The sequence below is a fragment of the Musca domestica genome, unplaced genomic scaffold (genome assembly GCF_030504385.1).
Source record: "Musca domestica strain aabys unplaced genomic scaffold, Musca_domestica.polishedcontigs.V.1.1 27, whole genome shotgun sequence".
In the NCBI taxonomy this organism is placed as follows: Eukaryota; Metazoa; Arthropoda; class Insecta; order Diptera; family Muscidae; genus Musca; species Musca domestica.
This window is the reverse complement of record NW_026712286.1, coordinates 10,464,248-10,586,143: the sequence shown is the minus strand read 5'-3', so window position 1 is coordinate 10,586,143 and position 121,896 is coordinate 10,464,248. Positions and strand designations below refer to the sequence as shown.

At 33.5% G+C, this 121,896-nt stretch overlaps 7 protein-coding genes and 1 long non-coding RNA gene across 13 annotated transcripts; 5 read left to right on the top strand and 3 right to left on the bottom strand.

Annotated features, from left to right (window-relative positions):
- Positions 1–5,984: 5,984 nt before the first annotated feature.
- Positions 5,985–40,117, top strand: LOC105262054 (uncharacterized). Of its 3 annotated transcripts, none has more exons than XM_059124160.1 (5): positions 5,985–6,090; positions 8,628–9,503; positions 10,381–10,497; positions 33,132–33,257; positions 39,065–40,117. In XM_059124160.1, the coding sequence occupies exons 2-5, from the start codon at positions 8,897–8,899 to the stop codon at positions 39,181–39,183; spliced, it is 969 nt and encodes a 322-aa protein (XP_058980143.1). In that variant the 5' UTR covers positions 5,985–6,090; positions 8,628–8,896; the 3' UTR covers positions 39,184–40,117. The 3 variants fall into 3 exon arrangements, with proteins under 3 accessions (XP_058980143.1, XP_058980142.1, XP_058980145.1); XM_059124159.1 differs by having other exon boundaries at positions 8,529–9,503; XM_059124162.1 differs by having other exon boundaries at positions 5,990–6,223.
- Positions 21,718–23,033, bottom strand: LOC131803120 (uncharacterized). Its single transcript, XR_009342482.1, has 2 exons — positions 22,354–23,033; positions 21,718–22,267 (listed from the first exon to the last, which is right to left on the bottom strand). It is a non-coding gene; the product is annotated as an uncharacterized LOC131803120 (long non-coding RNA).
- A 4,826-nt stretch (positions 40,118–44,943) lies between the features above and the next one.
- LOC101897643 (Cut8) lies at positions 44,944–46,462 on the bottom strand. The gene is made up of 2 exons (XM_005187015.4): positions 45,472–46,462; positions 44,944–45,411 (listed from the first exon to the last, which is right to left on the bottom strand). Exons 1-2 carry the CDS (start codon positions 46,095–46,097, stop codon positions 44,961–44,963), a joined length of 1,077 nt encoding a protein of 358 aa, XP_005187072.2. The 5' UTR covers positions 46,098–46,462; the 3' UTR covers positions 44,944–44,960.
- Positions 46,463–47,748: 1,286 nt separating this feature from the next.
- LOC101897818 (peroxisomal membrane protein PEX16) lies at positions 47,749–49,124 on the top strand. Its single transcript, XM_005187016.4, has 2 exons — positions 47,749–47,959; positions 48,026–49,124. The coding sequence occupies exons 1-2, from the start codon at positions 47,848–47,850 to the stop codon at positions 48,937–48,939; spliced, it is 1,026 nt and encodes a 341-aa protein (XP_005187073.2). The 5' UTR covers positions 47,749–47,847; the 3' UTR covers positions 48,940–49,124.
- Positions 49,125–50,658: 1,534 nt separating this feature from the next.
- On the top strand, positions 50,659–62,337 carry LOC101897978 (serine/threonine-protein kinase PITSLRE). 4 transcript variants are annotated; one of them, XM_059124013.1, is made up of 5 exons: positions 53,805–53,978; positions 54,057–54,100; positions 57,986–58,348; positions 58,503–61,266; positions 61,333–62,337. In XM_059124013.1, the coding sequence occupies exons 3-5, from the start codon at positions 58,248–58,250 to the stop codon at positions 61,846–61,848; spliced, it is 3,381 nt and encodes a 1,126-aa protein (XP_058979996.1). In that variant the 5' UTR covers positions 53,805–53,978; positions 54,057–54,100; positions 57,986–58,247; the 3' UTR covers positions 61,849–62,337. The 4 variants fall into 4 exon arrangements, with proteins under 4 accessions (XP_058979998.1, XP_005187078.2, XP_058979996.1 ...); XM_059124015.1 differs by lacking the exons at positions 53,805–53,978; positions 54,057–54,100; positions 57,986–58,348 and adding exons at positions 50,659–51,132; positions 53,018–53,468; XM_005187021.4 differs by lacking the exons at positions 53,805–53,978; positions 54,057–54,100; positions 57,986–58,348 and adding an exon at positions 50,659–51,132.
- A 1,377-nt stretch (positions 62,338–63,714) lies between these two features.
- LOC101898729 (coiled-coil-helix-coiled-coil-helix domain-containing protein 7) lies at positions 63,715–64,789 on the top strand. Its single transcript, XM_005187023.4, has 3 exons — positions 63,715–63,869; positions 63,932–64,030; positions 64,577–64,789. The coding sequence occupies exons 1-3, from the start codon at positions 63,825–63,827 to the stop codon at positions 64,685–64,687; spliced, it is 255 nt and encodes an 84-aa protein (XP_005187080.1). The 5' UTR covers positions 63,715–63,824; the 3' UTR covers positions 64,688–64,789.
- On the bottom strand, positions 64,699–65,699 carry LOC101898893 (distal membrane-arm assembly complex protein 2). The gene has a single exon (XM_005187024.4). It carries the CDS (start codon positions 65,608–65,610, stop codon positions 64,768–64,770), a length of 843 nt encoding a protein of 280 aa, XP_005187081.2. The 5' UTR covers positions 65,611–65,699; the 3' UTR covers positions 64,699–64,767.
- Positions 65,700–66,025: 326 nt separating this feature from the next.
- LOC101899246 (vacuolar protein sorting-associated protein 26C) lies at positions 66,026–67,623 on the top strand. The gene is made up of 4 exons (XM_005187026.4): positions 66,026–66,140; positions 66,357–66,449; positions 66,516–67,281; positions 67,353–67,623. Exons 2-4 carry the CDS (start codon positions 66,384–66,386, stop codon positions 67,472–67,474), a joined length of 954 nt encoding a protein of 317 aa, XP_005187083.2. The 5' UTR covers positions 66,026–66,140; positions 66,357–66,383; the 3' UTR covers positions 67,475–67,623.
- The last annotated feature ends 54,273 nt before the right edge of the window (positions 67,624–121,896 follow it).

Sequence of the window (121,896 nt, the reverse complement as noted above, 5' to 3'; positions counted from 1 at the left end):
ACTCTGATCCAGAATATATATACTTTATAGGGCCTATTATAAATATTTCGAGGAGTTAGAAACGAAATGACAAAGTTAATATACCCTCCATAGAATGGTGGAGGGTATAAAAATTAAATATTTAATGTTCTCGATTATAAAAGAGTTAATATATTATGAAAGCCGTAACTAGTCATCGTTGAATGTGAACTACCCAATAATCAGCTGTTGTGTCGATCAGCTGATGGACAGCTTAAAAGACTAATGTTATGTTCACACTAGCGTGTTTTGCGGTGTTAACCACCTTATGGGAGCGTTGATATGTCAAAAAATGTAAATGTTTTTTTTCAAATATGAGTAGATTTTTAAATGATTTCTTATACGACGTCATTCAAATGTTATTATAATTCGCGTTTTTTCAATATTTTTTACAAATATAAATAATTTTTCATTCAACATTTTCAATTCCAAAATTGGTTTGACAGTTCATTGTCCCAGCAGCTGTGTCGACGCGTCTACCTATATTCTTCTACCATGGTAGACAGCTTGGTAGCAGAATACAGGTAGTCGCATTGACACAGCTACTTAGACAAAGAACTGTCAAAGCGATTTTGGAATTGAAAATCTTGAATGAAAAATTATTGAAATTTGTAAAAATTTTTAAAAAATTCATTTTATAACAAAATCCGATTAACGTCGTATGAGAAAAATATAGAAATCTACTTATTTAAAAAAAAAAAAACAAAAAAAATTTAAAATTTTTTTCTCACATATTTCACCATTGAAATGTCGTCCATGTATCACACGATGTGTGGAACTTCTACACATGTGAATGTTGTCACTACATATGTAAAACCCTTATCGTATGATAACAGTTTTAGTGATGCAGAGATTATTGAACTGGGAAATAAATACAAGATCAAGCTTTTATGTTGTCTATCAGCTGACCAACACAACAGATGATTATTATAAGGGTGGTTCACATTCAACGATTTATCGTTGACCAATATCAACTTTCATAATATATCATTGTAAAAGAATACACGCATCTGGCACAATAAACTGTCAAACCAATTTTGAAATTGAATATTTTGAATGAAAAATTATTAAAATTAGTAAAAAGTTTTGAAAAATGTATATTATAACCACCTCCGATTGATGTCGTGTAGGGAAACTTATAAAAATCTACTTTTTTTTAAACATTTTTAAATTTTTTGACACATCAATGTTCCCAAGCGTTGATGCACATACCTGTATTCTTCTATTGAGAAAATTACTTAATTTTTATAAAAACTACATCTTGAGGTTTTCTATAGGAAGAATATCTCTTAAATTTTCCCCTATTCCGGAAACATTTTCATAATTCTGTATACGTCACATCTGATACAAAAACGCAATTAAGGTGTCATTTCCAAATTGTCCATAAATAAATATATATGTGTCTCCATTGGAACGCCTCATCATCACCAATATTTATGCTAATCTTTTGATGTCTCTACCGCCATTAAAATCTCATTCAAAATCTATTGACAATTTTTTTTTTTTTGAAAATTTTCTCCAAAATGAAAATGTGACGAATGAAATGAAAAAGACATTTTGAAACAACTTTGCCGAGGGTGGGGAATGAGTCAAATGATGACTTTTATATTTCCGCCTTAAAGGTGAAATTGTTTGTGGAGTGGGGGAGGGATGGGTGGATAGGCGTAAGGCATGCCATTTAGCCAAACATTTGGATTATTTCAAAAATGTTGTAGAAACAAATTATTTGATTGTCCACAAATGAGTCTCATGGGGGGGGGGGGGGGGGACTTGTGAGGCGCATTTCCCAAATGATATTTTAAGGTGTTGAATGGTAAATTGAAAATTATATTTCCAGATTCAATGCAAACAAAATATTTTTAATTAAATACGTTATCTAATGAGAAAACTCAAAAAATTCTCCTTAAAACATCCATAAATAGTTGATGTTTTTATGTCTGGACATAGACAAATTGTCAATGTTGAAATCTGTTCAAACATGTTGCTAATGGTTTGACATTTATCGGATGGGGAGATACAAGTTTCTTCGCGATATTTCAAACTTGTCAATTTTGAAATTTTGTCATTGGTGTGACGAACTTCTTTGAAAAATGGCTCACATGAACTTTTTTTTTTTTAAATTTCAAAGGTTTTTATGTGCTGTATAATAAACGTGAATTCAGCATGGGGTTCTTCAAAAATAAGCAGATTTATATAAGGTTTCCTACCCGACACCAATCGGAGGTTGTTATGATATGCATTTTTTTTAAAGAATTTTTACAAATTTTAATAATTTTTCATTTAAAAATTTTAATTTCAAAATTGATTTGACAGTTCATTGTCCCAGCAGCTGTGTCGATACGGCTACCTGTATTCATCTACCCTGATATGGAATCCCTGTAGAAGTTCACCTATGCATAGAATACCTCTAAAATGTATATTTTCTATAGAAAATCTATTGAATTTTTTTTCTCTGAAGCAGTAGCAACCTGTAGCTGCCCAATCACAAATATTTTTTTTTTGTCTGGCCCAGAGGAAAATTAAATCGTTTGGGCAAACACAAAGGCACACACATGCACACAAACTTGTAAACATTTTAGCATTTTATAGTACTACTATAACCTATTATTTTCCCATTTGTTTTCTTCTTCTTCTTGAGTTTTAAAAATAACACAGAGATCATGTTAATAAAATAAACAGCAAACAATAACAAGAACAACTATGTGGCGGTAGCTAAGCAACATGAAAAAAGGAGAAGAAGAAGAAGCCACAGCCACTACATAAATAAACAAAATTGCACAAGAAACAAAAGACAAACAAAGTTTTATTTTTATCCAGACATTATAGGGCACTGGGTTTTCAAATCATCTAATAATGGATGCAGAGGTGGGAATAGATTGAAAAAAATAAAATAAAAACAAAAAAAACATAGACCTGTTATGATTGAGGTGGTGATCAATGAAGAAATTGAAGAGAGTTGGATGGATATTTTGCTTCCCATGAGAGTTTTGTTTTTCAAAATCTTGAACCCTATGTGGAGGAGGTACCAGAAGAAATGGTCGGATCTCTATCACCTTTTTAACAGATCTTGTGTCAGTGGAAATATTGAGATGTACCAAGTCTGAATGCAAACGGATGTTAATTTCGTGTTTTATGAGCTTCATGGTTACTCAAAATTTTGACCCTTTGGGGGGAGGGACCAGAAGGAGTATGCCGATATATCCCATCATCACACCAGACCTTGGATTAATAAAAATATTGTGATGTATGTAATTTAAAGAGAATCGGATACTTATTTTAAATGTTATAATATTTTTGGTTATTCAAAACTTTGACCCTTTGTGGGGGAGGTACCAGAAGAAATGGTCCGATCTCTACCATCTTCATTACAGATCTTGTGTTAATATAAATATTGAGATTTGCCATGTTTGAATGGAATCGGATGTTGTTTTCGCGTTTTATAAGCTTCATGGCTATTCAAAATCTTGACCCTTTGTGGGGGAGGTACTAGAGGGAGTGGACCGACATATTTCATCTTCACAGCAGATCTTGTGTTAGTGAAAATAATGGCATGTGTGAAATATGAAGGGAACCGGGCGTTTTTAATAATCGTTTTGGTTATTTGAAACTTTGACCCTTTGTGGAGGAGGTACCAGAAGAAATGGTCGGATCTCTATCATCTTTATAACAGATTTTGTGTTGAATGGTGAGCAGTGCCAAGTCTGAATGGAATCGGAGGTTAATTTCGTGTTTTATGAGCTCCATGGATATTCAAAATTTTGACCCTTTGTGGGAGAGGTACCAAAAGGAGTGGACCGATATTGTTCATTTTCGCACCTGACCTAGCATTGATGGAAGTATTAGGATTTGCAAAGTTGAAGCAAAATCGGATGATCCATTCTCTTTCTGTGCAGTTAAGTATTTTCTTTGAAAATGTTGACATTTTGTGGGGCAGGTACCAGAAGAAGTGGACCGATATTGTCCATCTCCGAAGTCGATCCAATTTTGACAATAATATTACGATGTACCAAGTTTGGATCAAATCGGATACTCCCTTCGAGAGTTGTCGTGCGCACCAGCCAGGCAGACGGATTGAAACGGATTGGCTAAAAAGAGACCTAGGGTCTAAAACCGCTATTTCGACAAAGCACGTTTTGGCTGTATTAAACGATGTATACCCTCTCTAGCCATATGGCTGGGGGTATAAAAATGAACTTGTTCATTGAAGGAAGCGACTTCTGATTACTAATAAAGCGAGTAAATACAATATTTGGAGATAATTGATATAGATCATGTTTACATCTAAGCCCTTTACCACGGTAAAAAAAAAACACGGCCATGAATAATTCTAAAGTCACCTTAAAATTTCCTTTGCACAATTCACTGAAAGGAACCAAATGAACTAGTTCATTAAAGGGAGCTACTTCCCATCAATAATCAAGCGAACAAAAATAAAACATTTACAACTGACCGATTTAGGCCACGTTTACATTGAAGCCTTTTACAAGAGTAAAGACCTCTATTATGAATAATTCTGAATTCCCCATAAAATTGTCATTGCAATACCCCCATGTTTTGCAACCGCCATCATGAAGATAAAACAAAGTGGAGCAATAAATATTGTTATCAATATTTTACCTTTTTTTTTTGACAACATATGCGCAGTTTTATTGACTTTGCAAATAACCGAAAAGTGTTTTGAACTGCATATTTGCCAATGTTGATATCATTTTGGGAACGGATGTTAATATTTGGGGGAAAAATAAATATATTTTATCATAAAAGTCATGCAAACAAAGCAACATATATTTACGAAATATGGGTGAGATAAAAAACTGCAACAAAGTCAAAAGTCATAATTTTAACACTTTTTTAAAAACATTTATTGAATGAAAGCAACAAATGTCGAAAATTGCATCAAATTTTAGAATAAGTTTAGATTTGTTCGAATTGGTCGTCTTTGGCACGAATTATGGCCTTCAAACGGCCAATGAAACCGCCCGTCACACGCTGCCTGAATGTTGCTCTGCGGTATTTTGGTCCATTTCCGGCGAAGCGCTTGCTTGAGGTGATCGACACTTTGGTATTTTTAGTGCCAACCTTGCGTTCCAAAATACTCCAGACACAATATTCCAACGGATTGGTATCCAGAGATTTTGCGGGCCATTGTGCGCTGGAATTGTAACCTCATTCTTGGGTGGCGTGTGCTGAGTGCGATAGTGCTGAATCCTGTTGGAATGTCCACGCCGACATTGACAAATAATCCATGAAGTTGGCAGTATTAATAACCCTTTTTATTAAAACATGATATGTATAAAAAAGACTTAAATCAGCTTCGTTTTCATTTTCCCCACCTTTTCTTTGTTGTCTAGTGTAAAAATTCACTTTTTATTTTCCATTCAAAGAACTATTCAACAAATTCCCTTTGTTGCATTACTCTTTCTCTTTCATTATCATAACAATGAGCGGTACGGTACTTTGTGTTGTACTCTTTCATTAACAGCAACTGGGCATACTCATTTCTCTTTTGTTGCAATGAGTTAAGGGAAAATTGTGAGTAGCACGCTCCCCACTAACTATGCAATTACACAAAGAAATAAAAACAACAATAACGCAAAGCAACAATTCAAGAGACCGGCTACTTAGAAGAGTATACAATAATAACAACAGCAGCAACAACAAGAACAAACTAAACCCCCCAATACAGCCAACAGTGTATGTTGCCGTTTCCTTTTTGTTACTGTTTATTAGCACTCTCCATGGTAAACATGCTGAGACAGACCCCCCTTATGTTTTGAAAGCGTTTGTGTGTGTGTGCTTTTTAGTGAAGAGCTTAACACCACTATTAACAGAGAAAACTTAGTTTGGATGGTGGAGGGTGGTCATAATTGTTGTTGTTTTTGCTGCTGGTTTGTGAGCAAAAGAGCAACCATTTGTTGTGCATTTTTTTGGCCAGAGCGAATTTATATTTTATATTTTCTTACACGAAAAAGCACGAACAGAGACAGAACATCGTGATACACAAACGGAAGTAGACGATATACGATTATTGCGCGCATTATATTTTTTCGCTTTCGGTTTCGAAAACGAAAGGTACAAAACGATAGAATATTTTCATATAACGAATTAATAAGACGGATACAAAGCGATTTTTTAAATAAAGAAAATAAAAATCGTTTGGAAAAGTATTTGCCATTACAAAAAAAAAGAAAAGAAGAGTATAAAGGTGTGTGTAAAGAAAATTATTTAGTAAACGGAAATTAATAACGAAAAGTATAAAATAATAAATGATGTGGCCATTTTAAAAAAGTGAACAAATTTATTAAAAAAAAAAACAAAAAAAATATAAAAATTGGTTATTGTGAAATAAAAAAAAATAAAAGCCATAAAATAAATAAAAACTATTACACTAGGAAAAATGCAAAATAAGAACTTTAGACTAAAAAATTAATATTTATAATTATAATTCTTATAATATAATAAAAAGGAACTGAATATAATATTAGAGCATACCAATAAAGATAAATAAATAAACAAAGTGTTACAAATATGAAACTTAATTAAAAAAGAAAAAATATAAATAGAATAAAAATAAATGTAATTTAAAAAAATATTTAATAAAAAATGGAAAGGAGAGTAAAATTAAAAAAATTAAAAATACCAAAAAAAAAAATAATAATTATGACAATAAAAAAATATAAAAAAAAGTCTTGAAAATATTAAACAAAAATATAGCAAAGGAAATAAAAAACCAAAAATATTTAGAAAATTAAATACAAACTAATAAATAAATTATAAAAAAATGTGCTAATTATAAAAGCGAACGAAATATATATTAAAATATATATATTAAAAAATAAACATAAATTAAAAAAAAAAAAATAAATAAAAATATTAAAAAAAATATCTCAAAAAATATTTATGGCAAATTTTAAAATATTAAAACATAGAAACAAAAAAAAAAATCAAAATATAAAAAAATTAATAACAAAATATTTTAAAATTAAAAAAATAAAAATAATTTAAAATTTCAGTAAAGAAAGAAAAACAAATAATTTTTAAATGAAAAATACTAAATAAATGAATTAATATTTGAAAATAAATAATGGATTAATATTTAAAAATAAAAAAATTATACATAAAACAAAAAATTTCATCTTCTTTGTTTTCCGACCCTGTTTATATACCCTCAGCTTTATGGCTACAGAGTGTATATATCATTTGATACGGCCAAAACATGCCTAGTCGAAATAACGCTTTTAGACCTCTCTCTTTGGACCAAATCAGGACATTTGAAGTCGATCTAACGATGTCCGATTGTCTGTCCGGCTGGCTGGTGGGCACGATAACTCTCGAAGGGATTATCCGATTTGATCCAAACTTCGTACATCGTAATATTATTGTCAAACTTAGATCAAGTTGAGAGATGAGCAATATCGCTCCACTCCTTCTGGTATCTCCTCCACAAAATGACATAATTTTCAAAGAAAATAATTTACTGCACAGAAAGAGAAAGGATCATACGATTTTGCTTTAACTTTGCAAATCCTAATATTTGCATCAGTGCTAGGTCAGGTGAGAAAATAGACGATATCGCTTCACTCCATCAAGTACCTCCCGCACAAAGGGGGAATAATTGTGAATAATTATAGCTCTTATAAAATGTGTTGTAAGAGTCCGATTGTCTTCAAATTACACACAATCACAATATTTTTATTAACCCTAGATCTGGTGTGAGGATGGAATATATCGGTCCACTTCTTCTGGTACCTCCCCCATAAAAGGGTCAACATTTTGAATATTCATGAAGCTAATAAAACTCGAAATTATCATCCGATTTCATTCCAGACTTGGTACATCTAAATTTTTTTATAAACACAAGATCTGTTATAAATATGGTAGAGATCGTACCATTTCTTCTGGTACCTCCCCCACAAAGGCTTAAAATTTCGAAAAACCAAAACGTTTATAAAATCCAAAATAAGCATCCGGTTGTCTTTATATTTCACACATCACAATATTTTTATTAACCCAAGGTCTGCTGTGAGGATGAAATATATCGGTCCACTCCTTCGGGTACCTCCCCCACAAAGGGTCAACATTTGTAATATCCTTGAAGGTCATAGAACGCGAAAATAACGCCCGATTCCATTAAGACTTGGCACATCTCAATATTTCCATCAACACAAGATCTGTTACAAAAATGGTAGAGATCAGACCATTCCTTCTGGTACCTCCCCCACAAAGGGTTCAAGACTTTAAAAAACAAAACGCTCATAGAAAGCGAAGTAAGCTTCAAATTCTCCTCAAATTTTGTAAATCGGTCGGCAAAACCGACTGATACTACTTTTTACTTTTTAAATTGAAATTTGCCAATATTTTTGAAAAAAAAAAAAAAAATTTTTTTTTTCAAAAATTTTTCCCAATCCAAAATTTCCTCAACATTCCAGGCCTGGAAATACCAAACATTACAAATTTCTAAACTCGCATTCAATTTACTCAATTCTGTAAAAAAAAACACAACTTTTCAGTTTTCCGGCATGGGCGAAAAAGTATTGAATTACATATGAATAACAACAACAACAATAATAATAACCAGTCCTCCTTCTTCTTCTCCTCCTCCTCGTTAGCGGCAAGTGAATCATAATCCGCACAAACACACACACAAACTGCAACAAATAAAGCTGGAATTGAAAAACAACAACAAGAACGAAAACTAAACTATAACAACAACAAAATGTCAATGTTCGATAAATACTATGAAAATGCAACAACAAAAATCCACAACAACAACAAGTGATAACTAAGTGAATTTTTTTTTTTAAAAAAAGCTCTCCAGAAAAAAAAGTGAAAATAAATTTTGTAACCCACTTTTAAAACTCCCAAACATAAAACTGATATGGCGGACTTCTCGGTAGAACCACACAGCAAAAGCGGTGATAAATCAACGTCCATGGAAAATCCACAAACAAATAGAACAACAAACAGCCAAAGCAAACACAGAGATTCATATTCAAATGACGATGCAGATGATGATGATGTCGTTTATCATTTAAAACAGTGTTATCGCAGAGTTCCAAAATCCAAATCCTCCTCCGAAGAAGAAAAACAAGAACACCACCACCGAAGAAGACGCCGACAATGTAATCCAAGTGCTATCGGTGGTTCCACAAATTCGTGTCACTTTAGAGCGTCTTCTTCTTCTCCACTGCCAACTTCAAATGCCCTGCATAAGCATTTTTCCTGCTGCAGCCTTCGTCTTGGCATTGGTGGTGGGCTCATGGTCATGCCATGGCGTCATTGTCTGATAATCGCCTCCGTACTGGTGCTATTCCATGCCATGTCGACCACACTGGCTGCACCTCAGTCATGTATTCTCTGTGATAAAAATGATTTACAATCCAAAGATCCGCAAACGAATTACGAAGAGTTTCTGTTCGAACATCAGGTGACGCGGCAGGATGCAATAAATGCGCTGAAGCAGTTGAATGAGAGCTTCTATGATGGTGAGTATGTGGAAAATAAATGAAACACAAGAAATTTTTAGAATTTCTAGCTGTAGCTAAAAATATTCAGAAAATTTTGAAACTAAAAATCGATATTTAAAAAAAAAATTGGAAAGAAAATCTAATATTCAGCTCCTTTTTTCGAAAACCACAAGAAATTTGTGGAATTTCTGGAGAATATAGAAATATTCAGAAATCACTGTAGCTTCCGAACGAAATGAAGTAGGTTGATAAACTTTTACTCAAATGTGTATTATGTCTGCAGGACTTTTGGTATTGAAAATGGGCCATGTAGGTCCACGCCTTCGTATAGCCCCCATGCAACGGTACCCCCCGATATTCGGTATTTTGATGATTTTAGCGACATTATTTACCGGAATTTTTTCAAATTTTGTGATTGAAATTCGTAATAGATACTACAGCCTATGACAGAAAATTGTCTGGGCAGGTCCATTTATAACCCCCAAGGTACCTCCCAATATTCAGTATTTTGATGATTTTAGCTACATTATAAATAGATTTTTTTTCAAGTTTCGCATTTGAATATTGTAATAGCTTGTGACAAAAGTTGCCGATGCAGGTCCAAGTCGTCGTATAGACCCTAATATACGATTACATTCGGTATTTTTAAGATTTTAACAGAATTTTTAAGGGATTTTATTTTTTTGAGAATTGTTAAATTTGTACCAAATGGTGGAGGGTATTCAAAGTTCGGCCCGGCCGAACTTACAGCTTTTCTACTTGTTTGTATTCTCACCTTTATTCTTTCTACTGGTTCGTTTCTCCGCTATCTTTCGGTTTTCCCGCTTTACTGAATTTAAAAGTATTTTTTCAATGTCGACAGATTTCAAAACAATTCTTGTTTTCTTGTTTTCAGGTCTCCAATCCGATAGTTCCTGCAATGCTGTGCGCTGTACGGAAAAGGTCAACAAATATTGTCTGGGACCACAATTCATCAACGATCATTGTTATTGTGAATTTGGACATAGTACTGGTAAGTAAGAGAGAGTGTGAGAGAGAGAGAGAAACACAGAATAACACGTAAGATAAATGACAAACCGTTAACCAAATGACAAATGGACAGGCAGTCGTTTTGTGTGAAAAAGGCGGCCACAAAGGAATCTTAAACTGAGTCATGGCTTTAAAAGCAAAAAAACTTCACATCAAAAGGGGGCTTCTTTGAACAGATTATGAGTAACTTTAAAGCCCATTCAGAGCATAAAAATAATGAAAACCAGTAAAGAAAGTCTTAAAGTCGGGCGGGGCCGACTTTATGATACCCTACACCACTTTGCTAACTTAGTAGAGCTCCGCATAACAATTAAAAGTTTTTATGGGAGAATTCAAACATACACGCTATGATTATAATTTAAAGTTCAAAGGACTAAATATGCCGAAGCATTTGTATTTTTTAAATTCGGATTCGTATTGCCCATTTGGTGCTCAATTAATTTGAAATCGGATAAAGATATATATATGGGAGCTATATCCAAATCGGAAGCGATCTCCATAAAATTTTACAAAGATATTTCTGAGCTGTTTTTGATATATTTCCCCAAATATTGTTGTTACGGAGTGCATATTACGGCTGTGGGTAACAAATATAATAAATCGGATGAACAATATATATGGGAGCTATATCTACATCTGAACCGATCTTCACCAAATTTGACACACTAGCTTCTAGACAAAATTCGGTTCTAATTGCCAAATTCCATCCCATTTGGAAAAATATTAGACGTTTGGTGCACAATATAAGGTAAATCGGACGAAGTTATATATGGCAGCTATATCCAAATCTGAACCGATCTCGATAAAATTCGGCACATGTATTTCTGGGCTGTATTTTATATATTTCCCCAAATATTGTTGATATAGAGTGCATATTACGGCTGCGGAGGACAAAAATACAACAAATCGGATGAACAATGTATATGGGAGCTATAGCTATATCTGAACCGATTTCGATCAAATTTGGCATACTTATTTTCAGGCCTAATTTGGTTGTATGTGCAAAATTCCATACTATTCGGGTTGATATTACACGTTTGGTGCCCAATAAAAGGCAAATCGGACGAAGATATATATGGGAGCTACATCTAAATTTTGACCGATTATCTCCAATTTCAAAAGGGTTCGTCCTTGGGCCAAACAAATGATTTGTGCAAAATTTCATCTGGATAGGGCAATAAATGCGAACTGTACTTTGTTTACAAAAATACATGGACATACGGGCAGATAGACAGACAGACGGACGGACATGCATAAATCGACTCAGAATGCGATTCTATGCAGATCATCAAAAGGAACTATGGGTCTATCTCGTTTCCTTTTGCCTGTTACAAACAAATGCACAAAGACATAATACCCTGACCACTTTGTGGTGTAGGGTATAATTATGAGGCATTATTTGCCAAACTTAATTACCTGATAATGCAGTTAATAATTAACGGATGTTTGGTGATGCTTTCCCGTTCAAAATTTCCTTCAAAACCCTTGCAGGTAGCCAGATTTTAAAATGTTAGTTTTTTGAACTCTTATTATTTTTTAAATGTTACTCGTTTTTTGAAACCTTGTCTTAGTCATGTTCAACCTTTTTTTTCGTCGGGCCTGCATTGCCTCCATCGTCGGCATTGTTTGGAGGCAACATGGAGGACACATTAAACAAAGATCCAGTCATCTGGAAACATTCTGATTGTCGTAAATATTTATTTTTTATATCATCCAGAAATGCAATTCCACATAGGCATAAATGTATACAAACAGACGCAGGCACACACTTCGAGATTGAGTCATTTCTCAATTACCTTCTTTGGAATTTTATTTTGATTTTTTTGCTATAGAATATCCATAACCAAATAGCCCACGTCACTAACTTGATCCATGTAAATCTGAGGAATTCGTGACAGTTTTATCTGTCGCTGATAATTGAAATGAAGCATGGAGAGTATGCGGATTGCAAAGCAAATGGAGCAAGAATATGCAGGCTAAGGTAATGTGAGAGGAGAGTTAAAAATTTAGAAAATATTAAATACTTTGGGATCAGCGTTTTTTTAGGGATGCCGGTAAATTGACTGCTTAGTCTCACATATTCTCAAAAAATTAATTTTATTTATTTAAATATTCGAGCAGAATTCTATACCCACAGTAAGAACATTTTTCTCGAGAGAGATCATTTCTCAAACCATGAATAAATGAATGGAAATAATTTGCAAATGTGGTAACACTGATGGGTCTTTTTCGTACCTTCTGCACCCTATTTGTTGTGATGCCAAAGACCTAAAATGGTAAAGACTAGACAAAATGCATTCTGAGCAAATGGTTTGTGTCTATACTGTCTGGGTAACAGCTTATGGCAGGACCATGTTAATATAAAAAAATTTATTTGTAGAAAAAAATGACAAACAAAAGTTTGAAAAATCCAAAAATTGGGTTTCAAAATTCTATTCCATAGACTTTCCAAATTAATTGCATATTGCCTAAGCGGTTTAAATCGCATAACATTTCTAACTATGTTGTTACAATATCATAACAACAGAGGTATTTTCAGAGGGTTGCCATATCTTGACTCTGTCTTGTCCCATCTTTATACTTCTATGTCTTTGGTGATGCAAATTGACGCAAATTTAAAGTGCTTTTGTTTTTTTTATACCCTCCACCATAGTATGAAGGGTATATAAAGTTTGTCATTTCGTTTGTAACAACTTGATATATACATTTTAGAACCCACAAAGTATATATATTCTTGATCAGCATAAAATTCTATGTCGATTTAGCGATGTCCGTTCGTCTATCCGTCCGTGGAAATCACTCTAGCTTCCGAACGAAATTAAATAGATTGATAAAATTTTACTCAAACGTATATTATGTCTGCAGGACTTTTGGTATTGAAAATGGGCCATGTAGGTCCACGTTTTGGTATAGCCCCCATATAACGGTACCTCAATATATTCGGTATTTGGATGATTTTAGCGACATTATTTACCGGAATTGTTTCAAATTTGGTATTTGAAGTTCCAAATGGATACTACAGCCTATGACAGGAGATTGTATGTGCAGGTCCACGTCTTCGTATAGCCCCCATATAACATTACATCCCTATATTCGGTATTTCGATGGTCTTAGCGACACTATTCACTGGAATTGTTTATAATTTAGTAGTTGAAGTTCGTAATGGATACTACAGCCTATGGCAGAAAATTGTCTGTGCAGGTCCACGTCTTAGTATAGCCCCCATATAACGGCACCTCCCGATATTCGGTATTTTGATGAATTTAGCGACATTATTTACCGGAATAATTTCAAATTTTGTATTTGAAGTTCCTAATAGGTACTGTAACCTGTGACGGAAAATTGTCTATGCAGGTCCAGGTCTTCGTATTCTATACCTATTTACCTATACCGGTATTTTGATGATTTTAGCTAAATTATTCACCGGATTTTTTCCAAGTAAGGGCTTATGACTGAAGTTGCCTATGCAGGTCCATGTCTTGGTATAGACCCCTATATAACAGCTATATTCAGTATTTTTAAGATTTTAACAGAATTTTTAAAATCCATTTATTTATTTATTTATTTTTTTTTTGAAAATTTCCAAATTTGTTCCAAATGGTGGAGGACATTCAAAGTTCGGCCCGGCCGAACTTAATGTGCGAATACTCAAAGCGCTTATTTGGCTGGCATAAGTTATCGGCTGGCTTCTTCGTAAAGGAACAAAGCAGTTTTAGGTTGACTTAGTTCGATTTTGGCCCTAGGCTCCGTTGTTCATTTTCGAAGAAGCCAGTCAAATAAGCGCTTTTTGTATTCCCATCTTTAATGGTTTTTTTTTTGAGATGGAAACCTTGGCTCTAAGTAACTGTGCGGTAAATTTTAATGGAATTTGGGGACCTTTCTTTTGTTTTAATTTGGATCAAAGGATAAAGGATGGGCGGGCAAAGTGCGGGAATTATAACAGCAAGTTTTCTTGTCATGGTCGTATGTCGTGTTTGTCGGTTTCATTTCATTTTTGTTGTTTATTTCCTTTTTGATTATTCGATCCCTCTTCACCCTACAATAGATACCGCGACTGACCATTTGAGTGACTCACCACAATGGAAAATGTATAATTATTGCAAGCAGACGGTCAGTAGTATCAACAAATAATTATTCGACGAAAAGGACGAGGAACATTAAAGGTGAGAGCACATAAAAAGCTCTTCTTCGTAGAGGAACAAAGGAGTTTTAGGTTGACTTAGTTCGATTTTGGCCCAACACTTCTTTCTTCTTTTCCGAAAAAGCCAGCCGATGACCTAAGTTATTCGAAAAAAGCTTTTTATGTAGTCTCACCTTAAGATATTTGTTTTGAATAACATCTTTTCGTCAAGAATTCTAAGTTCTCATATCAAAAATTAGCTGGAATGTGTAATTTTCCCACACCCATCCCCTCTCTCTCTCGCTCTCTGCAAGACTACGCTCCGTATAAAATCAATGGTGCATATTGTCCCCATATTTGGAAATTCCCCACCATTAACGGTTCATTTTATCCGAATTGATTTGTGGTTTTTATTTACAACATGTTTACTGACAGGGTGGTGGGGGTGCTAACCTCTTCCCCACTCTTCCCCCTTCCATATTTGGTTTACAAACGGAAGTATGCTAAATGCCACTGTTTTCTGAAAATGAAACAATTCGATATGAATCTAAAAGTCTACAAGGCGTTAAGTCTTGAGTCTGGTTGCAGGTCAGGCGGAACCAAAAGTTCTTTGAATTTTCAATAGATGGAAGTTTTCTTTAGGTATGGGTGCTTATTTAAATATTTCAGTTGACAATATTATTTGATTAATAATATTATTCTATTCTATAATTCATATGAGGCTTCCCTTTTCAGCCTTTAGTTTCCACAGTTTTCCCTTTGAAATTAATGCCTGCCCTGCGTTTTTCATTTGGCAAAAAAAAATTAACCTAATTTTTCCAACTTGTTGTTGTTGTTTTATTTTGCATTAAATATGCTACTTTATCAAGCCTCACCCACCCATTTCTTGATGTGTGTGTGTGTGTGTGCGTGTGACCCATTATTCGGCTGATTAGGCCGCAAAAACAGACAACGCCGTCAACGTCTCTCTTTATTGACTTGCGTGCCACATTCCGCTTTGAAAATTGTCCATTTATGTGTAATTCAGTTGTAATTATTTAATTCGTTTAATTTTTTTTTGTTAATTTCGTGGATAATTTTTTCAACAACAAAAATGCAATTTTTACATTTTTCTGATTTTGATTGGCCGACCTTTTGCTGGAGATTAGCTTTAAAAACATGCATTTGATTATTGCAATAATGCAATGTTTATTATTGTTGTTGTTGTTTAACAATTTTCAAACCTTTGGGTATTGGTGTGACACTTTATTGTAGGTGTTTTTTTTGCTTTTTTTTTTTTGAGGAAAATGAACTTGAAAATCTGAATAAAGACTGCATGCACTTTAATTACCCCTTATCATGCTGCAGTAGATGATGATTTTCAGAATTTCTTTTTTGTTTTCAAAATTTCCAATGTTTATTTTTTGTTATTGTTTTTTGTCGTTTTTTTGTTGTTGTTTTAATTACATTGTGTTTTAACAATAAATTAAAATTGTCAGAGACATTAATCTTGTATTGGCTATAATTAAATTTTATTATTTTTTAAATAAAAAACTGAACTTGCATGCATTTTTTAAGAGAAAAACGAATTGGTGAGCGGAAAAATTTCAGCGGGAAAATTTCTAAAAATCAATAGAACTTGACATGCATGTATTTTTCTAACGGGGAAAATTGCAAAATAACACGAAAAAGTTACCCTGCTGCTAAAAAATCTTCTAAAAAAAAATTCCCTAAAAAGCAAGATTCTTAAAAAAATGAAGACATCATTTTCGTGTCTAAAATTTACCGAAGCAAAATCCGATTTTAAAATCTAAAGGAAACAGTATAAGTGAGAATATATAAAACGCTTTTTTGAGTGGCTTAAGCCATCAGCTGACTTCTTCGTAAAAGTACAAATGAGCGTAGGGTCAAAATCGAACTAAGTCAACTTAAAACTCCTTTGTTCTTATGTTAGGAAAACAGAAAGAGTTGTGTTCTTTATTCAAGACTTCTTCTTTTCCGTAAACTTAAACATGTACTACGAATGGTTAACATTTTATACCTTTTTCGTCTTGTTCTAATTACGATGTAGGGAACGCTACTTGCGAAAGATGATTGGGGTGTTATGTATAACAATAAACGAAGGGAGTGTGAATGAGACTGCTCTGTTAGGAAAACAGCCAAAAACCTTTTACTCTCACCCATGGTAGAAGAATACAGGTAGATGCATCAAAGATTGGAAACATTGATATGTCAAATTATTTAAAATGTATTTTTTTCAAAAAATAGGTAAATTTTTCTATGTTTTCTTATGTGACGCCAATCGGAGGTTGCCAATATCAATAAGCGGATCGAAGTATTCCATTTTGATATTTCATCAAATATAGATAAAAATATTGGTATGTGCACAATTTGAAGGGAAACGAAAGTTTAAGATTTCTGGTTATGAGAAATACTTAGACATAGCAAGTTGTAAAGAATCGCCGACTTGCTTCGTATGTTATGACATATGTATATATTTTGGAAATTGTGACATTTTATGGGTGAGGTACCTGAAGGTGTTGGCAGATATCTATCATCTTTACAACAGATTTTGGGTTAGCAAAAATGTTTAGATGTGTGAGAATTGAAGAGAGTTGGATCTTTATTTCGGATTTTATGATCATTTTGGTTATTTGTGGGGGAGGTACCAGAAGGTGTGGACCGATATATCCCATCTTCATAGCAGATCTTGTGTTTGTAAAAATAATGGGATGTGTGAAATATGAAGAGAATCGTATGCTTATTTCGGATTTTATAATCGTTTTGGTTATTCAAAATGTTGACCCTTTGCGGGGGAGGTACCACAAGAAATGGTCCGATCTCTACCATCTTTATACCAGATCTTGTTTTGATGGAAATATTGAGATGTTCCAAATCAAATATTCCAAATACCAAATATTCAAAATTTTGACCAATTGTGGGGGACCTACCAGAAGGAGTGGATCGATATATTCCATTTTCACAGAAGATCTTGTGTTAATAGAAATAATGGAATGTGTGAAAAATGAAGAGAATCGTATGCTTATTTCGGATTTTATAATCGTTTTGGTTATTCAAAATGTTGACCCTTTGCGGGGGAGGTACCACAAGAAATGATCCGATCTCTACCATCTTTATACCACATCTTGTGTTGATGGAAATATTGAGTTATGCCAATTCTGAATGGAATCGGATGTTAATTTCGTGTGTTATGAGCTTCATTTTTATTCCAAATGTTAACCCTTTGTGGGGGAGGTACCAGAAGAAATGGTCCGATCTCTACCATCTTTATAACAGATCTTGTATTGATGAAAATATTGAGATATGCTTAGTTTGAATGGAATCGGATGTTAATTTCGTGTTTTATGAGCTCCATGGATATTCAAAATTTTGACCCTTTGTGGGGGAGGTACCAGAAGGATGGTACCGATATATTCCATTTGCACACCAAACCTTGGGTTAATAAAAATATTGTGATGTGTGTAATTTGAAGATAATCGGACTCTTTCATCATATTTTATAAAAGTTACAATTATTCAAAATCTTAACCCTTTGTGGGGGAGGTACTTGATGGAGTGGATCGATATGGTCCGTTTTCGCACTTGACCTAGCACTGATACAAATACTAGGATTTGCAAAGTTGAAGCAAAATTGGATATCCTTTCACACTCTGTGCAGTAAATTATTCTCTTTGAAAATGTTGGCATTTTGTGGGGGGAGGTATCCGAAGAAATGGACCAATACATTCCATCTTGACACCAGACCTTGGGCTAATAAAATTATTGGGATGTGTGAAATTTATTTGAAGATAATCGGGTTGTTACATCACATTTTATAAGAGTTAAAATTATTCAAAACGTTGACCCTTTGTGGGGGAGGTACTTGATGGAGTGAACCGATATGGTCGATTTTCGCACCTGACCTAGCACTGATACAAATATTACGATTTGCAAAGTTGGAGGAAAATCGGATTATCCTTTCTCTTTCTGTGCAATAAATTATTCTCTTTGAAAATGTTGACATTTTATGCGGGAGGTACCCGAAGAAATGGACCGATATATTCCATCTTTACACCAGACCTTGGAGTGGACGATACTGACCATTTTCGCACCTGACCTAGCACTGATGTAAATATTAGGATTTGCAAAGTTAGAGAAAAATCGGATTATCCTCTCTCTCTCTGCAGAAAATTATTTTCTTCTTTTTGAAATTTTCAAAAATTTCCACCATTCGTGGGGAAGGTACCAGTGGGAGTGTACCGATATTGTCCATCTCCGAACTCGATCTAAGTTTGACAATAATATTACGATGTACCAAGTTTGGATCAAATCGTATACTCCTTTCGAGAGTTATCGTGCGCATCAGCCAGCCAGCAAGACAGACGCACGGATGGACATCGCTAGATCCACTCCAAATGTCTTGAAACAAATTTGGTCCAAAGAGACCTATGGTCTAAAACCATTATTTCGATGAGACACATTTTGACCGTATCAAATGATACGCCATATGGCTGAGGGTATAAAAACATATGCGGGTGTGTGTTGTACTAAATAAGTCAAACCATGACGATTGACGTATGACCAAATGCAACCCCAAAGGTGAGAGTACATAGACGGCTTTTCTGACTGGCTTAAGTCATCGATTGGCTGGCTTCTTCGTAGAGAAACAAAGGAGTTATAGGTCGACTTAGTTCGATATTGGTCCTTCGCTCCTTTGGTCTTTTCCAAAGAAGCCAGCCAGTCAAAAATGCTTTTTATGTATTCTCACCTTCATTGCGATAGGCTTACACTGCCTTTACACGGTGGCATTTTTACATGGCATTTTTATCAATTCTCTTTTAAAATTTCTGCGTAAATCTTCGCGCCATTTTTTCCTCTATCCTTGTCCCTCTACACCTTTTACCAACAAAAAAAAATGGCATGGTTAAAAAATGTCACCGCAGTGTTAGTGGGGCATAATATCAAAGGGAAAATCAAGGAGCAAATGAAAATCGCATATTTTAAAGATAAAGATTTAGATTTGCCAAAAAAGATAAAAAAATATTCCTGAAAACCGAAATGTTGTTCAAAATATTCGCTCGAGTCACTTTTGCTAAATTCCATTCCATTTGTCCGCCATCAACCCAATTATGGGCCATAAAAAATCAGTTATTTCTATGGCAATCATAAACAAGTCATTATTACAGCAACATTTTCATGATCAATGTTAGCCTGAAAACGGAAAACAATAACAACGACAATGTGTCTTTTAATCATTGAAATCCCTCCCCTCTCAGCTCTTGATACCCAAAGCCGCTTAGAATTGCTAAGCCATGGAGGACAACATATGCATGCTAATTATGGGTCTCTGGAATAATGAATAGAAAACATGAAATGAATATTATTCTTGTTCTTGTGATTGTTGTTGTTGTTAATTCTGAATATTTATTACCCTGACCGGGAACCCTTTTTGCACAAAGAAATCTATTCTAAATCATTTTTATACCCTCCACCTTGGAAAGGAGGGTATATTAACTTTGTCATTCCGTTTGTAACATCCCTAAATATTCGCATAAAATTCTAATTCGATTTAACGATTTCCGTCTGTCTATCGGTCCGTCTGTCTGTTGAAATCACGATACAGGCCACATTATTTGACGTAGAGCGCCAAAATTTAGCAGATCAGTTTGTATTGTGTCTAGGATGGTTGGTATTGAAAATGAGATATATCGGTCCATGTTTTGGTATAGCTCCCATATAAGGGTACCTCCCGATATTCGGTATTTTGATTATTTTTGCCACATTTTTTCACGGATTAGTCTAAAAATTTGTATTTGTTGGTCATAATGGGTTCCAGCACTGGTGGCGAAACATTGTATCTATAAGTCCACGTTTTGGTATAGCCCCCATATAACGGTACCTCCCGATATTCGGCATTTTAATTATTTTTGCCACATTTCTTCGCGGATTTGTCTAGAAATTAGTATTTGTTGGTCTTAATGGGTTCTAGCTTTTGGCGAAACACTGTATGATAGGTCCACGTTTTTGTATAGCCCCATACAGCCGTATCTCCCGATATTCGGTACTTTGATGATTTTTGGCACATTTTCCCATGAATATGTCTAAAAATTGGTATTTGTGGGTCATAATGGGCTATAATGTTTCCTTTACCCTAAGGTGGAGGGTATTAAATGTTTGGCCCGGCCGAACTTATTGTTTTTTTACTTGTTATTTCTACCGTATCTTTCGTTCAATTCGAATACTTTGCGACAATTCGTTTTGAAAATTAATTGATATTCTATTCTAATCGGCCATAAGTCCCGGGCGGCTGGTAGTTAATGTCCACAAACACCTGAGTTGATCGAGAGAGATATAACAGCAACAACAACAACATCATTTTGGTATTTGTAAATGTTGTTACGAAGTAAAAGTTGTTTTCTGTTGCCATTTTGAAAAAAAAAACGAGCGGCGACAAATGACGTCTCGGCTGAGCTGCACATTTTTGAGATGTTAGAGAATTTGCTGTTTAAAAAAAATTCATAGATATTGAAATTTGTAATAAGAATTCGAATTGACTGGTTGAGCAGGAACTTGATTTGTATGACCAGTGGCAGATTGGTTGCTGGTGGTGGTGGTGGTGGTGCAAAAATGCTCGTATGACAAGTTTCAATTGCGTTTATTTCCTATATTGGCTATTTCAAAAAATTGTGGTGTGCGCCTTTAAAAGGGGTAACCCTGAAAATAATTGATAGCTGGAAGAAGAAGAACAATTACTAAAAAACAGCTGATTATTCCAATTACTTAGATGTCAATATTAGGGAATAATGTAAGAAGAAAATGGAAAAATTAAGCGAGGAAAATGGCAGCCAGAATTTCCTGGCAAAAATTGTAAGAAAAATCTGCCCTTTTTGATTTACCTGTGAAGAAGATTGGATGTGTGGCTCCCTGTAACCAGCGAAGAAAAAAGCCGACAAAGTTTTTGGTGATGAACCACTTGCTGAGAAGTGAATTCAATGTTTTTTTATTTATTTGAAACACATATACAAACAACACGAAATACAAACTTTTTTTTAACAAAATTGGAAGCCTTAAAATAATTATACAAAATTTAACAACAAAAGGCGAAAAGTTGAAATAAAACTTATAACAAAACGAATAATTTTCACAAAAATTGAAAATTAAAAGACAAATTGAACTTTTCTTAAAATTAAAACAAAATTTGGAAACAATTTAACAAAATTGAAAAGAAAAACCAAAACAATTAACTAAAAATCTAAACCAAGAAAATAAATCTTAAACCTAAAAATTCATGGAGAATTGGAGCCTACAAGCCACACCATCGCCCATCCAATCCATCGAGGGAGCCGCTGATTTTGCGCCATTGCTAACCCAGCGTGGCTTGGTATTCCCAACCGACATTTTGTACAAGAAACCTCGGACAGACAGACGGACGACGAAGCATCATAATTAAATTCCGCGGTTTTTTCCTGTAAAAAAATGGAGAAATATGAATTAGAAGGGGAAACAAATGAAGTAAATTTTAAATTTTAATCACCTTTTGGTTAGTCTGTAGGTACACGACGTTGAACAGAGCTCTATTCAAGGTTAGGTAACCAGGCTTTTAATCCGTTCGTCGATTTTAAGTGCTATCGACACTCCATCTTTGTTTGCCTTTTCTGAAAGTAAATGAAAGAAATATAATTAATAAAAAAATTTAACGTGGAATATAATTAAAAAAGCTAAACTTTAAAACAATACTTACGTACATACTTGTTGGGAAGAACCACAATTGCAAGCCGCCATTATTGCACCCTAATTTTTGTCATCAGAAATCGCAGTCTAAAAGAAGAAAAAGTAAAGTTTTTCTTGTAATTTTTGGCAAAATTGTACTTGTTCATTGAATTGAATTCATAATTAAAGTTGAACGCATACGTTAAAGTTAGCATGTAATTTTTTCTACGAATTGTTATTTGGGAATTTAAAGTAATTTAAATAAAATGTACCAATTTTATACAGAAAATATAAATATGTCTTTGGCTTAAAGCCCTGTTTAAAAAGGTGGTGGTAATGATATAAAATGTGGTAAGTCAAGGGTCAGATCTGGGACGTCAAGTATAGTAGACGTCATGGCGAGAGGTGTTCTCGGAGGGAGGGCTATCTCCTGGCTGGTCAGCCGCCAGGAGCACTGTTTCTGTGAAGAAAACTAATGTTATTTTGGGATTTGGTTGTAGTTAGGTGAACGTTTTCTTTTTAATTTTTTTTGTTGACATGTTTCAGGCTTCTTTTTACCCCCTTTTTTAATTTAGTTTGAAGTCCGGTATGATTTATTTGTTTGTTCAACCGAAAAGATCGGCAAGTGGCAAGAACCAACCCCCAATCCGACGAGCCATAGCCGCGCTAAACGCCAGCATACCGGCAACGCCACTTAATGGTCAACACAGCGATTTCATTTCGTTTTTTTTCTTGAACACGGTTGTTACAAAATAGACGGTATTTTATCTAAAAGAAAGGAGGTTCTGCAATTTTTTTTTAGAAAAAAATATTCAATTGATAATTTTTCGCTAAAATTTCCATTCATTCAGCAGAAGGTTTGTTTGGTATATTTTTCTTGCAGGAATTGTGCAGCAGCTTCTATTTGAGAGACTAATGCCCTACACAGATGGCAGATTTAATTTACATTAAAAAAAGCTCTTAATCAGCATTTAATTTTTGCCCAGACCAATGGTAGAATCTGCAATTACGATCCGTTTCGCCCATAGATCCAAAAAAAATATCGGTGTCTCGGACGCATTAGACACTTCGATTCTATATTTTTAAAATTCGGAAATTTGAAAAAACATTAATATTTTTATGTTTTATTTTCATTATACCCTCAGCCATACAGGGTGAAATAAAAAAACACTGCAACAGAGTCAAAAACCCCATAATTTTTACATTTTTTTAAATTTCATTGAATGAAAGCAAAAAAAGTTTGGAAATAGCATCAAATTTTAGAATAAGTTTAGATTTGTTCGAATTCGTCACCTTTTGGCACGAATTATGGCCTTCAAACGGCCAATGAAACTGTCACAAGCTGCCCGAATGTTGCTCTGCTCTGCGGTATTTTGGCCCATTCCCGGCGAAGCACTTGCTTGATGTGATTGATACTTTGGAGAGTTTTTAGTGCCAACCTTGCTTTCCAAAATACTCCAGACACAGAATAGTCCAACGGATTGGTATCCGGAGATTTTGGTGCCAGTATGAGCTGGAAATGAAGCGAGAAACATCATTTTGTAACCATTCTTGGGTCGGGCGTGCTGAGTGCGATGGTGCTGAGCCCTGTTGGAATGTCCAAAGTCTGCGGCCAAAATGTTGCATGCCCAACGCTTTAATATACCCTCCAGAATATTTTGATGCCACGGTCGAATAATACGAGCGGAGAGTGACCATCGGCTGTTATGGCGGCCCACACCATCACCATGGCCGACGTTTGAGTTCTGGTGGCCAATGGCTTTATCCCGAGCTCATTTTTCAATATTTGCTGAATGGAATATTGCGAAATAACGGTTTTAGACCCTAAGTTTCTTTGGACGAAATCCGTTTCAGGAAATTAGGAGTCGATCTAGCGATGTCCATCCGTCCAACCGTCTGTCTGGCTGGCTGGTGCGCACGATAACTCTCAAAGGAGTATACGATTTAATCCAAACTTGGTACATCGTAATATTATTGTCAAACTTAGATCGAGTTCGGAGATGGGCAATACCGGTCCTCTCCTTCTGGTACCTCCCACACAAAATGTCAAAATTTGCAAAGAAAACAATTTCCTGCACAGAAAGAGAAAGGATAATCCGATTTGGATCCAACCTTGCAAATCCTACTATTTGCGTCAGCGCTAGATCAGGTGCGAAAATGGACAATATCGGTCCATTTCATCAAGTACCTCCTCCACAAAGGCTCAAAATTTTGAATAATTATAACCCTTTTAAAATGTGATGTACTAGTCCGATTATCTTCAAATTAAATACATCACAATATTTTTATTAATCCAAGGTCTGGTGTGAAGATGGAATTTATCGGTCCACTCCTTCTGGTACCTCCCCCACAAGGGGTCAAAATCTGGAAAATTCATAAAGCTCATAAAACACGAAATTAACATCCAATTTCATTCAGACTTGGCAGATGTCAATATTTCCATCAACATAAGAACTGTTATGAAGATGCTAGAGATCGAACCATTCCTTCCGGTAACTCCCCCACAAAGGGTCATAATTTTGAATAACCAAAACGATCATAAAATCCGAAATAAGCATTCGATTCACTTCATATTTTAGACATCCCATTATTTCTACTAACACAAGATGTGCTGTGAAGATGGAATGTATCAATCCACTCCTTCTGGTACCTCCCCCACAAGGGGTCAAAATCTGGAAAATTCATGAAGCTCATAAAACACGGAACTAACATCCGATTCCATTCAGACTTGGCAAATCTCAATATTTCCATCGACACAAGATCTGTTATAAAGATAGTAGAGATCGAACCATTCCTTCCGGTACCTCCCCCACAAAGGGTCATAATTTTGAATAACCAAAACGATCATAAAATCCGCAATAAGCATTCGATTCACTTCATATTTTAGACATGGCATTATTTTTATTAACCCAAGGTTTGGTGTGAAGATGGGATTTATCGGTCCACTCCTTCTGGTACCTTCCCCACAAAGGGTCAAAATCTGGAAAATTCATGAAGCTTATAAAACATGAAATTTACATCCAATTTCATTCAGACTTGGCACATCTCAATATTTCCATCGACAAAATATCTGTTATAAAGATCGTAGAGATCGGACCATTCCTTCCGGTACCTCTCCCACAAAGGGTAAAATTTTTGAATAGCTAAAACGATTATAAAATCCGAAATAAGCATTCTATTTACTTCAAATTACACACATCCCATTATTTCTACTAACACAAGATGTGCTGTGAAGATGGTAGAGATTAGACCATTCCTTCTGGTACCTCCCCCACAAGGGGTCAAAATCTGAAAAATTCATGAAGCTTATAAAACACGAAATTATCATCCAATTCCATTCAGACTTGGCACATCTCAATATTTCCATCAATGCAAGATCTGTTATGAAGATGGTAGAGATCGGACCATTCCTTCTGGTACCTCCCCCACAAATGGTCGTAATTTTGAATAACCAAAACGATCATAAAATCCGAAATAAGCATTCAATTCACTTCATATTTCACACATCCCAGTATTTCCACCAACACAAGATCTGTTATAAAGATGGTAGAGGTCGGACCATTCCTTCTGGTGCCTCCCCCACAAATGCTCATAATTTTGAATAACCAAAACGATCATAAAATCCGCAATAAGCATCCGGTTCTCTTCAAATTACAAACATGACAATATTTTTACTAATCAAAGGACTGGTGTGAAGATGGAATATGTCGGTCCACTCCTTCTGGTACCTCCCCCACAAAGGGTCAAAATTTTGAATATCGTGTAGAACACGAAATTGACATCCGATTCCATTCAGACTTGGTACATTGACATTTTATTGCCCGAGCAGCTGTGTCGATGCGACTATACGTGCTATTATTTACACCGAGCAATTTTTAATGTTTGCTATGTAAACATGCCATAACATCACACAGCAGGCTACCGAAGCTCTGGAAAACAGCGCTTGGCAACGACTGACAGCTGCTGTTAGAATTCCCCCCCTGGGCATCGACTGCCCTCCATGTGGTTGGTCATTTCGGACATTTAGCAACTACAGCAACAATAGATAGCTATTTAATATGCAAGACCTAATGCAGATTTTTCAATTCGATTGAGCTTTGTTGTTGTTGCTGTTGCTTTAAAACAATAACAATAAATAAATAGCCACCTCACAAACTTTGTAGCTACGAAGAATAGAATTCACTTGCGCAGAGTTCTTATGAAAATTATGAATAATCTGCGGGGCTATTTGCCCATAGCCAATAGCTTTTTGTTGGTGTGTGGGTGGGTGTGTACGTTTTTTGCTTTGTTTTCTCCTAGTTTTGGAGCGTTTTTGGTTAATCATTTCCTATGGCGTCAAAGAAACAATCGATCGCTTCGACGTTATGTTGGTCATTTACGTTAAGTGCCGGGTTCAGTGTTAACACCTGATGACTCAAGACCAAGCGCAAACTAATAAACGATTTTCAAAACTACCAATTTCGGTTTCAATATCCAAAAGCATGGTGGCTGGTGGCGGGGTGGCACAGTGGAGCCTAACCCCCAATCGAGCAAAAAAAAAAAGAGAAACAATTGCTTTTTCAAGAATCTATGTCAAATTGTCTTGACATTGATCTGTTAGCTAAATGTTAACATAACAGTGCCATGTTAAGTGGCAGTGTATAAATCTTAATTGGCAGGTGTTCGAGGTAGAGGAGCGGGGGGGTATGTTGTGTAGTATCATCCTCATTGCCTTTTGCTGTCCATTCATCTGAAAACGGAAATATCTTTCATTGTTAGTGTCAGCCGTCTTTGGGGGATTATCTCCTCAATGCCGTTGAGAATTATTTATAACTTGGCAGCAGAATAATAAATCTCTTGAAAATTTCGTATGGATTTATTGGAAAATTTCATATGGGAAATTTGAAGAGGTTTCGTAGAGAAAATTGAAATTTAGCAAATTTTCCTATAGAAACTCTAGGTGTGCCTGGTTACCCTAAACTTTAAAGAAATTATAACTGGATTTCGTCTGTTAACGCAAATGATGTGCAAAAGAGAGCAGTGCGAGAGAGAAACTATGACAGCCCTTTTTTACTCAAAGTTTGCAAGTTCTTTTTTCCGAATTTCGAATTAAACTTTCCGAATTTCGGATGAAATAAACGAACTTTTTCCGATTTTTCGGATAAAAGCATAGAAAAAATAATAAAAATTCTTTTTTTTTCGAATTTCGGATCAAATCATCTAAAAATCCAAAAAAAAAATCAAATCATCTAAAAAACTAAAAATTTTCAGAATTTCAGAAATTTTTATTTGTCAAATGGCTTATGACAAACAAGGCCTATATAGGTCTACGTCGTATAGACCCCAATATAACGGTTATACAAAGACATAGAAGTGTAAAGATAGGACAAGACAGAGTCAAAATATGGTAACCCTCTGAAAATACCTCTGGTGTTACGATATCATAACAACATCGTTACCAATGTTAACTGATTTAAACCCTAAGGCAATGTGCAAATTTTCGGAAAGGTCCATGGAATAGAATTTTGAAATAAAAATTTTGGATTTTTCAAATTTTTATTTGTCATCCGTTTCTGTAATTGTGGTTTTTATATTAACATATCTCTGCCATGAGCTGTTATGTATTGTAGACACAAACCATTTGCTCAAAATGCATTTTGTCTAGTCTTTACCATTTTAGGTCCTTGGGCTATATTCGGTATTTTTAAAATGTTAACAGAATTTTTTAAGGATTTTATTTTTTGAAAATTTACAAATTCGTTCCAAATGGTGGAGGGTATTCTAAGTTCGGCCCGGCCCTTTGTAACTTGTTTAAATTTCGGATCAAAAATTCCAAATTTCGAATGAATTAATCGAACTTTTCCCGATTTTTCGAGTAAACCCGTAGAAAAAATTAAGATTCTTTTTTTTTCGAATTTCGGATCAAACATTCCGAATTTCGAATGAATTAATCGGACTTTTCCCGATTTTTCAGGTAAAAGCTTAGAAAAAATTAGGATTCTTTTTTTTCCGAATCTCGGATGAAACATCTAAACATTTTCCAAATTTCGGATCAAACATTCGACTCTTTTCCGAATTCCGAAAGAATTAAATTAATTTTTCCCGATTTTCGAGTAAAACCATAGAAAAAATTCAGATTTTTTTCCGAATTTCGGATCGAATCATCTAAAAATTTTTAGAATTTCGGATCAAACATTTGACTCTTTTCCGAATTTCCAACGAATTAAATGAGTTTTTCCCGATTTTCAGGTCAAACTATCAACAAATTCAGACTTTTTCCGAATTTCGGATTAAACATTTAAACATTTTCAGAATTTCGGATCAAACCTTCGATCCTTTTCCGAATTTCCAACGAATTAAATGAGTTTTTCCCGATTTTCCGGTAAAACTATAGCACAAATTCAGATTTTTTCCGAATTTCGGATCAAACATCTAAAAATTTTCAGAATTTCGGATCAAACCTTCGGCATATTTTCGAATTTCGAATAAATTAAATTAATTTTTCCCGATTTTTCGGGTAAAACTATAACACAATTCTGTATATGCTGAATATTGTCGCGAAAATATTCTGGAGGGTGTATAAAAGCCTTGGGTACGCAAACATTTTGGCCGCGGACCTTGGACATTCCAACAGGACTCAGCACCATTGCACTGAGCACGCACCGCCCAAGCATGAGGTTACAAAATGAGGTTCATCGCTTCATTTCCAGCACACAATAGCCACCAAAATCTCCGGATACCAATCCGTTGGACTATTGTGTCTGGCGTTTTTTTTTTTTTAAAAGCAAGGTTGGCACTAAATAATTCCAAAGTGTCGATCACCTTAAGCAAACCCTTCGCGGGGAATGGACCAAAATACCGCAGAGCAACATCCGGGCAGCGTGTGACGGTTTCATTGGCCGTTTGAAGGCCATAATTCGTGCCAAAGATGACCAATTCGAACAAATCTAAACTTATTCTAAAATTTGAGACTATTTCCCACATTTCTTGCTTTCATTCAATAAAATTTAAAATTTGCTGAAGCCCCTCCAGAAAAATTGCTAAAATTATTTTTTTTTTTCAAAAATTTTAAGACATCAACCTCAAAATAATGCCATAAATCAAAATTTCCTCAAATGTTCCAAAATCCATAAATCACTCGTCACCTCGACGGTTTTGTAGATTTCATTGTGGCATCTCTTGGTAATGGTGTTTGAATTGCATTGATTGCAGTTTCTAGATTTGGGTTTGGGGTGGTGGCCACACTACTAATTTTAATTGCTGGAAAAAGAAACAACAAAAATATAGCTGCGATGAATGCAATTTCCAGCGTCTGGAAAAAAAAAAACACAAAATATTGAAATGCATTTTCTTTGAAAAAATTGGCATTTTCAACATTTTCTGAATAAATATTTATGGAGTTCCTTGTTCGCAATTCTTACAAAAATAAATATTCAAAATAGACATAGAACAGGTATTGCTGATGATTTAAAAACGTATGCAATGGTAATGAAATCATGTCAATTCCTGGTATTTAATATGACTTTGGTTTGAGTTCAATGGGAAGTGAGGGAAAAAATCGAAATCAGAAAATTTTCTCCAGAAAGAAAACATGCCTTGATTTTTTGTTCTCCCCAATATCAAGCAATGCCTACAACATTCTAAGTAAAATGTTTCAGAATTGTCCTAACCTTGATTGTTTCAAATGTATTTATGTTTTCTTATTTGATGATGAACATAAGTGGCATTTCGGCTATAAAAATCTCATCAATTCTTCCAGACAGACGTCGTCGCCGTCTTCCGTAGATCATAAAATGATGACTTCATAAAAAAATCGCCGATGATGGAAAGCCTAATGAAATTACTTTGATCGGCTCGTTAAGTATTTGCATTGACCAAATTATAGTTTATTTCTTGAGATGTTGTTGGCAATTCGGCGAGTAAACATCAAAACAACAACAATAAAAAATAACAACAATAAAAGTTCTACATCTGTGTGTGTGTGTTTACAATATATGGAAATTTATGAACTCGGTGGAAAAATTACAACAGCAACCAAAAACGAAATAATAAACTGAACTATGGCAGGAAAAAATATAGACTTTGGTCAATGAGTCCAGTGGCGATTGGGTGGTGGTGCTTCGCCAGCCACACCATGGCAATCGAAGGCAAACATATTGCAGTTTGTTCCACACACACAGAAGCACTCTTTGTTAAGGAAAAGTAATCTGTAACAGATTCCCATTTTCCAAAAAAAAAAAACGGTGAAAAACAAGAGATTGGGAAATCCACTGGATACTCGATTGAAATACCAAAAAGAAAATTGTATTTTTTTTGAAAGCTTTTTAAATTCAAAATATTTTGCTAAGAGAAAAATGTTTATTTTCTTTTTTGGGGTTGTCAATTGCTACGGTGGGGTTATGGCTGGGAGGATATATGTAATCGATAATTATGATATCATAATGGAATGTAAACAAGTAAAAAACATTAATATCGGCCGGGCCGAACTGTTAATACCCTCCACCTTAAGGAAACATTAGAACCCATTATGACCCAGAAACAAAGACCTAAAATGGTAAAGACTAGACAAAATGCATTTTGAGCAAATGGTTTGTGTCTTCAATACCTAGAGTTACAGCTCATGGCAGAAAGATGTTAATATGAAAACCACAATTACAGAAAGGAATTACAAATAAAAATTTGAAAAATACAAAATTTTGGCTTCAAAATTCTATTCCATAGATCTTTCCAAAAGTTCGCATATAGCTTTAGCGGTTAAAATCAGTTAACATTTGTAAAACTGTTGTTATAATATCGTAACAACAGAGGTATTTTCATAGGGTTGCCATATTTTGACTTTGTCTTGTCCCATCTTTATACTTCTATGTCTTTGCCAGAAATACCAATTTTTAGACATATTCGTGGGAAAATGCGACAAAAATCATGAAAATATCAAAAAGTCGGGAGGTACCGTTATATGGTGGACCCATACATATAATATTTTGCCACAGGAACTAGGACCTATTATGACCTACAAATATCAATTTTCAGGTAAATCCGTCAGAAAATGTGGCAAAAATCATCAAAATATCGAATATTTTGATGTTATATGGGAGCTATACCAAAACGTGGACCTATTCATACAATGTTTCGCCACCGCAGCCAGAAGCCATTTTGACCTACAAATACCAATCTTTAGACAAATCCGTGAAAAAATGTGGCAAAAATCATCAAATACAAAAAATCGGGAGGTACCGTTATATGGGGGCTATACCAAAACGTGGACCTATACATACAATGTTTCGCCACACGAACTAGGACCTATTATGACCTACAAATATCAATTTTCAGGCAAATCCGTGAAAAAATGTGGCAAAAATCATCAAAATATCGAATATCGGGAGGTACCGTTATATGGGGACTATACTAAAACGTGGACCGATATATCGCATTTTTCTGCTAAATTTTGACGCTTTACGTCAAAAAATGTGGGCTGTATCGCTATTTCAACAGACAGACAAACAGATAGACGGACATGGCTTAGAAATGACAGAAGTCTGGAAGTGGTTGCAGTTTTTCATCTCATATATATATATATATATAAGTCATCGGCTGTCTTTTTCGGAAACGAACAAAGGAACGTAGGACCAAAATCGACGAAGAAGCCAGCTAATGAGTTAAGCCAATCAAATAAGCGTTTTAAGTATTCTCACCCTCACTGATTCTTTCCTTTATGATGTCACAAAAAATTGCAGAACTAGAAAATTCTTGTAGGTTTTGCAACACAGCATAAGTCATGGCAGAAATAAAAAGGTAAACTTATCCAATCGTAAATATCATTTCATCATTTTTGTCCATAATCCATCACGGCTGGGAACCTGTTTTCTATTCACTTATATTTATTGAAAATGGAAAGCTGGATATTCTTTTCTGAAATGAGGTTACCTGCATGGTTCTATCAGCATGTATAAATTCAGCCGATGACTTAATCAAGTCAAAAAAAAGTGTATGAAGGTGGGAATATATAAAGCGCTTATCTGGCTGGATTAAGTCATCGGCTGGCTTCTTCGGAAATGAACAAAGGAGCCTAAGGCCAAAATCGAACTAAGTCAACCTAAAACTCCTCTGTTCATCTACGAAGAAGCTAGCAGATGACGTAAGCCAGCCAAATATGCGCTTTATGTATTTCCACCCTGACACATTCGCACCTTAAGTAATCGGCTGACTTCTTCGTAAGAGAGCAATGGAGCGTAGGGTGAGCAGGTATAAATTATGTCCCGAAATTGAACTAAGTAACCCTAAAACTCTCCTGTTCTTTTACGAAGGAGCCTGATGTGTGTTGTGTGTGTTCTCACCTTTATTTGGGAAAAATCTCCATCTCGACTGTACGGTTATGGGATGTTTACACAATAGTTAACCGTGCTAATTAACCAATCACCATGGTAGAAGAATATAGGAAGATGCATCAACGCTTGGGAACATTGATATGTCAAACATTTTAAAATGTTTTTTTTTTTTCAAATATCAGTAGATTTTGTATGTTTTCTTATATGACGTCAATCGGAGGTTATTATAATATGCGTTTTTCAAAAATTTTTACAAATCTAAAAAATTTTTCATTCAAAAATTTTAATTGCAAAATTTGTTTGACAGTTCATTATCCCAGCAGCTGTGTCGATGCGTCTACCTGTATTCTTCTACCATGCCAAGCACAATCAATTTAAATAGGTTGCCTATGCTCATATTTATTGCGATTAGTTAAACGCAAGATTAGTTAGTTTGCATATAAACTTACTTTAAGCTGAATATATTATCCTTATTAATTTCTGTTCTCATCTTCTTTTTTTCCAGAGGGTTTACCATTTGTCCCACACATGTGCTATGTCGGCGAGAAGGCGTATAAACCATCAGTGGGTTCCTGCTTTTTCTACGAAGAGGTGAAAGAGTGTTGCTGTTCAGCTCTTCTGGCGAGAGAATGTGAGTATATATACATTACAATAAATTTATATTATATTTATTGCAGCTGATAATTAGATCAGTTGTCAAAATACCTACCAGCTGTCAAATATACCTATCAAATAAAGAAAGATGAAAACATAGTAACCTATCGTTAACACGAGACAAATTGTCTTGAATCAGAACTGTCATAATGCCTATTGTGATAGACACATGGTAGAAGAATACAGGTAGTCGCATCGAAACAGCTGTTGGGACAATGAACTGTCAAACCGATTTTGAAATTGAAAATGTTGAATGAAAAATTATTAAAATTTGTAAGAAAAATTTTGAAAAGTTCATATTATAAAAACCACTTATTTGCGTCGTATATAAAAAAACATTTAAAAAATTATTTTTCATAAAACATTTTAAAATTTTTGACATATCAATGTTCCCAAGCTTTGATGCATCTACCTATATTCTTCTGCCATGGATAGACATTTAAACGAAAGATAAAAATAGTAGCCTATCAAGGTCTAAATTTTTTCCAAAGTTCTAAATCCTAACAATTTTTGACATTATGAACTAATGGAAAATAAAAAAGAAACAATTGAATATTACAAAAAATCGAAAAAAGAGTATTGACAAAAAAATAAGAGAGTGGGATACAAACAAAAATATAGTCTTTTCATTGATAAATATGCAACTATTTTTGCAATATAATAAATATAAAATATATATAAACTCTTCTGCCCTGCCTTTTGTAAACGAGAGGTAATGAAAACGTAAAGAAATGTCGAAATCTTAAAGAACACCTTATTATTGTGATATGGATGACATTGTCAGATTTGTCAATAAAATATTTAAATCACAACCGGAAAGATAAAGAACTTTAAACAAATTTTGACATTTCGTATGATGTATAGCTCAATTTTCACTGCTGATTATGAGATTTGTCATACAAACACTCATGGCGTTTGAAATCACGCATGGTAGAAGAATATTTTTAAATTGTTTTGTCAAAAATAAGTAGATTTTTATATGTTTTCTTATACGACGCAAATCGGAGGTTGTAATGATATATATTTTTCAACAATTTTTACAAATTTCAATAATTTTTCATTCACGATTTTCAATTTCAAAATCGGTTTGACAGTTCATTGTCCCAGCAGCTGTGTCGATGCGACTACCTGTATTCTTCAACCATTGAAATCACGATAGAAGATATAAACAATTTGTAAACTCTGGTTATCCTAAAATGTGTAACAATTGTTGCAAATTGTCGTCTGTTAGCACAAAACTTCTGCAAAAGAATGTGATGTGAGAGGGAGAAATTTTGATAAATCTTTAACTGAGAGTTTGCAAATTCCTGCTGAACAAATTTCTTCTTGCAACCACTTGTAACTCTTCTTCTCCTTTTGGAGATTTATATTTTTTGCGCAAGCAATTTAAAAAACATCTTTATGTTGGAAATCGCAAGCGTAATTGCTTTTTTTTTCGGCTCATTTTTTTAATTTTAGAGTGCTTCATTCTTTTTGTGGCGCACAAATTATATTGTTTTGACAAATCAGCTGATTGCTTGCACACTTTTCATAAATGCATCAATGCTTGGAAACATTTATATGTCAAAAATGTTTCGATAATTTTTCAAAAATAAGTAGATTTTTACAAATTTAAATAATTTTTTCTTCCAACATTTTCAATTCCCAAATTTGGTTGACAGTTCATTGTTCCAGCAGTTGTGTCGAGGCTACTGCCTGAATTATTCTACTATTCTTTTGCAGGGATTTTCCGTGCGTTTACTTTAAACAGTTTTCTTGCAAAAGAGATTAAAACTTCCTTACTCTCTCAGAAAGGAGTTTGTGGACAATTTCTGCAGGAAAAGTAACTAGAAAAGTAACGAAAAGTAACTAACCCATGGCTTAATAAGAAAGGTTGCTCAACTTCAAAGATACTATAAAATGCAACTCTGTGCTGGAGTCTTTTAGTGTCAAATAGATTTTTAAATATGCAACAGTTGGTTTTGTTTATTTTTCAGTTTTTATAATTACCATAATTTATTTTGCAACCCAATTTGAAATAATTTCAAATTATTGTATTTTTTAATCGGAAACAATACACACACATACACAAAGTGTATATATGTTTTGACAGAACAAGGGCACCAAAAGAAAATAATTGTATTCAAGAGGTAACTTTGTTTTACCTTCTGTAATTGTGCAATGGACACACCCATGGCAGAAAAATACAGGTAGATGCATTAACGCTTGGGAGCATTTATGTGTCAAAAAAATTTAAATGTTTTTTCAAATATAAGTAGATTTTTATATGTTTTCTTATACAACGTCATTCGGAGGTTATTATAATCCGTGTTTTTCAACAATTTTTCCAAATTTATATAATTTTTCATTCAACATTTTCAATTCCAAAATTGGTTTGACAGTTCATTGTCCCAGCAGCTGTGTCGACGCGTCTACCTATATTCTTCTACCATGGGACACACCTATTTATACATCATTCACAATATGTGTTAGAGGAAATATATGCTGCCTGGCCACACATCAAATCCCTTGATACATTTGAAAAATTTACGTTTTACCCGAAACAAATTAATAAATGCTATAATAATAGAACACCTACTACTACTGGAAAACTCTACTAAAAATGTAAGAAAATATTTTTGTTTTAAAATAATAAAAAACAATTTAAAGGTTTTTGTTCCCATAAATATTTCCTCCATATTTTTTTTGGAATACCCCAACATAGTGCCTCTGTAACAAATCTCTCACCTCACAAAATACTTTCACTATTTTTTTCTTTGCTTTTAATTTTTTTCCAGCATTTCCTTTTCCCATTAATTTCACACCCCATCACAAGTTGTTTTCAATAACTACTAGATTTCCAAAGAACGGCAATTTGTTGTTCTCTTTTTATTTGAAATTTATTGAATTTCATTCAGAAGAAATAAATGTTGTTTTTCAGCAACAACAACAACAGAAAAACTAAATTCTTAGCTGTTAATCAAGCATTTAAATAATAACAATATATAATTTACAACATTCTCATTAGCCGTATCGTGTGTGTGTTGGGCAGGGGGAAGAATGTGGGCGGCAGTGCTTTGGTGGAGCACAGACGAAATGTTTAAAAGCGTATATGTTAATAAACAAGTTAATAAAATATATGGCCAGATCATACAGCTCTATTAGAAAACCAGGTAGAAAGGGGGAGGGGAGAGGAGAGAATATTTTGAAATAAATTTCACATTTTCCTCTTCGCCAGAAGAAGATGATTTGGTGATTTTCATTTTTATGAATGAAATTTTGCAATATTTTTATATTTTATTGAAATTCCATGTGGGCACGATTGTAAATTATGTGAGGAATTTAAAAGATATTAAAAATTTATTTTCGGGTGGAATTTTAGAATGTTTTTTTATTTATAATATTATAAATCATTTATTTTTGATTCCAAATGGAAGGAAACGGTGAATAAATACAGGGTGAGATCAACAAACTGCAACCAACTTCAGACTGCTGTCATTTCTAAGCCATTCGTCCGACAGCTGTTAAAATTATTCCAATGACAGCTCATTATATTGTTTACAAGCGTCCGAAAGCATTTTGGTGAGATTTTTTCAGACAAATAAGTTATTTGCGCTGGAATTCAAGCGTGATAGTGTGATTTCTTTATATTTGGCTGGAGAACCACAAGAGGCTATCGTTAGAGCACTCCAGCATTTAAATGTGAATAAATATCTTTTGTGTCTCGTACCATCGCTCGTTACCGTGATACTGGTAACCTAGCCCTACGGCAAGGAAGTAGACGGAAGAAAACAGCAACATAAGCAGAAATGGTTCGAAAAGCGAAAAGAAGCGACTTGATTGAAACCGCAGTGGCCGAAAATGGCTCGTGAGCTGAACATTGGCAACTACTGAAAAATAAGCTCGGAGTAAAGCCACTGAAATTCCAAAAAGAGCAAGAACTTACACCGCAACGAAAGGAAAATAGACTCAAAAGAGCTAAAGAATTGCTTCGCTTGGACGAAAGTGGTGAAGTGCCGAATTTGGTGTTCTCCTATCTCCGATGAAAAAAAATTATTTGTCCAGCAGTTTGTAAACAAATAAAATAATTGTGTTTACTTGCCAAAGAGGTCAGCTGAAACTGTCCACCTTCGGTTGGCCACCAGAACTCAAGCGCCGGTCATAATGATGGTGTGGGCCGCCATAACAGCCGATGGTGGCCCTCCCCTCCTATTAATCGACCGTGGCATCAGAATAAATTCCGAATATTATCGCGAAAATATTTTGGAGGGTGTATTAAAGTCTTGGGCACGCAAACATTTTGGTCGCGCACCTTAGACATTCCAATAAGACTCAGCATCCTCGCACTCAGCACCAAGACTGAGGCTACAAAATGAGGTTCCTCGCTTCATTTCTAACGCACCACCAGGCCACCAAAATCTCCGGATACCAATCCGTTGGACTATTGTGTTCGGAGTCATGGTAGAAGAATACAGGTAGATGCATCAACGCTTGGGAACATTGATGTGTCAACTTTTTTAAATGTTTAGTCAAAAATAAGTAGATTCTTTCTAGTTTTCTCATACGACGCCAATTGGAGGTTGTAAAGATATTCGATCTTCAAAAAATATTACAAATTTCAATAAATTTTCATTCAATTTTTTTTATTCTAAAATTGGTTGGACAGTTCATTGTCCCAGCAGCTGTGTCGATTCGACTACCTGTATTTTTCTACCATGGTCTGGAGTATTTTGGAAAACAAGGTTGGCACTAAAAAAGCACCAAAGTGTCGATCACCTCAAGCAAGCGCTTCGCCGGAAATGGGCCAAAATACCGCAGAGCAACATTAGGGCAGCGTGTGACGGTTTCATCGACCCTTTGAAAGCCATAATTCGTGCCAAAGGTGACCAATTCAAAGAAACCTAAACTTATTCTAAAACTTGATGCTATTTCCGACATTTTTTGCTCTCATTCAATTAAATTGAAAAAATGTAAAAATTATGGCGTTTGACTTTGTTTCAACTATTTTATCTCACCAGTATTTTTTCGGTGAAAATAGGGATCGCTGTGATCGAAAAAGTACACATGGTCTTTTACCATGTGCCATATGTACTTTTTCGATCACAGCGAGCCCTATTTTCATGGGAAAAATACGGGTGAGATAAGAAAAAATATTAAATCTTTAAACAATTCGATTTCAGAAAAATTTTCTCCCTTCTAAAAAGAATAATTTTTTTGCAAATATGAAAAATAACACCAAACCTGTTATAAATCTCTGGTAATTATTTAACACTCAAGAAAAATTCTGGAAAGTTGAAAGATCTAAAAAAAAGTGTTAAATAAATATTGCAGTATTCGAAATTAACACAAGTAAATTATTTACAAAAAAACCCGCCACATATGTTATTTTTTAACAAAATTTTGATTTGTTTAAAGCAATTTTTTCCAGATTTAGATGAAGGCACATGCTTTAAATTATCATGCCCCGACAAATTGAATTTTTATGACTTTAAAGTAGTTTTTTCTTTATCTTTCCGAATATGTTTTTTATTTTCATTTATTTATTAACTTAATTAGATGGGAGGTGTTAAATGGAGCATTCAAGAGCAAATAAACTATCTAATGCTTTGGCTAGGGAAAATGTAAACAAATAGTAAATTTCTAATAGATAAATAAACAAATTAAAAGAAAGCTAATAATACCACCAAAATGAGTACGGAACGGAAATTGTTGTGAAAAATTAGATTTAATATTATTTGCCTCAAAAATAGTCCATAAATTTGTTAAATTGCTAATAATAATTATGTTTTTTTATTCTTCTTCCAGGGCGCCACATATCCTCCTCATCCAGTTTGCATCGAAGTTCATCGACAATTGTTTCGAATTATCACAATGTGCTATTCATCACCTGTCTATATCTTTTAATTAGACATTTATATTTCTAAGGCACCCCCCTCCAACTCAGCGATAAATTTTCCCCCTCCCCTTTGGGGTTGGAAAATAAACCACTATCCAAGTATTTATTTAGTTGTTAAATATTGTATGGAATAAAATTAATTTAATAGTTTTAAAAAAATGAATGATTGTATCTATGTTATCTACTAGTCATGAAAATGTAAACCTATGTATGTAATGTGTGTTTGTTTCATTATTATATATATATTTTTTGTTGTTATTTTAGTAACTAAGACTATGTGGGCAAATAGCAAACCAAATGTGTAAATGACACAGGTGAATGCACATTTTGGCATACAGTCAAAGGAAAAAAATGAAATGAACAAAGGAGCCTAGGGCCAAAATCGAACTAAGTCAACCTAAAACTCCTTTGTTCATCTGCCGTTAATTAATAAATATTTTGCATTTTTGTTTACAAAGACAGATATTTTTGTTGACATGAATGTGTAAACCACTCTCTCTCTCTCCCTGTGAATAAACCAATGTTATAGTGTTTTAATTTTTTACATTATTTTTCCAAAAAGAAAATTTACTCATTGCTCATATCAGGTTCATACTGTGGTTAATTGAGAAATATTTTGCCATTTTTTTTTTTTTGATTTATCAATTCAGTTATATTTATAATATGACATGAAGTGTAAACCTCTCTCTGTCTCTCCCTGTCAATATACATAAACGACCCCCATATAACAATACCTACATTCTGTATAGTTTTTTTTTTTGTATAATTGTTTGTGTCCATATATTAAATAATTTACGTATAATTGTAATATGTTTGGTTCATTAAAATATATAATCCTTTAAGAAATAATCAAAAGAGGTCACAAAACCACAAGATCAAAATCAAAATGTAACACCACAATTACACAACACAACTTAATTAATTACACAGTGCTACAAATTAAAAAGAAAATTTTTAATGATCATAATTCTTGAAAAAAAAATATTTCAAAATATTATTAAAATTCATAATATTAAATTTCATAATATTATTATTAAAAATTGCTGGCAACTATATTAACATTATGTATTTGGTGACTAGTATACCGAGATCAGAGGAATGAGATGAGTAGTTTTTATGGATATCTTCTTACCTACAATTCCCTTGCAGCAGTAAAGGTGTAAGTACATAAGAAGATTGAAGTAATGGCTAGGCATATTTTGTGACATTTCATAAAGGGATTACAGAGCCGCACTAAAATCCTGCCATCGTTTTCCATTGTAATTTGACATTAATAAGCCTAGCCATGACTTCGAGCTTTTTGTATACCTGCAACCATGGTACATTAAGGAGGTAGAACAGCTTCGTAAAACTACAGAAATACAGCCCTGAGGCTATGCCCGTTTCCTGTCAGATTCATTCAAAGTTATATACAAAACGTTGTTTTCATTTTTTTCATATTTTTCCTAATTTTTAAAATGGATTAAATAGTGCGAAAAATGATTGGAATGCCTGGATTTCTCTCAAAAATATGATTCTAACTGTTTTATCTTTCAATTCCATGGCAAATCTGGTCAATATTATTAATGCGCGCCCCGCAATTTAAGTTTCTTGCAATCATTGATTTTGAAAATATTTTGTTTTTATTTTTCAAAACAATAAATACATACACAAAATTGCCAGAAGTCGGGCACACTTGGAAAAAAATTGTAATCAGCTGGGAGCTCTACCTTACTTTTTTTATTGTACCATGCTTGCACCTTTATTTATTTATCCTTTTTTATCTGCTGTCATTTATTGAAATTTGAATTTAACGTGTAAACGTAAATGCAGCTTTTAACTGAATTTTGGTTTTTTAAATATAGCATCGACACAGCTGCTGGGACAATGAGCTGTCAAACCGATTTTGAATTGAAAATGTTGAATGAAAAATTAGTGAAATTTATAAAAATTTTTGAAAAATATACATTATAATAACCTCCGATTTGCGTTGAATAAGAAAACATATAAAAATCCACTTTTTTGGACAAAACATTTTTAAAATGTTGACATATCAATGTTCCCAAGCGTTGATGCATCTACGTGTATTCTTTTTCCATGGATATATTCTTACCTACAATCCCTTTACAGCAGTTATTTGTTTATTTATTATTATTATTTTTTTGATCTGCTGTCATTTTTTTTTTTTTTTTGAAATTTGAATTGAACGTGTAAACGTAAATACAGTGTTTAACTGAATTATTGTTTTTTAAATTCTAATTTACCAAAAATAAGAAACTAACAAAATCTAATTATCATGTTCTGTAATGTGTACACAGCTTTATATTTGACATGGTAAAGTCTAACTGAAGTTGCCTGGCCACACGTCGATTTAACACATCAAAGCAAAAGGAAACCCAATTATGTTTTGAATTGGTTTACGAAGTGGTTGTAAACGTGCAAATGTGTTAAAGAAACTAATAAGAGGAAGAAGAGAAGCAGTAATCAAAAATTGTTGTTATATGCTCTCACAGAAAAAATAAGTTTAAGTTTTAGGTGCAAATGTGTAAAAGTGGCAAAAATAGTGGAAACTTTTTAGTTCTGGAATTATCTAAAAACTAATGAAAATTTCAGGACTGCATCTAAGACACTTGTTTATTTATTTTTTTTAATTTGTAGCACTCCATACTTACACACTAAAAAACACAAATAATTTAGTTCAAAATAAATATCAATATAATTGATGTTATTATACAAAATATACATATATTTTAAGTTCTTAAAAAATAACATTTAAAATAAAAAATGTATGTATTAAATAAAATATTGTACAAATTACATTAAACAAATCATCACAAAGAAACACAAAATCTTAAAAATCATATTTTGTGAACAAAAATCTCCATATACCATAAAATTTACGCATAGAATAGAATATTTGGAATAAAATTCAACTTAAAAAAATGTTTTAATAAAACAGGTTTCTATTGTTTTAAAAGGATTCTACGAAGGTAAGTTAGGTTAAACGTGAATGGTAACTTAAGGCATTATCAGACAGAATGGTGTTTACATATGTGATGTCACTTTTTTATTGTTATATATATATCCGTGTGTGTGTCAAAATTGCCATTTTAAATATGACTCATAAATTATGCTATTACACATTTACAGGTGTTGTTTTCTTATTGTCTATGATTACATTGTAAAATTATTATTATTATAATAATTTATAGGTAAATTTTTACCGCAAAAGTAATTTTATATATTTTCACACAACAAATAAACGACACTCTTGATTAAGTTATATTTTCTTATGAAAATAGGGCTCGCTGTTATCGAAAAAGTACATATGTACCAATGTAGAAGAATACAGGTAGTCGCATAGACACAGCTGCTGGGACAATGAACTGTCAAACCAATTTTGGAATTGAAATTTTTGACTGAAAAATTATTTAAATTTTCAAAAATTGTTAAAAAAAATGCATATTATAACAACCTCCGATTGGTAACAAATCTAGTTATTTTTGTAGAAACATTTAAATTTTTTTGATATATTAATGTTCCCAAGAGTTGATACAACTACCAGAATTATTCTACCATGATATGTACTATACTCGATGTACGATGTGTGAAACTTCTACATATGGAAAATTTGACACAACATATGTAAAAAATATATCGACTGATAGAGCCCTTAGCAAAGAGTATTTTTTCTCCTCTTGTTTTTTTTTTTTTTTCAAATTGTATGTCTGCAGTGTCCTCAGGCCATTTGTCTATCTTATAACCATGGTACAATAAGAAGGTAGAACAGCTTGTTTTCATTTTTCAAAACAATAAATACATACACCAAATTGACAGAAATCTGGCACACTTAAAAAAATGTCAGCTGTTAGCTCCACCTTACCTTTTTATTGTACCATGCTTTTAATTATGCATTCCTACTTTAAGGAATATTCCAGTTTTATCGAAATAATTTATTAGTGTTTGGTGTATTTACGCGGCTTAACCGTGATAATTCTCCATTCACAACAAATTTTATGTATGTTTCCACAATCAAACCATTGTGGTTAATCAAATATCAGGGTTAGTCCGGATAAAGATTTATATGTCAACGTACTTTGGCTAACTCCCAACCAAAATACATTCAAATTATGTTTTCCATGATCAAACTCATTGTGATTTGTTAATTATGTTTTCTATTGGTCAATTATGATATATATGTAAACATACTCTTATATTTGTTAGGAATACTTTACGGTACGTTTACATTTAAATGATTTAACACACTGGATTTGGATTAAAATTATCTCTCTGCCCGGTTTAACCCTGAAAATACACCAATCACAATAAATGTAATGTATGTTTTCTACAGTCAACCGTTCTAATCCGGTTGGAGATTTTTATCTAAACATACTTTAACCCACCAAAAAGCTTTAATGCAATCATTTTAACAAGTACAAATGTTTATATATAAAACTAATACCAAAAACAAATGATTGGTCAATTATCACGTTTCCTGGATAAAGGCTTTCTGTGTAAACGCACTATTAAGTATCAGCATTGCTTGTGCATCATCCAAAGTAAAAATACGCCTGAAAGTATGCAACTTTGTTTGAGTAATAAGACGAAGATCGCACAATGAGAGACATTTCATGCAAATGAAAACATCTCAAATTAAAATCTTTTAATTTTGTCATTCTCAAATAAACACAGTTTGTGATTTTAAAATGTTATTCAAACACAAATATTGATTTTGTTGAAGAAATCCATACAAAAACAAACGTATTTCTATTCAGATGAATAAGGCCACCTGGGCATAGGTTAAATTGTATTAGACGGCTTCCAAAGGATATTGTTACTACCGAAACATGTCAAGAAACCCAGACATCTGCTCTATTCTCTCTCTATTCTATCCCACATTCTGCAAGAATCTATTATTTTTGAAATCTTCTTCGTTATCATAAAGGGAAAGTCCATGGGAAAATCGGTTATCGTAGTAAAAACGTCAAATTCTTGCAGCTCTGGAACCGATCAAATTATAACCCAGCTATAGGGCTCTCCAGTCAACTAGTTATTATTAAATGCAAAGCAAATACCAAAATTGTCTTTCTCAATTAGCAGAATAAAAAATGTGATATATATAAATTCGGGTAGTGGGCAATTTTCCGAACAGAAAGTTCTGCCAAAAAAAAAACTTGTATTCCATGTTTTCCTAAAACAAACCGAACATTTGGATACTTGCTCGTATTTTAAAAAATATATATTTTTTTCATTTCTTGGTATAAAAATATCTTATTAAAATTTTATTGAGAAAAATATATATGTATGTATTTGTACAACTTACAAACTTCTTATGCACAAAAAAATGTAAAAAAAAACTCTAAACAATAAAATATTTATATGCAAAAGACAAAGTACATCACAAAAGGAAAAACAACATATACAAAAATTATAATAATGACTTGGGGTTTGTTGTTGAGATTGGTTTGCTTGGAATACAATTTGGAAAATAAGGTAAAATAAAAATCAAATAAAAAAGGAACAAAAATTAATTCACATAAAAATACTATTAAACAATGAAAATATGGCCAAGGTGTTGTTTGTTTATCAAAATAATTAATTATCTTCTAAATGGCATGCATGATGAGAATCTTCGAGCAATAATAAAAAAAAAACTTAAATGTTATGAGTAAATAATACTTAAACCCAAACTAAGTATATTAAAGAGAATTAAGGGTCATCCGTCCGTAAAAGTAGTATCGTTAGCTTAAGGAAATTTACAAAAACTATCAAAAAAAACAAATGGGTTTTCGTCTTAAAGAGTATATGCGCTTTTACGTTGCCAAGTTACAAACTTGTGCGTCCCTTGGTGAAAGCTTTGCTTAAGGTATTTACACAGGACATAACATCTTCATAGTCCTGTGACCATTCCTTAAGGTTTTTCTCCAACGTCTGTAAGCGTTGAGTGCCCAAACGTAAACCACCAAACTTAACAGCCGCCATACAGCCACAGGTCAGCACTTTGAAGCATTGTTTACGCACCGCATTGTGTGTTGCATTGTCCCAATTTGGGGTGGCCTTAACACATGGCCAGGCCATAAATATATAGTCCAGCAGAGCATCCCAGTGTCCGGAATCGTGCAGTTGTTTTGTGTGATGTGTCAGCAAACGTTTGAATTCACTCAGGTGCAATGCGGCCCGCGTAAAGGCTGTGCTATCGGTTTTCTTGCACAGACGTGATGTGGGCAGTGATTTGAATATCATTCGCTTGGCATGTAGGAGATCCTGCTCCATTTTCCTAAAATCAAATAGAATATAAAATTTGTTTTCTTTTTAAAATTATTTTATTCCGACTCACTCAATATCCGGCATTGGTAATTTTGCCCTTAACTCGGCCTCAGCCTTGGCATCTCCGGCCACTTTTCCCACAATCATGTCGATCAGTTGTTGTTGTGAAAATCCTTGCAATACCGTGGCCAATGGTATTTCTTCGTTTATCTGCGCCATTGGTCTTTCCTCATCCCCCAAACGCAATTTCTTGGCAGCACTTGGTGATCCTGGCCATAACTGTTGTTTGGCGTTAAGCTTGTGTGGCGAACTGTTCGAGTTCATCATCATAGGTTCCGGTGGTGTACTGCCCATGGATAGACGTTTCCTTGGCGAACTCCTCAATATCATATTTGTACTTAGTGGCATTTTTGTGGGTGTTCTCTGGAAGGGATTGCGTATATTTGTGGCCTGTTCTGGTGTCCAATCCATTAAAGGTCTACGGCGTCCCCGTTGGCGTATTACCAATTCATCGGGCGAAGCTATGTGACCCTCATAATCCTGTAGAGCAACATTTGTAGTATTGTCCATAAGGGATGAAGCAAAAATTGAAGCTGGTATTGGATCACTCGGTCTAGTGGATGGTGTGGTGGCTACCCGCAATGCCTCCAAACGATCGGCTAAGGCTATTCGGGTGTTATTTTGTGGCGTAGCCATATTTCAATGCTATTAAATACGAGTTGTTGTTTTTCTTCTTCTTTAGCTCCTAATAAATTGTGGGATGTGCCGACTTCAAGTCGTCGTTCCTAAGCGTGTCCTTATTTTACAAATTCTTATCTAATACTGCGTAATTTGATATTTTTCCATTGCTTTGTTTCTCGCTGATCTCAAGCGTCGTCTTCGTTTCTAAGCAGATGGAGATGGTACAGTACGCATTGTTGTTGTTGTCGTTTGTCGCTTTTCTTTGTCTTGCTCAGGACAGGGAAATTCGGGAAATTGTTTTTCCTTTTGTATCCTTTCTGATCCTTCTACTTTTGCGTTTTGTTGTTTCTCTGTGAATTTCATCACCTGCCTTCTTGTTCTTGTAGTTGTTTGTTTTTCCGCCATAAACAAACACAACAAGCACAGAGTTGATATTCAGTTAAAAGCAAAACAAAAAAACAAAGCTAAAAGTACGTTTACACACATAACGTTATCATAGAACATTTCAAAATGATTGCATCATTACTGTTTCAAGGGCTTCCAAGGATATCTCCCAAATGAATTATTTTTTGTCTGATTACACAGTAGTCGGCATGGTAGAAGAATACAGTTAGAGGCGTCAACGTTTTGGAACAATGATACGTCAAAATTTTTAAATTGTTTTATCAAAAATAAGAAGATTTTTTTATATTTTCTTATACGATGCAAATCGGAGGTTGTTATAATATGCATTTCTCAACAATTTTTACAAATTTCAATAATTTTTCATTCAACATTTTCAATTTCAAAATCGGTTTGACAGTTCATTGTCCCAGCATCTGTGTCAAAGCGACTACCTGTATTCGTCTGTCACGATAGCGGGCTCTTTAATTGGTTATGTTAAAATTTTTAAAATAAACAAAACCCATTGTTGCATATTTAAAAGTTTATTTGACACTATAAGACTCAGGTGCAGAGTTGCATTTTTCTCAGTTTCTCGATGTTGAGCAACCTTTCTAGTGGAGCCATGATTGAAACTTAGTTCAACAATCAAAATTATCTCAGCATAAAAAATTTTAGTGCCCACTAGCTCGCTTTGCTCAATTTCTGAGAATAAACCTAAAAAATCTGTGCTCAAAGTTTCAAATTTTCTTTCCATAGGTTTATTCCTCAAATTCCGAAAAGCATAAGATTTATAGTAACTGGTTTCGAAAATACACTTTCTCAGTTGGGAACATGATTTTTCGGTATTGTTTAATTCTGATTCGAATAGTTTAATAACGATAGCAGGATAAAATATATCTAATTGTTTACCTAACTTTCATAATAAAAATGGGTTGTTTTCGAAAAGTATGCTTTGTTCCGGAACCTGTAGAATCTACTAGCTTTGCAATTTTCTTCGATGTTATAAGTGGAAAATTGGTTATTGTAGTGAAAAGTTTTACATTCTTGCAGCTGTGAAACAGATCAGTAATTTATGAAATTAAATAGTAAGTGTGTAATGTCGAACATTCAGAATTTGAAGAGATAGAAAAACTGAAATGGCAGCCATGAATTACACGGTATGCATAACTTCTACACGTGGAGAATTGGACACTACATATGAAGAAAACATTCGGCCGAATATAGCATATATTACACCTATAGATCCCATTTTATTATGTCCATTGCCACGAAATTATTTTTTAACGGCGTCATCTTCATAGTGGCAACCAACCAGGAGCTTGTTGGGAAACTTTTACCTTAAACGATTGATTAGATTAACAGATTAATAAAGGAGAAAAATATGGATAAACTCAAATACATACTAGAATCATATGAAACATGGGTTTCCCAGAATCCCGACAAGGTAGGCGATATTGAAACCACATCCAAATGGGCCTCTTATTTTATTGCAGGTAGGTGAAATAGTTTTATCTTGGGTCCAGAAAAAGATATTTAATAATTATGTTATCCATTCTCAGGACGCATATCCGACTCCTCGGTGGCCACCGAATTGGTCTATTCACTATCGAATCTGTTCGTGTTGTATAATGATCGTATTATAGCCAAAAAACGTCCTGAAATTGCACACACCAATGATGGAATTGTAGAGTCATCGAATGGGCCGTGCTATCGTCTAAAGGTCATGTTGACCACACTTGAATACTGTGAAGTTTTTATTGAGATTTCAGCCAAAAAGTTATTCGGCGTAAAGGGTAAATGGATTTTCGTGGCCATATTACAATGTCTGAAGGCAGCTGGGAGATTTTTCATACTTAAACATTCCACAGAGCGTATTATAACCACACCAGCATTGCCGGTATTGAATAGGAAAAAGATGTCAAAGAAAAATGCAAATGCAACAACAGCAACAAATCAAATGACCATGGATGAACACAGTGTGACAATAAAACTTAAACGCTCTGGCCGAATTATGCGAAAAGTTGAGGGTGCTCCACCATTACAGTTCCGTAGCTTTAAGCTGCAAGAAGAGGTATTGAGTGTACAAAAACAACACCATCCCAAGGGTCTATTGCAGGCTGAATATCTGTATATAGCCAAGCCTTTAATACACTTGGCGTCGATGGGTGTGTTCGGAGAGAAATCCTGGAAACAATTGATGGTATCATTGGCTGTCGATTTAGCTAGCATCAAAATGTATCATGCCAATCGTCAACACATGTCCAAGGAACAGCAAAGGATACTGTCTCATCGTTGTCTCAATTTGTGCATGTATTTGATGCGCTCCCCAGTCTATGAAAGTTTCACACAATCTCGTCTGGAGGGTTTACTCAATCTACTGGCCAAAATACCAATTGCCAAAATGGTGGCCGGACCCCTAAAAGATTATATACCACACTGGCAATCAATGTATTTCTATATTTGGTCGACATAAATTTTGTAGTTTAGTTTAGAAATAGTTTTGATACCATAGCAAAGTAGTCGGTGAAAAGTTTTATATTTTATAAATAGGAAGTATGGTTACATACTGTAAGCTTGAAAAGTGTATTATTTTTATATATATTCATACGAACGATTTCGATTTGATTATTGTAATAAAACAAATTGAAAACTTATAAAGCTACTATTGTTATAATTTATGTTGTCATTTTATCTTTTAATTTATTGTAAAGGATAGCAATGTCAGATGGGCGAAAAGAACTGTGTAAAACTGCCTTAAAGGACAGATATTTAAGGTAGAGTAATTTACAAAAATACTGTAATTTTTTATAAGAATTAAACAAATACAATTGAAGAAAATGTTGCAAAATAAAATTGTGTAAATAAATTTGAGATAAATGGTGGTTTAGCGTTTGTTTCAACTTTTATCAGGTTGTGGCAATGGTCCTAGTTTCTTTTCTATGAATATTTTAAATAAAAAATACCTAAATCATTGCAGTTCAGATGAAACCCGCTTCGGTTTTTGTAATTGAGTTGGACATATTTCGGCGGCCCTTGTTAATATACTAGTCATTGCTAGATGTATTTTTTTAAAATCTAATCATAATTTCCATAAAATATTGCTTCGATTTGAGATATAGCAAATCAGTCTTAGCCAAAACGAGTAAAAATGGTTCCCACCACATACCTGTAGACCGATTAAGTAAATTTTAATGCCGATTCTCTCAAGGCACATTGAATAGGTAGATAAGCTAACGACGAATATTGGTTATTGTTTGTATAACGATATCTATATCACAAGTTGTTAAAAGCTGTTATAAAATAGCAAATTATTTAGTTCGATCATAGTAGAATACAGGTAGACGCATCGACACAGCTGCTGGGACCATGGAGTGTCAGATAAAATTAAGAATTGAAAATTTTGAATGAAAAATTATTCAAGTTCATTAAAAAAAATAAAAATATATGCAATAAGTAGGTAGAACAGCTTCGTAAAACTACAGAAATACAGCCCTGAGGCTATGCCCGCTTCCTGTCAGAATTATTCAAAATTATAGGCAACAGTTTGTTTTATTTGATATTTTTCGTTCATTTTTAAAATAAGTCAAACAGCGTCAAAGATAAATTAAATGCCTGGATGTTCTCTCAAAAATATGATCCTAAGTTTTCAATCTTTCATTTTCATGGCAAATCTGGTTAATATTATTACTACGTGCCCCGCAATTTAAATTTCTTCCAATCATTGATTTTGAAAATATTTTGTTTTTATTTTTCAAAGCAACAAACACATACACTAAATTGGCAGAAGTCGGAAACACTTAGAAAAATATTGTAATCTGCTGGTAGCTCTACCTTACCTTTTTATTGTACCATGATTAAAATCTACTTATTTTTAAAAGAAAAATTAATTTTTTGACGTATCAATGTCCCCAACCGTTATTCTACCATGAATTCGATCATTATATGTGATAGTGAATCAACCTGCAGATTCTTTTGTAATAGGAGAAGTATTTAAGAGATTATTTATATTTATATATTCTATGAAATGCCTATATAATAATAAAAACAGGTTTTTTTAAATGTTGTTTATTAAGGTACGTCCAAACATCATACGCCTTACGCTTCAACAAACACTACGATGCTATTCCTCTTTATTTTTCGGTAACGCCGTTATTTTTGGGTAACGCCGTTACCTCAATCACTCGCCATTCGACTCCGTTTTCTTTTTTGCTGTAAACGTTTTGTGCCAGAAAAATTACAATTTCCTTCAAATTTTCAAGGAAAAAAACTTGCTATTTGTAAAAATTATACATAGAATCATGGAATTGTAATTGAAAAAACGGAGAATAAGTTCCCATGGACGTTGTGAGAACAAGAAAGTTGTAAAATTTCCTGTTCATTGTGTGGCTTTTTATCTAAGAAAAAGGGGTGCTTGAAAGCGACATCAAGTCAGCTACAGCCAAGCGAAAAATAAGAAGAAGAAGAAGCAATTCACAACCAGCCAACCCTTTCAAGAGCATTCCTTTGTGGAAACTTGTGGAAATAATTGCAAATCATTTTTGCAATAAAAATTACCATTTGGAAGTTGTTGACCAGAGGAATCCCATTAAAATAGAAAAACAAAGGAAATTATGTCTGGCAGCGAGGATGGGCAATTACGTAGTCCCACAGATGCCCATATGTTTAGGTGAGTACTCATAACCCAATATTTTTTTTCTTTTTCGTATGTCTATATCAAATAGCTGCTCTCTATATGCTTTAATGTACCTAGTGGCGGAAAGTAAAGCATGAGTGTGGAAGGCCTTTTTGTAAACTCATTCATGTTTTGGATTTGCTTAGAAAGGCCTTCTACCCGAAATGTTGAGATGTTTTTTTTTTTTTTTTGATTTGCCTATAATTATAACATTTTTAGAATTTTTTGTGTTTTTTTATGAATAGGTTTAACATTTAGCTAGTTTTTAAATTGTTATGCAAGTCCTCGAAAAGCATGTTGTGTTAAAAAAAGGAATTTCCAAAGGATTTGAAATTTGCAACGTACTCCAGCACTGTGTAGGATGTTAGAAAAAATAAATCACTTTATTGCTGCAAGGTATTCATACATTACACAGGCAATAAATATCTGTAAAACAAATGCCCCTGGGTAAAATGTTGATAGACTTTTTGGAAGTTTTGCAAAAATATTTATAAATGTAAGATTTCTGTTCCATTTTAATTCAAATCAGTTCAAATAAGTTATGTTTCTTAATCTTTTATTAGATTTCCATATATTTTAATTATGCCTTCTTCATCTGGGGCCTTATGTGTTTCGCTACTGCTTATCACTACTGTTATGAGTGGCCTAAGAATGAATGAGACGCACGCAAAAACACATTGAAATGTGAAAATCTCCCCCCGATATGTTTGGCAAAGAGTGTGAATGTTTGTTTGCCAGGTTGATGTTGTTACCAAAGAATAGATACACAAAGAGAATTTGCAATAGGAGGGAATGCAACAACTTAATGTTATTGTTGTTTGTAAGCCACAAATTTCTTCACAACAACGTAGTGGTAAACAGAAAGTCAAATATTTGTCTCTGAATCATAAAAAATTCTTGGAATTCTGCGTAATTTGGGAGGCATTAGTATAAGTTGAAGAAAAAAATGTATTTATATGCGTAGTTTCCTGCGATAACAAAAACATTGATTCAAGATGGCATTGGCATATGTTATCCATTAAGGAATTCGTTGGTTCCATATATATTAATATGGGAATAAACAAATGAGCCCAGTTTTAGAAACTAGGATTTAGCATTCATTAGGATTTGAAAAAAATAATTTAATATCCAAAAGGGTTTTTACATAAATATTGATATTTATTTTCGTTGCAATTAGTATTTGCTAAATCACATTTTTCAATTAGACTAAAATAACCTTCATTCCCTAGAATGATATCTAAATTTTTTTAACCCAATTGGGGTGAAGGACTGCAGAAGGATAGCAAATTTTTGAAAATATTTTACATTTTTTTTCGAATATCTAGAAATTTGATACAGCACGCACTTTTTCTGAATGCAAATTTAAACAACAATTTTCAAAGCTTTAAAAAAAAAACTGGAAAACAATATCTGCTAACTGTAAATACCAAATTAAAATCGAATCAACAACATTAACAATTACTCTCGATTCATATTCCATAACCAAAAATATTCCTTGATTTCGTACATAACAAGTTATTTTTTATTAATTTTTATTTTGGAAAACTTTTAGGGAAGATTACATCGTATACTGTCCAGTAAGATGTGATTTTGCCAAAAAGTAACTCCATATTTGGTTTAAAAAAATATATATATACTTCCCCTAACAACACCCCACGAATCCTCCGCATCCCCAATATTTATCAAAAAAATTAACTTCGGCTCATAATTTAATTCCCATACCATTCATTTTGTATTAAGCGAAAGTTATTATTGATTATTTTGTTTTGAATATAAGACAGAATCAAAATACCATACATTTGTTATTGAAACCAAATTTTTATATATTATGTCTATTGTAAACATTTTTAATTTACTTGAATTTTTTCATTGTAAATAGGCCAAAAAGTGTGTACATGTCCAATGACCGATGCGCGCGATGGCCACGTAACATATTTAAACAAAAAACATTTCCTAAACTATCAATTTTTTATAAAAAAAAAAACTAAAAAAATATAAAAAACTACCGTCAACAACGTAAAATAAACAACAAAAACAAAAAAGATCCAGGAATGGCTTTTTTACTTCAATGGCAAGAAATCATAAAAGTGGATTATGATAAAAGCTGATGAATTGTGACAGCTGTGAAACTGATAAAAGCTGAAGGAGCTAGAAGATGCAGAAGAGCGTACTACATGTACCACAAAAAAGAGTGATTTCTTAATCCACTGCAATGGGAAACTATATGCCAGAAAAAACAACCATATGAAAAATGGAATCTAGCTATAACAACTCTGTACACCACCAAAATACAGTTACCCATTATCACCATCACTACAAAACAATATGGGGTAAGAGAAAGATACGAAATTCTGGCCACCATAAAACATAATTGCCGAATTCCACAATATCCCAAACTGATAAGAGTTTTCGGCATTGTACCGTCCCTATCATCAACCAATTTAGAAACGTTAATAACTTCTGCTAGGATTCATATCTTCAACTCTAAGAAAAATAAATACAAACTTTCGATTTGTTGGTAATTTAAAAATTCTCCAGAAATATTTTAAATTATAATTTTTTTGTTTTTTTTTTATTGTCTCTCTACAAAGAAATATCTTCTATTTTCTTCCATAAACACTGTTTCTTCTCAGAAAACAACTTATTTTCAAATCGTTGCCGCCCGCTCGGACCCGTGGTTGCTGATTTACTTTTTTACAACAGCTGGTTTTTGCTTTGGAATTGTGTTGTTACTGCATCATCATCATCGACATCGTCAACGCCATCATCGTGTGTGGTGTGGGGGTGTTTTTGGTTTTTGTTTCAATGGATTGATACTGATTTGAATAAATTGGGTCAAGGTGAGTAGTGTACAGTCAATGTAACCTTTTAGTAACAGCATTGTTAACGCTCGTTGTATTTACCATTTCTTTTTAAAGGACATCCATGTGTGTTTGTATTTAACTTGCTAACGCCACTGAAGGTAAATATAAATTATGTTATTGTTTTAAATTCCATTTTGGGATTAAGTGAGGTGAAATGCGCCAGTAAGGATTAAAAAAAAAAAAAAATAATTTAAAAATTATTTAACTTTAACTTCGTGCTCGTGGTCGATCTAGTGAGGATTAAAAAAAAAATTAAATTAAAAAATATGTAAAATTATTTAAATCTATTCTATAATCGTGGTCGTTGCAAATTAGAAAGAATGAACGATTTTTAAGGAAGTGAAAAGATAAATTAAAAAATTCAAGTGAAAAGTTTGAACTGAAAAATCAATTATAAACTCATAAAAAACAAACCCTCAGCCATATGGCTACAGAGGGTGCATATGATTTGATACGGCCAAAACGTGCTCATCGACATAACGGTTTAAGACCTTAGGTCTCTTTGCACCAAATCCGTTTCAGGACATTTGCAGTCGAATTAGCGATGTCCGTTTGTCTGGCTGGTGCGCATAGAAAATCTTGAAATACCAAACTTGGTACATCGTAATATTTTTGTCAAACTTACATCGAATTCGGAGGTGGGCAATATCGGTCCATTACTTCTGGTACCTCCCCCACAAAATATCAACATTTTCAAAGAAAATAATTAACTGCACTTAAAATCTCCACCTGAAAATACTATGGCCTGTTTGAAAGTAACCCTGATAAAAGGTCAGTTAATTCAATTAAAAAAAGGTCAATTAATTTAGATGTTAGATATCAGCCATCAGTAGGCTTCGAAAAAGCATTTGCTAGCTTTTTCTATGATTATTTCACTGCAGAGTTCCAACAACTGATCCCTTTATTCAATTTTGAGTTTTTAGGAGTTCTTATCATTCCTATTATAAGCTAGTAGGAAACATTCTGGAAAGACGAACGTTTTTAACCAATTTCAGATTTTCACAAATTTAAGGTATTTGGTCTACATGTTCTGGTTTTCATCCATGAGACTGTACTTTTGGAGTTATGAACATTTAGAGAGCCATTTTCTCACTGCTCGTATGTACAAAAAATGGATGTATTTTTAGGACTGGGAGCAAAATGTTCGCATTGAAAAACTAATTTACATTTTTTATACTTAAATTCATTTTGATCGACATTTGTTCTATATCTATATCTGTAAAAGTTTGGCCTCTTTAATAATTTTTTTTCGTTTAACGCAAACGATCGAAATGAAAACGTGACGAAGGTTGAATTCAATTTTGTTTCTATAAACTCATAAATTTTTCGTTATGTTATTTTCTTTCGTAATATCTTGAATAAAAGTAGTATTGAAATTGTGTAAAGTGTGCATCAGATTAAGATTTTGCAAATTTTCCTGACATTTATGTAATAATCCGACAGAATCTGTTTGATTGATTGATGCTTATGTTTTCTTTCAAGTTCTCGATTCTAGTCACCATTCCAGTAGAAGGCAGAAACACACATCTACTGGAACCCAAACTGCATTTATTTCGAATAGGAAGCGAAGGATGCCTTTCGATTACCTTATAGAAGCAGATCATAAAATGTAGCTTAACATTGTGAAAGCTATTTGAAAACGATATTACCTTGATTATACGTATGCTTCGGAGTTAAAATGTATTATTAAACGAGAATATATAAAATTTTATCAAATGAGTTCTAATATTCCTTAATATCCCTTCACCATGGAATTATTCGTGATGAGCTTAAAATTAGACTTAACGATGTCTGTCTCTTGACATCAAGATCCAGTCTATATTATTTGACCTAGAGCTTTGAAATTTGGCAAAATAGTCAGCATTGTATCTAGGATGATTGGTACTGAAATGTATATATCGGTCCACGTTATCATATAGCAGTTACATATCGGCATTTTGATAATTTTCTACGAAATTGTTTTAAATTTTCTATTTTGAGTTTGTATTATATTTCCTATCCAGGCATCCAGCATTTTTTAGCGGAAGTGTTTCAATGCCAGATAAAAGTATAGGTCCCACTTTGGTAAGGTAGCAAAATAATGATATATTATTCACATTGTTTTGATTAGATCTTCTGTAATAAGGTAAAAATTATATAAGGAATTAATTTTAAAATCATTGTTTTCTATTATTAGTCTTTGTCTGATACCCAACCAATCAAGATGTCACGACTTGTATCGATGATTAAACATCATTTTTGGCATCGAACATTTTGCGTAAATCTAGCTATTTATGCCGCTGGAAGAAGAGGCACGAGCTGGAGTATTTTTTTGATTGAATGTTAGTTGGATATTGATTTTATAACTCATTCCTAAAGCATGAGGTTACAAAGGTTTGTCGTCAGAAGAAAAGACTTACAAAAGTAGTTAATAATGATTAAAAATTAATATGTCTATTTTTAAAACATTAAAGTCGAGTGTGAGTTCAATTTCATTTTTTGTCCAGTGGTAATGCAAACTATATGTTGTCCTATGATGCAGCAGGAGGTATATTGTCATTGTTGACAACATTATTTTGTACCGAAGCCGACAGGGATTACCGCGGTGTATTGAGGATCAGAACATATAAGTTATTTAGCATTAAATCCAAAAATTGGTCGTCGATTTAAATGGATATGGGAAAAATGAGGTGTGGAAATGAAGAACTTTCCCTTTTTTGTCGGTTCCATCGAATCTTGGATAGAATACATTTTACTGTGGGGTCATGTAAAATCTAATAACTTTTCCATTTTCTCAGGAAGCTGCCCTCGATGGCTTTTGAATGGGTTCGCAGATTATCTACCTTGGGTCATGTAGGCAAGATTATTGCAGAAATCTAGGATACCTTAAAAATTATAAATTAGTGTTCATGGATCCAAAAATCGTTTTAGATGAATATTGGCGGAAATGAGATCAGAAAATATCGATAGAATCCTTTTTTGTTGATACCATTGAATCTTGAATAGGTGATACATTTAACTGTGGTCAGGTGAATCTAATTACTTTTGAATTTTTTCTTCTACCAACCTGGGTTTGGTTTGGCAGATGATCCACCTGGGGTCGTCTCCCTATATCTTCAGTTCAGTTTCGGAAAATTATGTCTTAGGTTCTCTTATTATCTCTAATATTTCTTCCTACATTTGCTACTCTCAATGGCTATTGAATGGTTTTCGCAGATGATTTACCTTGGGTCATCTAGGCAAAATTTTTGCAGACATCTAGAATACCTATAGAAATATAAATTAGTATCCATGGAACCCAAAATCGTTTTAGATGAATATTGGCGGAAAGGAGATCAGAAAATGTTGATAGAATACTTTTTTTTGGTACCATGGAATCTTGAATAGGTGATACATTTAACTGTGGTCAGGTGAATCTAATAACTTTTGCATTTTTTCTTCCACCAACCTAAGATCGGCAGATGATCCACCTAGGGTCGTCTCTCTAGATCTTCTTTGCAGACATCTAGGATACCTTTAAAAATTAAAGTTAATATCCATGGAATTCAAAATCGTTTTAGATGAATATCGGCGGAAATGAGATCAGAAAATATTGAATCTTAGATAGATGACCCATTTTATTGGGGTCATGTGAAACCGAATAACTTTTGCATTCTTTCTTCCACCAACCTGGGTTCGGCAGATAATCCACCTAGGGTCGTCTCTCTAGATCTTCAGTTCAGTTTTGGGAAATAATGTCTTAGGTTATCTTATTATTTCTAATATTTCTTCCTATATTTGTAAATGGGCGTGATGTTATTTGAAAATGAACGTTACATTACTCTTTTCCAATTACATAGAGAGAGAGCCATAGTGGAACTGTGGATTTTCCAAGCTATGTTAAGCTTTTTCTCCACTTTAATTTTAAGTCAAAACTATAAACTTTTTTGAAACTGTTTCGTCTTCAAACCACTGATCAAAGTTCCCAACTTTTTTTTGTTGTTTCTTTTTTTCTTTCTATGTAGAATAATACAATTCCAAGCAAAGCATTGAGCCGAACACAGCACATGTAAGAAAGTAAATTAGTAAAACGGGTAAATAGACGTAACAGAAAAATGACTAAAATAAACTCAAAACTTTATATCAATTTCTTTCGATTTTAATCAAAATAAAAAGCGAGATAACAAAAAACGGCATCACATCGCGCTTACAAACGCTATCTATCGGTCTACAAAGTACACACTATGTGCTGGCGCTGAAGAGTAAATCGTTAGTCTTCCAAAATAAATGGAGAATGGATCGTTGCCATCATATAAAGCCATTGAACTGTATTGCATCTGGAGAACGGGACTGTCAACACCAACAACTATAACTACTTCAAGGCAAAAGTGTGGTCTTTTGATTCCTACTACTACCATTATTGTTGTTTTTGTATTCAAAACAAAATTAATCCTCCTTATTTCTAATTTTAGTTTTAGTCTTTGTATGGCCAAAAAAACAAGCGAAAAAATGTGTTCCCTATTTTATTCTTTACTTTTATAGTGGCGACGAAGAGGAACATGATACCGATTCTTTGGACATAAAACCACCACAGGCTCAAGTTGCCAGGGACTCGAGCGGTTCGCGGCGCAAAGAAAGATCCAAAGATAAAAAACATTCCAAAGAACGAAGGCACAAGGAAAGAGATCGCTATTCAGAAGGTTCTTTGCGCGAAAAGGATTATAGGGAACAGCGCGATGAGCGTCCCGAAAGACGCAGTGATGCTGACAGGAAACAGGAAATGAAGAGGGGTTTCGAGAGGGACGAGTATATGGCCAACAATGATAAACGCTATCACAAGCACTACGATCACATGGGTGCCGGAGTAATGGGAGAAAACAATTCCAGATCAAGGGGAGGTATATATCATCAAGAAATGGGTGGCGGCGGCGGGGGCTATCATCATGGCCATCCGGAACATCAATATCATCAGTATCACATGCACCAACCACCCAGAAGCCACCAGGATTATTATGATCATCGACGACAAGACTATCACCAGCAGCATCATCATCACCAAACACCCACCGATTATCACCATCACCACCAACAGCAGCAGCATCAGCAAAGACATCAACAGGCCTATGAAAACGCCCGCAGCCACAAACACTATGAACAGCGCAAGTACTATGACCAGGCGGCCAAGGACCCCGAGAGTCTGGAACAAGACCTGCGTTCTCGTTTGCTAAGCAAACGCCACAAATATGTGAAGGATGATGTCATGGATGTTGATGATGGTGGCCTGATGTACGAACGCAACGAAAGGCTGTACGACGAAAGGGAAAGCAAATCCGAACGTCATAAGGAGAGAAGGCGAAAAGATCGTGACAACAATGATGTTGTGCTCGTCGATGATAGTTCCGAAGTGGAACGTCAGAGGCGCCGCAAAAAACACAAGCGCCACAAAGACAAACATGCCAAACAGCACCAGCGTTATGTGAATGAGGAGGAAGATGGCGAGGAGGAGGAGGAAGAACAAGGGGTGGCGGCTGAGCGACCAGAGAAAAAGGAGTCGGCCAAAAAACCAGCCCCAGAATCTAAAGACAAAAGTCCCGAAGACCCCGAACTGGTAGCTAGGCGAGCCAAAATTTTGGCAGCCGAACAGGAGAAAGATAAACGCCGTGATATTGCACGCAAGGAATTGGAGGCACGTCGTGAGATGTTGCGAGAACGTGGATCCATTGTGGATGCGTTGAGTCCCACCGCTGTGGCGGCCAGTGTTACCGCCAGTCTACATGTTGTCAAACGCAAACACAACGACAAGGAGGAGAAGGCGAAACGTAAACGTCTTAAGAAATCCAAAGAACAACAGGACAATGATAATGACGACGACGACGATGAGGAGGAAGATTCCGAATCTGATTCATCCGATGAAGATTCCCAAGAAAGCGGCAATGAAGGTTCAGAAAAATCCGATGATGAGTCCGAGGATTATCACAGTGATCGCAGCGCTTACAAAAAGGCCAAAACAAAAAAGAAAAAATCCGATTATGTGAGTGAGGGTGAAATCTCTGATAGTCCTTTGTCGGTGGGGGAAATTTCCAAGTCCCCGGAGGCCCGAAAATCAAGGCACGACAAGAAAAAGAAGAGCACAAAAGTGGAAGAAGTGAAGGGTGCCGGAGGGGAGAAAAACAAAACGACTAGAAACACAGAAACTGTTTCACTTTCTCCCAGCCTCAGTACAAGTTCGCGCTCTCGCTCCCACACACCAGCTGAGTCACGTTCCAGATCGAGAAGTCGATCGCGATCAAAATCCTATGTTTCACGTAGTTCTCGGTCACGCTCAAGTTCTGCCTCGTCGGCTCACAGCCGCTCCCGATCACGTTCAAGATCTCCCCGTTCACATTCTCGTTCCCGGTCCAGGTCTTCGCACAGTTCACGCAGTAGATCAAATTCCAGATCACGCTCCAGATCGCGTTCTCGATCCCGGTCACGCTCCGAGGAACGTGACATGAAGGCAAATTCCAAGCGGGAAGAAAAGGAAAACAAAGACAATGAGTTGAACAATAAAAAACCGGAAGAGTCTGACACAGATGCTCCGCTGCTCGATGACAAAGGCAATCCTTTGCCCAATTATTATCCCGGCATACAAGGCTGTCGATCCGTGGAAGAGTTCCAATGTCTGAATCGCATCGAAGAGGGCACATACGGTGTGGTGTACCGGGCCAAGGATAAGCGAACGAATGAAATTGTGGCCCTAAAACGTCTGAAAATGGAAAAGGAAAAAGAAGGCTTTCCCATTACATCGCTGCGTGAAATCAACACCCTACTCAAGGGACAACATCCCAACATTGTAACGGTGCGAGAAATTGTGGTCGGCTCGAATATGGATAAGATTTTCATTGTCATGGATTATGTTGAACATGATCTGAAATCGCTGATGGAAACTATGAAGGCCAAGAAGCAATCCTTTTTCCCCGGCGAAGTCAAGTGTCTAACACAACAACTGTTGAGGGCCGTGGCCCATTTGCACGACAATTGGATTTTGCACAGAGACCTGAAGACCTCGAATTTGCTGCTCTCACACAAGGGTATTCTGAAGGTGGGCGATTTCGGTCTGGCCCGTGAATATGGTTCGCCGCTCAAGAAATACACCTCCCTGGTGGTAACATTGTGGTATCGTGCACCAGAATTGCTTTTATGTTCGGCCGAATATTCCACACCCATTGATATTTGGTCGGTGGGCTGTATCTTTGCTGAATTTCTACAAATGGCTCCCATATTTCCGGGCAAAACGGAGGTGGATGAGCTGAATAAGATTTTTAAGGTAAGTTCAAAGTTTTGAATTGCTTTTGTGGATCTATTTAATAGAGATAACATTTTGGTTTTCTAGGAACTTGGAACCCCCAACGAAAAAATATGGCCCGGCTACAATGAACTGCCCTTGGTGAAAAGTATGTTGAGTCAAAATTCCCAATTTGCTGATTACCCCGTGTCCAGTCTACGCAAGCATTTTGCCGACAAAACCAGTGACATGGGCATCGATCTGTTACAGGGCCTACTCACCTACAATCCCAAACAAAGGCTAACAGCCGATGCTGCACTGAAACATCAATATTTCAAGGAATTACCTGTACCCATTGATCCATCCATGTTTCCCACCTGGCCGGCCAAAAGTGAATTAGGTGCACGCAAGGCCCTGGCCTCGTCACCTAAGCCACCCAGTGGCGGCAGCCAATTTAAGCAATTGGGACGTGATGATGTGGCCGGTGCTGGCAGTGGCGGCAAAATTATTTCCGGCATCATAACCGGCAATAAAAAATCCTCTGCCAATACCGGGTTTGTGCTTAATGCTGGGATAGATCAACGGCAATTGGCCATGGGTCCGGGATTTAATTTGAAATTCTAGACTAGTTTTTATTGTTTCGTTGTTTTTTTTTTCCAAATTCAATGTTGTTTTTCTGCTATTTGTTTAATTGGTGTTTAATTATAAAAAACAACAGAAAGAAATCCTGCCTCCCACAGATAAGAAGAATAATCTTCGCTCAGATTTGTAGTTTAATTCAAAACTAAAATTAAACAAAACATTTTTATAAGTTTTCTTTTTTAAATGAGAATTTTTTAGTTTACTTTTTTTAATTTAATTTTTCTTTTCCTTTTTCTTCCGTGAAATATATTTTAATTTGTTTTTTTTATAATTACCCTAAGATTTCAAACACTATTCACACTACTACTTACATATTTACAAACAAATTTAACTGTAAGACATAATAAGGAACATTTAAAATCAGTAAATTAAAAAAAAAAACAAAACCAGCAACAAAAGAAATAAAAAAAATCTGTAAAAAATATATACAAACAAAATACATATAGTTTTGGATAAAAACTTATCAAAACATCATGAGATTTGATTTTAATTTCGAATAAAAGGTTGGGGCTTTTATCCGGTGTTGAGGTTTTGAAAACTTATGGGAAAACTTATCACAGAGAAATTAAGTAATCTAGACTTCATTATTGATTTAGAAAATTGTAACACAGTTGAGCTTAGATTGCTACAAATTTGGAGGTAAATTTGTTGTTGATGGAATATCGTTTGTGTTTTCCCGCGCTTTATATGTAATTTAGGCACGCACGAGTAATTTCATGGTAACTGTCAAATATACGTATACTCTGCGTTAACGTTACGTTTATAAGTTTATGCGTTATATATACCAGTACATTTCACACTGTTAGTATGGTTGTTACACACACTTGACCTTAGAGGGAATACCTGTTTAATGTATTTGTTGTTGTTAGGCGCTACATTTAACTACTTATTTCAAAACATTTGAAATAATTACATCATAACAGTTTGGAGTATTTTCATTTTGTTTACTTGTAGTATTTTTCACTGTTGCCACGAAAGCTTTTCAAACCATCACAAGAGTTTAGCAATGCATTTCAAACTGTACTTACTCTACAAAACAGCTGTTTAGGAATGTAATATAATTTACGAATGCATTTCAAACTATTTGCACAAATGAAGATTTTTACCTATGCATTTTAAACTTTCTTTAACAATTCCGTGGCTCATTTAAATTATGTATTCCATGTGTCTCATTTGTAAACAACAGAGTCTCTCGGCGTTATGCATTACACTCATTTGTACATTGGAGGTCCTTGGGGATTTATTAATAAATTGAAATGTACATTTCAAACTATTAATATGGCTGCCCCCCCCACTTGAACTTATAAGACATTCTTGTATTGGAACAACTCTAGTTTAGTAAAAACTCTTCGATTTTTTCGCATTTTTTCCAGAGCTAGTTAATTTTACCCTGATTCCGGGACCCCAGATTTTTGACCCGAAAATTCGGCCCAGCCCGGGCCGGATCTACTTACCTGATATAGACTTTTGAAAGCTTATGAAAATACTTATCCAACAAGTGGTCACATGATTAATACGCGGTTCGGAAGTTATAGTCAATTTATTTATTTTTTGGACCCGGATTTTTTATAAAAACCCCAAAAATTCAAAAAGCGCCCTTTATGGGGTCAACCAAATTGACGCCAAGTTATTGCTGACCCTCTTACCTTTCCAAAATGCTACAATTTCTGCTATACCTTCCCATTTGAATTATTTTTATTTTGTTTACCAGAGCATTTCAAACCACTTTCATTGTTGGCCCAACCAAAGCATTTTAAACTACTATGAAACCATGCTAGCAATGCATATCAAACCTTACATAATAATTAAACAGCTGTTTGGGGAGACATCATTTACCTATGAATTTCAAACTATTTTGACAATTGGAGTCTTTTGTTGGTGGGGATCGTTTGTTTATGTTGGAAGCGGCTTGCGACATTTATATAATAAAAACATAAAAAAGGATTTTATTTGCCAAGATGCCACGCAATCCGGACGCCGAAAAGGATAATCCCTGCCTAAAGGTAAAAGTTTGACAAAAAAAGATAAATATTGTCCATCAATTGTATATTTTCTTGTCTCCTAGGAACAAGAGCTCTCCTACAAATGCCTGAACAAGAACAATTTCAATCGTGAAGCCTGTGAGGTTTATTTTGCAAATTACAAAAATTGCAAGGATTTTTGGGTAAGATAATATGAGGGCTTGCACGAACATACTTTATGAGCAGTGCTTCACGGGAAGTTGGCAAAATTCTAATAATTGTTGGCTCGTTTGGATGCTTCCCAAAGAAAATGTTTCGAAGTTCCTAAGGTAGATACAGTGTTAAATACAATTCAAATCGCTTGTAACGATGGCCAATTGAACGGCAAAATTCAATCGCAAGAGGCGATAGTTGTTTTAAACAACATAATTTGGGTTGTTTGACCTAAAAAAGGAAGAACTTGTTTAGTTTGGATATCGAACGCAATTCCAACAGAATGTGAAAAAACTTACTTGGCACGAAAACCCTAATTTGGGATGTTGATTTGGTCTATGCTTTAAATGCCAACCACATACGTCCACCAGCGAAAAACTAGTCACTTCAATTGTAATTAGTTGCCTACTTTTTCTACGCATCCTTTTGATCCAAAAAATTATAATTTCTATTTTAAAAATTCCCTTTTACAGTCTGCTTGCTAAGCATAATTACCCATTATTGATTCTTAATGCTAATTTCTTTGTTTTTTTTAGCACAAAATACGTTCCGATCGTCGTTCCAAAGGCATCGCCCCATATTTACCGCCCGTCGAAGAAAGAGAAGCCATAAAGGCTGAATATATGAAGTCTAAACCAAAACAATAACGGCGACACAATTTTTCTTCGATTTCTATAAATTTTGTTAAATAATTTATTGTAAATAATATATCTTTTTTTTTGTAATATTACTGTAAATTATGTACAGAAGCTGCATCGACTATTTTCAATTTTGGTAATGTCTCCTGTAACATTGAACATGTCAGTTCATATTCCAGCGATTCTTTGGGATCGTTGACAATTAACAGCTTAAGATTGTGCAGACGATAGAGGCAAGAGAGACCCCGGGCCGTACATTGAGTCCCCGAGATGTCCAATACCTCGAGATTAGCACACTGGGAACCGGAAAATCGATCCAAACACCAATCGTCGAAACTGAGGACATTATGAAAGGAGGCAAATTTAAGATGTTGCAACCACCGTATATTCTCCAATCCCTCATAGTAGAGACGCATATTATCACAACGTATGGCTTCCAATTTAAAACTGGGGTCATATTGATTGGGTACTTTAAAATTGTTATCCTCATCTGCCTTTGTCCAGTGCTGGGCATTAACAAATTTCACCAAACCACCACGATGTAGAATGAAATGGGCTGTGGCCAGATCTGGTCCCAAAATTTCATGACGCTCGGCGAGGAATTTTTGCATATGCCGTTCATCTTTCTCCTTTTTCTTTTCCCACATGGCAAGCCATTTTTTGGGATTTAGTTCAAAGGGTCTTTGCATGAGCAATATAAAATCCGAGGTCTGCTCATTATTGGCAAAGTATTTTAATTTGGTTGTAACATCTCCGACTTCTTCATTGGTCTTACGCCATTTGAGGGCAGCTTTTTCTTTGGCCAGTTCCTCGCGTATTCTTTTCAATGTGGCTGATTCTCTGTTGTTGGTTTCTTCGTTGTTTCGGCATGCTGTCAGCGAAATACAACGTCGGGAAGAGTGCCTCAAAGCACCGTTGTACAATTTTAACATATTATTTTCGAGTTTTATTTAATAATTTTGCTGAATTTGTTTAATTGTCTTGTGTTATGTGTTCTTGATCTGTTTTTTGTTGCTTTTTTCTAAATTAAAAGAAGAGGAAGAATTCCATTTGCAAAGCATTCCAAACTGTAGGGGTGTCATTTACTTTCCGTTACATTTAAAGAATCGCCTTTAAAAAAGAATGTTATGATTTTCCGAAGCATTCTAAACTGTAGACATTTTTCTTAAAGTAAAGCATAACTGTAGATATCTTTCTTAAATAAAACATTGGAATATATTCCCAAGTAAACTATACATTAAATAGTTCATTACATTTAATAATTTATAAACAATTCATTAATTGGAAGAAACATCAATTGTCTTCCATGTTTTTCCAAAGCATTCTAAACCATTGTGACATTTGTCATACATCTTAAAATAGATGTAAGTTAATCAGCTGTGCCGGATTTGTTTATTTTTTGATGGAGACGGCAAGCTCCCCATATCTCCAGGTTCTAAGATAGAGTTGTTAAATTAACAAGGTATGAATACCAAAATGTAGGCCTTCATTGGATAGATATCTTCTATGGACTTCCCTTTTAAGGAAGAGAAAACCTTCTCCTCTGGAATACCATGGATAAAAGGTCCTAGAGTTTTTTGATGATGAAGGCCTTGGAGTTCTTCTTTGTATAAAGGATAATATTCAAAACCTAAATGCATATTATAAAATGTTATACTGTAATATTATTCGTTTTCAGATCAAGAGCTAAAAGACCGACAGAATCATGAGTTCGAGTTCCATTAACTTTGAAATAAAACTAAAACGGGAAAATAAGGTCTACTATGAAAATGTAAGTATAGCTCCATCACATATCCCAAACAAAAAATCCTAATTTTAAAAACATTTACATTTGCAGGATGTCTTGGTGGGTTGTGTGCAATTTTCCTGCCCTTCGGAGGCAAAGCATGATGGCATCATATTGTCCCTGGAGGGCATTGTAAATCTACAGTTAAGCAACAGCAAATCCGTTGGTCTACTCGATGCCTTTTCCAATTCCCTTAAACCTATAACACTGCTTAACTCCACAATTGATTTATCTGCACCGGGAAAACTTAATGCTGGCATATCCGAATTTCATTTTGAGTTTCCTCTGAAATGCACCAAGGAACCTAAGGTGTTGTACGAAACCTATCATGGCATGTTCATCAATATCAACTATCAATTGCGTTGTGATGTAAAGCGTAGCTTTTTGGCCAAATCTCTGCAAAAAACCCAACAGTTTTGTATACAATATAAACCCGATGTGGAGCCAGTGCCACCGCCCAAGGAGGTATGCTTCAGCATAAGCCCCGAAAGTATACAAAAGAATTCCAAGGAACGTATAACAATGCCGAGGTTTTTGATTACCGGAAAATTGGAAAAGACCGAATTTTGTATCACCCAACCGTTGAGGGGGTGTTTAACGGTGCAGCATACCGAGGCTGCAATTAAATCCATAGAATTGCAATTGTTGCGTGTTGAGACCTGTGGCTGCAAGGAGGGCTATGCCAAAGATGCCACCGAAATACAAACCATACAAATTGTTGATGGCAACATTTGCCCCAAATTGGAGATACCCATTTATATGGTATTGCCGCGTTTGTTCTCCTGTCCCACGTTGATAACAAAGAATTTTAAAATCGGTAAGGCAGTGGTTTTTCTGTGTGATTTGGGATTAATTTTTAATTTAATTTTCTTTTATTTTCTCTTGCAGAATTTGAAGTCAATCTGGTTGTTGTTTTCAAGGATGATTATATTATCAGTGAGAATTTTCCCATTGTCTTGAAACGTTACAATGGGCCATTGGGCTCGAAGAATGCTTCTAGAGGAATTTAAAAATCAGACTTAAATATAATAACAAATATTTACATAGAATATAATGAATTTAAAAGCTAGTAATATGCTGTATATCCATTTATGTATAACCAGTGTAGGAATATTATATAAATAGTTATTGTGATTTAAATATATTATTTTTAATTTGAGATCTAATTAATGCGTATATTTAATTATTAATTTTTAATCCTTTTTTGTAATAAATAAAGGCCTTATGAAAAAAATTATTTAAAATTCACATAAATATGGTCAATTATTTTTTTTAATCTTAGAAAAATATATTTAAAATACTATGTTTCAAATTTACTTTTTTTATTTTCTAATTTTTTATATACATTCTTCCATCATTCCCAGTTCGAAAAATGAATGACTCCCATTTGCTTTTTAAGGCTTTTAAGGTTAACCCTAAATATTTTATTTTTGTTGTTACATTTTCAAAACTTGAAGTCACGTCTTTGTTCCCACCAAACTCCGAAATAACATTTATTAATATTTTGAGTTTATATTTCCCAAACATATATTTAAAACCCAAACATCTTAACGTTATGTTCTTTCTGCTGTCTACCAGCATATATATTTTCCCAGATCTTAAAATTTTTATATTTCTCCCCTGAAGGTAATGATAATTTATATTCACACAAACACACATGTCCCTGTGCCTCAACACACAGACGTATCCTGGTGGCTGGGCTGTAAACAAATGAAATCAAACTTTTTAACTGCAATGCATCAGAGTATTAGAGAAAAAGGTTTTTTATTGTGGGCAATGTGTGCGTGGGTGTTTTCGTTATGCCGCAATTAGATTTTTAGTCACGGAACCGAGCATAGAATTTGAGGAGACATGTAAGTTAATTAGGACATATGCAACATGTTGAAGGAATTGGGTTTTTTAATTGTTAGGTTAGGTATTGTTCTCTAACGCTAACAGTTTTCGGTATTTTTTCTAAATATTGAAAATTTAACATTTCCAGATTAGTTTGAAATTGAGAATCTCATATATCACAAAATAAAACACTTTTTAGGGATTACTTACCTTTAGTGATTTTCATTCTGTAGGGTATATGAAATTCCACAAACCTCATGTTCGTTCTTTTTCGTACCCCCATCCATAATTCACTTGCACCCATAGTAATCACACGTACGACCCCACACATGCCCCAAAAAGTAGTAGCTTAACATCAATTAAAGTTCCATGCGCTATAAAAAGTAAAAGTATGTGTGTGTGCGCGCTATTAGCACATGTGTAAAAATTTAGGACTCATTTGGCCGGTGCAAAGTCCAAAAGAACTAAAAATATGTTTTAAATAACCTCCCTCCACCCTCTAAACACCACCATGTGAAGTTAAAAAAAGAGTTTTATTTCCAAGACGTGTAACCACCACCACCAGCAAAAAAGGAAGAGCATTTTCTTACAACTTTTCATTTGAAATGAAAGATAATTAAGACGTGCCATCGCAGACTCCTTGGAAGCGGATCTAATGTGGCCAAAGAAAAGTGAGGTTAGAAAGACTTCGCATTTGTTTTAGTTTAATGTAATTTTTGGTGGGATGTTACTTTTTCATGGGCGAAAATGGAAAATGTGATTAAAGGGAAAATCGTGAGGGACTTTGTTTTGAGAAAAAAATTTTAGTTGCTTGATTTGGCCCAAGGAAATGACGTAGAATTTTGGGACTATAAGTGAAGCTTTTAGATGCAAAGCAGCCTAAAAAAAATGTTGGGGTGTTATAAAAAGGATGGCCTTTTTGGCTTTTAAAATTATTTGACCTTGACTGCAAACTGCAAAAAACTCAAACGACATGATTTTTTTTTATGTTTTTTTAATTTTATTGTATTCTCATCGGAAAATACCAAATTCGGCATTTCACCACTTTTGGCCAAGCGAAGCAACTCTTTAGCTCTTTTGACATGTTTCCATTCTGTTGCGGTGTAAGTTCTTGCACTTTTTGAAATTTCAATGGCTTTACTCCGAGCTCATTTTTTAAATATTTGCTCAATGGAATATTGCGATATGTTCAGCTCACGAGCCATTTTTCGGCCACTGCGACGCGGGTTTCGATCAAGTCGCTTCTTTACTTTTCGAACCATTTCTGCGGATGTTGCTGTTTTCTTCCGTCCAGTTCCTTGACGTCGGGCTTCGCTACTATATGAATTGAAATAGTTAAAGGGAATATTTTTTCAAGAACTATTTCAGACGTGATTTTTTTAAGAATGATTTTTCAAGGATCATTTAAGAGCAAAACATGTATTTTTTTTAAAGAATGTGTTTTCAACGACCATCAAAGAGTAAAAAACTCGATTTTTTTAAACAAAAAATATTAAAAAAGGATATATTTTTTAAAAGAAAAAAATAATATCTTTAAATCTAAGAAAGAATCCAGATCCTTTTAAAGACCAATAAATATTTTTTTTGGAAAATATTTTGTAGGGATTTTAATTTTTTTATTTTTAAATGGGTATCTTAAACATCTTCCTTATCTTAAATTATTCTCTTTATATTCAGCACCGAGTCCTGTATGTCCCAAAGAAAAAAAAAACTAGAATAATAACAAAAAAATTGTCCTGCAATCCTTACATAAAAATCCTGGAGTAAACAAAGCACATAATAACCGGAATAGGGCAACAATTGTGGGGAGCCATAAAAACGGGCTAGAAAAGAAAAACCTATGTTTTCCGACAGTTATTGTCGCAACCACAATAATTTTTCCTAAAAGGATCAAGGAACTGCATGCGCTTATTTAACAACAACAACATTCACAGGAAGTAAAAGCTTAGAAAATGCTTTATGAACAGAAGAAATAACCGACGAAAAACGAGGCATACCGGGAAGTATGCATGTTTCTCCAACGTCATGACGAAAGGCAGGAACAATTTCAGGAAGTTAATTGTCATCCTTGTTGGAAAAAAAACTGGAGCAATGAAGAAGGGTGAAGAAATGGTGTGAGTTATTTATTTACTGGAGAATGCAATGACCAAAAAGAAAAGGACAAAACAGAAATATGTGTTTAAATTGAAGTGTAGATGGCGTTAGTCATTCATGCAATAGACGGGCTAGAAAAAGGCTTTTATATAAAGGGTGAAATAGATCGTGACTTTGAGGTGAAAATACAACACTGTTGCCTCCTACTAGTGACAATAGTGTGGTATTTGTAAATGAGGTTAGATGAAGAAATTATGTGAATTATTTAAGACTGGAGCCTGCAATGACGATAAACGAGTGAGCCAAATGCAAAAACTATGCCTACATTGAAATGTAGATGGCGTTAGTCATATATGGAATATATGGAATATATATATAAGAGAATAGAAACACCGATTTAAAGACATAGGACATTGCCATTTTAAATGTGACTCATAATTTTTGGTATCACACACCTGCATATGTTTCTTTATCTCCTTTGATTATATTTTATTAAAAATTAGAATACTTTAGCTCTGTTCCAGAACTGTAAGAATGAACAGATATTTGGCTGGAAAACCACAAGTGGCTATCGTTAGAGCACTCCAGCATTTAAATGTGAATAAATCTTTTGTGTCTCGTACCATCGCTCGTTACCGTGATACTGGTAACGTAGCCCGACGTCAAGGAAGTGGACGGAAGAAAACAGCAACATCAGCAGAAATGGTTCGAAAAGTTAAGAAGCGACTTGATCGAAACCCGCCTCGCAGTGGCCGAAAAATGGAATATCGCAATATTCCATTCGGCAAATATTGAAAAATGAGCTCGGGGTAAAGCCATTGAAATTCCAAAAAGTGCAAGAACTTACACCGCAACAGAAAGAAAATAGACTCATAATGGGTTAAAGAGTTGCTTCGCTTGGTCGCTTCGCTTTTCTCCGATGAGAAAACATTCGTTGTCCAGCAGTTTGAAAACAAACAAAATGATCGTGTTTACTTGCCAAAGAGGTCAGGTCAGCTTACAATGTGCACCTTCGGTTGGCTACCAGAACTCCAGCAACGGCCATGGTGAGGGTGTGGGCCGCCATAACAGCCGATGGTCGCTCTCCGCTCATATTAATCGACCGTTGCATCAGAATAAATGCCGAAAATGATCATGAAAATACTCTGGAGGGTGTATTAAAGCCTTTGGCACGCAAAGGTTTGAGGGGCATACCTTGGACATTCCAACAGGACCCAGCATCTTCGCACTCAGCACGCTCGCCACCCAAGAATGGTTACAAAATGAGGTCACTCGCTGCATTTCCAGTGCACAATGGTCTCCAAAATCTCCGGATACCAATCCGTTGGACTATTGTGTCTGGAGTATTTTGGAAAGCAAGGTTGGCACTAAAAAATACCAAAGTGTCGATCACCTCAAGCAAGCGCTTCGCCGGGAATGGATCAAAATACCACAGACCAACATTCGGGCAGCGTGTGACGATTTCATTGGCCGTTGGAAGGCCATAATTCGTGCCAAAGCTGACCAATTCGAACAAATCTAAATTTGTTATGAAATTTGATGCCATTTCCGCTATTTGATGCTATTTTCGTATTCCTAAAGGTGAGAATACATAAAACGCTTTTTTGACTGGCTTAAGTTACCGGCAGGCTTCTTCGGCCGGTCAATGAATTAAGTTGAGAATATATAAAGCTGGGAATACATAAAGCGGTTATTTGGCTGGCTTAAGTCATCGGCTGGCTCCTTCGTAGAGGAACAACGGAATTTTAGATCGACTTAGTTTGATTTTGGCCCTAGGCTCCTTTGTTCATTTCCGAAGAACTCAGCCGTTGACTTAATCCAGCCAAATAAGCGCTTTATGTATTCCCACCCTAAAACGTTTTTTATTGCCTCCAGTCATCGACTGTCTTCTTCGTAAAAGAACAAAGGAATTTTAGGTCGACTTAGTTCGATTTTGGACCATAATTTATACTTGTTCCCGCTGCGCTCGAAAAAGACAGTCGATGATTTAAGCCAGTCAAAAAAGGCGTTTTATGTCTTCTCACCTTAAAAACTGCTGCTTTCTTTAGGTATCAGCATTGTAATTTAACTGTCAATAAAAGTTGGAAATCGTATCTTGAGTGCCCCAGCGTTTTATGTCTTCCCACCTTAAAAACTGCTGCTTCCTTTAGGTGTCAGCATTGAAATTTAACTGCGACTAAAAGTAACAAATCGTATCTTGAGTGCCCTATATTCGTTACCTATTCTATTTTATGCTCTCTTTACTTATCCAAAAGTGGTGCATACTTACAGGGGCTTGTCAAACATTTCTTAACATCTTTTTTTTTGTTGAGAATTCGTTTCTATTTCAAGTCATGGAATATTGTGTCAATGGAAAGTTATTTTTTCAGTTGCATTAAAAACGAAATGCATACTTTCAGGCGTTACTTGACAGCTGTTCAAAATTAAAACACCATTTTAACCATTAGAAAACACTATATATGTCGAGTAATATATTCATCTCAGCTGTTCCAATTTTTCAGGTGCAGTTAAGAGATGCCATTATTTTGAGAATAAAAATTCTATTCTTTTCCCGATTTTCTTAAAAAAAAAACAAACATCATCAAGCTTAACTTGCAACTTTTCTCATCGGCTATAAACACATAACACTCATCGCCAAGCACCTAACAATCGAAGTAAATGGCACACACACCTTCCTTAATGGTTAAACTTATCGGAATCATAAGTCTACCCTCTCCCACCCCCTGTTCTCTATGTGGCGAAATTGTGTGTTGGCCAAATTCCCATTTTATTTTGTAAAAGGTATGTGTGAATGCAAATAGCTGATGTTCACACTTGCCATGTCCATATGTTGGTTGCATACGAGTGTGTGTATGGCAATGCTATTAGCATTGCCATATTTCCGTTGCCTGAAATCAAAAGTATTTCGAGAGTGCTCACCTATTTCGCGTCGAAAAATGGCTAAATGGAGGCTAAAATTACCATTTGTTTGGCCTTGTAGGCCAAACTGGAGCACCAGAGAGAACTAACGGAAAAACTAACAACAACCCACTAAAATTTGGACCACATTGTGTTAAATGTATTAAAAGCTAATGGCACGCACAATAGCAACACCATTTACCGCGAAAGGCAACACACTTTTCACCAGCGTGCCTGCAACCAACAGAGACAAATTTCAGAGTTCATTTCTTCCGATCCTCACGCACACACACACCACCACATTCCCAAACCATTGTTAAATTCCAGCAAAACATTGAATGCATTCCACATTCACCTGGCGTGTTTGTTGCTTGGAAGTCATTAAGCCGAGATAAGGTGGTGTGATGTTGGTGGCCAACATTTGCATATCTTCAACGTTACACACACTGTTTCCCAGTACCCTCACCTCCTCCCCTCTCCCTCTTCATCACCTTTTTTCTATCTAAAACAGTTGGAGGCATTACGGAAATTGAAATTGTTTGCGAGTGGTTTTATTGCAAGTAGTTTGTCCTCTACGTGTGTGTGTAAGTGCGAGCATAGTTCTCTGATGATGACCTCCGATCCGGATAAGACTTGGGCTTTCCATCTCCCCCCCCCCAAAAAAAAAAAGAACAAAACCATTGAAAGACCCACTCTAATAGAATGATAATGTCTGGCATATGGCCAAAAGCGCCCCATACAAACGTAATAATTCTGCAATGTTATGCTGATTACCGTTCAAATGGCAAAGAATTTATGGTCCAAAGCATTTAGCAGGAGAGCATAAATGTTGAACACCAAAAAATTTTGAATTGAATTGAAAATTGATTTTTTTGGAGAAAATTGTTAAAGATTTAATGCCAAAGTTTTTATAAATCATTTTTTTAAATTCAAATCTTTTTTGGAGGTTATGAACTCCCGGAATCAAGAAGTAGGTACATTTTTGAAAATTTAATTGCGTATTGAAAACTAGTCAGTCTAAAGGTGAGAGTACGTAAAAAGCTTTTTTGACTGGCTTCATCGGAAAAATAACAAAGGAGCGGTGGACCAAAATCGAACTAAGTCAACCTAAAACTACTTTGTTCCTCTAAGAGGAAGCCAGCCGATGACTTGAAAAAAATTCTTCAAAATTATTCATTTCACAATAGCTCATTGTCAAAATTTACATTCACAAATCTATTGTATATACCGAGATCAGAGATGGGAACCTATTTTCAGTGCAGGAAAATTTGACAGGGTAAATTACAGAGCTTACAGAGATGGATATGCTTATTTAAATGGCTTTACCTTGTTAATTTGAAAAGGCTAAGGGTGAGAATACATAAAACGATTTTGGCCCTAGGCTTCTTCGTTCATTTCCGAAGAAGCCAGCCGATGACTTAAGGTGGGAACACATAAAGCGCTTATCTAGCTGGCTTCTTCGTAAATGAACAAAGGAGCCTTGGGCCAAAATCGAACTAAGTCAACCTAAAACTCCTTTGTTCCTCTACGAAGGAGCCAGTCGATGACTTAAGTCAGCCAAATATGCGCTTTATGTATTTCGGCCCTTAAGCCAGCCAGATAAGCGGTTTATGTATTTTCATCTTAAAGCCCTTGGTTCCTCTACGATGGAAGCCCGCCGATGACTATGGAATATTTGACATTACATAACAAGTAAAAAAGCAGCTAAATTCGGCGGGGACGAACTTTTTATACTCTCCCCCATTCGGAAAAAACTTGAAAATTTTTCAAAAAAAAATTCCGACAAAAAATGCCCCTCAAATGAAAACCTTCATATGGGGGGCTATACGAAGACGTGGTGCTGGATAAGTAATTTTATTGGCTGTAGCAACGATTCCGAACTTCAAATACGAAATTTTACGCAACTCTGGTGAATAATGTCGCCGATATCATCAAAATGCCAAATATCCGGAGGTACGTTATATGATGGCTATACGAAGACATGGACCTGCACAGACACTTTTCTGTCTTAGGCTGCAGTATTCATTACGAACTTCAAATACCCAATTTGAAACAATTCCGGTGAATAATTTCGCTAAAATCATGATAATACTGAATATCTGGAGGTATCGTTATACAGGGTGAGATAAAAAAAATCTGCAACAAAGTCAAATGCCATAATTTTTACATTTTTTCTATTAGTTTTTTTTGAATAAAAGCAAAAAATGTCGGAAATAACATCAAATTTTAGAATAAGTTTAGATTTGTTGGAATTGGTCACCTTTGACATTAATTATGACCTTCAAACAGCCAATGAAACCGTCACACGCTGCCCGAATGTTGCTCTGCGGTATTTTGGCGCATTCCCGGTGATCAACATTTTGGTATTTTCTAGTGCCAACCTTGCTTTCCAAAATACTCCAGACACAATAGTCCAACGGATTGGTAAGCGGAGATTTTTGGTGGTCATTGTGGGCTGGAAATGAAGCGAGGAACCTCATTTTGTAACCATTCTTGGGTGGCGCGTGCTGAGTGCAATTCACCCTGGCCATATCAGCTGATTTGGATAAAGAAATGACAGATGAAGAGGGAAATAAAACAAAATACTTAGTAAACTGGAACATAAGTTAATTAACTAAAAACTGAACACATAAAAAACAATTTGTGGCCATTTCTTTTAAGGTGAGAATACATAAAACTCTTTTTTGACTGGTTTAAGTCATCGGCTGGCTTCTTCGTAGACGATCAAAGGAATTTTAGGTTAACTTAGTTCGATTTTGGCCCTTCGCTCCCACCTTTAGTTTTGACTGGCCATTTGACAGGGATCCCTAGTTCGTAAAAATGTTCTTAATAAATTATATTCATTAATGAACTCAAAGTAATTTTCTCCTCCATAAACCTGCCAGCACTTCGACAATTAGCCACAAAATCATGAAAAAAATATCCCCATGAATTCGGTAACAAAATAATTGGGATTCATAAGAAAATGTTGAAAAAAAAAATAAAACAACAACAATTGAGAGAAACCATATTTCGTAAAAGAAGAAAAAGCTGGGAAGGGGTTATGCCCCAACCCAGTCGTCATCAGTTTGACGTAATACTTCTTCCATATGCTAATTATCCAACCGCATTTGACCTTTTTCTTTCTCTCTCTTGTCGCAGCTGCCTCCAAATATAAGTTAAACAAACCATTTTTATGCAATTTTCAACAAGAACAACAATAACAACATTTAAACCTTGGGGTTATGTGAAACGCATGCATACGCGCTTAGCTTAGCTACCCTCCAAAATTGTTTTAATTACCTCTCGCACTCGGTGTCCCACATCCATTTCAAGAAGGGGGGCGGCGAGCGAACGTTTGAGGACTTGCTAAATTATACAATTCACAAAAGTCTACTACCACAAAAAAGAAAAAAACAAAAAATGTTTTGTTTTTACCAAAATGCTGAAACATGTCGGGGTTAGAGAATTTGCTGTTTTTTTTTGGAGGAAATTGCTTGCTTCCCCATTGTTATTGTGAAAATTGATGGAAATAGACGAACATGTTTTTTAAATTTGTTTTAACCCACCGTTTTTCGTTGGTTCTACGTTCGTAATTAAAAAAAAGAGAAGTCTTTGTTTTGATAAATAAATGACATCTCGGTTAATGCATGGTGCATACTTTTAGGCAACTCAGAATGTGGCATTTAATTTAAATGGCATTTTAATCTAAACTAGAGTTATAATTCACAAATCTCATACAAAAGTTCTACGATAGATATACAGGAGTAGAGAGAAATTGGGAAAAGTACTGTAGCATCTGTCCACAGAAAAAAGGAAGAAATTGTTTGTGTTTTACAGTCAAACCATGGTAAAATTAGAAAACAGCAACATCAGAAGAAATGGTTCGAAAAGTAAATAAGCGACTTAATCGATACCCCCGTGTCGCAGTGGCCGAGAAATGGCTCATGGGCTGAACATATCGTAATATTCCATTAGGCAAATATTGAAAAATGAGCTTGGGGTAAAGCAATTGAAATTCCAAAAAGTGCAAGAACTTATACCGCAACAGAAAGAAAATAGACTCGAAAGAGCTAAAGAGTTGCTTCGCTTGGCCGAAAGTGATGAACTGCCGATGTGTTTATTTTCTTTTTCGAGACGAGCCTAATGATCTGGAATTTGCAGTGAAAATGAAAGCCAGATAGACACTATCACACACTCACCACTATGCGACGCGTTTCGCCGTTGGTTAAGCGGCTCATCAGGCATATTTGGTGTGGATGATGGCTTACAAGGGCCGTTCTCTGGAAAGTAGTATATATTTCGAACTTATTGCAAATTAGCATATGCGAATTATACACTAGAAACTCTCTAGGTTCGACTCAAGTTCTATTGGCAGATCTTTTTCACAGCAAAGTTTTGTTTTGTTCGAATTTGGTTTTCTCCGTCTCCGATGAGAAAACATTCGTTGTCCAGCAGTTTGTAAACAGATAAAATGGTCGTGTTTACTTGCCAAAGAGGTCAGCTGAAAATGTGCACCTTCGGTTGGCCACCAGAACTCAAGCGCCATGGTGATGGTATGGGCCGCCATAACAGTCGATGGACGCTCTCCGCTCGTATTAATCGATAAATGCTGAATATTATCGCGACAATATTCTGGAGGGTGTATTAAATCCTTGGGCACGCAAACATTTTGGCCGCAGACCTTGGACATTCCAACAGAACTCAGCACCATCACACTCAGCACGTGCCACCCAAGAACGAGGTTACAAAATGAGGTTCCTCGCTTCATTTCTAGCCCGCAATGGCCAACAAAAACTCCGAATACCAATCCGCTGGCCTATTGTGTATGAAGTAATTTGGAAAGCAAGGTTAGCACTAAAAAATACCAAAGTGTCGATCACCTCAAGCAAGTGATTCACCGCAGAGCAATATTCGGGCAGCGTGTGACTGTTTCATTGGCCGTTTGAAGGCCATAATTCGTGCCAAAGGTGACCAATTCGATCAAATCTAAACTTATTGTAAAATTTCATGCTATTTTCGACATTTTTTTCCTTCATTCAATAAATTTTGAAAAAATGTAAAAATGATCGCGTTTGACTTGGTTGCAGGTTTTTTTTATCTCACCCTGTATATTTAAAAAACAATTCTCAATATCATATTCTGAGTATGCCATGGGCTACATTTAACAGCCAGTTTCCTATAAACGTCCTAAAAAATCTAACAACTATTAACTTATATTTTTACAACTGAATATTAAAAAAATATACTGACCACCTCTTTCCAAAGAGGCTCTCTGCTCTTTTTCTAAATTTGTTGTAAATCCATCAATTTGTTACAAAAATGGAAACATCATTGACCAGATTTGCAAACCTTTTTCATTCATTCCATTCACAGCAATGCCGTTGGAGTAGACCATTAGCAAATAAAACTGTTTCAGTTGTTTTTAATTGCATTTGGGTTATGTTGGAGCATAGTTGGCGTTTTTTCTGTTAGAGGCTTTTCTCTCGCTCTCCAGGATTAGGGTGGATCGTCGAAATATGGGAGATGCAAATTTATTAGTTAACATTAAATGGGTCGATGTGAACTACCCTAATATTAATCAAATTTACCTGTATTCTCATGGTAGAAGAATATAGGTAGACGCGTCGAAACAGCTGCTGGGACAATGAACTGTCAAATCAATTTTGGAATTGCAAATGTTGAATGAAAAATTATTTAAATTTGTAAAAATTGTTGAAAAACGGGAATTATAATAGCCTCCGAATGACGTAGTATAAGAAAACATATAAAAATCTACTTATATTTAAAAAAAACATTTAAATTTTTTGACATATCTATGCTCCCAAGCGTTGATGCATCTACCTGTATTCTTCTGCCATGGTAAACTCGCTGACTTATAGCACGTTTACATACAGAACTTTTCTTCTGGGGCTGGGGATGTAAAAGTTTTTTTTACACAACAAGAAATTGACATTTCCCCGTTCTGTTTTTGTTATAGCGGCGAAAACGATGCCGATTTTTTATATATTCTCGGATTTTCTTACGTTTACTAGTTATTACTCTAAACGCACCTACTGATCCCTACATATTCTACAGTGAATTAAATTAATGGCTGGCAACACTAGGCATCTCTTTCTCTGTTCTCTTTTCATTTGCCGACAGTAGTAGATGAGGACTTTGAGGAATTGCTGTTGTTATTTTAAATATATAAATTAACTGAATTAATTTCGTGGGTCGCACGCAACCTGTATTTCTTTTTATGGCAGATATAATATTTTGTTTTGACAAATCGGCCTATTGCTGGCAAATTTCTTCAGGGTTTCCGCTTGTTTACTTTCACAGCTTTCTTATTATCTCAGAAAAAAGTCACAGGGCAATTTCTTCAGGCAAAGTAATCCGATATGGCTTCAACTTTTACAAATCCTAATATTTGCCTCAGTGGTAGGTTAGGTACGAAAATGAATAATATCGGTCCACTCCATCCAGTACCTCCCCCACAAAGGGCAACAACTTTGAATTATTTGAACTCCTTGAATTACACACTTCACAATATTTTTAGTAACCCAAAGTCTGGTGTGAAAATGGGATATATCGGTCCACTCCTTTTGGGACCTCCGCCACATAGGGTCAAAATTTTGAATATTCATGAAGCTCATTAAACACGAAATTAACATGCGATTCCATTTAGACTTGTTACATCTCAATAATTCATTCAACACAAGATCAGCTATAAAGATGGTAGAGATCGGACCACTTCTTCTGGTATTTCTCCCACAAAGGGTCAATATTTTGAATAACCAAAACGATCATAAACTCTGAAATAAGCCTCCGGTTCTCTTCAAATTACACACATCACAATATTTTTATTAACCCAAGATATTCTGTGAAGATGGAATATATCGGTCCACTCCTTCTGGTACCTCCATCGTAAAGGGTCAAAATTTTAATATTCATGAAGCTCTTAAAAAGCTACATTGACATCCGATTCCATTCAGACTTGACACATCTCAATATTTCCATCAATACAAGATCTGTTATAAAGATTGTAGAGATCGGACCATTTCTTCTGGTACCTCCCCCACATAGGGTTTAAGATTTTAAGAAACAAAACGCTCTCAAAGAAAGCGAAATAAGCAACCGGTTCTCTTCAAATTACATACATCACAATATTTTTATTAACCCAAAGTCTGGTGTGAAGATCATATACATCTGCCAACCCCTTCTGGTACCTCACCCACAAGGGGTCACAATTTCCAATGCTTATATCTGTCAAAATTTGCGAAACAAGTTGGCGATTCTTTACAACTTGCTATATCTAAATATTTCTCTTAACCAGAAAACTGATATGAATATGGAATTTATTGGAATATATGATTTCGCGTCAAGTTTGGATATAAATGTTCGATTTCCTTTAAATTTTGCCCACACCAATACTTTTATCTGTATTAGATGAAGTATAAAAATGGAATACTTCGGTACGTAACGCATAATTCCGCTTTTTTCGAAAAAATTTGCGATATGGTCCAAATATGGCACGTTGTAACATTTATATTAGGCCTACTGCTTCGGAACCTCCCTTATAAAGGGTCAACAGTTTGAATAATCATAACTTAAGGCTGGGGTATATATCTGTCCTGATACTATTTGACTTGTTTTATTATCAAATGTTCTCATCATCTATCCTCTTTTCATTTCATTCATTTCTTTTCATTCCACCCCATTATTCATCTGTCTTCCTTGGCCATATGTTATGTTTTATGTAAGTTAACCTCAATAGACTCCACACAGATAGAGGGGAAGAAGGAAGAAGAGCAGCCAGCACCAACAACAACGAATGCAGGCATTTGCTTGGTTAAGTGTCATGACTCCAACTCGTCGTTATTATCAACTCTCATTCGTTCGCTCCCTCCCTCGCTCTCTCTCTCTCCCTATCAACATTCACTGAGGTTGTGTTCATTGGGTCAATGGGTTACCCCATTGACTTAAATTGATATTGTTGTACAACAAGGCATTGTTGAGCCGTAAGCAAGCCAATGCATATCTATGAGTGAGAGAGAGAGAGAAAGTGGAGGGAGAAAGTAAGGCTTACTGAACGGTCATAAGGGGGAGGCACAAACAAATACACTTAAATGCTTTAGAACAAAATAAACAGAGAGCACTCTTTGCTTGAGGCTTTTTAAGTGGCAACACCATCAAAAAATACTTTGACCAGTTGGGGAAAAAAACAACAAAAAACAAGAGAACATCAATGCAGAGAGTGCTGGTAGTTTGTGTCGTTGTTGTTCTTGTTTCAATAGAGTATCCCTGTAATAGTATTTACTAATGATTGTTAGAGTAAAGAGCTGTTGGTGGCTGTGTGTTGTTTTGTTTTTAAATGTCTATGCCTTTTTAGCAGGGCACGTCCAACAGCAACAACAATTGCAATTACTACAATATTGCCATCACAATGACGTTGTTGTTCGTGTTCACTTCGGTTCAGTTCAGTTCGGTTGTGTTTGTTTGTATAGCATTACATTTAATTGGCATCACTCTCTTCATGTTATAACAACACAGCTTGTTTGTTCGCTTTGCCTTTACATGTTTGTGTGTGTGTGTCTGTTCGTCTCTATGAAAAACTAGTGTCCTTTCGTTATTTTAAGTCCTGTCCTGTGTGGATGTGTGTGAGTGTGTGTTTGATTTTGTATTGTTGTTTTTTGCTCAAACTACTGTAAAAAAGCAGTTTTTTTCCGGCTATTCATTTGAGTTTTTATGGCTGTTTGCAGTTACTTAGATGGTTGGTGTTGCTGTTGTTGTTGCCATTTCTACGGTCCGTTGACTGCTCAGGATGGCTGGCTGGCTGGTTAGTTGTTTTTTTCTCTTCCTCTTGGCTGGCGAAAAAAGTGCCAACACAATCGTTGTTACTAAATTAAGTGCAATTGTTATAACGTCAGGTTGTATGTGTGTGTGTGCTGGAGTGTGTCTGTGTGCCTTGAAGTGTATTTAAGTGACTCCAGTGTATGTGTAGGTGTTTTTGGTTTCCGTAAAAGGGTTTCAATGACTGCATGCACACACACACTGGCATATATCTAGGGAGTGTGTATGCATGCGTATGTGTTCTCCGGTAAACCTTTTTGTTGAAAGGTGGTGGCATAATTTGAAAACAACACCGGAAGTACTCCATCCGCACTTAAAACTTATGATCGTCATTGCCATTTGTTGCCATGGTGTTGTTGTTGTATTTGTTATTTTTATTTGTTGTTGATTTTCATTTCTGCCAAGTGGCTACAAATGCATTGCTGCATAGCTGTGTGCGTATGCTCAGCTAAGTGTGTGTGTTGTGGGCAAATTTGTTTCTTTTCAAGAGGGGGTCTTATGAAATTTTTAACAACTCAAATTGTATTAAAATTTAAGTTAATTGGTTTAAAAAAAATATTCTTTAAAAATTAACGTTTGAAGGTTCTTGGAAAAATATTCTTCCTTGAAGATCCTTGAAAAATATTCATCCTTGAAAAAAATATTCTTTAAAAAATCCACGTTTATTGCCATGAAGGTCCTTGAAAAAATATTCTTCCTTGAAGGTAATTGAAAAAATATTCTTTAAAAAATCCACGTTTATTGCCTTGAAGGTCCTTGAAAAAATATTTTTTAAAAAATACACGTTTATTGCCTTCTCTAAAAATCCACGTTTATGGCTTTAAAGGTCCTTGAAAAAATATTCTTTAAAAAATCCACGTTTATTGCTTTGAAGGTCCTTGAAAAAATATTCTTTAAAAAATCCACGTTTATTGCCTTGAAGGTCCTTGAAAAAATATTTTTTAAAAAATACACGTTTATTGCCTTCTCTAAAAATCCACGTTTATGGCTTTAAAGGTCCTTGAAAAAATATTCTTTAAAAAATCCACGTTTATTGCTTTGAAGGTCCTTGAAAAAATATTCTTTAAAAAATCCACGTTTATTGCCTTGAAGGTCCTTGAAAAAATATTTTTTAAAAAATACACGTTTATTGCCTTCTCTAAAAATCCACGTTTATGGCTTTAAAGGTCCTTGAAAAAATATTCTTTAAAAAATCCACGTTTATTGCTTTGAAGGTCCTTGAAAAAATATTCTTTAAAAAATCCACGTTTATTGCTTTGAAGGTCCTTGAAAAAATATTCTTTAAAAAATCCACGTTTATTGCTTTGAAGGTCCTTGAAAAAATATTCTTTAAAAAATCCACGTTTATTGCTTTGAAGGTCCTTGAAAAAATATTCTTTAAAAAATCCACGTTTTTTGCTTTGAAGGTCCTTGAAAAAATATTCTTTAAAAAGTCCACGTTTATTGCCTTAAAGGTCTTTGAAAAAATATTCTTTAAAAAATCCACTTTTATTGGTCGGATAGTCCTTGAAAAAATATTCTTTAAAAAATCCACGTTTATTGCTCTGAAGGTACTTGAAAAAATATTCTTTAAAAAATCCACGTTTATTGCCTTGAAGGTCCTTGAAAAAATATTCTTGAAAAAATCCAAATGTGTTGCTTTGAAGGTCCTTGAAAAAATATTCTTTAAAATTCCACGTTTATTGATTTGAAGGTCCTTGGAAAACTATTCTTTAAAATTCCACGTTTATTGCTTTGAAGGTCCTTGAAAAAATTTTTCTTTAAAAAATCCACGTTTATTGCTTTGAAGGTCCTTGAAAAAATTTTTCTTTAAAAAATCCACGTTTATTGCTTTGAAGGTCCTTGAAAAAATTTTTCTTTAAAAAATCCACGTTTATTGCTTTGAAGGTCCTTAAAAAAATATTCTTTAAAAAATCCACGTTTATTGCTTTGAAGGTCCTTGAAAAAATTTTTCTTTAAAAAATCCACGTTTATTGCTTTGAAGGTCCTTGAAAAAATTTTTCTTTAAAAAATCCACGTTTATTGCTTTGAAGGTCCTTGAAAAAATATTCTTTAAAAAATCCACGTTTATTGCTTTGAAGGTCCTTGAAAAAATATTCTTTAAAAAATCCACGTTTATTGCTTTGAAGGTCCTTGAAAAAATATTCTTTAAAAAATCCACGTTTATTGCTTTGAAGGTCCTTGAAAAAATATTCTTTAAAAAAATTAAGTTTCAAGGAAAAAATTTTTTTAAAAAATTTACGTTTCAAGGTCCTTGAAAAAAATCTTTAAAAAATCCACGTTTCAAGGTCCTTGAAAAAATATTTTTTAAAAAATCCACGTTTGAAGGTCCTTGAAAAAATATTCTTTAAAGAATCCACGTTTGAAGGTCCTTGAAAAAAATTCTTTAAAAATCCAAGTTTGAAGGTCCTTTGGTCTTTGGAATTTTTTTTTAATTTTCCGATTTTTTTTTTTGAAGGAAGCGGATTTTTATCGATTCATTTTGGCAGGACTCCTTTAAAATTCTTTATAAAAAACTGTTTTATTGTTTATCCATTCCTTATCAAATATTCTTTGAAATCATCCATTTACCTTAAGAAAATTTGCAGTTTTTCAATATCCTGCAGAAAAACATCCATCAATTTTCCTGTTTTACAGTAAAGTGTCTGCAAATGTCTGATTTTGAACACTAAGCTACAGGTTAATAAATAATGGTAAATAGAAAACCGACAGAAGATATATGTACCGATATGAATGGCAAAAAAAAAAAAACAGACATAAATCACCAAAGGAAAACTAAACCAGAGAGGAGAGCAAATGGGCACAGTTGTAAGGACCCAAGCAACACACGTGGACGAATATAAAAGGTCCTTTTAGCAAACAAACTATGCAATATTTGTAATTTATAGTTTCAATATGTGGAAGGTAAAAAGGTGGGGGAATTTTCATTCAAGGGAGGTGGTGCTGGCGTATGAGTGTTGGCAGAAATCATACACCTCTATGGCAGAAAGAGCAAATATATTTTGCCATGGAATATTGGTCTAAATACTTTTTTTAAATTCTTCCAGGATCCGTAACAGAGAAAATACCCCGGTTTCGCCATAGAAACCTAGGTTGCGGGACGTTCCCAGCATTTCCTAATTTTAAAAATGTTCTTTCTTAATTATTTCCTTTAACTCCGAATTATGACAAAATGTTTTTTTTTCCAATTTCCTACCACTCTTTTCTGTGCCCTCTCTGTGTTCTCTCTTTAATACACTCTTATAAATAATAACCATAATATTTTTTTTTGGTTAAATGCCTGAGAAAATGCGCCATGTATGGACCATTAGTAAAGGCCAAATTGCTGTGGAAAATTATTTTCCTAGGCAGTTAGCCATGACCATTGCTTTCAAAAAACCAAAGAATCATTTTGGAGACATTATTGGGCGACCTAATGAAAAAGGTTAATAAATTTAGTTAGTTCTGGACACGTAGCTAGACATATGGCAGGTACATATATTCATTAAGTCTTAATATTAATAAATGACATTTAATAGAAGGAAATGTCGTTAAGAAATAATTTGATAATTTGATATGGGGAAAAAAATTATATTCTCAATATAGAATGCCAGATAAAACGAGAAATATAATCCGCGATAGAGGTGGCGTATGATTTACGTCAACAGGTATACGTCAAAGTGGATGGATATGCAATTTTGCAGATGCGTGGGATTTTTAGCGAGTGAGTTTTTAGAAATATTTTTAAAAATCCACGAGCCTCTCAGGAGTCCTAAAAATATTTCTAGAAATTCACAATCCTCTCTGGACTCCTTCAAAATATTTTTAAATCCACCAGCCTCTCAGAAGCTCTTCAAAATATGTCTTTGAAAAATATGTTTTGAAAGTCCTTAAAAAATGCTTCTTAATTTTCACGAGGCTTGTCAGATGTTTTTAAAAAAATATTTTTAAAAATCCACGAGCCTCTCAGGAGTCCGAAAAATATTTCTAGAAATTCACAATCCTCTCTGGAGTCCTTCAAAATATTTTTAAATCCGCCAGCCTCTTAGAAGTTCTTCAAAATATTTTTAAATCCACCAGCCTCTTAGAAATATGTTTTTGAAAAATATGTTTTTAAATTTCTTAAAAAATGCTTCTTAATTTTTACGAGGCTTGTCAGATTTCTTTAAAAATTAATGTCTTTAAAAAATATTTTTAAAAATCCACGAGCTTGTCAGATGTCTTTAAAACATATTTTTAAAAATCCACGAGCTTGTCAGATGTCCTTAAATAATATTTTAAAAAATCCACTAGCTTCTTAGGAGTCCTCAAAAATACTTTTAAAAATCCACCAGCTTGTCAGATGTCTTTAAAAAATATTTTTAAAAATCCACGAGCTTGTCTGTTGTCTTTAAAAAATATTTTTAAAAATCCACGAACTTTTCAGGAGCTTGTCAGGTGTTCTTAAGAGCCTTTGTAGGAGTCCTTAAAAATATTTTTTAAAATCCACGAGCCTTTGTAGGAGTCCTTAAAAATATTTTTTAAAATCCACGAGTCCTTTTAGGAGTCCTTAATTATTTTTTTAAAATCCTCGAGCCTTTGTAGGAGTCCTTAAAATATTTATTAAAAATCCACGAGTCCTTGTAGGAGTCCTAGATTTTTTAAAATCCACGAGCCTTTGTAGGAGTCCTTAGAAATATTTTTTAAAAATCCACGAGCATTTGTGGGAGTCCTAGATTTTTTTTTTTTAAATCCACGAGCCTTTCAGGATTTCTTTAAAATATTTTAAATAATGCAAGAGTTTTGTAGGGGTCATTAACAATATTTTTTAAAAACCTTTGTAGAAGTCATAGATTTTTTTTTTAATTCACGAGCCTCTCAGGGCTCCTTAAGAATATTTTTTAAATGTCCACATGCATTTGTAGGAGTCCTATTAATTTTTTTTTAAAATAACGAAACTCTCATGGTTTCTCAAAGATATTTTTAAAAAAATTCACAAGCCCTCAGAAGTCATCCAAAATATTTTTTCAAAATTCACGAGCCTTTGTAAGAGTTCTTAAAATATAATAAATAAAAATCCATGAGCCTTTGTAGGGTTCTTGGAATTTTTTTAAAATCCACGAGCCTTTGTAGAAGTCCTGGAATTTTTTTTAATCCGCGAGCCTTTAAGTGTCCTGTCAAAAATATTTTTAAAATTTCTCGAGCCTTCGTCCTACTAAAAATATTCTTCTAAAAATCCACAAATCCCCATTACTTTTCCCCCTGAAATTCCACAAAATGTCTTGCAATATTGCGTAGGTTAGTCTCAGGGCGCATACGTACTGACCATCCCTTATACGCTCCATAGATCTCAATTAATTTTTGCCAACTGAATGTTTGGCTCGTACTTTCTACGTAACTCATCTATTATGGCCAAGAGATTATGATTACTGCCACAATATTATTTATAATGAATGGATTACTGGTCTGTCACATGGTCCCATTGGAAATGATGTTATGGATTTTTTTTGTAGGTTTTTTTCCTGACATAATGTAGCTTACGTGCGTGCTTACGTTTTGTGTGGAAATCTATGGCGTATCGCATTATCTAGCAAATGAAATTTAATATCAGTTATGAGTTTTTTTTGCTATCATATAAAGGGAAAAGAACATATGGTCGGTTGGCTGGTCATGGAACATATTTCACATATGCGTCACCAAAAAAAATTGTGAGTGGGCAGGATATTTCATTGCAGGATAAGGTATAGTAGTATTTTTTTTGGAAGTTAGGTTGTTGAGGCGGTTTTATATGGCTTTTAAATGTTATTGCTACCTTGGTATTGAAAAACAAGTAATCTGAAGAATTTTTTTATGGCTTTGTGGGATAAAATTGCAAACGAAATGATATTGCTAAGGTATCAATCAGGGAAAGTTGTAAAAATGGCATTTGATTCTGAATATAAATAAAAGAGGATTTGTAAGGAATATTTCTCCAAAGATAATTGGAACAACAAACGTGGATATTTGTGGTGGGGTTCTGTAAAAACAAAAATCGTAAAAATTCCTATTATAAACTGTTTAGCAGCTGTTTTACTTAAACAATATTCACTTGAACATGTTGGCGTATGACTATTATTAATTATGGAGTATTTCTACAAAAGGCGGCATATCTCGATAGATAATTGCTCATTTTTCACAATTAACACGGCATAGGGATTCAAGGACATTAGGCTTTTGAGGGAGATATTTATTTATATGACGGCTTGGACAAGGAGAGCAAGAAACACGAGCCTTGGATGGACAGTACTCCTGTAAGAGTTTGAAAATACTTTTTAAAAATCCACCAGCTGTTGTAAGATGCTGAAAATATTTTTTAAAAATCCACCAGCTGTTGTAAGATGCTGAAAATATTTTTAAAAACCCACGAGCTGTTGTAAGATGCTGAAAATATTTTTTAAAAGTCCACGAGTTGTTGTAAGATGCTGAAAATATTTTTTAAAAATCCACGAGCTGTTGTAAGATGCCGAAAATATTTTTTTTAAAAATCCACCAGCTGTTGTAAGATGCTGAAAATATTTTTTAAAAATCCTCGAGCTGTTGTAAGATGCTGAAAATATTTTTTAAAAATCCACGAGCTGTTGTAAGATGCTGAAAATATTTTTTAAAAATCCACCAGCTGTTGTAAGATGCTGAAAATATTTTTTAAAAATCCACAAGCAGTTGTAAGAAGCAAAAAATATATATGTTTTTTAAATCCATGAGTCTTGGTAGGAGACTTAATTATTTTTTAAAAATCCACAAGTCTTAGAAGGAGATTAAAATATTTTTTTTTTCAAGATCCAGAGTCTTGGTGAAGACTAAAAAAATAGTTTTTAAAAATACACGAGGCTTTGGAGATGGCTAAAAACATTTTTTAAAAATCCACGAGGCTTGGTGGGATACTAAAAATTTTTTTTAAAAAATCGAAGAGGACTTTAAGGTGGCTAAAAATATTTTTCAAAGGACGAAAGGGCTAGAAGCTTCTTTTGTTTAAGATAAAAAATTATCGAGGATCTAAAGACCAACAAAATTACATATTTTTATTTAATCGTAGCGTGTCGTAGGGACCTCTTAATTTTTGAAAAATATTTCCAAAAAATCCAGGATTACGGTATTTAAAAATTGTTAAACAATACGGGACGTTGTGGCGTATGATTATTATTAATTATGGGTAGTTTTACGAAAACATCTATAACTTCGGAACAATGCTATAGAAATTCACGATTCAAAGACTCCTAGATTTTTGAGAATATTTCAAAGAGGAATCAACCTTGGTTGGCTAATTTTTAAAAAATATTTTCAAAATAAACAACTGAATATTCTAGATAATGTTTTGCGAAGCATTATCACATTTCCTTCAAAGGTAATTTCCTTATGAAAATCTCCCCACCTTTCCAAGTTAGCAACAAATTTTAGATACATTTTGAAAGGCCTATTTTGAGCAACAAAAATATTTTTTTTATGAAAAAACTTAGAAATTTTTTAATACTTTTTTCAGGGTGAAAGGTCATCAATCGTTGGTTCTAAGGATTAAATTTTTTTCAGTGATTTAAACACCAAGAAAACTTTATATTTTAAACTATGATGTGGCGAGTCGTATATGCCTTTTGAATCTAGAAAAATATTTCCAAAAATTCCAGCATTACGGTATTTAAAATTTGTTAAACAATATGGGGTAGGGTGGCGTATGAGTATCATTAATTATGGGCATTTTTAAGAAAACGTCTATAACTTCAAAACTATGCTATGGAATTTCACGATTCAAAAACTTCTGAATTCTTGAGAATATTTCGAAGAAGTCCATAGTCGGAAATATTTAAGAGTACTTTCTGGAAAGATACTGCAACAATTTTAAATTTAATATTTTTTAAGTGACATCTTAAAATTTCCTTAAAACTTAATTTCCTCAAAAAAATCTCCTCTCCTTTACGAAGTACCAACAGCTTGGTCCTTTTATGCTGTTGCAACTCTTCCTTGCAAACCCTCACAACATTTTGATCCCATAAATCATGTATTAACCTCAGGTAACAAACGAATACAATGGCACAAGTCTTATATCTGTGTTGCAAGTCTTATATCTGTTTCCTTTTCATTTTACATCCTTGAAACAACAACTAAAAAATCATCATCATCACAGCAAGAAAAACAAAATAGAATAACATTGGAGAAGAAGAAAGAACAAAAAACAACACAATATTTTGAAATGTAAGCGACAACAAAAGGATCTGTTTTTGCATTGCACCTGATGTTTATTTTAGCTGCTCTGCCAAGTGTTTGTTTATTTTTCCTTTATGTTCCTGGTAGTGTTGTTGTAGTTGCTGTTACTGTTATCATTGTCCTTTGGTCAGAGACAAGCTTAAGAAAAATATCTGTCAACAACAGGATATTGCAGTTAGCTAGTGACCGGTGGTAGGGATTTTCAACAACAAATGCAGGACATCGAAGACAACCAACAGCAGGATAAAAATGGGAATGGCATTTCGAAGAAGACTCAAGGAAGAGGAGGTAAACAGACTTAAATCCTTAACAATTGGGATTAAATTTTCTCAGGATGTAATGAAGATTGTAATATTTTGAATAGGGAACATAAATTGAAATGGTAATTTTGAAATACATTCAACCAAACAGAGTTAAACATAATATATTATTTTTGAAGTGATTTTTTTCTAGGAAATATTTATAAAATTAACAAAACTTTTTCAGGAGTTCTTGCAAATATTCTTAGGAATCTAGAAACGTTTGAAACGTAAAATTCCGTCAAATAGTTTTTAAGGTATGCTCGCTTTTGTAAAATTGCTCAAAATTAATAATAGTCATACGCCACCATGTCCATTATTTTGTTTTTAATTTTTAGGGGATTTGCTATAGGATTTTTGGATATTTTTTCATATTGACATTACGTTGATTTTTTAGATTTTTTAAAGACCAACCGGTAGGCTTAATGGCCCTTGCATAAAAAACCGACCAACTTTGCTAAGAGTCTACAATTATTCATAGAAATTCACGATCCCTGGTAGGAGTCTAAAAACATTTTTTAATCGACAAGCCTCCTACCAGGAGCTCAAAATATTATTCTGAAAATATAGAACGACATGAAGTTATCTCAAAGATATATTCCCTTTAAAGTACGACCTATCATAGGAAGTTAAATAATTTCTGAAAATTAAAACTCTATTTTATTTATATTTTTTCTGCATTTTTTTACAAAATCATAGACCTTTCTCACGATCTCCTTGGAAAAACTCTCAAGAATCCAGAAATTTTTGAATCGTAAAATTATATGGCATAGATCTTGAGTTATGGGCGTTTTGATAGAAATACTCAAAATTAATAATAATCATACGGCACCATGTCCATATTTTTTATTTAATTTTTTTTAAGATTTTTTTTTTTAGGATTTTTGGTTATTTTTTAGCAATGATCAACAGGTTTACTTGTGCTGAGCTTCAATATGAGTCTCAAAATATTCTTAAAAATATACGTGCCTTATTAGGAAAGACTCTTACCATAAATACTTCCTTTAGAATACAAGAGTCTTGATATGATGCCAAAATATTATTTTAAAAATCCACGAGCTGTTGTAAGAGGTCAAAAAAAGTTTTTAAAAATCGACGAGACTTGGTAGTTGGCTAAAAATATTTTTTAGAAATCGACGAGACTTGGTAGATGGCTGAATATTTTTTAAAAATCCACGAGCTGTTGTAAGAGGTCAAAAAAAGTTTTTAAAAATCGACGAGACTTGGTAGTTGGCTAAAAATATTTTTTAGAAATCGACGAGACTTGGTAGATGGCTGAATATTTTTTAAAAATCCACGAGTCTTGGTAGGTGTCTAGAAATATTTTTTAAAAATCGACGAGACTTGGTAGATTGCTTTAAATATTTTTTAAAAATTGACGAGGCTTAGTAAATGTCTAAAAATATTTTTAAAAAATCCTCAAGATGTTGCAAGAGACTAAAAATATTTTTTAAAAATCCTCGAGCTGTTGTAATAGGCTAAAAATATATATTTTTTTAAATCCATGAGTCTTAGAAGGAAATTAAAATATTTTTACAATAACCACGAGTCTTGGTAGAAGATTAAAAAAATTTTTAAAAAATTCACGAGGCTTGGTGGGATACTAAAAATATTTTTTAAAAATCCACGAATCCTTGTAGGAGACCAAAACTATTTTTTTAAGATTCCTCGAGGATTGGTAGGAAACTAAAAACATATTTTTGAAAATCCACGAGTCCTGGTGGGAGAATAAAAATATTTTTTTAAAATCCACGAGGTGGCTAGAAATATTTTTAAAAATTCACGAGTCTTGGTAATATAATATTTTTTAAAAATTCAAGAGTCTTGGTGTGAGACTAAAAATATTTTTTAAAAATCCACGAGGCTTGGTGGGATCCTAAAAATATTTTTAAAAAAATATACGAAAAATCTACGGAAAATTGCTTGAAATCCCCGATTATATAATTAATATTAATTTGAACATGGTGGCGTATGACAATTATTAATTAGGGAGTGTTTTTATGAAAATCGCCATATCTTCTTCTGTTATGACTCAATTTTTATGATTCAAGCGGCATAAGGATTCTAGAATATCAGGCTTTTCATTCTAAGAAACTCTTAGTAAGGAAGTACAATATGTTATTCTTAAGACTCCATTTGTTCGAAGATTTATATATTTTTCTTAAAGAATCTAAAAAATTTTTAAGTTTCTTTCAATGTTTTATTTGAAAATATATTGTTCTTAAATTTCTTCTCTCATGTATTGCATGAGGTTTGTATGCACATTCAATATTCTTAAATAAGCCGATTAATTTTCTATCAGAAAAAATCATAATTAGAAAAAATATATTGACACATGTCAACATGAAGGTTTTTCTTGGCAGTCTGTGTTGTGCCAGAACCAAAGCCTCTTATGAGCCATGAAATATTCATTAACTAAATATGAAACAGAATATATGTCACGTCTGCGATCTAAGGTTTTGAAAATCTATCTAATTATTTGGCGTGGTCGGGAAATGATCCGAACTGTGTTTGATAGCCACCATAACATATTTTAAGCTAGTTGAAGGACGTTAGGTTTGGTTTTCCACCCCTAAATCATTTTGCTGAATTTACTTTCGAGGAGAAGTTGTTCATATTTACCTTCCAGAACCTGTCCTTTGCGTTACAATAAGAGTTTACTTAACTTGTGGTTGATGTGGGAAAGTTTCAACTCAGATACCTGTTTATTTTGTCCAAGACAAATATAAATAAATAGGGGGAAGGCACATGACCATGTAGTGACAACATATTCCAAATTGTAATCCCCACAAAGGCAGTAATGAATTCCTATTTACCATTGTGAAAGCTTGGCATTACCTGACCGCTTTTAGCATATTAACTTTTTATCATTTGGTCAAAATGGTTTTGGTAATATTTAAATACAATGTATTTTTTTTTCAAATGGAAATTTGTGTAAATGTTATCCCCATCTCTTCTCGAGATATCAATATCTATCTGCCATCTTAGCAAACACCCACAAATGTAAATATTTTCCCATGCCTGTGTGTGTACGTACGAAACACATTTGAAATTCCAAAGTTTATTGGCATTACTCAAAAGGACAGAAAAAGAGAATCCTATACAAACACAGAGGTTTATCTGGTCTCAATGTTGAACAACATTGAAATGTGGACATTTTAAAAACCTTTGTAGAACACATTTCCCCTTTATCTGGATTTAATTCCATTATTGAATTGTGTAAATATCACATGAAAAAAAAAAATTCTAAGAAAAATAGGTATGGATTTTGTAAAGTGATAAAGTCCAGAGAGAAAATTAGGTGAGGGAGTCATTTTCGCAATATCAAGTTGTCATGGAAAAATATTCAGTTTTCTTAAGATTCATTGGCCATATGAATCTTGAAATTCTCTCATATAGTTCCTGAGATATAGAGATTTTTGTAAAAATACCCATAATTAAAAATAATCATACGCTACCATGTCCAAAAACATTTATGCCTTTTTAAGCGCCATTCTTGGGGATTTTTTAAATTATTTTTACTAGGATACAAAGAGCACTAAACGTGGATTTTAATTTTTATTTAATTATTATTTATTTTTTAAAGGACATGCTGTAGGATTTTTGGATTTTTTTCCAATGATCAACAGGTCCACTCGTGCTGAACTTCAATATGAGTCTTACAATATTCTTAAAAATCTACGTGGCTTGGTAGAAAACGACTCCTACCATACTTCCTTTAAAACACAGGAGCCTTGGTAGGAAAGGACTCCTGTAAGAGGCTGAAAATATTTTTTAAACATAATACCCTGACCACCTTGTGGTGTAGGGTATAAAAATCCACGAGCTATTGTAAGAGGCTGAAAATATTTTTCAAAAATCCACGAGCTGTTGTAAGAGGCTGAAAATATTTTTTAAATATCCACGAGCAGTTGTAAGAAGGTAAAAATATATTTTTTTAATCCCATGAGTCTTGGCAGGAGACTTAATTATTTTTTAAAAATCCACAAGTCTTAGAAAGAGATTAAAATATTTTTTTCAAGATCCAGAGTCTTGGTGAAGACTAAAAATATTTTTTAAAAATCCACAAGTCTTGGTAGGATTTTTGAACATTTTTTTTTCAAATGATCAACAGGTCCACTGTGCTGAGCTTCAATATGACTTATAACATATTCTTACAAATCTACGAGTCTTGGTAGGAGTCTTTTTTTAGTCTTTTCCTTAAAAATTCAAAAGACCTTAAAATATTTTTAAATGTTTAAAAACATGTATTTTTTTTTTTAAATTTAAGAGCTTTGATGGGGGTCTTAAAGTATTTTTTAATAACATTTTTTAAAAGTCCACGAGTCTTGGTGGAAGTTAAATTAAAGAGACCTTGAAGTTTGTTAAAAACGGTTTTTAAAAATCCACAAGTCTGGTAGGAGACTAAAAATATTTTTTTAAAATGCTACGGCCTCTTATATGATAGAAATATTTTTAAAAATCCCGGCCTTTGGTAGGGGTCTAGAAATAATTTTGAAAAATTCACGAGCTCTTTTAGACGGCTAGAAATATTTAAAAAAATCCACGAGTTTTGGTAGGGAAGGAAAAATATTTTTTTTTAATCCACGTGTCTTGGTGGGAGACTAAAAATGTTTTTTTTTAAAAATCCACAAGTCTTGGTAGGATACTAAAAATATTTTCTGAAAATCCATGAGTCTTGGAAGGAGATAAAAATATTTATTTCAAATCCACAAACTTTGGCAGAAGACTAAAAATATTTTTTAAAAATCCATGAGGGCTTGTAGGTGGCTAAAACATTTTTTACCTTGTAGGTGACTGAAAATATTTTTAAAATCCACGAGTCTTGGTGGTAGGACACTAAAAATATTTTTAAAAATCCATGAGCTCTGGTAGGAGGCTAAAAATATTTTTCTTAAAAATTCCCGGGTTTTAGTAGGAGGCTAAAAATATTTTTCTTAAAAATCCTTGGTAGGAGACTAAAAATATTTTTTAAAACCCACGAGTCTTGATAGGAGACTAAAAATATTTTTTAAAATCCTCGAGTCTTAGTAGGTTGCTAAAAATATTTTTTTAAAAATCCTGGAGGTTTGGTAGGTTTGTAAAAATATTTTTTGAAATTCCACGAGCCTTGGTAGAAGACTAAAAAAATATTTTTTAAAAATCCACGGTCTTGGTATTTGGCTAAAAATATTTTTTTTTTAAAATCACGATATGTTGCTAGAGGCTAAAAAAACGTTTAAAAAATCCACGAGCCTTAATAGGTTGATACAAATATTTTTTTTAAATTCTCGAACCTTGGTAGGTTGCTTAACATTTTTTTTAAAATTCACCAGCCTTGGTAGTTGCCTAAAAATATTTCCAGAAATCCATGAACCTTGGCGGGAATCCCGCTTAAAATATTTTCAAAAATCCACGGGCAGTTTCCCTTAAATAATTCGTAAGCCTTTCTTTGTAAAAATATTTTTTAGTTTGCCTAAAAGTATGCCTTATGTTATTTTTTTAAATGATTAACAATCATACGCACCACTGGTCATATTGTTAATAATCATACGCCACCACGGATCTCTTTTTTATATTTTTTTTTATAAAAATATGTCCTTTTTATTCATCCCTTTTAGCAGGACATAATTTTAATTGAGTCATGGTGGCTATTTTCTTTTTAATAAGAAAAAACCCATGAAAATACGAAACCATTTATAACCCTGTGGAACAGCTAAACCCGATGACATTGTTAGAATTTCCCCGAACATTATTTTGCGTAAATCCTCCGCCATCATCATCCTGTTGCCAAACCACAATCATAAACTTTAAAATAAAGAAAACAACAATATTATACTTATTATGCGGGAACATGAATGGAAATTATACAAAAATAAAAAAACAACAGCAAAAACTATTTTTCTTGCCATCTAAAATAAAAGCAGGAGAAGCAAATGCTAATGTCGAAAGATGGAAGATGCAAGAAAAACATGGAATGGAATGGAAGAAGTGAAAAGAAAATATTTAAAATATCATTTCATGGCATAATGTGGTGAAGATTTTATTTGAGATGATAAGCAGGAATTGTTTGACAAAAATGGCAAGTGGTGAGAGGAAGATGGAGGTGGGGGAAAGGGGTGAGGGACGAGGAAAATGCTAAAACTATGTTAAGAAAACATCAGAGGAAACTTAGATTTGTCCCAGTGATGAGAACGATGATGATGACGAGGACGGCTATGATGAGTAGTAGGATGACAAGGAAAGAAGTTGGGAAAAATGGATATTTGAAAGGACCAAAAGGAAGATTCACCAATGCTACAACAATGTTAAAGGATTCTTTCTCCAAAAAAAAATATATGATATCATGTTTGACAATAACCTGCTTTTTTTCGAGCCAAACTTTTCAAATATGTTTAGCACCGAAAAAAATATTTTTGGGGATATAAGAGAATCAAATACACTAACACACAGACACTATCATAGTCCTTGTTTACATTTTGAGCAACAATGTAAACAAGAAAGAAAAAACTAAAGCCATTTTAAAAAAGATATTTGCTAACTAGATCAGGAGAGGCACAAGGACAACAGTGTTTGAAGGTGGGGCTCTAAAAGAGAGAGAGGAAGGATTTTTTTTTTCAAAAGCCTTGAAATTTTGTAGAAGTTCTCATGACATTTTTTATACCCTCCAACATATATAACATGGAGGGAATATTAAGATCGACATTCTGTTTGTGACCCATCGAAATAACAATTTTAGACGTCCACGTCTTCGTATAGCCCACATATAACGGTACCTCCCTTTATTCGATTTTTTGATGGCCATAGGGACATTGTTCACCGGACTTATTTCAAATTTCGTATTTGAAGTTCAGAATCGGTACTACAGCCTATGACAAAAAGTTACTTAGGCAGGTTCACGTCTTCGTATGGCCCCCATATAAGGATTTTCATTTAAGTGGTATTTTTCAACGGATTTTTTTTTTTGAAATTTTTTTAAATCCATTAGATTGGAGGAGGGTATTAAAAATTCAGCCCGGCTTTCTACTTGTTTTTTTTTTTTGAAAAAAATATTTTTTTAAAAATGTTGTTTAAATATTTCCAAATTTTTTTGAAAAATTAAAATCCTTCAAATTGGAGGAGGGTATTAAAAGTTCAGCCCGGATTTTTAATTGTTTTCTTTTCTTTTTGAGAAAAAAAAAATTTTTAAATATTTCCAAATTTTTTTGCAAAATTTTTCCTCCAGAAAATATTTAAATATCAGATTTAAAAATTCAAATATTGTTAAAAAAAAAAAAAAAATTATTAAATTATTTTAGAAAATTACGTTTAAAAAATATATTTTTTTATATTTTATTTTTCTCCAATACCAAAAAAAAAATGCTTAGGCAGGTCCACGTCTTCGTATAGCCCCCATATAAGGGTTTTTATTTAAGTGGTATTTTTCAAAGGATTTTTTTTTTAATTTTTTTTAAAATCCTTCAAATTGGAGGAGGGTATTAAAAGTTCAGCCCGGATTTTTACTTGTTTTTTTTTTTTTTTTGAAAAAATATTTTCTTAAAAATTTTGTTTAAATATTTCCAAATTTTTTTGCCAAATTTTTCCTCCAGAAAAGAAATTAAATATAAGATTTAAATATTAAAATATTGTTAAAAAAATGTTCATTAAATTATTTTAGAAAATTACATTTAAAAAAATGTATATTTTTTAATATTTTATTTTTTTCCAATTACAAAAAAAAAAATTAAAAAATTACTTAGGCTGGTCCACGTCTTCGTATAGCCTCCATATAAGGATTTCATTTGAGTGATATTTTTCAACGGATTCTTTTTCTTGTTTTTTTTTTGAAATCCTTCAGATTGGAGGAGGGTATTAAAAGTTTAGCCCGGCTTTTTTACTTGTTTTTTTTTTTTTTTGAAAAAATATTTTCTTAAAAATTTTGTTTAAATATTTCCAAAATTTTTTGCCAAATTTTTCCTCTAGAAAATATTTAAATATCAGATTTAGAAAATTACATTTAAAAAATATATATTTTTTAAAATCCTTCAAATTGGAGGAGGGTATTAAAAGTTCAGCCCGGATTTTTACTTGTTTTTTTTTTTTTGAGAAATAAAATTTTGTTTAAATATTTCTAAATTTTTTTGCAAAATTTTTCTTCCAGAAAATATTTAAAGAACGTTTAATTATATTATTCTAGAAAATTACATTTGAAAATTATATATTTTTTATGATTTTATTTTTCTCCAATTCCAAACACTGTGCCATGGAAAAAAGTTTCTGTTTTGCTCCACTCGGAGATAACTTGAAATAAACCTCAAACAATGCCTGAAATACCCGAAATATGAGTAAACATGAATTTTGCATGGCATTGCAAAAATCACTACAACTATAAACAAATGAATGCACACACACACACATATGCACACACGCACATCCAGCATCCACTCATGAATGAACAAACAAATATTTTTACACTATTTATTTATTTATCCACATGCACACACACACACACTCGCTCACTCACACATCTGTGCACACAGATTTCGATGAACAGAACACACACACAGAAAAAGAGAAAGCCAACAATTTGCATATGTATGAGGAGAGAAAGGAAAAATAAAAAAACAACAGACAAAAAACTGTAGCATATTATTGGGGAGCTTATCGCCTGTCTCCACACGCATTTGTTCAAGGATTTTATGAGGAGGAATGGGGTGAGGGAGCAAATGTGTTGCCAGCCATATATTGTAATAGGAATGTAATGTTGGGGATAATAGGGTTATGATTTCCATTCTTTGTTTGATAATGTGCCAAGATTTGCTTTTATTTCAGATTATTTTTGATTCAAAAATTCTGCTGACAGCAAGGAAACATAAAAATTTTGAAAGCTCAACAAGAAAAACTTCACTCCACGATATGACATCAAGAATCTGATAACAATCCAAGCCATTTCATCCCAAAAGTGTCATTTTACCCCTCACTCAGCCTAAAGGTAGACAACAAATTTGATATTTTTACTACACAGCCTGGGTTAGAGAGTAGTATCTCCACTGTTTTTTTGTTTTGTAATGAATTCATCCCAACTTCAAGTGACAATCCTCTGGCAAACAATTCCGAAATTAATTCAGTTATCTATCCTTTTTGTTTGTCATTTGCAGCCGATACACAATCTGTTTTCCATTTATTTGTTTGTGAAGTTTTTGCATATTTTCAGGCGTTTGTGTACATTGTGTGTGTGTTGAAGGAGTATGGGTGGGTGGATGATTGGGTGTGTGTGTGGGAGTTCGGAGTCAACATTTGATACAAATGTTCAAATATACATTTCAATTAGCAGCAGCTAGCTCTGTGATCACAGGCAAACACATGTAACGCCTAAAATTATGCAAGCATTTGCTGAAGTGTTAAAATATTTACAAATTATAATACAAAGCGAATAAATTAACATTCCATGGTGAGATATGGGGGTTTTTCAAAGGCAATCTAACGGAGATTATTATCGAAAAATATTTCTAACCTCCTACCAAGTCTTGAGGGGGGTTTTAAAAAAATTTTAAAGATTTTTTAAAAAAATTTTCGTCCTTCTACCAAGGCTTGTCTATTTTTAAAACATGTTTTGGGCTTCTTCCAGGGTTCGTGGATTTTTTAAAAATATTTTTAAAATGCTATCTAGACTAGTGGATTTTTTTAAAAAATATAAATATTTAGTCTCTTATATGATTCTTGGATTGTTTAAAATATTTTTAGCCTCCTACCAGGGCTTATAATTTTTTACAAAATATTTTAGACTTTCTTGGATACTTTAAAAAATATTTTAGGCCCCTACCAAAGCTCGTGGATTTTTAAAAAAAAATATTTTTAGGCCCCTACCATAGCTCGTGGATTTTTAAAAAATATTTTTAGGCCTCACCAAAGCTCGTGGAATCCTAAAAAATATTTTTAGGCCCCTACCAAAGCTCGTGGATGTTTAAAAAATATTTTTAGGCCCCTACCGAAGCTCGCGGATGTTTAAAAAATATTATTTTCTCCTACCAAAAGACTCGTGGATTTTTAAAAAAATATTTTTTTCCCCTACCAAAAGACTCGTGGATTTTTAAGAAATAGTTTTTTCTCCTACCAAAAGGCTCGTAGATTTTTAAAAAAATATTTTTTTCTCCTACAAAAAGGCTCGTAGATTTTTAAAAAAATATTTTTTTCTCCTACCAAAAGACTCGTGGATTTTTAAAAAAATATTTTTTTCTCCTACCAAAAGACTCGAGGATTTTTAAAAATATCTTTTAGGGCTCGTTAATTTTTAAAAAATATTTTTTTCTCCTACTAAAAGACTCGTGGATTTTTAAAAATATCTTTAAGGGCTCGTTAATTTTTAAAAAAATATTTTTTTCTCCTACCAAACGACTCGTGAATTTTTAAAAATATCTTTAAGGGCTCGTTAATTTTTAAAAAATATTTTTTTCTCCTACCAAACGACTCGTGGATTTTTAAAAATATTTTTAAGGGCTCGTTAATTTTTAAAAAATATTTTTTTCTCCTACCAAACGACTCGTGGATTTTTAAAAATATCTTTAAGGGTTCGTTAATTTCTAAAATATGCTAGCAGTCCTCTACTGAAGCTGGTGAATTTTTAAGAATATTTTAACGTCACATCAATCCTCTTGAATTTTTGAGAGCATATTTAATAGGCCTCTTACCAAGACTCGTGGGTTTTTAAGAATATTGAAAGACTCATATTGAAGCTCATCACAAGTGGACCTATTGATAATTGGAAAAAAAAAATATTTAAAAAATTCTCTAGCATGTCTTTTAAAACCTATATAAAAATATGAGACGTGGTGGCGTATGATTGTTATTAATTTTGGGTATTTTTACCAAAATGCCCATAACTCAGGAACTATGCTCAATAATTTTACAATTCAAAGGTTTCTGGATTCTAAAGAATTTTTTCCAAGAATATCCTAGGAAGATAAAATGATTTTTTTTGTAATATTTCCAGGAAAATACATTTAATTAATATTGGATTTTATTTTAAATTTCTTACGAGGGCTTGTAGACTTAAAGGAATATATATTTCAGACAACTCTTAGGTCTCCTGTATTTTCACAAAATATTTTTAGCTATCTAGCAGAGCACATGCTTAAAAAAGTTATTTTTAGACTCCTACTTGGGCTGGTGGATTTTTTTTAAATATTTTTAGCTTCCCTTTAAGGGCTGTAAATTGAAAAATATATATATTTCTGACCTCCTACTTGGACTTGTGGGTTTTAATTGTTTTTTTTTTTTTTTCTCTAGGACACTTACAAAGATTTTTAAAAAATTTTAAGCTTCCTACCAGGGCTCGTGGATATGAAAAATATACCTATTTAGGCACATCCTGAGTTTTATGTATTTCTAACATTTTAATGATGGTTGATTTAAAAAAAAATTTAAAACATCTATAAAGGGTTTTGGATTTTTAAAAAATATTTTAAGATTTATATTAAGGCTTCTGGATGTTTATATTTTTACACTTCTATAGGGCTTGTTGATACTTTAAAAATATGTTTAGCCTCAGCTTTTAGTCAAGACCTATGGATTTTCAAAAAAATATTTTTAGAATCCTTTCAAGGATTTTGGATATTTTAAAAATATTTCTATTTCCAGCTGGTCGCTGAAAAATATTCTACACAAAATCCTAATATTTTGCTCAGATTTCCTTTTGAAACATATTTAAAAAATTCCCGCTTGTTGCTCTTTGGTTCCATTGAAAAATATTCATGAAAAACCTTTTAATTTGGAGCTTAAAAGGGCAAAAACATTTTTGGACATGGTGGCGTATGACTGTTTTTAATTATGAGTATTTTTACAAAAATCTCCATATCTTAAGAACTATTTGATAGAATCTCAAGATTCATATGGCCAATGATTCCTAGGAAAACTGAATATTTTTCCATGACAACTTGATATCACAATAATGACTTCCTCATCTAATTTTCTCCCTGGACTTTATCACTTTACAAAATGCTTATATATTTTTCCAGAAAATGTTATCTTGTTCATGTGATATTTATAAATTCAATAATGGAATTAAATTCACATAAAAGAGAATTCTATTCTACAAAGGTTTTCAAATGTCCACATTTCAATGTTGTTCAACATTGAGACCAGATAAACCTCTGTGTTTGTATAGGATTCTCCATTCTGTCCCTTTGAGTAATGCCAATAAACTTTGGAATTTGAAATGTCGTCACACATACCGACATGAGAAAATATTTACATTTGTGGGTGTTTGCTAAGATGACAGATAGGTGTTGATATCTGGCGAAGAGAGGGGGATAAAATTTACACACTTTTCCATTTGAAAAAAAAAAAAAAATACATTGTATTTAAATATTACCAAAACCATTTTGACCAAATGATAAAAAGTTAATATGCTAAAAGCAGCCAGGTAATGTCGAGCTTTTAGTTTTTCTTGTGGGGGGAGGGTAAAGATAAATAAAAATTCATTACGGTCATTTGCGGGGATTACAATTTAGAATATATTGTCACTACATGGTCACGTGCCTCCCCCATTTTTATTTGCATTTGTCTTGGATAAAATAAACAGGTATCTGTGTTGAACAATTCTCACATCAACCACAAGTAAAGTAAACTTTTATTGTAGAGCAATGGACAGGTTTCGGAAAGGTAAATATGAGCATATCTCATCAATGCTGAAACGAAATTCAGCAATTTGATTTGGGGATGGAAAACCAAACCTACTGTTCTTCAACTAGCTTACATTTGGTTATGGTGGCTGTCAACCGCAGTTCGGATCATTTCCCGGCAATGCCAGATAATTTGGTAGATTTTCAATACCTTAGGTTGTAGATGTGACATATATTCGGTTTGGTTAATTTGGTTAATGAATATTTCGTGGCACATAAGAGGCTTTGGTTCTGGCACAACACAGACTGCCAAGAAAACCTCAATGTTGACATATGCCAATATATATATTTTTTAAATATAATTTTTTTCTATCCAAAAATTAATCGGCTTATTTATAAATATTGATTTTGAAGACAAGGACCATGGAATATATTACAGAAGAAAGTAAAGAAAAATATTGTTTCAAATAAAAAGTTGAAGGAACTGTAGAAAATCATTAGTTGCTTTAAGAAAAAATTAGAAATCCTCAAACTAATGGGGTCTTAGGGATAGTATATTAAATTTCTATAGAACGAGTTTCTTCTCATAGAAAGCCTGATATCTTGGGATGCCTATGCCGTTTGAATCGTAAAAATCGAGTAGGAATCCGAGGAGTTATGGCGATTTTCGTAAAACGCTCCATAATTAATAATAGTCATACGCCACCCCGTCCAAAATAATAAAACTCATTTTAAATGTGAACCAATTATCAGAAATTGTTAAAATTTAGCAAATTTTGAAGAGGAGAGACTCTTTGAATGGTCTGTAGGCTTTTGAAAAATATATTTTCAGGTCGACTCTCTGAAAATTGGGTGGATTTATATTTTTAATAAGAAATCTTTAGAAAGTCTAAGTTTCATTAAGAAAAAATTATAAAACCTCAAATTAATGGAGTCTTAGGTGCACTATATAAAATTTCCGTAGAACGAGTTTTTTCTTATAGAAAGACTGATATCTTGGAATGCCTATGCCGCTTGAATCGTAAAAATCGATTAGGAATCCGAGGAGTTATGTCGATTTTCGTAAAAAAAACCCATAATTAATAATAGTCATACGCCACCCAGTCCAAAATAATAAAACTTATTTTAAATGTGAACCAATCATCAGAAATTGTTAAAATTTAGCAAATTTTTGAGAGGGGAGACTCCTTGAATTGTCTGTAGGCTTTTGAAAAATATATTTTCAGGTCGACTCTCAGAAAAATAGGTGGATTTATATATTTAATAATTTTTAATAGTTTTCTTTTTGCTTTTGTTTTACAACTGTTCCCATATTCTTTTATATTCTTAATATTTGTGTTATCTCTGTATATTCTCGTCAAGTTATGTCAACCATCCCTCTGCAATACCTGTATTGAATCTGCCAACCCAAAAAAAATCCACCCATATTTCTACTTTAGATTTAATTAAAAACAATTTCGTAATATAAATATCCATTATTTGATCCGATTATTATATTTTTTATTTTTGTAAAATAAAAAAAGACCGGAATGTACGACTATTGAATATATGACAGAAGATATAAAATAACAATATTTTTTCATATAAAACATAGAAAGAATCTTTAGAAAATCAACCGCCTTTTTAAAGAAAAAATTAAAAATCCTCAAACTAATGGAGTCTTAGGTATACTGTATTAAATTTCCCTCGAACGAGTTTCTTCTCATGGGTAGCTTGATATCTTGGGATGCCTATGCCCTTTGAATCGTAAAAATCGAGTAAAAGTCCGAGGAGTTATGGCGATTTTCGTAAAACACTCCATAATTAATAATAGTCATACGCCACCCCTTCCAAAATAATAAAATTCATTTTAAATGTGAACCAATCATTAGAAATTTCTAAAATTTAGCAAATTTTTTAGAGGGGAGACTCCTTGAATTGTCTGTAGGCTTTTGAAAAATATATTTTCAGGTCGACTCTCTGAAAATTAGGTGGATTTATATTTTTAATAAATTTTTTTGGTATTCATAAATATCTGTTTCTATATTCCTCAATGCCCTTAGTATATGTGTCATCTCGGTATATTCTCATCAAGTTATGTCAACCAACCCCCTGCAATACCTGTATGGAATCTGCCAACCCAAAAAAGGAACAAAAATTCCAGCCATATTTCTATTTTAGTTTTAATTAAAAAAATATCCATAAATTTTCATTTGCTCTGGCGCATGGAAGCATACATTTGCTTAGAGTTTTCTAGGTTGTTTTGTTTTTGTATTTTTTTTGCCTTTTGTGACCAACAGTAACTGGGCTGGAACTGTCGCTCCGTCTGTCTGTGGTATGTCATTTGTCTGCCACATATTTGAATATGGGAATGTCGTGCATAGCTTTTGTTAGTGTAGCTCCAACTAAAGAAGAGTAATAGAAGTCTAAAACTACTGGCAGCTTTATTGCAGTTTCTATTTTTGGAATTCCTGTCACTTGCATTTTATTCTTACTCTCTCCCCAACACACACACAGCTATGCAGACAGATAGATAGACTCTGCTAAAGAGAAAGCCATGTTTAACAATGCCTTCCGGTATTTTGCCATGGAAGTTCTACTAAATAACTGTCCTTGTAACTAAACAGGATTTTATTACATGTTGCCAGAAAAATTCTAATTGAAAAAAAGCCACATCAAGAGATGTGGCCTCCCAGCCGTTCCTACCATTTCTCTGGCTGGGCTTTCAAAGAGGCAAAAATAAAATTTATTGCTGGCATGGTGACAAAGATGGTCAGCAATTTGTTTTCTTTTTCACATTTTTTTTTTGCTGTTGCATGATTTTGTACTTTGATGGGCGATTGGTTTCAATTTGGCTTCCATAAAATATTTGAGCAAAGAAATATACAAAAATAAAAAAAATCTGGAACAAAGAAAATAAAAGTTTTTTAAAAAGTTAAATTTAAAACCAAAAATTTTCCCCAAAAAAATGTCCACAAATCCCCATCTTCTTCCGAAATAATCCCCATGACTTTCAATTGAAATCGGGAGGATGACAAAAAAGTACTCGACTTCCTGCTATTTACTCAGTGGACTTTCAACTCTCTTCCCGACCTTTTTGTTTTTCAGCTGGATGTGGGAACTAAATGACTGCTCTTTGTCCGCCTGCATTCCTTGTACAGCTCTAAGCCGTTTTATTCCATTCCATTCCATTTCCCATGCCGCCCACTCACGTAATTGTAAGCGCATTAAAATGTTAAATACTTTGTATAACTTACGCTCATAACAAACGCACTGCAAAGCGGGAGATCTGTTGTTAAATAAAGGAAGAAAAAAAAATAGTTCTCGATGGGAATGGGATACACTCACAACTCGGGGCGCTACACAATTAAAAATAGTTTGAGAGAATTTCGGATTTTAAATGAGAAACCCTTCCGCAAGTGCTCTCTAAAATGTTCTTAAGAATTTCTGACCCTTTAAAGAGGTCCTGGTAAAAAAATCACAAGTAAAAATTAAATTGTTAGAAAATTAAAAAACTGATAGAAAATTAAATTAGAGAAAATTATATCAATTCTGAAATATACGATTAATTTGGTAATTATGTATTATTCCTTAATTTGTCTAAATTTATTTGCGTCTAGAAACACAAAAATCCATTAAACGGTTCCCATGTTATAGGCATTTTTATAGAGTAGCTCAAAATTAAAAATAATCATACGCCACCATGTCCAGTATTTAAAATATGTTTTTCTAAGGAACTGGCAGGGTAATTGTTGCGAATTTTTTGGATATGTTTCGAATGCCTAAAACGTTATTACCGTAGAAATGTAGGGAAATATTTTTTCGGGAATAATTGCTTGATAATCATATATAAATTTTATGATTTATAGAGGACTTATAGGTCAATAAACATGGATTTTTGGGAATTTTCCAAGAACAAATGGGGCCATAATCGTAGAATTGTTCTGTATCTTGTATGCCTTGAGAAATTCATGCTAAAACTATGACAAAACAATTAAAAATTTTCTGCAAATATTTTAAAATTATCAGCAAAATAATGTAAATCGGCAAAAAAAAATCTAAATCCAAATTTTTTTAAAATAATATATTCGATGAGTTAAATCAAATGATATCTAAATTATCTACATAATCAGGTCATGCTGAAGTATTCCTTGATTTGTCTCATTTATTTCCCACCAGAACCATAAAAATCTACCCAATATTTCCTAAGTTATGGACATTTTTGTAAACTATCTCATAATTAAAAATAATCATACGCCACCATGTCCAACATTAAAAAAACATTTTTCCCAAGAACGGCGAGGGCAATTACCTAGATTTTTTAGATTCGTCTGGAGCACTTTAAACGGCATCAATGATGATGTTTGGAGAGTTATATTGCCAGAAGCAGAAGATCTATAATCATATTGAAACTTAAGATTTTATTGAGGACCAATAGAGTCATAAAAGCCGATTTTCTACGAAAATTGACATAAATATTTTTTTAAAGAAATCCATGAGGTTTGGTACGATTTTAAAATTATGTTTAAAAATCTACGATTTAAGATAGAAGATGTTCAAAATATTTTTAAATAATCCAAGTGCCCAAGTAAGACCTGAAAAAATCTTTGGGGTTCTAAACTATTTTTCAAAATTCCACGAGCTTTGTTAAGTGACCAATAAATACTTATAAAATACAATTCTCCTTTATCTGCAGAAAATTTCACTATTTAATTTGTAAATATAACACGAGTAATAAGAAACTTATGTAACGATGATGGAAATTGATGAAAGTCTAAAGAGAAAATTAGGCGAGGGAGTCACTGTCATCATATGAAATTGCAATGGAAATATAGCTTATTTTCCTAAGATTTATATACCACTTGAACTGTGAAATTATATCACATAGTTACTGAGATATGGCGATTTTTGTAAAATAACTCATAATTAAAAATAATCATACGCAACCATGTCCAGAATAGTTATACTGTTTTAAGCAGAATAACGTAGTTTTTTTCGAGAATATTTTTTCATAAACTTAAAGAGCAACAAACGCAGGTTTTTATCAGTTTTAAAATATTTTTTTTAATAATTAAAAATATTTTTAAAAATCCACGAGCCTTGGTAGTTGGCTAAAAATATTTTTTAAAAAATATTTTTAAAAATCCACGAGCCTTGGTAGTTGGCTAAAAATATTTTTTAAAAAATATTTTTAAAAATCCACGAGCCTTGGTAGTTGGCTAAAAATATTTTTTAAAAAATATTTTTAAAAATCCACGAGCCTTGGTAGTTGGCTAAAAATATTTTTTAAAAAATATTTTAAAAATCCACGAGCCTTGGTAGTTGGCTAAAAATATTTTTAAAAATCCACGAGCCTTGGTAGTTGGCTAAAAATATTTTTAAAAATCCACGAGCCTTGGTAGTTGGCTAAAAATATTTTTTAAAAATCCACGAGCCTTGGTAGTTGGCTAAAAATATTTTTAAAAAATATTTTTTAAAAATCCACGAGCCTTGGTAGTTGGCTAAAAATATTTGTTAAAAAATATTTTTAAAAATCCACGAGCCTTGGTAGTTGGCTAAAAATATTTTTTAAAAATCCACGAGCCTTGGTAGTTGGCTAAAAATATTTTTTAAAAATCCACGAGCCTTGGTAGTTGGCTAAAAATATTTTTTAAAAATCCACGAGCCTTGGTAGTTGGCTAAAAATATTTTTTAAAAATCCACGAGCCTTGGTAGTTGGCTAAAAATATTTTTTAAAAATCCACGAGCCTTGGTAGTTGGCTAAAATATTTTTTAAAAATCCACGAGCCTTGGTAGTTGGCTAAAAATATTTTTTAAAAATCCACGAGCCTTGGTAGTTGGCTAAAATATTTTTTAAAAATCCACGAGCCTTGGTAGTTGGCTAAAAATATTTTTTAAAAATCCACGAGCCTTGGTAGTTGGCTAAAAATATTTTTTAAAAATCCACGAGCCTTGGTAGTTGGCTAAAAATATTTTTTAAAAATCCACGAGCCTTGGTAGTTGGCTAAAAATATTTTTTAAAAATCCACGAGCCTTGGTAGTTGGCTAAAAATATTTTTTAAAAATCCACGAGCCTTGGTAGTTGGCTAAAAATATTTTTTAAAAATCCACGAGCCTTGGTAGTTGGCTAAAAATATTTTTTAAAAATCCACGAGCCTTGGTAGTTGGCTAAAAATATTTTTTAAAAATCCACGAGCCTTGGTAGTTGGCTAAAAATATTTTTAAAAATCCACGAGCCTTAGTTGGGGCCTAAAAATATTTTTTAAAAATCCACGAGCCTTGGTAGTTGGCTAAAAATATTTTTTAAAAATCCACGAGCCTTGGTAGTTGGCTAAAAATATTTTTTAAAAATCCACGAGCCTTGGTAGTTGGCTAAAAATATTTTTTAAAAATCCACGAGCCTTGGTAGTTGGCTAAAAATATTTTTTAAGTATCCACGAGTTGTTGTAAGAGGCTAAAAATATTTTTTTAAAAATCCACGAGTTGTTGTAAGAGGCTAAAAATATTTTTTTAAAAATCCACGAGTTGTTGTAAGTGGCTAAAAATATTTTTTTAAAAATCCACGAGTTGTTGTAAGAGGCTAAAAATATTTTTTTAAAAATCCACGAGTTGTTGTAAGTGGCTAAAAATATTTTTTTTTTAAAATCCAGAAGCTGTTCCAAAAGGCTTAAAATATTTTTTAAAAATCCAGGGGCTGTTAAAAGAGGCTAAAAATATTTTTCTTTTAAATCCACGATCATTGGTATGTGTCTAAATTTTTTTTAAAATCCACGAGCCTTCTTAGGTGTCTAAAAATATTTTTTGAAAATCCACGAGCCTTGGGTTATTTGCTAAAAATATTTTTTTTTAAATCCACGATCATTGGTATGTGTCTAAATTTTTTTTTAAAAATCCACGAGCCTTCTTAGGTGTCTAAAAATATTTTTTAAAAATCCACGAACGTTGGTATGTGGCTAAAAATATTTTTTAAAAATCCACGAGCCTGGGTAGGTTTCTAAAAATAATTTTTAAAAATCCACGAACGTTGGTATGTGGCTAAAAATATTTTTTAAAAATCCACGAACGTTGGTATCTGGCTAAAAATATTTTTTAAAAATCCACGAGCCTGGGTATCTGGCTAAAAATATTTTTTAAAAATCCACGAGCCTGGGTAGGTGTCTAAAAATATGTTTTTAAAAATCCACGAGCCTGGGTAGGTATCTAAAAATATTTTTAAAAATCCACGAGTTTTGGTAGGAGGCTAAAATTATTTTTTCTATTTTTTAACTTTTAGTTCCATTCCATTCCCCAAAACCAACACTACTTTCGTAAAGTACAGAAGTATCCAATTACCGGAAACGGAAGCGAGCAATGGTCCTCGCACAAAACATTCGCACTGAAACAGACACCCAACGCTTGGCGAACAAAAAAAAACTTAGTTGTGAATGTTAAATGAATTCATTACAGGGGTCGTCATTGGCGTTTTTTTTCACGCTTTCGCTGCTGTTCCAGAGCTTTTGCCATAAAACGAAGACACAAAAAAAAGAACCAGAATTCCCGACAACAGCTGAAACGTTATTACAACGTAATCTCATTCAACATCCTGATAGTCTTTGTGTCTGCTGTTGCTGCTGTTGTTGGTTCTGTGTTGCACGAATGATTCGCTGTTAATGACTCGTATTAAACATGTACTGAGTGGTGTGTGTGTGGGTGTGTGAGTGAGTGTTTGTGTGCAAAAAAGTTGCAGCAACATGACTTCACCAAAAACGAGCTGAGGATTTTAGAGTTCCAACAAAAAAGTGCTGAAAGCAAAATTAATTGGAAAACTAAATTAAAGCAAAAGCCATAGAGAAGCCAAGAGGTGGTGAGAAGGGGAAGGGAGAGGGAATTTAATCAAATTAAAAATAAAATTGTAAAAATATCAAAAATGTTGGATTTTTTTGTGAGGACCAATGGGAATGAGAAAAAAAATTAAGTTCTAACAAAAAAAATAAATTAAATTTAAAAAATATAAAAATTAAAAAAAATGTCATAATAATATTAATTAATATTAATATTTATATCCATATTATTTTATTATTATTTATTTTTATTTTATTATTTATTTTTTATTTTCCCCTACGTCTTTCCTCCCATTTTTAATTATTTTTAGGCCATCCTTTAATGCTCCATGTTTTTTGATAATTATATTTTCTACAGTTTTCCAATACTCGTGGATTTAAAAAAATAATTTTTTAGAGATCTTCAAGACCCGCGGATTTTTTAAATTTCTTAAAGCTTTCCTTTAAGGCTTGTAGTTTTTTTTTTTAATATTTTTATAAAGCTATCCAAGGTTTGTGAATTAAAAAAAATACTTGTTTTCAGTTCCCAAGGCTCGCGAATTTTTAAAAATATTTTAAAAATCTCCTTACATTTCCTTTTTTCTAATAATTATCGTATCCTTTTATCTTCGCCCATCATCTGTCTGATCTTTTGCGATATTTCCAAATGAAATAATTCCCTCCAGGATAAAGCCAAGTCAAGTCATATCAGACCCTGACAAGCATTGTTATCATCATATAATAAAAATCATTGCATATTTTTAGGATGACATGAATGGGAGAAAGTAGGAACTCATTATTGCCTTTGTTTTTTTTTTTTGTTGCCGATTTTTTTGTTATTGTTCGCGAGCGCGTGTTCTCCGACATCATGCAATTAAAATTAAAATTTCATTAACGCCTGTTATAACTGTGGCCTTTGTTGTCCTTTGCAGCCTGAGACAGCGAAGGCACCAGCATCTGGAGGGGATTTTATCTTTGCTTTGTTTGGCGTACACAAAGCTAAGGAAAAACCTGGCATTTTACTCGCGTAAAGTTACTTTTCATGTCATAATTTCTGGCATTGTTATGGTCGTTGTTGTTGTTTTTTTCTTAATATTTCATGAGACATCAGGATTTTACAGGGTGGAAAAATAAGGAAAAGTGGGTGCAGGAAATGAAAGGGATTTTTGAACATATTTTGGGGGGTCCTCCAACCTAGAGGATTTTTAAGAATTTTTTTTGGAAGTCCTTCAAGGTTCGTGAATTTTTTTCAAATAATATTTTTGAAGTCCTTTAAGGCTCCTAAATTTTTTAAATAATATTTTTTGGAAGTGCTACAAGGCTCTTGAATTTTTTCAAATAAATTTTGAGAAGTACTCCCAGGCTCGTGAAATTTCTTAAATCATTTTTTGAAAATCCTTTAAGGCTCGTGATTTTTTTCAAATATCTATTTTGGAAGTCCTTTAAGGCTCATAAATTTTTTAAATAACATTTTTTGAAAGTGCTACAATGCTGTTGAATTTTTGAGAAGTACTCCAAGGCTTGTGAAATTTTTTAAATCATTTTTTGGAAATCCTTTAAGGCTCGTGAATTTTTTCAAATAATTTTTTTGGAAGTCCTTTAAGGCTCGTAAATTTTTTTAAATATTTTTTTTTTGGAAGTCCTTCAAGACTCAAGATTTTGAAAAATATTTTCAGAGGGTCTTCCAAGACTCCTGAATGTTTAAAAGTGTTTTTGCTGTATTTTAAAAATTAATTTTGGGGAGTATAGAAGTGGAGTGATTTTTTAAATCCATTTGATGGAGAGTGTTCAAGGCTCGTACATTTTTAGGAATATTTTTAAAGAAGTCCTCCAAGGCTCGTGGATAATTTATTTTTGGGAAGTGTACAAGGCTGGTAGTCTTTTGGCATTTTTTTTTAAATCATTTAAGGCTCATCGGTGTTTTAAAAAAGGTTTTAGAGAGATTTCAATCACATGTGAGAGGTTTTTCAAGGGTAAAGGATTTTTTAAAAATATTTGGGCTATTCCTAGGATTGAGAATTTTTAACAACATGTTTTAAGGTGTCGGCCAAGGCTTCTATTTCCTGTATTTTTAGGGACATTTTTCAGTGTGGAGGAGTCTTTCCAGGCTAGAGCAAAATTGTAAATATTTTAAGGGAGTCCTTGACCTTGAGTCCTTTAGGGGAGACCTCTAAGACTGGAATATTTTTGTAGTAGTCCACCATTCAACAAATATTTTTAGTCTTACCTCCAACGGCTGTGGCTTTTAGGCTATTCTTGATTTTCCACCTGAAGACGTCCTCCAAGTTTCCAGGATTTTTAACAATATTTTCAGGCTGTCCTCTAAGCCTCTTGGGGTTCTAAAAAATATGGTTTAGGTGCCCTTCAAAAAGTATATAAGAAGGTGCTCCAAAGCTCTAAGGCCGTAGGTTTATAAATATACTTTTATGCTATCCAATGATCCAGGATTTTTCCTTCTGGAAAAGTCCTCCAAATCAACAGGATTTTTTAAAATATTTTTAGGCTGTCTTTTACAATCTCCATGATTGTTAAAAAGTATTTAAGAAAAGTTTCCAAGGCTCCTGGTTTTTAAAAATATATTTAGAAGGAGGTCTACGGATCTTGGAATTTTTTTAACATATTTTTTGAGAAGTCTTCAAGGCTCCTGGATTTTATTTAAATTTTAAAATTTTTGAGTTGACCTTTAAGGCTCGTAGATTCTAAAAACAAAAATTTTTTGGAGTTCTCCAAGGTTAGTAGATTTTTAAAAATATTTTTCTTTTGTCCTTCAAGCCTCCTGGTTTTTAAAAATATTTTTTTTTTCAATTCTCCAAGACTCGTGGATTTTTAATATTTTTTTTGGGAAAATCTCCAAGGCTCGTGGATTTTTAAAAATATTTTTGTAAAGTTGTCCAAGGCTCGTGGATTTTTAAAAATATTTTTGTAGAGTTCTCCAAGGCTCGTGGATTTTTAAAAATATTTATGTTCAGTCGTCTAAGGCTCGTGGATTTTTAAAAATTTTTGTGTAGAGTTCTCCAAGGCTCGTGGATTTTTAAACATTTTTTTTGAGTTCTCCAAGGCTCGTGGAATTTTAAAAATATTTTTCTAGAGTTCTCCAAGGCTCGTGGATTTTTAAAAATATGTTTCTAGAGTTCTCCAAGGCTCGTGGATTTTTAAAAATATGTTTCTAGAGTTCTCCAAGGTTCGTGGATTTCTAAAAATAATTTTCTAGAGATCTCCAAGGTTCGTGGATTTTTAAAAATATTTTTCTAGAATTCTCCAAGGCTCGTGTTTTTTTTTTAATATTTTTGTAGAGTTCTCCAAGGCTCGTGGATTTTTACAAAATATTTTTGTAGAGTTCTCCAAAGCTCGTAGATTTTTAAAAATATATTTTTGTAGAGTTCTCCAACGCTCGTGGATTTTTAAAAATATATTTTTGTAGAGTTCTCCAAGGCTCGTGGATTTTTAAAATTATATTTTTGTAGAGTTCTCCAAGGCTCGTGGATTTTTAAAAATATATTTTTGTAGAGTTCTCCAAGGCTCGTGGATTTTTAGAAATAATTTTGTAGGTTTGTCCAAGGCTCGTGGATTTTTAAAAATATTTTTGCAGAGTTCTCCAAGGCTCGTGTATTTTCAAAATTATTTTTCTAGAGTTCTCCAAGGTTCATAAATTTTTAAAAATATTTTTGCAGAGTTCTCCAAGGCTCGTGTATTTTCAAAATTATTTTTCTAGAGTTCTCCAAGGTTCATAGATTTTTAAAAATATTTTTCTTTTTCAGTTCTCCAAGGCTCGTGGATTTTTAAAAATATTTTTCTAGAGTTTATACGTATTTTTTCAGTTCTCCAAAGCTTGTGGCTTTTTTTTTATAGTTTTCCAAGTTTCGAAGATTTTTAGAATATTTTTTCCAGATATCCAAGACTCATAGATTTTTAAAAATATATTTTTCAGATCTCCAAGGCTCCAAGATTTTAAAAAGCATATTTTAGTGTCCCAACACAGCTCGGAATTTTCAAAAAAAAAAAAAAATGATTCTGCTTTTTATTCCAAATATTTTTAATTCTCTACGCATTTTTAAGTTCCATTTCCAATTTTCCAACCCATCTACCCATTCCCCCTACCAACTTTTGTCCACAACAACACGTGTCTACTCTTGTGGTCTTATTAGTATAATGTGTCCTTATCATTTCCAGAAAATAAAATTTTATTACAAATCCTCAAATGGCCTTGAAATTCATCCTCGAGAAGAGAAAAGCCTCATGGCTTTTCCCTTTTGTATTTCCCCACTTCCTTGTGATGTCAGCCTCACAATGAGACTCTTTTATTTGCCTTTATTGTCATTTCATGTTCCTCCTCCTTTTGTCGTCGTAAGACAAGAAAACAAAAACCAAGATGAAGAAAAAGATTTGTAAAAAATTTATAATTTAATTAAAAGCAAATCTTTTGTTATATCAACATTTATCTTGGCAAATGATAGGGAAGATCGTAAGCCTGGACACCGAGGATGAAGGATGAAGGACATTATGGAAGAAAACAGAGGGAATATATATTTTTTTTTGATTTCATATTTTTGGATAGTACTCTAAGGTTGGAGGATTTTTTAAAATATCTTTTGGGCAGGCCCTTCAGTGCTCACGGATCTCTACAAGTATTTTTGGGAAGTCATTATAAATTCATGGATTTTTTAGATGTTTTTTGAAAGTCCTTCGGGACTTGTTTTATTTTAAAAATATTTTTTTTTGTTTTTGGAGAGTCCTCCAACGCTCTTGGGTTAAAAAATCTAAGGAATTTCGTGGGGCTGGACATCGAGTCGAAGGATATAGTGGAACATAAAACATGGATAGAAAATATTTTAGGGGGATCTTTTAAATATTTCTGGGAAGTACTCCAAGGCTCGTGGGTTTTTAAAAAATATTTTTTGGGAGGTCCTTCAGGACTCATGGATTTTTCGTAGATTTTTAAAAGTAGTTTAGATAGTCCCCCAAGGCTCGCAAATTTTTTAAATTTTTTTAGGAAGTCCTCCAAGGTTTATGAATTATTTGAGAAAATTTTGGGGAGTCCTTGTCCGTTAGCCTGATATTTTTTTAAAAATCCTAGGCTTGTAGGTATTTTTAAATAATTATCAGTAAGTCCTTTCCTCTTGGATTTTTAAAACAAATTTTTGTCGATTTTTAAGAATATATTTTTTGGGAGGGCCTTAAACCATGGATTTTGTAGGAATAATTTTAGGTGTCCTCTCAGGCTCATGGATTTTTAATAATTGTTTTGCGGTGTCTTCCAAATTTCATGGATTTCATTCAAGGGTCCACGATTTTTTAAAATATTTGTACGAAGTCCGCTAAGGCTCCTAGATTTCCAGAAAAAAAAAATTGGAAAAAACCAAGGCTCGTAGATTTTTAGGAAGTCCTTCAAAGCTCGAGGATTTTTGGGAAAAAAAATTGGAAAGAAATCCAAGGCTCGAAGATTTTTAAAAATATTTTTGAAGTGTTCTCCAGTGTTGGATGACTTATTTTTTTTGTAGAACTCTCCAATTCTCGTGGGGTTTTCAAAAATATTTTTTAGGGAGAGCGTTGGATCCCTCCAAAGCTCGACGATTCCAAAAATATGTTTTTTCGGTGTCCTTGAAGTTTTACTAGCCCTTCAAGGTCCGGGAATTTTTAAAAATATTGTTTGGGAGTCCTGAAAGACTCGTAATTTTAAAAAAAATGTGTTTAGGAGATCCTTACAGACTCGTTGAATTTTGTAAAAAAAATAGAAAGTTCTCTAAGAGCCCTCCAAAGCTCGAGTCTTTTAAAAATATTTTTTAAGGATTAGGGATGGCTTGTGCATTAAAAAAAATATTTTTTGGGAGTCCTTAAAGGTTTGAGAATTTTTGGAAATATTTTGTGGTTGTCCTTACGGACTTGTGATTTAAAAAAAAATGTGTGAAAAACGTCCCTAAAGGCTTGTGGTTTTTCTAAAATAATTTCCTGGGAGTTCTCCAAGAGCCCTTGTGGAGCCCTTTAAAAGACCCATTATTCCTCAAAAATTTTTTGGTGTCCTTGAAGTTATTTGAACTTTTAAAAATAATTTTTAGGAAATCCTTCATGGCTTGTGGATTAAAAAAAAATTTTTTTGGAGTCCTTCAAGGTCCGTGAATTTTTTAAAAAATGTTTGGAGTCCTTAATGACTTAAATACTTTTTTGAAAACATGTATTTGGGAGGCATTTAAAGTCTCGTGGAATTTTCTAAAGGGCCCTTTCAAAGCACCATAATTCCTTAAAAATGTTTTTCATGTCCTTGGAGTCTCTTGGATTTTTTAAAATATTTTTTTGGGGAATACTCCATGGCTTGTGGATTAAAAAAATATTTTTTTGCAGTCCTTCAAAGTACGGGAATTTTTAAAAAAAATTGGGAGTCCTTAAAGGCTCGTAATTTTTTAAAAAATGCATTTGGGAAGCATTTAAACCCTCGTGGAATTTTCTAAAGATTTGTGTTTTTTTTTCTAAAATAATTTTCCGGGGGTTCTCCAAGAGCCCCTGTTGAGCCCTTTTAAAGCTCCATAATTCCTTAAGAAAACGTTTTATTTGTCCTTTGAGTCTCTTGGATTTTTTTAAAATATTTTTAGGGAAATCCTCCATGGCTTGTGGATTAAAAAAAATATTTATTTAGAGTCCTTCAAGGTCCGGGAATTAAAAAAAAAAGGTTTGGGAGTCCTTAGGGACTCGTAATTTTTTAAAAAAATGCATTTGGGAGGCATTTAAAGACTCATGGAATTTTCTAAAGACTTGTGTTTTTTCTAAAATAATTTTCCGGTGGTGCTCCAAGAGCCCTTGTGGAGCTCCATAATTCCTGAAAAAAAGTTTTTTGTGTCCTTGGAGTCTCTTGAATTGTTTTAAAATATTTTTCATGGCTTGTGAATTAAAAAAATATTTTTTGGAGTCCTTCAAGATCCGGCAATTTTTACAAAAATGTTTGGAGTCCTTAAAGACTCGCAATTTTTTAAAAAATGTACTTGGGAGGTCCTTGAAGGCTCGTGGAATTTCTAAAGAATTCTTTTTGGATTTCTCCAAAACTCGTGGATTTTTAGGAATATCTAAAAGAGTCCTTTAAGGACAAAATATTTTTTAGAGTACTTTTACGTTAGAGAATTGTTGAAAGTATTTGTGGGCAGTACTTCGAGTCTCAGGGAGTTCTCTAAGGTTCGTGAATTTTTCAAAGCTATTTTTGAAAATCTTGAAAGCTTTCGAGTCGTTAAAAATATTTTAAGGGAGGCTCGTGAGTTTTCCAGCTCCTCCAATTCTAATTTAAAAATATTTTAAGAAGTACTTCAGCTTCCCTAGAGTTTACAAATTTTCTCCAGCAAATATCTGTGCTTCCTCTCCTCTCTTGGGGAGAAAGATATTACCTCCTTCCCTTTGAAAACCTTAATTAAAATAACTATTTTTTTAGTTTCCTCCAATGAGATAGCCTTTAGAAATGATAAGGTCCAGTTAAGGTAAACGGCTTCGTCATGGACAAAATATTTCATTTCCATTAGCTAATTAAAAGGAGACTATTTTCTGGGCTAGCATGCCATGAATATTAATGAAATATTGGAGGTCATGTGTGAAATTAGTGAAACAAAAATCTCTCTATTTATTGCCTACTTTTAGGCTCTTAATTAGAAATTTAAAATCCTTTGCTTTCTCCACTTCCTCCTTCCTCACCACCATCAACTCCAAGAATCTTAAAACCCCATCTTATTAAGTAATGGCTTTATTTAGATTGTCTCTTCTCTTTCCTTTGAATAAATAACCTGACACTTTTTTTTGAAAGGATATAATCCTTCCTTCGTCGTCTTCAATGGAAATGAACAAGGAAAATAGTTTTTCTTAATAAAACTGTCATTTATTCAAGTGAAAAAGTAAACAACACAGATTCAAAATAGAACTTGATAAACATTTTCCATCATCAACGGCATCATCAAAAACAAGGAAGAGAGAAAAAAAACAACAACAACAGGACTACAAAAGGACTACCAACCTCTTTATCATCAAGTGAAAATCAACATGCCTGGCAAGTTGGCAGTGAAGGAAAACAGTATTCCATCAAATGAAAATGGCTAACTAACCCTTTGTCTGTTAGTGTTGTCCCCATTCCAACCTGTCTCACCTTCCTTCTCTCTCCGACAGAGCTCACTTTTCGTTGATATGAATGATTTTTGTTGTTGAAAGGAAATCAAAGGGAATATTTTTACACTTGACAAAGCAAAAGTAATGGAAAATTCGAAGAAAATGGAGATTCTATTGTTTTAGGAATTTTAAAGGAAATTTTGAAAGGGGTTTGATAAAAGGAAATACTTCATCTCACCTTGTATGATGGTGAAATGCAGGATTCCATTAGGAGTGATTTCAAAAGAAACTTTCTAACAACTAGAAGACCTTTAGCATTTAGGGACTCGCAAAAATATTTTAAAATATAGGCAAAAAAATTCCCAACAAATTAGGTACCTTGGAGGACGACCTAAAAATAATTTCTAATGTCCACGAGCCTTGAATGACTACCGAAAATATTAAAAAAACAGTTTTAGATTTTTCATATTTTTTTCAAATCTAGGAGTCTTGGATATCCTTCTATAAATATTAAAAAATAATTTTTAAAAAAATCCCCCAGGAGGACGACCTAAAAATATTTTTTAAACATTTAAAAAAAATAGAGAAAAAAATTAAAAAAAACCGCCTAAAAATATTGAAAAAATCCAAGAGCTTTAGAAGACACCCCAAAATTATTTAAATTTTTAATTTTAATTATTTTTGGGAATCCAGGAGCCTTAGAGGGATCTTTAAGGACCGCTTAAAAGTTAAAAAAGACACCCCAAAAATATTTTTAAAAATCCAGAAGTCTTAGAGGACCGTCTACAACTATTGGAAAAAAATATGGGCCTTGAATGACATCCGAAAAATATTTAAAAAAATCTTGGAAAATTGGTTAACTTCTAAAAAATATTTAAAAAAATCGACGAGCTTTAGAGGAAAGTATTAACAAAATTCGGAAGCTTTGATAGACACCACAAAAATATTTAAAAAAATCCAGGAGCCTTAGAGGACCGCCTTCAACTATTTGGAAAGACTCCAGGGGCCTTTAATAGTAGCCTTAAATTATTTTTAAGAATCTAGGATTCATGAAGGATAACCTAAAATTATTTTTAAAAAATCCGAAGGCTTGCAGGACATTCTAAAATATTTTTAAAATCCTGGAGCTTTGAAGGACTCCTCCGAAATAGGCTTGAAGAACTGCACCAAATAAATTTAAAAAATCCACGAAGTCCTGAAGGACTACCTTATAATATTTTTAAAAATCATTTATTCTTTGAGAGATCTATAAAAATGTTTTTAAAAGTAGTAATAAAATAAAGTTTAAAAAATCCTGAAGCCTTGGATGCCAGCCTAGAAAAAATTAAAAATACTGGAGCCTTGAAGGACAGGCTAGAATTATTAAAAAGTGATTCATGAGCCTGGAAGAGAAAACCTAAAAATATTTTTTAAAATTCCCTATCCTCCAGGGACGAGCCAAGAATATTTTTAAAAAACCACGAGCCTTGGAGGACAGCCTACAATTATTTAAAAAAAATTCAGCAGCCTCGGAGGGAGCCCATCCTCGATCCTCGAGTCTTGGAGAACTCTAATAAAATATTAAAAAAATCGACGAGCCTTGGACGTCCTTCTAAAAATATTTGTAAAATATTGGAAGCTTTGGAGGATTTTCTCAAAATTTTTTTTTTCAATCAGGAGTCGTGGTTGACGAGCTTCAAAATATTATTTAAATATTTCTAAAAGTCCAGTATTTATGAAGGACTAATTTAAGAATGTTTAAATTATAAAGGATTGCGTTCAAGGTCCTGGAGACTTGGAGGACATCATAAAAATATTTTTAAAAAATTGGAAAATTATTTAAAATTAGTTTTTAAAATACACGAGCCTTGAAGGAATGCCCAAAATTTTTCTTTAAAAATCCACGACCGTTGAAAGTCTGCTCATGTTTCTTTAAGAATTCTGGAGTTTTGCAGAAATCTAGAAAAATATTTTTAAAACTTTTGGATCTTTGCAGGACAAATATTTTTTTTTTCAAAAATCCAAGAGCCTTAAATGAGAACCTAAAAATATTTTAAACAACAGTTTTAGAGGACTGCATAAAAATATTTTTAAGAGTCCCAGAATTCTAATAAAATATTTTTTTTAAATCTGCATGCCTTGAACGTCCTCCAAAAATATTTTAAAAAATTCAGGATGTTCTCTAACGCCCTAAAAACACTCTTAAACAATCAAGAACGTTAAAGTAGAGCCTTAAAATACTTTAAAAAATCCAGGAGCCTTGGAGAACAGGTAATAAATGTTTTTGACGACAACAATTTAAATAAAAATATTTTCCTGGAGGATTTCCCAAGAATTTTACAAATTCTGGAGGCTAGCTCAAAAATATATTTTTAAAATATAAGAGCCATAAAGGAATCCCCAAAAATATTTGTTTAAATCATTAAAATATTTTTAAAAGTCCAGGTGCTTTGGAGGACTCCTCAAAATCACTTTTAAAAATCCGTGAATATTAGAGGACAACCTAAAAAAATTAAAATATTCAGAAGTCTTGGCGGTCTTCTGAAAGCATTTTTAAAAATCTACAATCCTTGATGTCTTTCTAAAAATATTTAAAAAATAAACGAATTCTGTGCGACTCTTTAATATTTTTTTAATCTCGCAATATTGACCGAATTGCCTTTAGAAGGCATATAAATATTTCTGGATATCCTTGAGCCTTCGATGAGTCTCTTAAAATATTCTTAAAAATTCTGGAGCCAATGGTAGGATCGTTAAATCCAATGAAAACTACATCTAATTCGGAGAATATACAATTTCTGAATTTTTGGGACTCCGGGACGTATGACTAACGTCAATACTCATACGCTCCATGAACTGTAAACTCTCAATTTTTTTCGAATTGCTTTCAAAACTC

Excerpts from the sequence above, each read along its gene's own strand:
- LOC105262054 (XM_059124160.1), top strand. The coding sequence starts at position 8,897 with ATGGCGGACTTCTCGGTAGAACCACACAGCAAAAGCGGTGATAAATCA. Across the intron at positions 9,504-10,380 it reads GAATGAGAGCTTCTATGATG|GTCTCCAATCCGATAGTTCC; the intron begins GTGAGTATGTGG and ends TCTTGTTTTCAG. Across the intron at positions 10,498-33,131 it reads TGAATTTGGACATAGTACTG|AGGGTTTACCATTTGTCCCA; the intron begins GTAAGTAAGAGA and ends CTTTTTTTCCAG.
- LOC101897643 (XM_005187015.4), bottom strand. The coding sequence starts at position 46,097 with ATGGCTACGCCACAAAATAACACCCGAATAGCCTTAGCCGATCGTTTG. Across the intron at positions 45,412-45,471 it reads TTACCAATGCCGGATATTGA|GAAAATGGAGCAGGATCTCC; the intron begins GTGAGTCGGAAT and ends ATTTGATTTTAG.
- LOC101897818 (XM_005187016.4), top strand. The coding sequence starts at position 47,848 with ATGGATAAACTCAAATACATACTAGAATCATATGAAACATGGGTTTCC. Across the intron at positions 47,960-48,025 it reads GGCCTCTTATTTTATTGCAG|GACGCATATCCGACTCCTCG; the intron begins GTAGGTGAAATA and ends ATCCATTCTCAG.
- LOC101897978 (XM_059124013.1), top strand. The coding sequence starts at position 58,248 with ATGGAGAATGGATCGTTGCCATCATATAAAGCCATTGAACTGTATTGC. Across the intron at positions 58,349-58,502 it reads ATAACTACTTCAAGGCAAAA|TGGCGACGAAGAGGAACATG; the intron begins GTGTGGTCTTTT and ends TTACTTTTATAG. Across the intron at positions 61,267-61,332 it reads AGCTGAATAAGATTTTTAAG|GAACTTGGAACCCCCAACGA; the intron begins GTAAGTTCAAAG and ends TTGGTTTTCTAG.
- LOC101898729 (XM_005187023.4), top strand. The coding sequence starts at position 63,825 with ATGCCACGCAATCCGGACGCCGAAAAGGATAATCCCTGCCTAAAG. Across the intron at positions 63,870-63,931 it reads AGGATAATCCCTGCCTAAAG|GAACAAGAGCTCTCCTACAA; the intron begins GTAAAAGTTTGA and ends CTTGTCTCCTAG. Across the intron at positions 64,031-64,576 it reads AAAATTGCAAGGATTTTTGG|CACAAAATACGTTCCGATCG; the intron begins GTAAGATAATAT and ends TGTTTTTTTTAG.
- LOC101898893 (XM_005187024.4), bottom strand. The coding sequence starts at position 65,610 with ATGTTAAAATTGTACAACGGTGCTTTGAGGCACTCTTCCCGACGTTGT.
- LOC101899246 (XM_005187026.4), top strand. The coding sequence starts at position 66,384 with ATGAGTTCGAGTTCCATTAACTTTGAAATAAAACTAAAACGGGAAAAT. Across the intron at positions 66,450-66,515 it reads ATAAGGTCTACTATGAAAAT|GATGTCTTGGTGGGTTGTGT; the intron begins GTAAGTATAGCT and ends TTACATTTGCAG. Across the intron at positions 67,282-67,352 it reads AACAAAGAATTTTAAAATCG|AATTTGAAGTCAATCTGGTT; the intron begins GTAAGGCAGTGG and ends TTTCTCTTGCAG.